Source organism: Sminthopsis crassicaudata, chromosome 3 (genome assembly GCF_048593235.1).
Source record: "Sminthopsis crassicaudata isolate SCR6 chromosome 3, ASM4859323v1, whole genome shotgun sequence".
NCBI classification, from domain to species: domain Eukaryota; kingdom Metazoa; phylum Chordata; class Mammalia; order Dasyuromorphia; family Dasyuridae; genus Sminthopsis; species Sminthopsis crassicaudata.
In genome coordinates, this window is record NC_133619.1 from 537,769,292 (window position 1) to 537,891,187 (window position 121,896).

Below are 121,896 nucleotides of genomic sequence, written 5' to 3' on the forward strand. Positions count from 1 at the left end.
GATCTACCTGGTTTAGGTATCAGTACCATGTCTGTGTCATAAAAGGACTTTGACAGGACTCCTTCATCCCCTAGTTTTTCAAATAGTTTATATAACATTGGGGCTAATTGTTCTTTAAATGTTTGGTAGAATTCACATGTAAATCCATCTGGTCCTGGGGATGTTTTCCTGGGGAGTTGATTAATAGCTTGTTCTATTTCTTTTTTGAAATGGCATTATTTAAGCAATTTATCTCCTCCTCTGTTAATCTAGGAAGCCTATATTTTTGGAGGAAGTCATCCATTTCACTTAAGTTATCAAATTTATTGGCATAAAGTTGTTGCAAAGTAACTCCTTATTATTTCTCTAATTTTCTCTTCATTGGTGGAAAGATCCCCCTTTTCATTTGTAAGACTAACAATTTGATTTTCCTCTTTCCTTTTTCTGATCAGACTTACCAAAGATCTATCTATTTTATTGGCTTTTTCATAAAACCAACTCTTGGTTTTATTTATTAATTCAATAGTTTTTTTTTTTTATTTTCAATATTATTGATTTCTCCTTTTAATTTTTGTATTTCAAGTTTGATTTTTGGTTGGGGGTTTTTAATTTGGTCTTCTTCTAGCTATTTAAGTTGCAGGCCAAATTCATTAATCTTCTCTTTCTCTATTTTATTCAAATAAGCCTCTAAAGAGATAAAATTTCCCCTTATTACTGCTTTAGCTGCATCCCATAGATTTTGGTATGAAGTCTCATCATTGTCATTCTCTTGGGTGAAATTATTGTTTCTATAATTTGCTGTTTCACCCAGTCAGTCTTTAAAATTAAATTATTCAGTTTCCAATTATTTTTGGTCTATTTACTCTAACTTCTTATTGAATGTAGTTTTTATTGCATTGTGATCTGAGAAGAAAGCATTTATTATTTCTGCCTTCCTGCATTTAATTTTGAGCTCTTTATGTCCTAATATATGGTCAATTTTTGTATAGGTTCCATGAACTGCTGAGAAGAAAGTATATTCCTTTCTATCACCATTCAGTTTTCTCCAAAGGTTTGTCATACCTAGTTTTTCTAATGTTCTATTTACTTTTTAAATTTCTTTCTTATTTCTTTTGTGGTTTGATTTGTCTGAATCTGAGAGTGCAAGGTTGAGATCTCCCACTATTATAGTTTTACTGTCTATTTCTTCTTGCAACTCTCTTAACTTTTCCTTTAGAAAGTTAGATGCTATACCACTTGCAGCATATATGTTTAGTATTGATATGGCTTCATTGTTTATGCCACCTTTTAGCAGGATATAGTTTCCCTCCTTATCTTTTTTTTAATTAGATCAACTTCTGCTTTTGCTTGATCTGAGATAAGGATGGCTACACCTGCTTTTTTGGCTTTACCTGAAGCATAATAGATTCTGCTCCAATCTTTTACCTTTACTCTGTATGTATCTCCCTGCTTTAAGTGTGTTTCCTGTAAACTATATATTGTAGGGTTCTGACTTTTGATCCAGTCTGCTATCCGTCTCCATTTGATGGGAGAGTTCATCCCATTCACATTTACAGTTAAAATTACTAATTCTATATTTTCTGCCATCATGTTATCCCCAGATTATGCTTTTTTCCCCTTGTCCCCCCTGAACCCCTTCCCCAATATTTAATTTATAGACCCCTCTTATGACGCACAGCCTTCCCTTTTTAGTGTCCCTCCCCCCTCCTTCCAAGTCCCTTCTCTTATTCCCCCTTTCCTTTTTCCCTTTTCCTCTCCCCCCTTTTAATGAGGTGAGAGAGAATTCTCTAAAAAACAAATATGTCAATTATTTACTCTTTGAGCCTATTCTGATGAGAGCAAGATTCACACAATGTTTCTCCCCCTCTCTAAATTCCCTCCGATATGGTATATTTTCTATGCCTCTTCCTGGGATGTAGCTTCCCTCTTTTTATCTCTCCTTCCCCTTTTTCTGATGCTACCCCCTTCCCTTTACTACTCCCGCTTTTTTTTTATATATGTGTAAAATCAAATTATCCATGCGGACTTTCTATATATCCACAACAGAGATACAGTTCTGAAGAGTTCTTTTTACCTTGTTCTGGTTCTCTTCAGTCTTGTGGATGTAGATCAAATTTTTTGTTTAAGTCTGGTTTTTTCTTAGAAACAAATGGAATTCTTCTGTTTCATTGAATGACCATCTTCTTCCATGGAAGAAAATGCTAAACTTAGCTGTGTAGTTTATTCTTGGTTGCAATCCTTGATCTTTTGCCTTTCAGAATATCAGGTTCCAGGCCCTTCAATCTTTTAATGTGGAGGCAGCCAGATCTTGAGTGACCCTTATTGTGGCCCCTTGATATTTGAATTGCTTTTTTCTAGCTGCTTGCAATATTTTTTCCTTTGTGTGGTAATTCTGCAGCTTAGCCACAATATTCCATGTAGTTCTTTTTTTAGAGTCCTTTTCAGAAGGTGTTCAATGAATTATTTCAACACCTATTTTCCCTTCTGTTTCTGTTATCTCTGGACAGCTCTCTTTGATGATTTCCTGTAAAATAGAATCTAGGCTCTTTTTTTGGTCATAGTTTTTGGGAAGTCCAATGATCCTCACATTATCTCTCCTAGATCTATTTTCCAGGTCTATAGATTTTCCCAGTAAGTATTTGACATTATTCTCCAGCTTTTCATTTTTTTTTTTGACTGATTCTTGGGTTCTCAATGAATCATTCATTTCTATTTGTTCCATCCTGATTTTTAATGAGTCATTTTCTTCATTCCCACTTTTTAGTTCTTATTGTATATGCCCATTTGAGTTTTTAAATGAATTATTTTGCTCTATTGAATTTTTTTTCCATTTCCCTAATTTTTTTAGAGAGTTATTTTCTTTTTCCAATTCAGAAATCCTACTTTCCTGTGATTTTTTTGACCTTTTCTAATTCATAAATTTTGTTTCCCTGCATCTCCTGTGAATTTTTTATTTTTTCCAACTCAAATTTCAGGACAGTGTTATTCTCTATCAAAGCTTCTTTTTCCTTTCCCCATTTTTCTTCAAACTCTCTTACCTTTTTAATAGTCTCTTCTAGGAGAGAGTTATGTGATGGGAGGCAGGTATCATTCCCCTTTAGAGTATTATTTGCTGGCTCTCTGCTGTTAACTTCCTCGGGGTTGGATACCAGCTCTTTCTCTATGTAAAAGGAATCAATAGTTCTCTTCAGCTTTTTACTCATTGTTAAAAATCTTTTGGGGTCTGCCCATGGGGTAAGAAGTTTATTTTTTTACTTATTTACCTGCTTCCTCCCAGACTGGATGCAGTGGCTCCTGTGCCTGAGCTAAGAGAGAGCTCTGGGAGAGAGTTCCCCTCCCCCTCTCCAGAAATGCCTTAGAGGTGGTTAGCAGGGCTGCACTGTGAGGGTTGCCCAGTGAAGGACCCTGCTGTGTGTCCTTGAGACTGCCCTGAGGTTTCAAGCTGAACAGTAAAACGACACAAAGCCCAGCCAATGCGTCCCGGGGGGCATGGATAGCAGCAATTGATGTGAAAAGCCTCTGTGTCAAACTGAAAATGTCTGCCTGGAAACCGTGGTCCCTTTTTCAAAGGTTCAGCTTCTCTGGGAATTCAGTGGCTGCTAGAGTTCCACTGCCTCAGGCTAAGTCCAGCACTATGTGGATCAGATGTTGCCTCAGGCTGTGTCCCTGCTGTTCAGGTTCTTAAATACCCCAAGTTGAAGCCCCAGGCAGCAGAAGGAGGCTTCACAACAGTGCTGAGATCTATTAGGTCACTTCTGGATTGGGGTGGTTCTAGGATCTGGCTTTATATTTTAAAGTGGCTTGATTTCTCTTCTGAACTGCTTTTTTTATAAGCAGAGAAAAGCTAACAGTTTGTGCCAGATTCCTCTATCTCAGTGGCTTCTCTGATCCCAGAGTTCTCCCCAGCCCAATCGACACAATGTGCTAGCACCTAACTGTCTGCACTGGCCTTTTTTCTTCCTCCCCTTGGAACTGACCTTTTCTGTAGAGACTCCAGATTCTCTTCATCTGGTATGTTGTTCTTCCAATCCTTGTGGTTTCTATCAGTCCAGTGTTATTTTTGAGGCTGTTTCAACTAATTGGTAATAAGGGAAGAAGGGAGCTTACAAATTCACGTGTATCTTCTCTGCCATCTTGGCTCTGCCCATCTATGAAATAATTTCTGACAACTTCAATAGATTTGTAATGGAAAGAGCCAGCTACATCAATAGAGAATACTATGAAGTTGAATTTGGATCACAGTATAGTATTTTCACTTTTGTTGTTTGCTTCGGTTTATTTTCCTTTATCATTTTCCCCTTTTGATCTGATTTTTCATGCCTTGCATGATAATGTGGAGATATGTTTAGAAGAACTGCACATGTTTAACCTGTATTTGATTTCTTGCTGTCAAAAGAAGGGTATGGGGAGAGGCTAGGAGAAAAATTTGAAACATAAGTTTTGCAAGGGTGAATGTTGAAAATTAATTCTGCATGTATTTTGAAAAAAAAAACTATTAAAACTTATTCATTTTATATCCCACAGTACTCTTAATCTCTTGTTTATTCATAAATTCTTTTCCTATTCATATACCTGGTACACATGTTCCATGTTCTTATTTACCTATACTACTGTCTTAATAACTAAGTCATATATCCATTCTGACCTAATCCTAGCAAATGGTGTGAGATATTGGTCTATACTTATTTTCTACCAAACTGTTTTTGTTTTCCCAAAACTTTTTAGCAAAGAGTTCTTACCCCACAAGCTTAAATCTTTGTATTTATCAAATACAATGTAACTATAATCATTTACTATTCTATAGTGTTGGGTAATTCTGTTTAAGATCTGATCTTTTTTATATTTTTTCATTAATTCCTTTGATATTCTTCTTTTGTTTGTTTGTTCTTCCAATTGAATTTTATCATTTTTTCTAGCTCCAATAAAATAATTTTTGGTAGTTTTGTTGGGAAAGCATAAATAAGTAGTTTTTTACTATTTATATGTGATTTATATTTATATGTGATTTCATTTGTATAAAATAGCTTTATAATTATGTATATGTACTTTCTGGATTCATCTTGAAATGTATATATGTGAGATATTTTATATTCTATGGTTATTTTAAATTAAATAACTTACACTATTTCTTCTCCTTTACTATATATAGAAATGTTGATGACTTATTTTCTCATCCCACTTTCATAAAATATCAACTGTTTTAACTAGTGTTAATTGAATCTCTAGGATTTCCCAAGTATATATCTTCAAAAATAGGTTTGTTTCCTCATTGCTTATTATGATTGCATTCATTTCTGTTTCTTCTTTTATTTTGTTTTGCCTAGCATTTATAGCATAATATTAAATAATACCAATGATAATGTGGATCTTTGTTTCACTACTGATGTTACTGAGGATGTTTCCCCCTTATCTAGCTTATTAAAAATAATGCTGGCTAGTAGTTTTTGAGACCATTCATCATTTTAAAGAAACATTCATTATGCCTATGCTTTTCAAAAGCTTTTTCTGCATTTACTCAGATAATCATATGCTTTTGGTGCTTTTTTATAGACATAATCATCAATTAATAGCTTTCCTTATATTCCTTATATCGAACCAGTCCTACATTCCAAATGTAAATCCCATTCAGTCATAATGTGTAATCTTTGTAATGTACTATTGTCATCTCTTAACTGTTTTATTTAAAAATTTACATCAATTTTCACTCATCAAATTGATCTAAATTTTTTTTCTAAGCAAAGAATAAAAACAGAGGAAGAAAACAAAATAAAGAGCATATCAATGTCTTAAAACAATTTTTAAAAAATTTAAAAGCTAAAAAGAAGAACAAATTTAAATTTCCCAATTAAACATGAAATTGGAAAATTTGAAAATTAAAAATGAGATTTATACAATTGAAAGTCAGAAAACCATTCAATTAAACTAGGAGTTGGTTTTATGAATCATTGGTTGATTTGACTAAAAAGAGAAAAGAACACCAAATCACAAAAATGAAAAATGAAAAGGGTAAATACAATCTTAATGACAAAGCAATTTTTAGAAATTATTTTGCCCAATTATGTCCCAATGAATTTAACAATTTAAATGTGATGGAAGAATACCTACAAAAATATAAGCTGCTCAGATTAACAGAAAACAAAACTGAATATCTAGATATTTTAGAAAATAGAAATTGAACAAGTCACAAATGAGCTTCCCAAGAAAATACATCAGAACTAGATGGATTTACCAGGTGATTTCTAAAAGCACTTAAAGATCAACTATTTCAAAGACTAAATAAATTATATGGAATAATAGGAAAAAATGAGTTCTTGTAAACTCATTAAAAAAAAACAACTATGGTGCCATATTGTTTAGGTCATAATAATATTTCTTTTGCTCTTTAATATATGGTGTCCAAAACCTCATGTCTTTTAATGCAGCCAATATTAGATCTTGTGTGATTTTAACTCTAATTTTGCATATTTTTTCCTTGCAGCTTATAACAATTTCTCCTTGATCTGGATCTTAAGTTATTAAAGCTAAAAGCTATACCAAGACTTGGAACTTGGAATACCCTGCATATATGAATTCATTCCTTATATATCTTGAACACCAACTATTAGACAAATAGACTTCAAAAATTCTTTGCAAGACAACTGTTTCTATTCTAATTTTTACTGAATTGATTTAATTTTTGTAAAGATTTTCAATTTTATGCAATCAAAATTGTCTGATTTATCTTTTAGGATCATTTTTGTTCTTTGTTTAATCAAGGAATCTCTGTTTCTATACCATTGTGAAAGATAGCAGTTCAATTAATTTTACTAAATGTTAAATACCTACTTTGTGTTAGGCACTGTGCTGAGCACTAAGGATAAAAACAGAGACAAAAGATATTTCCTGCCTACATTTAGTTTGCAATCTATGAGAAGAAAGGAGAATGCAAATATATACAAAGCAAGCTACATACAAGTATAAAGCACTGTATTATGATGCTTTGGGAAAGTTTCCTATAAATGATGAGAACTTATGTGAGATTTAATGGAAACTAGGCAAGTCAGCAGATAAGAACTGAGGAGGGAGAACATTTTCAGTATGGGGAATAGCCAAGAAAAAAAAATGTAGAACAAAGAGACAGGATTTTTTTTAATAGAACAGCCAGGAAATCTGTTCCAGTGGATCAAAGAATGAATGGCAGACATTCTGTAGAGCAATTTGGAACTATGCCCAAAAAGTTATCAAACTGTGCATACCCTTTGACCCAGCCGTACTACTACTGGGCTTATATCCCAAAGAAATACTAAAGAAGGGAAAGGGACCTGTATGTGCCAAAATGTTTGTGGCAGCTCTTTTCATAGTGGCTAGAAACTGGAAGATGAATGGATGTCCATCAATTGGAGAATGGTTGGGTAAATTATGGTATATGAAGGTTATGGAATACTATTGTTCTGTAAGAAATGACCAGCAGGAGGAATACAGAGAGGCTTGGAGAGACTTACATCAACTGATGCTGAGTGAAATGAATAGAACCAGAAGATCGCTGTACACTTCAATGCTGTATGAAGATGTATTCTGATGGAAGTGGATATCTTCAACATAAAGAAGATCCAACTCACTTCCAGTTGATCAATGATGGACAGAAATAACTACACCCAGAGAAGGAACAATGGGAAGTGAATGTAAATTGTTAGCACTACTGTCTTTCTACCCAGGTTACTTATACCTTCGGAATCTAATACTTAATGTGCAACAAGAAAATGGTATTTACACACATATATTGTATCTAGGTTTTATTGTAACATATGTAAAATGTATGGGATTGCCTATCATCGGGGAGAGGGAATGAAGGGAGGGAGGGATAATTTGGAAAAATGAATACAAGGGATATTATTATTAAAAAATTACTCATGCATATATACTGTGAAAAAAATTCTAAAAAAAAAAAAAAGAATGAATGAATGGCAGAGAGAAAGCTATAAGAAGCCTGAGGGAGATGTTATTAAAGACTCTGAATGCAAAGTAGAGTATCTTTATTTGATCTTGAAGTTAATAGGGAGTCACTGAAATATATGAATACGGTTGAATTTACACTTTAGGAAAATCATTTGGCAGGTGATTGGAATAAAGAAAGAAAAGTTGAAGCAAAGCAACTCACAGTAGGCATTTGCAATAATACAAGCATAAAGTGATGGAGGCCTACATTATAGTAGCAGTAGAAATGTCAGAAGAGAAGGAGGTATATTTGAGACATGTGGCAAAGGTAAAATCTACAGGTATTGGTGGTACAAAGGGTATCAAGATCAAATATCAAGGAGAATCAGAAATAAGAAAAGGCTACTGGGTTTGACAACTAAGTGATTACTGATAACTTTAGAGAAAGAGAAGTGTTGATAGATAGAATATTCAGAAGTCAGACTGCAAGAGGTTAAAAAGAAAGTGAAAGGAAAGAAAGTAGAGGTAATTAGGGCCTTTTTGAAGAATTCAGCAGAATATATGATAATGGAATGGAAGGATCTGATAAATGACTTTTTGGAGTTGAAAGAGATATGAGCATGTTAGTAGGTATTGGGGTAAGTCAATAGAGATTGAAAATAAGTAATGGATTGGAGAAAATCTTCTGGAATTGATGAGATGGCAGGGAATTTTTTGAACAGATAGAGGGTTTAACTTTGGTAAGTGTTAAGACTATAACATATGAGATAGAGTTGAAGGAGGAGATAGTGGCAGAGGACGTCTGAGTCATAGGAGATGAGAAAGAGAGGAAAAGAGAGCTCACAGCAAATGGTCTCAATTTTTTTTTCTGTAAAGTATCAGTTGATAAGAGTAGGAAAGGCTATCATAATAGATTTGAGGAAAGATGAAAATGTGAAGAATAGCCATTATATGGAATAATATTAAAAAGAATATTTTATAAGAAAGGCTGATTTCAGAGAGGCCTGGAGAGATTTACATAAACTGATGTTGAGTGAAGTGAGTAGAACCATGAGAACATTATACACAGCAACGAGATTATATGATGACCAGTTCTGATAGATATTGCTCTTTTCAAAAATGAGGTGTTTCAGGGCAATTACAATATACATATGATGGAGAGAGCCATATACATCTGGAGAGAGGACTGAAAGATTAGAACATGGTATTTTCACTTTTGTTGTTGCTTTGTTTTTTCTTCTGTTAGGATTATTACAAGGTGCTAAATGGGTTGTCTGGTACTTAACAATTCTCTAGTTCAGAGTTCACACCTTTAAAGGAGTTCAAGCCTTTAAAGAAGTTCAAGCCTTTAAAGGAGTTCATATCTTTAAATGAGTTTGCTCTTTGGTTCTTTAAGGAGCTCCCACAAGCCCAGGGAGTTCCCCCAAGCCCATTCTCTGGGAGGATATAAAGAGCCAACATTGAGTGGGGAAGTCACTCTGGATTGAGTCAAGGAGAAGACTTCGCAGGAGAACTTCAGGGAAGCTAGAGGAGATTCAGAGCTAGGATTCAGTGGATTCTCAAGTCCAGCAGATTCACAATTCTAAAAGAAAAGCCTGCTCATGTATGTCCGGGAGATTCACAACTAGGATTGAATTTTGGGAAACTCACAATCCCACACTCTCAGAGGCAGAGTCTGATTCATTCCCCCATCTACCTTCGTGCTGGCTGGCTGGAGGCTTTGGATTCAGAGGGAGCTAGAGACTGAAGCTAGTTGGAGACATTCTGACAGGAACTAAAGCCAAGGCTGCCTCCAGAAGCTCCCCAAGGAGACCTGCCCCAAGAGAAGGATTATAATCTAGAGAACAGAAGAATATTATATTCTTCTTTCCTTTTTGATTTGATTTTTCTTGTGCAGTATGATAAATATGCACTTTTTTAACCTATTGGATTACTTGCTGTCTAAGGGAGGAGGTGGGGGAAAGGAGGGAGAAAAAATTGAAATACAAGGTTTTGCAGGGGCTAATGTTGAAAACTATTTTTGCATGTATTTTGAAAAATAAAAAGTTATTATAAAAAGATATATTATAAAGAATGGGATAGTAATATTAAAAAAAAGATGCAGTAGGACTAGTTCTCAACAATGAGTGCACAATTCAAGTTGTTAAGCACAAATCTGTAAAGGACCCAATTAGAATAGTTGTGATTTTCTGCTTCATTTAGCAGTATATTACATAGAAGCAAACATAGTAAACAATGAGAGTGATGCAAAGTTAAGGTTTGGCAGAGTATAAAGCAATATGATGAGGGGACTAGGGATTCAAGAGAACGGTGAGTTCATTTTAATTTGATTACAAAGCACAAAGATGGAGGAAAAAAGGAGTGAATAAGGCAGGGAAGACGGCTTGGAAAAAAAGCTGAGGAGTCAAGTGACCAGAGGTCCCCAAACAGAGAAAAGTAGAGTTATATAAAGTTATATAAAGAGCAGATGGGAAGAAAAGAAAAGTCAATAGTTGTGGTCAGAGAAAGGGATAGAAGAATTCTTGGAGCGTTCATTTGTAAGTAATAGCAAGATCAAAGGTATGAACACTTTTTTGTGTGGCTAAAGTGGGATAGAAGAGTAGTTCATGGGAAGAGAGTAAATTCAGGAAGTAAGTGGTCACTGTGTTTCAGAGAGTGTCAATTTACATGTGAAGTCTCCTAGTATGAGGCTAAGGAGGTGGGGAGGACAAAAAAATTGTCAGAAATATTTTAAATTTATTGATGGAGGAAAAAGAGTGAAATGCGAATCTGGAGACAACAGCTATCAAAATTTTGAGTAGTTGATATATATATATATATATATATATATATATATATATATATATATATATATATATGTAGCATCAGCCTCATAGGAAGAAAGGTTATTGGGTGGTAGAAATAAGGGAATAATCTGAAAGTAGCACCAGGGAGCAAAGAATACTCCAACTCCCCATCTTAACCAGTCAGCTATGGAAAATCAAAATGCAACCAGAACTGGAGAAGATAGCTAAGGAGACTGTGTCATATGGAGGAAGCCAGCTTTCAATAAAAACAAATGAAAGGAAAGAGTTTTATAGAGAGCTTGAATTCTGGAGAAGTATATTTGAAACAAGGTGTTAACTCAGTGGAATTAATTATAATGTCCAGGCTAGTTCCCTGGAAGCCTCAGGATCAGACTCAGGATCAAAGTTCTTGATCTTTAGGGGGAGAAGTGAAGGAGGCTGGCAATCTGCCACGAGGCTTGCCAAAGATGAATCCTGCATTCTGGAGTCTGGAGTCTCCAACTTCTCTCCTCCTCCTCTTGCCACCAAGTGACTCTGATTTCTCTCCCTCAGCCCCCCAATCCTTGCCTATGATTACTATATCACCAAACATTCAGCAAGCACCAATGGTGAGGAGAGCCATCACATCACCATCTCATCTAAATATATTTGTATAGAGCCATTATCTCACATCGAATAGGTAATTAGCCTTAAGTGCTCTGCGGTCTCAGATTCAAGTATACCTTTTCAGAGTTTCAGCCCTCTACGATTGATGAGATAATGGTTCTCTAGTTCACATATATACTTAGTACTTAGCATGTAATGGCTCTCTAGTTCACACATATTCAGTATGCTGTAATGAGATAATTACACTAAGGTATATAAGGTCTGAGGTCTGGAAGAGAGACATTCCATCTTTGACCAACCTTGTGGTGGCTCTCCTGCTTTCTGCACTAAGACCAAGCCTGGGCCAGAATAAAGAATTTAGAATCTATTCCTGACTATTCTTGTGGTGAATATCCTGCTGAGATCAAGGTCCTTCTGAAGGACCTCCAAAAAGCTAGCTTGGACATTACAAAGTGGGTGAGAAAAAAAAAAGATTAGAATGAATGGCAGTCTGTTCTTACATAACAGGTATTCCAATGGATATAGAGGAAGGGATAGTGTTTTGCTGAAACTTTGAGAGTAAGAGGTTTGAGGTATTTGGGAATAAGGAATGTGATAATTGTGATGGATAACTGAGTTTAGAAGATGATCTACAGGACTTCAGAATCACTGAAAAATGAAGGGTATGGCTACATCTAAGAATGTCCAGTATTCAGTGGAGAGTACCACTCTTCTTAATGGAAGTTGGGGCTCAGGCTAGAGGTAATTACAGTATGAAATGGAAAGGACTTAGTTCCGGGGGGTGGAGCTAAGATGACAGAGTAAAGTCAGGAAGCTGCTCAAACTCTCCCATTTTCCCTCAAATACCACATGAATCCAAACCTTTGAACAGAGTCAGATGGAATGAAACCCCTCTTCAGCTTGAAAGAGACTGGAAAAAACTTCAAGAAAGGTCAGTCTCACTTGAGTGAAAGGAGTGCTCATGCCTGCTCAGAGAGACTCTGGGAAGTCAGTAAGAGGGTCTTAATCACAGCAAATCAGCATCTAAGACCCATAGCCCTGGTTCAGTAGAGAAGTAGATCAGTGGGGCAGCTTCTAGCTTAGAAAGAAAACTCTGGGAAACCAGGCTGTTTTCTGAACAGAACAGGCAAAGCTAAACCTGCAAACACAAAGGGCTCCTGTGCTCAAAGCCAATCCTCAGAATTGCATAGGAAGCTTGAAATAGCACTTCATTTACCCCTGGAGCAGAGCTCAGCCTTAAAATAAAAAGAAAAAAAAGAGAAAATACCAGAAAAAAAGGAAGGAAAATGAGCAAGAAACAGAAAAAGAACTTTCACCATAGAAAACTACTATGGTGACAACACCAACTCAGACAAGGACAAAATGTCCACAAAATAAATCTCAAAAAGTGAGATAAATTGGTCTGAAGCCCAAAGAAGCCTCTTGGAAGTGCTCATAAAAGACTTAACAAAAGACATATAAGAAGAAAAAATTAGAAAAGAAATGAAAAGTATATGCAAGAGAGAGTCAACAGTTTGGGAAAGGAAGGGAAAATTGAAGAAAGCTACTTATTTTATTTTGGGTTTTTTTTTAAAGTTTTTTATTTTCAAAACATATGCAAGGACAGTTTTTCAACACTAACTCTTGAAAAACCTTGTGTTCCAATTTTTCTTCCCCTTCTCCCCACCTCCTCCCCTAGATGGCATATAATCCAATATATGTTAAACATGGCAAACATATATGATAAATCCAATAAAGGCATAAATATTTATACAATTATTTTGCTGCACAAGAAAAATCAGATCAAAAAGTTTTAAAAAATGAGAAACAAAATAAAATTCAGGCAAACAACAAAAACAGTGAAAACGCTATGTGTGTGATCTACCCTCAGTTCCCACAGTCCTCTCTCTAGGTGTAGATGGCTCTCATCATCACAAGATCATTGGAACTGGTCTCAATCATCTCACTGTTGAAGAGAGCCACATCCATCAGAATTGATTATCATATTATCTTGTTGTTGCCATGTACAATGTTCTCCTGGTTCTTCTTATTTCACTCAGCATCAGTTCATGTAGGTCTCTCCAGGCTTCTCTAAAATCATCCTGCTGATTGTTTCTTACAGAGCAATAATCCATAACCTTCATATACCATAATTTTTCAGCCATTCATCAATTGATGGGCATACAATCAGTTTCTAGTTTCTTGCCACTACAAAGAGGGCTGCCACAAACATTTTAGCACATGTGGGCCCCTTTGCCTCCTTTAAGATTTCTTTTGGGATATAAGCCCAGTAGAAACACTGCACAGTTTGATAACCCTTTGGGCATAGTTCCAAATTGCTTTCTAGAATGGTTGGATCTATTCACAATTTCACAAACAATGTATTATTGTCCCAAGAAAACAACTAGTTAAACAGTAGAATAAACCGAATGGAAAAAGAGATACAAAAGATACCTGAAGAAAATCACACATTAAAAACTAGAACACGGCAAATGGAAGCTAATGACTTTGTGACACAGCAAGAATCAAACAAACTAAAAAGAATGAAAAATTTGTAAGAAAATATGAAATGCCTCATAGGTAAAACAGCCGACATGGAAAATAGGTCTAGAAGACATTTTAAAAAACTGTTTACCTACATGAAGATAATGACAAAAAAGAAGCCTATATAACATTCTATAAGAGTGACATCATTAAGGAAAACCAATATTCTAGAAACAGAGGGGGAAATTATTCATTGAAGAATCCATCAATCACTTCTGGAAAGAGATCCTACAAGAAAAATCCCAAAGAACATTGTTGCAAAACTCCAAAACTATGATCTTAAGGGAAAAAATACTGCAAACTGCCAGACAAAAAAAAATTCAAATATAAAGAAGCAAACATCAGGATTACCTAGGATTTGGCAGCTTCTACAATAAAGGATTAGAGGGCCTGGAATCACATATTCCATTAGACAAAGGACTTGGACTTAACAATCAAGAATTAACTACCCAGCAAGACTCAGCATCATCTTTCAGGAAAGGAAATGAAACTTCAATGTTGTAAGCTACTTTCAATCATTTCTATTGAAAAAAAAAAAAGAACAGAAAATTAAATCTACAATACCTGACTCAAGAGAACCACAGAAAGGTAAACAGGGGAAATATATAAACATATATTATTTAAAGGTTAAATTGTTTACATCTCTAAATGGCAAAACAGTATCTGTAAATCTTGAGAATTGTATCTGTCACTGGGGCAGACAGAGTATGTCTGACTGAGGATAAGATTGTGAAGAGACTCTGATGTTTTGACATCAAAAAAATTCATTAAGGTATGGGAAAATATCTGTACTGGAAAAAGAGGAAAAGGGAGGTATTGGGGACAATCAGATCACATGAAGAGGTACATAACATCTATTACAATCAAGGGGGGAAAAAGGAGAGGAAGGAGCATTGTCTGAATCTTGATGTTATCAGTTTTGGTTCTAAAAGGGAATAATTTAATCATTTAGTTGGGTATAGAGATTTATCTAACCCTACAAAAAAGTAGGCAGAGAAAGAGGAAAAGAAAAGGGAAAGGCAGGATAGAAAAAGGGCAGAAACACTAAGGAAAAAGAGAAGGGAAAAGGGTTGACAGAAAATAAAGAAGTGGGTGGGACTGTATTAAAAAACGCAACTAAGAAGAGGGTAGAAAGAAAGAACAAAAGTATAACAGGGGAGAAAATAGGATGGAGGGAAATACAGAGCTGGTAATCATAACTGTGAATGAATGAGATGAACTCTACCATAAAACAAAAGCAAATAGCAGAGTGAATTAAAAAATAGTATCCTACAATATGTTGTTTACAAGAAACACATATGACACAGAGAGACACATATACAGAGTAAGGGTAAATGGCAGGAACAGAATTTATTATACTTCAGCTGAATTTAAAAAAAAGGTAGCAATTTTAATCTTAGATAAATCAAAAGTAAAAATAGATCTTATAAAAGGAGATCAGGAGGGAAAATATATCTTGATAAAGGGTACAGTAAATTATTAAGTAGTAATGATACTAAATGTGTATGCACCAAGTGGCAGACCAGGCAAATTCCTAGAGAAGATTTTAAGCCAGTTATAGGAAGAAATAGCAAAACCAGTTTAGTGGGGGACTTCAACTTTTCCCCCTCAAAATCAAATACTTGAACCACAAAGTAAATCAGAAAAACACTAGGGAAGCTAATAGGATCCTAAAAAACCTAGATATGATAGACCTATGGAGAAAATTTAATAGGGACAGAATGGAATATATTTTTCTCTGAAGTTCATGGCACCTACACAAAAACTGACCATGTATTAGGGCACAAAAACCTCACAATCAAACGCAGAATGACAAAAATAGTAAATGCTTCTTTTTAACACCTCAATGCAATAAAAATTATATTCAATAAAAGGCCAGGAAAAGATAGACTAAACACCAATTGTAATTTCTTTTATATTAGCTTAATTATATTAGATTACTAAAAAAATTAGTGGATCAAACAACAAATCACAGAATCAAGCCATAATTTCATCAAATAAAATGACAATAATGAAACAACATAACCAAAACCTATGGGAAGCAGCCAAAGCAGTTCTTAAGAGGAAATTTTATATTTCTAAATAGCTATATAAATAAAATAATGAGATCAATGAATTAGGCATGAAACTGAAAAAGATAGAAAAAAAAACAAATTAAAACTTCCAATTAAAGACCAAATTAGAAATTTTGAAACTCAAAGTAGAGATCAATAAAATAGAGACCAAAAAACTATTGCACTAACAAACAAAACTAGAGTTGGTTTTATGGGAAAAAAAACTAACAAAATAATTGTTTGGTTAACTTAATCAGAAAAAGGAAAGAAAAAATTAAATCACCAGCATTGAAAGTTAAAGGGGTGAATTTATCATCAATGAAAAAAGAAACTAAAGCAAAAATTAGGAGCTACTTTGCCCAACTCTAGGGAAGCAAGTGTGACAATCTAATCAAGATGAATATTCACACAAATATAAATTCCCCAGGTAAACAAAAGAGCAAATAAAAACTTAAATAGTCCCATTTTAGAAAAAAAGAAATTGAACAAGTAATTAATGAACTACCTAAGAAAAAATCTCCAGGTCAGGATGGATTCACAAGTGAATTCTACTTGACATTTAAATAACAATTCTAATACAATGTAAATTTGGAAAAATAGGTAAAGGAGGAGTACTGCCAGATTCCTTCTATGATACCAATATGGCACTGATATATAAACCAAGATGGGCCCAAGCAGAAAAACAAAATTAAAGACCACTCTCCTTAATATTGATGCAAAAATTATAAATATTACCAAAGAGATAGCAACTTAGCAGGATACTACACTATGACCATGTAGGATTTATACCAGGAATGCAGGACTAGTTCAATATCAGGAAAATTATTACCATAATCAATCATATCAATAACAAAAGCAACAGAAATCTTATCTCAATAGATGCCAAAAAAAGTTTTTAAAAATATAGCACCAATTCTTATTTTAAAAAGAAAACATTAAAAAGCATAGGGATAAAGGGTTTCCTTAAAATAAGCAATATCTAAAACCAACAAAAAACACTATTTGTAATGGAGAGAAGGTGGATGTATTCCCAGTAAGGTCAAGGGTTTAACAAGGATGCCTATTATCACCACTATTATTCAACATTTTACTAGAAATGTGAATTTTAGCAATAAAAAATTTAAAGGAAATAGAATAAATGAGAAATTAAACCTATCATTCTTTGGAGATATGATATACTTAGAGAATCTTAGAAAATCATCTATAAACCTAATGGAAACAGTTCACATCTTTTAGCAAAGTTGCAGGATATAAAATAAAACCACACATCAGCATTTCTACATATCACTGACAAAGCACAGCAACATGAGATAAATTCCATTTAAAATAACTGTAGATAAGGTGTCTACTGGCAAGAGAAACCCAGGAACTATATGAACACAATTACAAAACACTTTTCACACTAACTCCAATTTAAACAATTGGAAAAATACTCATGGGTTGTCCAAGCTAATATAAAAATGAAAAGTCTCCCTAAATTGGTTTATTTCTTCAGTGTTATACCAAACTACCAAAAAATTATTTTATAGAACATAAATAAAATTCATCTGGAAATTCAAAAGATCAAGGATATCAAGAAAATTGATGAAAAAATAAAAAGAATGTTGGCTTGGCCATAGCAGACCAAAACCCATATTACAAAGTAGCAGTCATCAAAACCATTTGGTACCAAAAAATAAGAGTGGTGGATGAGTGGAATAGATTACATACGCACGACTCAATAATCAAAGCATATGCTAATCTAGTATTTGATAAATCTCCAAAACTTCAGCTTCTAGAATAAGAACTTGGGATTTAACAAGAATTGCTAGAAAACTGAAAAATGTCAGAAACTCAGCATAGGTCTGTATCTTGCATTCCATACCAAAATAAGGTCAAAATAGTATATGATTTGGGCATAAAGGAGGATACCATAAACAAATTAGGGGAACAGGGGATAATTTACCTATCAGAACTTTGGAGAAGGGAGGGATTTATGACTCAAAGAAGAAACAGAGAACCTTATGAAAGGCAAAATGGACAACTTTGATTACATGAAATTAAACAATTTTTGCACAAACTAAATCAACAGAAACAAGATTAAAAATACAAATCTGGGAATAATCTTTACAGCCAGTATTTCTCATAAAGATCTCATTTCTAAAATACATAAAGAACTGTGCCAATTTACAAGAATACAAGTTGTTCCCCAATTGAAAAATGGTCAAAGAATATGAACAAATTTCAGATGATGAAATTAAAGCCATCTGTAGTTATATGAAAACATGCTCTAAATCACCATTGATTAGAGAAATGCAAATTAAAAGAACTCTGAAGTACCACCTCACACCTCTCTTATTGGCTAAGATGACAGTAAAAGATGATAAATGTTGGAGGGGATGTGGAAAAACTGAGACACTAATGCCTTGTTGGTAAAGTTATGAAATGATATAACCATTCTGAAGAGCAATTTGGAACTATGCCCAAAAGGCTATAAAACTGCATACCTTTTGACCCAGCCCTGCGTCTACTGGATCTGTATTCCAAGGAAATCATGAGGTAAAAAGACTCACATGTGCAAAAATATTTGTAGCAGCTCTTTTTATGGTAACAAAGAATTGGAAAATGAGTAGATTGCCATCAATTGGGGAATGGCTGAACAAGTAGTAGTATATGAAGGGAATAGAATATTATTTTTATAAAAAATGAACAAGCTGATTATAGAAAGGCCAGGAAAGATTTGCATGAACTGATGCTGAGCAAAACAAACTGAACCAGGAATATATTGTACACAAAAAACCGACAAAAATGTGCAATGGTCAACAATGAAAAGACTTGGTTCTCATAATTTAGTATCCAAGGCAATCCCAATATACTTGGGATAGAAAATCTCATCTATATCCAGAAAAAGAATTACAGAATTTGAAAACACATGCCATATTTACTTTTTCTTTCTATGGTTTTTCCTTCTGTTCTGATTTTTCTCTCACAACATGATTCATAAGGCAATGTGTTTTAATTTTTTTTTACATATAAAATGTATTTTTCAATCAAATCAACATTTTTAAAAGCATTTTTATTTTCCTACCTTTTCCCTACTTCCCATGTGTGTATTGGAAAATGGGAAGGAAATTTGTTGGTTTCTTATATTCACCTTTATGTTTCTATTTTTTGTTTATTAATTTTATAACATTTTTTGACAGTACATATGCGTAGGTAATTTTTTACAGCATTATCCCTTGTACTCCCTTCTGTTCTGAATTTTTCTTCTCCTTCCCTCCACTCCCTCCCCTAGATGGCAGGCATTCCCATACATATTAAATATGTTATAATATATCCTAGGTACAATATATATGTGCAGAACCGAATTTTGTTGTTGTTGTTATTGCAAAGGAAGAATTGGATTCAGAAGGTAAAAATAACCTGGGAAGAAAAACAAAAAATGCTCACAGTTTACACTCATTTCCTAGTGTTCCTTTTCTGGATGTAGCTGATTCTGTCTATCATTGATCAATTGGAATTGGATTAGCTCTTCTCTATGTTGAAGATATCCACATCTATCAAAATACATCCTCATACAGTATCATTGTTGAAGTGTATAATGATCTCCTAGTTCTGCTCATTTCACTCAGCATCAGTTGATGTAAGTCTCTCCAAGCCTCTCTGTATTCCTCCTGTTGGGTCATTTCTTACAGAACAATAATATTCCATAACATTCATATACCATAATTTACCCAACCATTCTCCAATTAATGGGCAGCCATTCATTTTCCATTTTCTAGCCACTACAAAAAGGGCTGCCACATTTTGGCACATACCTTCTTTAGTATTTCCTTGGGATATAAGCCCAGTAATAGCACTGATGGATCAAAGGGTATGCACAGTTTGATAACTTTTTGGGCATAATTCTAGATTGCTCTCCAGAATGGCTGGATTCTTTCACAACTCCACCAACAATGCATCAGTGTCCCAGTTTTCCCACATCCCCTCCAACATTCATCATCATTTGTTCCTGTCATCTTACTTTATGTTTCTCTTGATCCCCCAGAATAACATTTCAGAGTTTCTGCTCAGCTCTGGCTTTGCTATGTAGAATTGTTGAAATTTTCCATTTTATTAAAATTTCATATTTTTCCTGTAGCATTATACTTAGATTTGCTGACTAAACTATACCAGGTTGTAAGCTGTATCATTTGCTTTCTACAATATTGTAATCCGTGTCTTTTTTTTAATAGTTTTTATTTACCAGATATATGCATAGGTAATTTTACAACACTGACAATTGCCAAACTTTTTGTTCTAATTTTTCCCCTTCCCCCCCACATGGCAGGTTGACCAATACATGTTAAATATGTTAGAGTATAAATTAAATACAATATATGTATACATGACCAAACAGTTGTTTTGCTGTACAAAAAGAATCGGACTTTGAAATAGTGTACAATTAGCCTGTGAAGGAAATCCAAAATGCAGGTGAACAAAATTAAGAGGTATTGGAAATTCTATGTAGTGGTTCATAATCATCTCCTAGAGTTCTTTTGCTGGGTGTAGCTGGTTCAGTTCATTACTGCTCTATTGGTTTGGTTCATCTCATTGTTGAAGATGGCGGCATCCATCAGAATTTATCATCATATAGTATTGTTGTTGAAGTATACAACGATCTCCTGGTCCTGCTCATTTCACTCAGCATCAGTTCATGTAAGTCTCTCCAGGTCTTTCTGAAATCATCCTATATATAGTTTCTGGTTGTGTCTTGGGAGGTAGACCTCCCAAGTTTTTGTCTACAGCAATTTTAAACTGAATTTATCTCTTGCCAATGGGCTTTGTCAGCAATATACAGAAATGCCAATGATTTGTGTAGGTTTATATCCCGAAACTGCTAAAGCTGAGAATTGTTTCCAGGAGGTTTTGGGATGATTTTTAGGATTCTCTAAGTATTCTCTAAGTATCTGCTAAGAGTAATAATTTAATTTCATTGCCTATTCTAATTCCTTTAATTTTCTTATTGCTAAAGCCAACATTTCTAGTTCAATGTTAATGGTGATAATGGGCATCTTTGTTTCACCTCTGATCTTATTGGGAATGCATAAAGCTTCTTTCCATTACAAATAATGCTTGATGTGTGTTTTAGATATTTATTTTAAGGAAAGCTCACTTTTTCCCTATGCTCTTTAGTAGTTTTAATAGAAATTGGTGTTGCATTTTGTCAAAAGATTTTCTGCACCTATTGAGCTTATATGATTTGTTGGTTTTGTTACTGACATGGTAGATTATGATAATAGTTTTCATGGTATTGAATCAGTCCTGCATTCTTGGTATAAATCCTACTTGGTCATAGTGTTTTATTCTGATAAATTGCTATGATCTTTGCAAATATTTAAAATTTTTGCATCAGCCTTCCTGTACTTTCAAAGTTCCAGACATGAGTTTGGGACCAGGCAATATCATAGGAGATTTAGTCCTGGGTGGCACTTCAGTAGATAAATGCTGTTTCCAGATGATTAACTAGCTAGAAAGTTCTGTATGTTCTAGACTAAGTTGTTGGTTTATCCTGCTCAGAACCTGAATGTTGAATATAAGATCCTATTTGGATCAAAGTATCAATTATGTTTTTCCATCTATTGCACAATTCTTCTCATGATCTTTCCATGAGAGGTCTTTCTTCCATAGACTGGAAAAAAAAATATTTCTCTTTAGATTTCTCACTAGATTGCATATTTTCTACTCATTCAAGTTTGACCTGAAAATATTTTGAAAGCAATTGTAAAAAGGCCTAGACCATTTTGCTTCTTTCCACTCCATCTTGCTTGCCTGGTTCCCCTGGTACTAATGTGTTATGTCCCTTTCCTTACATAACTTTTCTTATGTCATTTATCTTATGGGGATTCTCCAGAATCTAGTCCAAAAAGTACTAATCATCTGTACAGTTCTAACTGTATAATGCAGTGAAAAATGAATATAACCTTATTGGGGAGAGAAAACAAATCTTGTCACTACCTTTTGATGTTATGCAATTATCCCTTTGAACTTAAGTGTCTCATTTAACTCCCCTTATACCTTCCCAGATTCTTCATCTTTTAAGGTAGAATTGAGATTCATAACCTTGACTTCCTACGGTATCCAAATCTGCCCTTATTGCCAAGGCACAATTTAATTCTTTCATGATGGTTAGCACAGAATGCCAAACTTGAAAATTATGTAGACTTATGACCAAATTCTCAGATACTTCTTTTTGTCAAGTCATTTGACCTCAGGTCCTCATCTTTGGAGTTTAACTACATGGCTTCCAAGGGATATTTTCACTCAACATTTATGAATATGATCCTTTTATATCTCTACTCATGTTTTGACTCACTGTTACCTGGTTGTTCTCTTTAAATTCACTATATCTGTTTTATACTCTTCCCCTTGGGCAGTACCCCTCTACTTCAGTCTTTACATTCCTATCACAGAAATGGAAAGAATTGTTAATCCTCTTATTCTTTTCTTTTGAATTCTCAGAAATCAATACCTGTGGCTCTCTGATACTGTCTCCTTCCTAATGAAAAGACATTCCTTTGAATTATATTACCACTTGTGATATTCATGATGAAATATTTTTCTTTGGAATAGTTACTTCCTACTTATTTTCTATATTTTTTACTCCTAAGGTTTTTAAATTGATTCAGTTTTCGGCTTTCCAAAGTTAAGTAATATTGCTTTTAATTTTTTTTATTAATGAAAATCAAGAAAGCAAAAATCTATGCCCCACACATATTCATGTTCTTTTCTAGCTCTATACACGTGAAAATAAGTATTTGATTCCTATAATCTTTATTGCTATACCAGAGAATTTGTTTTTCTGCTCTTTTGTCCATTGCATATTCAGTCCCTTGCTCCCTGAGATAAGTTGAAGGAACAAGTTGAATTCAATTAACATCTAGTTATTTACCTTGATGTTTAGTCTTAATCTTTTAAAAAATATTTAAAACTAAATATAAAATAAAAAATAAAATAGAAAAGGAAAATAAATTTTATTTAAAAAACAAACAAACAAAAAAATTATGTTCCCAACAGAATTTTAGGGGAGAATTCAAATATGTAATAAATTGTCATTTCAGTAAAGTATATAAAATAGAAGAGATTATATTCATGATTCTCCATCTTTGCTTCCTTTTGATATCTTCATTCTCTGCTATATATTTTTTACTTTATGCTTTTTCTCCCCTCTCATCTCCCCCACATCCCTCAAGGAAGTTTAAGCATAGATATATTTATATATCCCTATCCTCGTGTGTGCACATGCATGTATTCACACCAGTATCCATACATTATCTGTGTACATAAATACACATACCTACATGCATAATATATATATATATAATATATACAATAAACATATAATTATATATTATATTATATATTATTATATATTATATATATAATATTATTATATTATATAATTACATATGTAAAATGCACCTAAACAATATATGGTTAACACATAATATAGATTTCCCTCAATTGGATATTTATGTTTTGACTTTGAGATTATTTTTTTTAAATACTACTCTCTGATCCTTATTTTTGCATTTGTCTATTCCTGTCCTAACTCTTCTACTTTAATTCTGTTCCTTAACTTGCTTTGCTTAAACTTAAACTCCCCATGTATCCCTCCTTTTATCTTCTACCCTCACCCTTTCCTTCCCTCTTTAACTCAATTTTCATTAATCTACACATCATATCCCACTGTTAGTTTTAGCTTTCTAACCAATAGCTCATATAACCATATTAAGTTCCAAATGGATACAAGATCTAGATATAAAAGGCCACATTATAAAATGAGCTGCTATGTGGTAGAGTGAATGAACTGCCAGTCCTGGGATTCAGGAAGACATCTTGCTGTTTACCACAGATTCTTCATCTGTAAGCTGGGCTGGAAAAGGAAATGGCAAACTACTCCAGTGTTTCCAATAAATACCTAGTGGGGTCATAAAGAGTCAGACACAACTTAATATTATTTAAGAAATTAAAGAGAAGCAAAGAACATGGTATCTTTTGTATCTATAGAAAATAAAGTAATAAAGATGATGATACAAAATGGAAAGTTTTGATATAAAATTAGAAAAGTTTTGCACAAAAAAATCTAATGTAGTGTCAGTTGGGTGGCGTAGTAGATAAGAGTGCTGGGTCTGGAATCATGATGAATTGAGTTTAAATTCTACTTCAGACATCTACTAGCTGTATAATCTGGTTGATCTGGGTTTCTTCCGCTGAAAAAAGGGGTCAATAATAGCACCTCTCTTTTAGGAGGCTCAAGCATCTGCTTCCTAAAGTTATTGTGAGGATGAAATGAGATATTTTAAAAATACTTAGCACTGTGCCTAGTATGACATTTTAGCTATTATGATTAGCTTATAATTAGCAAGAATCAGAATAAATTGGTAACTGAGGGGGTAATCTTAGCAAGTTTTCTCTGTTTCAGTTCTCTTATCGGAAACATGTGAGAAAGTGATTCAAATTTAGAAGACTAAAAGCTATCCCTCAGTTGGCAAATGATCAATGGATGTAAACAGGAAGTTTTCAAAGGAAGAAATGAAACAAGAATAAAAAACAAAACAAAAAATACTCTTAACGTATCAGTAGAGAAATGGAAATCAAAGAAATTTTGAGATTTTACTTCACACTTATCAGTTCCTAAAAGATGACAAAAGAGGAAAATGATTTATAAAGAAGAGTGGCTGTGAGAGAAAATAGGACATTAGTGCATTGTTGGTGATGTCAATGGATCAGTCATTATGGAAGCAATTTGGAAGTTTAGCCCCAAATTTCCTAAGTGTATAAAATCTTTGACTTTCCAACTACTATGTTTATATCCTCAAAGAAATCAAGGAATGGAGAAAATGTATTTATAACAACTTTTTTTTTTTTGTGGTAGCCATAAATTAAACATAAAGGAAAATCTTGTTGTAAATAGATTATGGTATATGAATGTAATAGATTATTATTATACTATTTAAAAAAAAAACAAAATGGACAGCTAAAAAGGAAAGCTGGGAAGACTTCCATAAAGTCAACCAACTATATGTTATATTTAAAGTAGGTGCAAAATAACTTTTCATTTAGTTTTATTTCATCAATGCTTTAGGAAAAAGCAATTAAATGAGTCCTAGAAGAACAACTTACATAAACCCTGTACCCTAGAGTATATGTCATATGTCAGGGCATATAAATCAATGTGTAATCTAGCAGCTATTTATATTAGTATTAGAGAATAATTTATCTTTGGGGCTGTCACAATATTTTTTGAGCAATTTTCATCTTTCGGGAGTACCATAGCTATCCATAGCTATCCATTTTATTTATTCTGACATATTATAGAAATCACTAATGATTATGTAAAATATCAGAATATAATGTACTTTTACAAATTAAAGATCTTTAAAATACAAGTATTAAAAATGGCAAAATAGATTAGACATTATTTCATTGACCTCCAAATTGTCCATGTTTTCTCCTTACACTTTGAAAAGTTAAATGTTATGTATTATATATTAATATCCCTTGATCTTTACTGTCCTGGGTGATCTTTGTTTTTAGACTCAAATAATACATAGTTATATGGTATTGGATCTGAAATCAAAAGACCAAGATTTAAATCATAGTTTTACTAATACAGTACTAATTTACTAATACTAATTCAGTAAGGAACTTGCTGAAGGAAGTCACTTAAAAGTTGATGCCTTTGTTTCTTCATCTTCAAAATTAAAGATTTGTACTAAATGATCTCTAAACATTCTTCTAACTTTAAATTGTTTTTCTATGTTTTATATGAATAGTTTTCAAACACAAAAAGAAACCAGATTCCTGCTGTTCACATAATAACTTAGAAAATCCCCACATTAATGAACATTACATTGTACTTTTATTTTTGTTAAATATTTCCCAATTACATTTTAATATGGTTCTGGTCTGCAGGGAAGTTCAACAACTCTGTTTTACATAATTATCAACATATAGCCCAAAAGTTAAAATTGTGATTGACTTATTGAGTGATTATACTATCAGTTAATGATATTACAAATATTTTATAATTCTTTTAAATTAAATGCAAATGTTTGCTGATGCACTAATTATAGTTACCAACCACTTTTACTTGCCTTTCACTCAACTTTCTGACAGCTGATTTTGTTTTGGCTAGGAATACTGTGTGTGTTATGCTTCATGTGGCCCCTTTGCATCTGAGCAGAACTCCTGCCATGCTTCACTTTCCTCCAGACTATCTTTGTTTAGAACTCTATCCCTGCCACAATTTCCAGTTCTGGAACCATGAACAAATTAATTCTGCCAATGTGACTAGAAAGGGCATTTCAATCTACTCCTCATTGGATTGCATTCACTTCATTCCTGAGATGTGCCAAAACAAACTTTATCTTACAATTCACTATTCCTCTCTGCATATTGTCTTCCCCATTAGATTGTGGGTTCCTTGTAGGAAGAGAATTCTTGTATTTGTATTCCAAATACTTGTTACAGTATTTGTACATGTTTACATAACATAGAAAGTGCTTAATGCTTTTCTCATTCATTCATAATAATGACAATACCATCAATGTTCACTTTATGTCTTTAATCACATTGAAAAGATCTGATATGATTCTTTGATTAAAATGCATGTCAACCTTCATACAGGCTTCTTCCAAATGCATGAATGAATGCAAGAATTTTTTTCTTTAGTATCTTTTTGTTCTATTTCTTGAATGACTCCAACAAGGAGCTTGTCATCTTAACATGCAGAGCCTTACACAAATTGTCATTTCTAGTTGATACAAAGTGGTGAACCAAAATCTTCCTTGCAGCTACCCATTGATACTAGTTTTAGTCAACAGACCAAGACTATTCCTCCAAAATTATTATTTATCTATTTGAAGACAATTATATCTCACTTCAAATTCACAAAATACCTTCGTAAACAGAAAGACATTAATAATGACTTTTGAATTTTTGGTCCTTAAGCTTTTAAACAAGCATGATATTTTTCTTTAACCTTTCTTCATGGGGACTATTTTCAACCTTATTCATTTCTTTAGTCTTGCTTTGATGAGGTCCAAATGCTTAAAAAAAAAAAAAAAGTTTGGGTGGTATGGTGGACAGAAGAATGACCTGGGAGCTAGGATCTTGAGTTCCAGTCCTAATTTTGCTGCTGACTTGCTTAGGTAATCCACTTCTTATGGCATCTACATTTCATTCTGTACTTCATTCTATCTTGTATTATTACAGTTATTTGTGTGTATGTCTTTCCTCCCCTACCACTGTTAGACTTAATAAACTGTAGACATTAGTAAACATTAGTAAACTGTAAGGAACTAGGCATCACAGAAAATAGCTCTTGAATCAAGAACAGCTTAGTACAAACCAGAATTATGACCTTGCTTAACTTCTGCTTGAATCAATTTTGAATCAATTCATCTATAAAATGATTGTGGTGAGGATCAAATGAGATATTTGTAAAATTCTTAGCAGAGTGCCTAGAACATAGTATTTAATAAAAGCTTGCTTCCTTCCTTAAACTCTTCAAAGACCCTTCATATTCTCTAAGCATATGAGAATACAGTTAAAGGTGCTCAAGACTGATAGGTAAGTTAAGAAAGGGCTTTTATGCTTATTTGAAATCATGGGTGAAAAGAAATTATCTCTAAGTGGTAGAGAAAATTCATGTCATCTACCTGAGCCACAGTGGTACCAATTTTTAAAACATTAAGAATATTAATACACACAACTGAAAATAAAAATGCTGCCACAATACCAAGTATTCCTTGGACAAAAGAGCTGTGCCTGGTTTTTTATCCTTGGGAGAGGATCTCCAGGCTAGTTAGTACTTGTTTTGCTATTAACTTGTTAAAATGTCCTTTTGGAATTCATTTTGGGAGTTGCTCTATCTTTCTGGACCTTCCTATTCATCTATCTATATAAAAAAAGGAGAAGGTTGAATTGCCTGATCACTAAAAGGTTTTTCAATCTACAAAATGACATGAATTTAAGAAATGGTTTGGTGTAGAGCTTCAGTCCCTGGGGCCCAGTAAAGATTCTAAATGTTAGCCAGATGAAAATCTATATTCAGATTACCAAGAGCTTTAAAAACCAAAGGAGTTTATACTTTTTCCTAGAAAGGAGAAGCAATAATTGAAGAGTGTGATCTGTACTGAGATCAACTGAGCTGCTAACTGTATGGAAAAGGTTGAGAAAGTCCAATTAGGAATATAATCCAATCATTAGTAATACAGTTCAGTCAAAATATGCTTAAGGTTTGAACAATTAAGGTATATGAGTGGAACAAAAAGGGGAGATGAAAAATAGATTGTAGAAGTATATGGAATATAACTTAACAAGTGAGTGGATTTGTGGGGCAAAAAAAGCAAAAGCCCAGGATGACTAGCATGGTAGAGCAAAAATTGGATATAAAGACAAAATTTCCTGAAAGTACAGAATGAAATTTTGCAATGTATAAATTCGGTACAGAAATCATTACAATTAATTGAACTTACTATGTAAAATTCGAATGACATTAACTATGTCGTAGTTGAATAATTTCTGAGATTCGAAATTGTTGCATTTCACAGTATTTTTTTCTGATTTATATGGAAAGGGGAAATTACTTGTCACCATATCCGACCAGATATCTGTAAAGATTCCATCTTTTACTCGTTGTAATTTGTTCATCCGATTCCTGTGAAGTGAAGATAATACCTCCAGTTTCTCAGACTGAGGGAGACGTCTGAGTATGAAGGGAGAGACAGTGAGCTCTCCCATAATTGGCCAGGGGGAAGGGCCTTAGGCGGGGCCAGACAGGAGAAGACCAGTGGTTGCAACCCATCAGAAAATTGAAGCTACTCCAGGTCGATAATCTTCCAGCCTTTTTCTACCCAATCTGAGAGGACTCCAGTGCGGGACACCATACACTCCTCGAGGCACTGTGCAGTAGAGAGGGATTAAAACTGAGGAGCGGAGAACGCATTTCAGTGAGGCGCCTGCTACCTTTCACCCTAAACTGTTGGATTCTATGCAGAAGCTGCAAAAACTGCGGCTTCCCCGAATTTAGAGCTGCGAGGTCTCTTCTGCTCTTAATTCAGTGGGGGCCGGAAAAAAGGAACACCTAGCCGACCTTAAAAGGGCGGAGGCGTTTATTTTCTTTTAGTCCTCGGGGCTATCCTGCTGCAACCAGATTTGACTCGCACCGGGACTTCAATTACAAAACGAAGCTGGGAGAAAGGGACCAAGTCCTAGTTTAGATTCAGTGGCTTGAGTTCCGATGAGTTTAGCAACTGAGGAAGGGAGACCTCCTCAGAGAAGTCTAAAGATTTGTCCAGTCTCAATGCTAGGGTAGTGGATCAACCAATCGTGCCAGAACTATTGGCAAAAAGAGAAGCCGCCTGAGTTCTCTCCGCTGGAATCACATTAACAAAAAGACACCCCCATAACTACCTTCTCGTCCATCTCTTCCCCTCCACCCCCCATCTACAAACCTGGGAAAAACCTCCAGCCTCCTCCCCTTCTCAGAGGATGGAGGATCAGTGTAAAGAGTGACCAGCTTCCGCTCTTTTTAATCCTAGAAGACTGACCATCCCCTCGACTTGGCCAAAGTGAGCTTTTTCCCCCCCTCCCCTTCCTCTCGGACATCTCCACCCCTCACCCCCCTTCTCAATTCCCTCCTCCCTCTGGACGAGGGCGGAGGAGAGGAGGGGGTGTCCTGGTCGTCATGACAGAGCTGAAGGCAAAGGATCCACGGACTCCCCACGTGGCGGATGGTGCACCTTCCCCCTCCCAGGTTGAATCCCCCCTTTTGGGTCACCCAGATCCTGACCCTTTCCAATCCATCCAGAATTCGGAAACCCCTCCGGTGGTCACGGCGCTCCCCATATCCTTGGACGGATTGCTCTTCACCAGAAGCAGCGACGAAGAGGAGCCCCCGGACAGGAAGGAGGAAGGCGAACGGGTGCTGCCCGAGGTGGACTGTGCGTATCCCGTAGCAGCCGGATCAGGCGGGGGAGGCGGAGTAGTCAAAAGTAGCAGTGTCCGAGCCCCAGGTAAGGACAGCGGGCTGCTGGACAGTGTCCTGGACACGCTGCTGGCGTCCCCGGGGCCAGGACACGGTCACGCCAGCCCCCCCTCCTGCGTCGCCACCCCCTGGTGCCTCTTTGGCACCGAGCTCCCTGAAGACCCTGGGGCCGCCCCCTCATCCCAGGGGGCGCTGCCGCCGCTCATGAACCGGCTGCCGGGCAAGGAAGAAGAAGTCTCAGGTGCTGGAGCCGCGCACAGAGTCCCGCCGGGAGGGCCGCCCTCATCACGGCCGCCGCTGGCGGCCAGCCCCCAGTGGCCCGAGGCAGCCGCTAAGGCGCCGCCGTCGTCACGGGACGAGGATGGGCCCGAGAGTTCGGCTGGACACCTCCCCAAGGGCAGGTCCAGGGTCTTAGCCGGCGGCGGCAGCGTGGCGGCAGCGGCTGTGGCCACAACCCCGACCCTGCCGCCCACGGGAGACGTGTCGCCGGCGCCCAGGGACGAACTCCGCTTCTCCGCTTCCAGAGCCGGCCCCGCGGCTGAGCTGGAGCCTTCGACGGCCTCGGGGCGCTCCTCATTGGCCGCCTCGCTGATGGACTTCATCCACCTGCCCATCCTGCCGATCAACCCAGCCTTCCTGGCGGCCCGCACCCGGCACCTGCTGGAGGTGGAGGGCTTCGAGGGAGGCGCCGGAGCTTTCGCGCAGCCCCGGGACTCGCCTGCCTCCTCGTCCACCCCGGGAGCCGGGGGCGACTTTCCCGACTGCGCCTTCCAGCCGGACTCCGAGCCCAAGGAAGACGCATACCCGCTGTACGGAGACTTCCAGCCCCCAGCGCTGAAGATTAAGGAGGAGGAGGAAGGGGGAGACGGCGCAATCCGGTCCCCGCGCTCTTACCTGGTGCCTGGCCCCACCCCGGCCGCCGGCCCAGACTACGGGCTGGGATCCCAGCTGCCCCAACCGCAGCCGCCGCCGCCGCCCCAGCCGCGGGCACCCTCATCTAGACCGGGGGACTTGTTGGCAGCCCCTGCCAGTGCCTCTGCCAGCGTTTCCTCCTCATCCGCATCCTCATCCTCCTTATCCTCGTCTTCTTCTTCTTCGTCCTCCTCTTCCGCCGCCTCCACCTCGCACTCCACCCTCGAGTGCATCCTTTACAAAGCCGAGTCGGCGCAGCCTCAGCCCGGGCCTTTCGGGCCCCTACACTGCAAAGGGCCAAGTGGAGCCGGCTGCCTTCTGCCGCGGGACAGCCTGCCCTCCACCTCGACCTCGGCTGCCGCCGGCCCCGCCTCGGCCCTCTACCAGCCGCTCGGGCTGAACGGGCTCCCGCAGCTGGGCTACCAGGCAGCCGTTCTGAAGGAGGGCTTACCTCAGGTCTATCCCCCCTATCTGAACTATCTGAGGTAAGTGAGGCAGAGCAGAAGCGGATTGGGGGCGGCGGGTCTGCCTGCGGTAACATTCTGGAATTCGGGTGGAGGAGGGGGGGAGCAAAAGTGCTGAGTTCGGAGTGGTCGGGGCGGGGGTGGGGGTGGGGGAGGAGGAGGAGAACTGGTATGGAATCCAGCGATGCCACTTAGAACATTCTGAGAAAATAAGGGTCGCAACTTCGCGGCTTCCTCTTGACCCTATTACCAGGGAGAGTGTAGGAGCTGTCCTGGAGGTTGCTGGGCTTGGAGAAGGGAGAGAATAATAGATTGCTTTTTTCCCCCTCCTTCCCCCTTCCTATGCTCCCCACTTGGTGTTTAGAAGTTAGCCTCCGGGAAGGGATTCGAGGGTGGCTGGGGAACCCGAAAGGCCATGGTAAAACTTTGGAGCTCAGCTAGAACCTGCCAGCACCGCCCCTCAAAAATGCACCGCGTCACTCTCGTTGGGTCCTAAATGTAGGTGGCAGGGTGCCGAAGCGGCCACAGGGATTTGGGGGGAAGGAGCGAATTTTCGAGGATTGTGGTGGTTGTATTTGTTTTAAACTTGGGGATTTTCAGTTTCCTATTAGAATCGAGTTAAAGTGAAGAGCGGCACCGCAGAAACGAAAGCAGAAAAAAAATTTATGCTAAAGAAGCACTTAGTTTCCCTGCGGATCCTAAAAAATAAAATCACCTTTCCTGAAAATAAAACTTTGCATCAGGCATATATGTGTGGCAGTTAACTCCCTGCCGGACCTTAGAGTATTTAAACTTGTCAAATAAAACTACGAAGATTCCCAATTACATGACCCCTGAGAGTACTTATAAAAGTGATAGTTTTATGTACTTTATATCAGTTTGTTAGATAGATGCTAGTGTGCAAATACTAAAGTCTATTCGGCTTTTCCTTTGTGTTCTACAAGTAAATATCAAGTTATCTCAGGACTAAAGGAAAGAGCACATTTCAAAGAACTCTTTGGAGTTTTATAAAACTTTACAACGTTATTTAAAATTAAAAAAAAAAAACAGATTAGGATTTCAGTTGACAGCTTCTGACTTAAAAGTTTATTAGTAAAGAATTCATTTTTACCATTGACATTGCCTTTCCCACACATCATGTCTTCTTCACTCATCTGTTGGCCTACAGAGTGCTACTGATTGACTAAAAAAGTTTGTGAGTATGAAGAATGTTACAAATTAATAGTCTATTTATAAAGTTTATAAAGACAAGGGAATTTGAAACTGTTCATCAGTACATATTAAATTACATTTTGATTTGGAATCATTTGGACTTTTGTTCTATGTTTAAAAATTAACACTGAACTCAGAAGTTTAAAAAAGTTCACTGTTGAACATTGATAATATCATCATGCTTTTTATTTAATTCAAAGGCCAGATACAGAAGCCAGCCAGAGTCCTCAATATGGTTTTGAGTCATTACCTCAGAAGATTTGTTTAATCTGTGGTGATGAAGCTTCTGGTTGTCACTATGGAGTCCTTACCTGTGGAAGCTGTAAAGTCTTCTTTAAAAGGGCAATGGAAGGTAAGATTGTTTATATTTTGTTGTTATACTAATGGAAAGGAAACAATCTTCATTTCAGACTTCTTAAATATACTTGCCTCTAAGAAGATAAAATCTAGTTTAAAATATTTTGGGTATTTATTTTAGAAATTTGGTCTTTACCATTAAAAACAGAACCTAGTAAAAGTTTTATACCTTTCAGACCACTTGATACTTTAAATATTGAATAAGAAGCATTATTGTGCTGGTAGAATTTTTACTTATTAAAATTTGATTTCAGCATCCAAAGAAACATTTTTATTCAATTCATATTTTTCCTCTTAAGCACGTACATTAAATTTCTGATGAATAAAGAAAATGTTAATGAGCTGATGGGACTCTATGGCATGTAGTATTTTAAAATAAGTTAAAATATTAATTGCTAAGATGGATTTCATCAATTATTTTATGTTTTGCTTTTTCACTGCATTAATGTACTGTCCTTTTCTGTGAAATAAAGTCATCTTTGAACACCTTGAAAATTGTTTCTTTTTTTAATGCAGATATTATATAGAATACTTTGTTTTGATACTTTATGCATATTAACTTAAATTAAGATAAATTTGTATACCAAGTGAAGAGATAGTATTTATAGAGTTGTTTTTACGCAAATTACATGTGCTATTTATTTTGTAGTGGCGACTTTAAAAAAGAAACAACTTCAAGTTCATTGAACCAGTTACCATTTGGGAATGTATCATAGACTTTTAGAGAAAACATTTTAAGTTTACTTTACACTTATACTCTAGACAAACATATTTATATTTAAAAACAAGATATTTTTGCAGCTAACAGCATCCACAGCAATAAAACCTTTTTTATTTTTAATCTACTCATACACTATCTTGGAATCTCCACAAAGGAGTGGAATGACTAAGTTATATAGCTCAAGAGAATTATATTTTATCCCTGAGAGTTCTGACACATTTCTTTCTGATCTCAGCATTCTCCCCCTCCCCTCGCTTTTACTTGAAGGCAGGAATTTCAGGTTTAAGAGACTTCATAAAAAGAAGGGAAGTAAAATATGGCAATTTCTTGATGCTTTCAAATGGGTTTAAAACATATTCACAGAGAGATGTAGTGACTTTTAAAAATGCATTTAATCAAAAAATATGCTGTGGGTACCAAAAGAGAATTGAATATTTGAAATTGTGCAGAACTAAGATATTTATCAATATTCATGTAATATGTAAGTATTTTTAAGAAAATGGTTTAATTATATATCTCTAAGCCATGATCTATATCTGTAATTATAAGGAAGTACAAAGCCCTTCACCTATTATTATATGTTAATAATATTTATCAAAATTTAACAAAAGAAGTATTTGTATGAGAACCCATTAACTTATACTAATTTATCATTATTTCACAACTTTTAAAAATGTATTTATAGATTAGATTATATTGAGGGTTTAACACTATTTTCCTCAACTTTTATGCATAAAACTCTCAAATTCTTAAATATGTGGAGGTTTCCCCCTTTATAATATAATCATTAATGAAAAGGATGCTTTTTAAGTGAGAGTGTAAAGTATCATTTTTAATTATCACCTGTATATTTTCATTAACCTTCCCTTTCATTCCTATTTTCCTTGTTTTTCACTTCTTTTTCTATTATTTTTAACCTTCTTGTTCTATTATTTATACACCAATACTCTTACCTTTGCTCATTCCTTAACTGAGTCAGGTCACCCAAATGCTAGGTTATATTCCATTTTCTCTCTTCCTGTTTTTAGTATTCATATGTTGTTAAAGACAGTCATAAATTTCTCTTGACTAAATCCACAATAAATTAATACTACTAATCCACCTTTAGTCTTTCCACTATAAAATATTTTATATATAATGTCAAGTTAATCTTTCTATTACACATATTTGATCAAATGATTCCCGTTTGAAAATCTTCAATGGCTGCAATCAGTGCATCTCAAGGTCAGAGCTATACAACTGGAAGATCTTAGATCTGTAACAGAAAAATACCTTAGAGATTAAATATAATTCTATGATCCTATGAAAACAGCTATATATGAAATAATAATTATGTAGTACATAATTTCATTTTTAAAGGTAAAAATTAGTGTAGTGGAATGGTAGGAAAAAACTTCAAGTGGCAGTTGCCTCAAGAAATAGAATTTACATAGAAAAAATTGTAGAAGATAGCTTTTAAGGTTAGACATATCATGTTTAAAAAGTGATAGACTGAGCCAGATACGTTCAAGGGACTGTGAAGAAAGATTGCTTTGGCTCATGTTAGTGATGTATGCATAATAAAGACTAACCCATGAGTGAGTGGCCCTATGCATGCATAAAGGGTACCTGAGGTCAGTATGAAAAAAAGAAAGAAGCAAACTTTCCTAGATAGAAGAGAGCTAGGTGGGAAGAGACCAGAGGCTATTATAGAAGTCCAAGCAAAATGTGATGAGATCCTAAGATACAGTCAAAGTGGTGACATTGGAAGTGTAAAGATGATTCTGAGGTATAATCAGAAGAATATGGCCAAGGATATAAGAGATAAACAAGAGGGAAGTGTCAAGGATAATAGGGTTTGAACTTGGGTGACTTTTCTAGCATGATAGCTTAATGCCCAGAACACTACCTGGCCTATAACAGGTGCTTAAAATGCTTGTTGAATGGGTATATGCATTAATAAATGAATGGAAATTTGGTGGTACCATCAAACAAAGAAAGTAAATTGAGAAAAGAAATAAATTAGAGGGAGAGTTGATGAAATACATGTTGAATTTGAGATTACATTGAGATAGCCAGTTGTAATCATTGAACAGCAAAACTATAATTTAAGAGAAAGATAGGTACTGGATATAGAGATTTGGGAGTCATCTGCATGGAGATAATAATTAAACCCAGTAGAATCAGTCAGTCCATAAGCATTAAGGTAAAACTATATTCCAGACACTGCCAAACCTGGGGATACAAAGCAAAACAACAAAAAAAGTCATTGTACTCAATGGATTTATATTCTAATGGATGAGATGACCTGTGAAGATGCATATAAAATAGGTAGAAAATAAACTTAGTGGAATAAAAGTAGTAGCAGCTGGAGGGACCCAGAAAATATTTTCTTCAAGTTGTATTTCAGCTGACTCTTGAAGGCAGCTAGGAATAAGAAAAAGCATTGATGAAGTGGGCAGAAATGAAGGTCAATACCAAAGCAAAGGCAGTGGAGACCATGAAATGAGTTTTAAAGAAGGAATGAGAGAGCTCAGAATGGATAATTTCTGTTTTCTCATGAAAGATGTAAAATCATGATCTGAAAAGAGAGATATAATTTGGAGTTAAACTTTGATTCAATTCAATTTAAAATTCATTAAAGTTATGTTTTTGTGTAAGGCATTATGCAAGATACTGGGGGAATAAACAAAATATCGTTGATATTATCAGAATGTAGAAACAAGGAATATCCCTCATTGAGAGAGATTCAACTAGGCTATGATTTAGTAGAGAATTCCTAGGAAATTGCACATGAAATTTAGTGACTTGCCCATTTGACCCTCTAATTTCCTATCTTTAAGTTCAGCAATCTATCCTTTTATTCCATAAAGTCCTCTGTGGAGATACAAAGAAAAGAAATTCCTGTCTGAAGAGCTTATTTTCTTGGAGTTGTGGATGGGGAAAAAACGTAAATATATCAATAAAATAGGGTAATTTGAAGAGGATAAAAGCATTGACTGGAAGTATCAGGTAAGGCTTAAGGGAAAATATTAGTTGAGCTAGTGATAGGGAATTTTAAAAGTGTAAAAGGATTTCGATGCAACACAAAAATTTTAATGGCTTTGGGCCACGTGGTTTTGTAACTTCAACAATGTTCAATGACAAAGGAATAGGGACAAAAAGCTGAATATAAGAGATGGCATACATTGTTGAAGATTGGCAGAGCATAAAAAGGGAAGGACTTAAGAGAGAATTATGAAAGAATGAAATTAAAGATAGAGCAGGAGTTACAAACTAGAAAAACAGTAGAGAACTGAATTCACTTTTAGTAAAGACCAAAAATAAAATTAAGTGAATCAGAGAGAAAGGTAAGGACATTCTTTCTGAATAAATAGATTTCAGTTTCATGATTCAAGACTGACAAGAGGCAAATGAAGACTTGCAGTAAATAACTTCCGTATTATTTTTGTTCAATCATATTCAGTCATATTCTACACTACATGACCCCATTTTGGGGTTTTCTTAGTAAAGATACTGGAGTGATTTCCCATTTTTTTCTCTAGTTCATTTTATAGATGAGAAACAGAGGCAAATAGAATTAAGTGACTTGCTTAGGGTTTGAGTGTCTGAGGCTGGATTTGAAATCATGAAGTTGAGTCTTCTAACTAAAGGCCCTGAATACTAGCTATACAACTAGAACTGTCTAAAAGTAGAATCAACTTCCTTAGAAAATAATGGATTCCCCTTCATTGGATTCAAGGAAAGGTTGGATGATCACTTCTCATTTGTGTTGTTGAAGGAGTTCTTTAAGAGTTTGGATTAAAGTTAAAGGTGAGGATTAAGTTACTAAATAACCAGTGAAGTCACTTATAATTGAAATTCTGTAATTGTTCTGGTAGATGGAACAATGTTAGATTATTATAAGGATTAAGATTAAAGATCCACTTAGGTAGGTGGCTAAGAAAAACAGAAATAGAGCTCATAAGATTTTAGGTTATGAATTTCATATAGTCAATGATGCCCATCTTCATGTTGTTATGAATGAAAGTAGGAAAAAACAAAACAAAACAAAACAAACTGAACCATTTCCTGTGTAGATGTTGGGAAAGTGAACTAAAGTCAGTAGTTGATAACATACGGACACGGACAGGATTATATACTCAAATGGAATAAAATTCAAAGAAAATGTTCTTGATGAGCATGTGTGGTACAGGGAGAGTTTGGAAATATGAAAGAGCAAGAAATACCCCAGATCTTAATATTGGGCCATGTATATTTCAGGTAGCATGAGAGGAGTAGCTAGTATTTATTTGAAGATAAGCCAAGTGATACATAGTGATTAGATGAGAGTCAGATTTGAGTAAATATGAGAGGAGAGATTTGAGGAAGTATGAGAGAAAAGTAAGATAAAAAGTAATTTTGTTAAAAGTAGAAAAGTGGTTTCAGAGAGCAAACTGGATAAAAAGTATAGAGACTGATCAGCTAAGGAAAGGGGTGAAAGTAAAGGGAGAGATAGTAGGAGAATGGAGATTTGGTATAGGCAGATATCCATTATGGATCATGGGGTTTAGAAAAGCAAAAGATAGACATTTTTCTACATTAAAAGGAGAACAAAGTGAGGAGAAATTTGTAGATTAAGTTAACTTATCAGTCTTACTAAGGTAACTTTAAAGAGTTTTCTCTCAAATGGAATTCCTTTAGTTGGTTGTTCCTAAAAAAAGTAGTAGTAAGGAAGAGTCTTATGGCAGTTGAAAGTTGTTGTTATTCCACTCGAGCTCCTTGAAAGCAGGGAACTATATTTTACCTTTATGTTCCTAGTAATCAGGACAGTATCCCACACACAGTAGGCACTTAATTTGAAGGCACTGGTATAAGATTGAGTTTATCCAATATGAATCTTCTCATCTCCACTAGTCTTTCTCACAAAGTCCAGCATCACCAATTTTTCATTCTTCTTATTGGTCACAAGATAAGTATATCTATTCTTTACTAAGGTTAATCCCTTTAAATGTGCCCTCGTTTGATTTGATTTCCCTTCTCTAGGACCTTGTTCTAGTAACATTTCCTCTTTCTACATCAATATCTTTCCCTCTCCAACAGCTTCTTATCTACCTACAAATATCCTCAAATCTACCAAACTCTAAAAAAATCTTTGAATTTTAAAAGATTTCCCATGAATATCATGCCTCCATCTAGATGTAGCCCTATCTCTTTTTGTTCCACTACCAAACTTCTTGAAAAAATACCTTCACTTTCTTGACATCCATCTTCTCCATATCACCTAGCAGTCTGGCTTCTGTCTTAACACCTCTGAAATTGCTTGCAGAAGCCATAAAACTAAATCTAGTAACTTTTATCTCAGACTTTATCTTCCTTGATCTTCCTGTATGACTGAATAATCTCTACTACCATATCCTTTCTTCTCTTGGATTCAGAATTATTGCAGTGTCCTGATTGAACTCCTGTCTGTAAAAATTCTTACTCTATCCCTTTCATTAACTCATTATCCCTCTTTTTCATGCCTTAGGATAGTTTCCCCAAGTTTTATTCTTAACTTCTTTATTCTCTTTCTGTTGGCAATCTCATAACTCCCATAACTTTGATGGTATAATTAGTTAAATCACTCCCTATTCTCACTTGTTAGTTTAAAATATCAGGCTTCACCTGTATGTCCCTTCAGATTTCTCAACTTTAACATGCCTAAAACTGACCTTATTCTTTTTCTCCTTAAACTTTTCATTTCTTATAATTTAACTGAATCTTTCAGTGGTAGATATTCTGTCTTCTACATAAATACAATTAACAGAAGACGCACAAAAAATGTGGTATGAACTTATAGAATTGAAGTTAATGAAGAAAGGATGGACAAAAAAAAGAGTTTAGGATTTTGTTTCCTAATATTCCCTATCAATAGAATAATGATAAGACAATTATTATTTGTGTTAATTTACATTATATCCTCAATTTATTAACATGATTCTGTTTTCTTTGTCAAGACTAGTAGTCTTTCAGTTGAAAAGACAGAACACACATAACTAATAGAAAGTTAATACCCAAGGTGAATTAAGAAGATAGTAAGAGAGTATCTAGATGCTCTTTATTTGTTCAAGTAATCTGGTTCCAATAAGTTTTGTCTTTGCAGATTGAATGACCTAACAGATATGATGGCTTGTTAATTGTCTTTGAAAGTTCCTTGAAAGTGGAAGAAGATTGGTCAAATGTCTTTATTTAAAAAAAAAAGGCACAAAGGAGTAGGGTATGGATTCTGCCAACCATAGATGAATGGGCTTGACTTCAATTAATTCCTACCAAAATTCTAGAATATTATTAGAGAGATGGTTAGTTGACATTTAGCAAAGGAAAAGAAAAAGGTTAATCATAAAAAGCCAGAATGGATTCATCAAGAACCCATAGATAGATATAGTTTTATTTTATTTTATATTTAGCAAGTTTTTGGCAGTCATTCATGTTATTCTTGTTGGAAAGATGAAAAGATGTAGACTAGACAATAGTTTAATTCAGTGGTTTCAAAACTGATTGAGTGGCTATACTTCAATGTGGTCATTAATGGTTTGCTGTCAGCCTGGAAGGAGGCCAGCGATTTGTGCTGGGCCCTATATTGTTTAACATTTTCATTGATGCCCTGGATAAAGGTGTAGGGTGATATGCTTATCAGATTTTCAGATGACATAAAGCTAGGAAGAACAGTAGCTAATGATACTTATAACAATCATGATAGCATAAAGATAAGAAGAATGAGAAATAATAGTGTCTGATTTGAACCTTACAATGAGTCAATGGTGTAAGTGCTATAGCTATTCTTATCTTTATGTTAAAAATAATAAAATTAAGACTGAAAGGTATGAAAGGGTCATACAGCAGAATCCAAGAGCCAGGTCTAACAAATATATCTACTATGCCATGTTGGTGGAAGAAGCAGGATCCACAAAGAATTAGTCAATTGAAAAATTCACAAATACAAGACAGGTGTAGTAGGGGTGGGCAGGATAGACAGCAATTCATCTGAAAAAGATCTGCAGATTTTATTGGATGTAAAGCTTAGTATAAATCAACAATGTGTTATGCTAGCTAAGACATTGATTTCTTTAGTAACTTTCACATTTATGGTTAGGAAATGTATTTTCTTTTTGTTTTTATTTTTCTACTGTATTTATTTAAAACTTAAATAAAAAGAAAAAAAAAAGAAAATTGTCATGTGCACAGCAAAACTTAAGGATCAAATATGTAATAATTTCCATTTCCAGAAAACATTTTATTCTTGAAAATATCATTAAAGAGAAAGCATCAATCATCTATTTTGCTTGTGAATCCTAAGGACCATGGAACTTTACTATTTTACTTGCACTTGAAATCATGCATATATTTTGTTTTTCCCTATTAAAATGTGACCCCCTCAATAGCAGGAACTATCTTATTTTTCGGTCTCTATTTTCAGTACTTAACGTAGTTCTTTGTATATAAAGAGAACTTAATAAATACTTTATTCATTCAGTGCTTCATGACTTCTGAGGTTCTTTCCGATGGTGAGAGTAGATTTTGTTTGATAATTCATTATAGAGATGGCAGCAACCTAATACTTTATTGAAAGGTTCTGAAGATTATCATCTTTCCATTGCTGACAGATTGTTAACATTGCACTTTTCTTAGCATAGAAGTGTTTAAATTTTTCCTTCATATTTCTCAACAGTAGAGAGTCAAACTCTTAGTGAATATCTATGACTTGTGTTTGTGTTCAAGTTAAAATATGAAGTGGGTTGCATTTCACAAACCCATGTTTTTAGTAGTAATTAGTAATTAACTATTTCTCAATAGAAAATCATATACTACAGTGGAAGAAAATAATGATAATATTGTCTATGTAACTAATATATCTTTCTAAAAATAACATATAATAAATACATTTGAAATTTATTGATAGGTTTCTAATATTAACATCATTTATAGGGTGTATTCTATTTATAGTAATTGGATAAAAATGATTCCTAGTTATAAACCATCAATTTTTGTCTTATTCTCAGTTACTTTTCCTAACTACTTTGTGTAAAATGATATAGTAGTTATTTAACTTCTCTTTTACTTAATCTTTAATCTAATAGTAAAAGAAGTCCAAAATTTAGATTCAGAATATCTGCAGAACCCACTGCTGATAATTACATTGATCATGGACAAGTAATTTCTCTGAATCTCAGATTATTCTTCTGTACAATAAAAGGATTGGAATAAATAGACTTTAAAGTCCTTTGCAGATAGTTTTATGATCTTGTGGTCCTAATAAAAACATACTGGGGGGGATGGTCAACTAGTTAAAATTCTTTCTGATATAGTAAAATGTTAAAGGATTTGTCAGGTTATTCAATTGAGGCAAATCAAAATGATTTAATTCAAATAATATTGCTATGCTAGGTATTATGAAGGATTTTTTTTTAAGTTCTCATTATTCTTAACCCTCAAAAATATTTTGTATCTTTTAGGAGGGTAAGACTCAGAAACATGAATTTTCTAATTACAAAGATATAAAATTGTATATTTGGTATATTATAACAGCCTTTTTTGGTTAAAATTTTAAGAAATACTAAATGCTTGAGATATTTCAGAGAGTGCTTACACTTATGTCTCAAAGTAAATTATTGCCATAATATACAATTGTCTGACAGCCTTATTAAAGCTCAGTGGCAATTATAATTACTAATTTTTTTAGTGATTCAGAATTAGATTTTAAATAGCATGTTTGTAAAGTACTATTCTCACTGTTGTAACTCATTTATTTAACTCATATGTGTGTGTGTGTGTGTGTGTGTGTGTGTGTGTGTGTGTGTGTGTAACATATATATCACTTTTCCCACAATAATTTTTTGAGGTAGATTCATTCCCATTTTAGATGATAGAATTGAGATGCAAGGAAGTTAAAGTTATTTGCTCAGAAGTATGCTAATAATTAGTGCCAATTATGGATAGTGTAGCTGGTGCAATGGATAGAACACTATATGTGAAGTCAAGAAGAGCAGAGCTAAGAGTCAGTTTCAGACCCTTACTCATATAATATTGGGAAAGTCACTTAATTCTATTTGCCTCAGTTTCCTTATCTGTAAAATGGTCTAGAGAAGGAAATAGCAAACCACTCCAGTATGTTTGCCAAAATCCCAAATTGGGTCACAAAGTCAGACCTAAATGAAATGACTAAATAACAGCAAGTTAGTGCCAAATCTAGAAATCAAAGTTAACAACTTCCAGTGCTTTTTTCACAGCATCCCATTTCTTTAGGTTTAGCACAATTTCTCACAAATTGAGGTAATAAACATAGGTTGAATGAATACATACATACATTATATATACATATATAAACATATATATATATATATATATATATATATATATATATATAAATTAGATAATGCTATTCAGTGGCTGCCATTCTGAAGTTTGTTGTATAAACTTTAATTTAATATAAATATGCTTCTGAAAGATTGCTGTTGATACTTCCTTTTTTCCCCTCCTATTTTAGGGTATTCTCTTCTTCAAGAACAGTTACAATCCTTCTCTGATCTGGTAGATAGTCTTTTTGAATGTCTGTAGGCCAGTTTTATCTCCCTACAACCAACCTGATGATGAATGAGCCTTTATGAGCTTAACCAGTAGGATGTTGTTGGAATCATACATTGTCTCTTTATAACTCAGTTGCCTTCAAGAGCTATGGGTCATTTCTATACCAAAATAAAGCTTTAGAGTAGAATTTTATTGGACAATACTGTGAATGTACTTATAACTGCAAAAAATAAGGGATATTTTAAAATAGGAAAATAAATACAGAAACATCCATTAGAGAAACTCCAAAACCAAACTAAAACTATTAGATAATTTTAATACAATTTTGTGCTTTTATTAATGTGGAGAATTCTGAGTATGGAAATTATCAATATTGTAGCTAGGCATCCATAATTTATAATCTTAGAATGTTGCTTAAGGCAGTGAGAGGTCACTTTCATAGGCATTATATGTCAGATGAAGGACTTGAATCCAGATCTTGTAGCTCCAAAACTGTTCCATCCACTACAGTCAATCAGTTAACAAACATAGAGTAAGCATTTCTTGTGTTTAGGAACTGAATTAAGGTCTGGGGTTTCAAACACAAAAATGAAACAATCTTTATCCTAGAGGAATTTGCATTCTTATTTCACAAAACAACACACTCACATAATACAAAGTATGTATAAAACAAATACAAGTGAGAGTAAGGAGAAGCACTAACAGCAACTAGGGACAGGGGTCAAATCAAGAAAGGACTTATAATAAGAGGAAGAATTTAAATGAGCTCTGAAAGAAGCTAGGGATTCCAACAGTCATAAAAGAGAAAGGAATGGAGTCCTGATTTATTGTAAAATATTGAAGACCAGGAGATGGAATGTCTTATTTGAAGCACAACACAAAAGCCAAAGTGGAAAATAGAGTGGAAAAGGAGTGGTGATCAGAATAGATGAATGGAAAGAACATTGTTTCTATGATCAAAGACTTTTAGGTTCAGATGCTACTTCAGATAATTACACAGTGTGACTTTACACAAGTTACTGAATCTCTGTGGATCTCAGTTTTTCTCATCTGGAAAATTGGGGGTTATCCCAAATGATCTTTGAGATTTCTTCTAGCTCTGTATTTAACTGATTAAAGATGTATTTGCATTTTATTCTAGAGGCAGTAAAGAGCCATTAGAGCCTTTTCTGGAGAAGAGTGATATGATTAGAACTTTTAAGACTATTTTGGACAATGTTTAAAGAATGGAATCAAGACAGGAAAACAGGACAAGCATTAGGATGTTACCTCTCAAACTCTATACATACCAGTGTAAAAATTTTAGATAACATATGTGAAGTTCAGATAGTTTCAAGTTTACAAATGACATAAAGATTATAATTTAAATGTATATAACATTTTACATCTTTTCAATCATGTCTGAGATAATTGTGGTTCTGTAGGTACTAAATGATAAGTTGGTACAAATATTACAGTGTCACATATTTTAACTCAATCGACCTTTGACAGTTTAAGAGCTTTTTTAGTTTGTTTTTCTTTACTATATTAGGAATTTAACATGTTTAAATCTAATAAGAATTGAATTAAAAGGGCAATTGGCTTTATGTCAGAAAGCCTCAGTTTTGAATGAGGAAAATGATAAACTCTAAATAAAACTCATTTAAGTACCATTACTCTTGTCACCATCATTGAAGCATAACTGGGGTTCATTTTTTTTCATTTCTTTTCTTATTTTAGGTTTCTACAACCAAATCATTAATTAAATTTCCAATCTAATGCTGAAGAACCTTTATTTAGCTAGGCTGATTCCAAAAGCTTGTATAGTCTAATGCTAAAATTGGACTTAAAATCATATAATCCAGCAGAGCTTACACTCTGCTTGCCATAAAAAAGAGAGAGATGCAAGACAGACAATTTTGTATTTTTAAATATTGCAAGAGTCAACATGACCCTTTTGGCCAAACTTTTGATAATGGACTTCTCTATACTTAGCTAGATTGATACCCATACATGAAATGTATTTTATAACATATTCTGTATTCAAAAATTTTTCCCCACTTGATAACTTTTTGAGGTTTCCTTTATCTGTAGAAATTGGGAACCTGGTATTGCCCTTCAGAGAAAATGTAATATCAGAGTAAAAGATTTCTGGAGGAAGAAGTTAACTTATCCCCATTAAATTTCATTTTATTGGATCAAAGAAAGTTTAGCTAATTGTTTAAGAAATTCTTTTTTGTAAGGGAAAAGGGAAGATGGAGCTAAGATAGTAGAGTGAGAGAAAGACCATTAGAATCTAGCTCACCCTGCCACTACATTCACACACATATATCCCTACTCTATAAAGATCTAGAAAATACATCAAACTTAATTCTGATTAAAACATTATAGAGTAATTTTTCCAGTTCAGGGAGGTTTAAATAGATGGACCAAGGAGTCTGTAGATACGGGAAGAATATCAGATCAAAAATACACAAGGTGGAGAGAATAATTTTAGAGCCCAGGTAATGAAGGATGAGACAAGGTGACAGGACAGAAAGCACAAAGCAGAGATTTCAGGGGATCCTTGATTAAGTATAGAAGTAAGTACTCTATGAAAGCTCTGTCTTCCATTACCAACTTTCAAATCACTAATCTGGGGTAGAGAAGATTGGTGGTTATTGTGAACCCTAGCTGTTCACTGAGTCTGTAATAAGTTCTGGATAGCTCTATGACACTAATTCCAGGAGCACAGCAAAGCATTCTAAACCAAAGGGAAGCCAGCAGTTCAGTTGCAGAGCCTATCATTGGGTCCAGTTAGTCAAGCAGCAGTTCACTGAAATTTCCAACCAGAAATAAGTCCATAGAATCAAATTTAGATTAAGAACTTAGAGCAAGAGGGCAGTGAATAGATTTTCCTTCCATCACACCTCCCTACTCCCCTAAAGTGTACAAAGTCTAACACTAACTCTAAAGGCAAGAAGTTGGCTAGAAACATGAGTGAGATAAATAATCCAATAATAAAAAGCTATCCTAAGAGGGAAATTCCAGGCACATCAAAGACAAGGATACATATACATACACACACACACACACACACACACACACACACACACACACACACATATATATATGTGTGTGTATGTATATATATATATATATATAAAGAAGCTAAAAAATTTAGAAAACTAAAAAGAACTGTAGAAAATGGAAAACAGAGGCAATTGCTAGGCTTAGGGAAAGCCTTGAAGAAAATAATTCCTTGGATATTAGAATTGGTCAAATGGATGATAACTACAGGATATATCAAGAAATAAAGTCAAAAGAATAAAAAAATGCTAAATATAGAAATAGAGAAAGCAGACAAGGAGAGGACATTTATGAAAAAATGGACTACTTAAAATTCATGAATAAAAAAAGAGCCTAGACATATTTCAAGAAATAAAAACTGTCCAAACATCTTAGAACAAGGCAAAGTAAAAACTGAAAGAAGCCACAGGTTTCCTCCTATAAGAAATCCCAAAATGAAAATGTTTAAGAATATTATAATCAAATCTGGAGTTCTGAGGAAGAAAAAAATACTGATGCAGAAATTTAAAATAACCAAGCATTCCTGATGAAAGGCACTGAGCCGAGTATAGAACTTTATATAAACACAGAAGTCTGGAAAGTAAAAGGTAAACATGAGAGGGAGAGAGATGACTAAATAGTGCTATACTATTTATATTCTTTATAAGGGAAAATGATATTGATCTGTTAGAACCTTATCTCTAGGAGTTAATAATAGTCAACCTATTATGTGCTAAACATTAGGAATGAAAATAAGAAAAAAAGATAGTCTGACCTCATAGAGGGAGTCTAATTAGACAAAGGGCCTTGGTGATTCTGGTGTGTATGTGAGTGATCTCAAAGAGTGAAATGGAAAGGGAAGAGTAAATGAAAAAGGAAGAGAAAAAATTAGGAAAATTATTTCACATAAGTGGAATGTACAAAGAGGACTTTGTGAAATAAGGACAGTAGTGACAATTTGTAAAGGGCTAGAACTGAGCAAATGCACTTGGATAATGGAGCACTTGAGACTAATTGCCAATTGGACAATTCTCTAATAACATGTTTGAAGAATGACTCTCCCCAACTATTCTGTGCTGGCTTGATTGGTGGGACAAAGAAGGGGAAGTGACTTGTGTGGGTGGAGTAGGAGGAGGAAATTGAGGCATTCTCCTGGCAGTGGAGAGAGAGGAAGGTGGTGGGGAGATTGCTAGATCTAACCCCAAAAGACCAAGAATAAAGATTTTTGGTGATCCTGACTCTGACTGATTTCTGGGAAGACAGAGTTCCAGCAAAAATTGATGGAAAGAAACTGAAGACATTTAAACCGTACTCTTACCTGAACTAGTTGAGGGAAGAATACATATCCACATTTGGGTACAGAAACATACTTTACCCAAAAGAAAAATAAGGAAAGTGGTTAATGGAAAGGGGGAAACTAGCTTAAGGGATGCATTAGATTTATTATGAATTTTCCTTTTGATACTAGTAATTTGGTTTTCTTTTATAAAAATCAAATAAGGCTTAGCCAGAAGCAAAACAGACTTTTTGAGAGGGAAAGATAAAAGGTAAGGATAGAAAACAATGAAGGAAAATACACAGCAGTCACAACTGGGAAGGAGATAGACTGACCCATTAAAAAAATTAGAAACCATATTTCAGCAATGTTTATATACCCTTAAAAACACACAAAGAGTTAAAATAAATATTTTAATCAACTAATTCCTTAAAAAAACAGCTCAGTGTCATTAATTCTATTTTTAAAAAAAATTGTTAATCTCTTTTCATGATTTTTACTTTTTAAACATTTTATGTTTTTCTAGTTTTTAGCTGCATATATAATATTTTGATGAGTTTAGAGGAATGAATTTCCCCACAAAATAATATGTCCTATGAATTTTGATATATTGTCATATTGTTTTCAAACATCCCCAACTTGTTTCTATATAATGATATCCTGCAACATTGAGTACTTTCCTCAAAGCCATCTGTAGTATTGGTGGGAAGAAGCATAGAATACTGTGCTGTATCATCAATAAAATCACCATACTCTGTTCAGGCTTGGGCAGGTTGGACAGGCATGGATAGGTTTTGACTCTCTACTAAGATTACAAATCTGTTTTAGTTTTTGAGGATGCATTCCACATACTATTTTATTTTAAGATTTTTTAATGTTTTTAAATTTCTTTTAAATTGTTCATATCCAGTTGTCATTTACAAATTAGATAAGCATGCCAATTATAATTTTATTTAATTCACTGATAAACATGTTAACAACTAGGACTAAGGTCATATTCCTATGTCAGTGCACCAAAACTTTAATTTATTCATTAGCTCCAGTCATTCAGTTTCTACTGAATCAGCCTAACTTGTTATCTAAGTTACTTCTTTTCATCTTATCTACAAAGAATAGTAGAAGAGACTTTGTCAAAAATGTTTTACTGATTTAGGTAAATAATATAACTTTTTCCTCATCTACCAAGGCTAGTAATCCTGTCAAAAAATGAAAATGATGATCCTAGGTTGTTTGTTTTTTTTTTTTTTTTGATTTTGGCTTTTAAGGTCATCACTTCCTATCCTAAATGCTCACAAACACCATGGTAGCAGGATTAGAAGAAAACAGAGCACAAATATGAAAGGTATTCCAAAGATAATTGATAATAACTCTTGGGAATTTAAATTTCTAGTAGTGTGAAACAATTCTTCCTCAGCTACTACAAAGATAGTGAGGAGCTAAAAACAAAACCTAGGTTGTGAGCCTGATTGACTGGAAGCATTGTGATGCCCTCAAAAGATTTGGAGAGACAATTAAGGAGCTGAGTTTTAGACATGTTGATTTTAATCCTGCTTAAGATTTCCAAGGAAGATGTATGAAAATATCTAGAGAGAGGTTAGGGATGAATAAATGAATCTGAGAATAATCTGCATAATTGTAATTTAATCCATTGGATCTGATAAGATTAACAAACAAAGAAATATAAGAGAAAGCCAATAGCAGAGATTTGGGGAATATCCATGATTAGAGGGAGTAGTTCAACCCGAACAGAGCAATGTCATGAAAACTAAGAGAGAAAATTAGTTCAAGGGAAGAGAGTGATTGACAATGTCAGAAGCTGCATAAAGATCAAGAAGGGTGAAATGTGAGAAAAAGCTATCATATATGGTAATTGAGAAATCATTGGAGAAACTTTGGAGAAAGCAGTTTCAGTTGAATAACAAGGACCAAAGTCAGAGATTTAAAAAGAGGGTGAGAGGAACAAAAACCAAAGCACTAATTGTTGATAGCCTTTGGAAGTAGTTTTAAGGATGGTAGAAATATGAGTTTCTTTATAGGCAATAGGGAAAAAATTAATGAAAGAAAGGGGATGATAGCAGGAGGCAGTCTATTGGAAAAGATAGAATGAAATGGGATCACTTTTGTGTAATTGGAGACGTTTGCCTTGCCATAAAGAGTAGGGCCAATTCTTCTTCTGAGAAAGGAGTGAAGGAAAAAAAAGTGGAGAAAGGCAGCTGAATTATGTGAAAAAAACAGGAGAAAAGGCCCTCAGTTATTTCAATGAAATATGAACTTTGAAGTCATTTCTAATTTTTAAGATATGATTCTATTAAAATGCTGATGTTATATGAGTAATATGAGGAAGAGGACTAATGATCCAAAAAATGATAGAAATAATTATTTTTCTTTTTATTGCAACCCTCTTCATTTACATTCATTGAAAATAGTATATGCAGGACACCTTTAACCTTTATGTATAAGGTAAATTTTTAAAAATTCTAGTGATATTTGAAAATACATATTTCATTTGACAGTATTTTCAAATTAAAACAGATTATGCAAGCCCCCAAAGCTTATCTTGCATTGTAGAAGTTTCTGTTTTAGTGGTTCATTTCAGCATTTTGCTAAGGACATATAGTATTAAGCCAAAGCATATTTGTGGTGCATATGTTTTATGTGTGTGTGTGTACTTATCTGTTTCTATACACACAGGTATTTACTGATATCCCCTAAGAGTAGACTTTCCAGCTCTACAGAACTTACCTTATTGCTGAATTTGACTAGGTGATTTGGATGCAAAAAATCAGCTTAATAGGAATTACATTATAATTTATAATGTTACATATGTGAAAATTATTAAAACATAGTATTACATTATGATTTCAGATAAATTTAAACTCTTATCACCACCTTTTTAAAATCAAATCTTGGCTTTCATTGACTCTACTTCTATATCTCCTCCTCACTGTTTAGCTCTTGCCTTCACAAATGGCTTTTTTGGGGTGACCTAATCTCTTAGAGCTGTGACTGTGTTCTGGTTGCAAGCAATAACAAGGTACAGTACAGAAAATTTTTCCTGCAGTATTGTCAGTATAGCTTCTGCTGTTCTCGTTTTCCTTTCTGAGACATGGTTCAAAAGTGCTTATGGCATAGTGGAAAGAATTCTGGTTTTGGAGGCAGGACATAATTAGTTTCATATTCTTCTTCAGATACTTATTAGATATGTCACTGTGGTCAAGTCACTTAACTCCTCTGAGCCTTATTTCCTCATCTTTAAAATGGGAATAATATTATTTGTTATAACTATTTCTTAGAATTATTATGAGGATGAGCTGAAGTAAGGTGTATGAAGTATTTTATATAATTGTTAAGTTCCATATCAATGTCAGCAGTCATTATTATTATAAACTTGAAAAATCTAAAAATAGTACACCAACAGTTTCTCAAACCCATACTTTGAAATTTTAAAAGATCTGTTATTTCATTAGTATGAGACTATTCCTTTTACCAGCACAAATCATAGCCCCTCTGTGTTTCACAAGTTGCCATAGTTGAAAAAATCATCACTTAATGCAAACTTCTTCACATTGCTCAGACTGGTCATTGTACAACAAGTGTGCAATCCCTGATCTGGTCTAAACTTTAAAAAGCCTTTTCTTAGAACTTCAACCTTGTTGATATAATTTTAGTGAACCAATGATCAATTCCAGAGAACAATGAAGAAAAAAGTATTATTAAATGTAATTCTTAATTTCATGCTTAAAAATACATATAAAAACATAATTTTTACTGACAGTCATGCTTCTGTTTTTTCCCTCTTTTTTTAAATATGTTCATTTTTCTTGGAACTTCTCTGTATGCTTCTTCTTGCTTTCCAAAAGAAAGCAAGGGAAGTGCTTAACTTCTATTAAATTCTATGAAATTCATTTTCCTGCATTGATAGTGAGTAACTGGTTGCTAGGAGCCATAGCTACTACAAATTTTTAATGATTGGGAAGTGTCTAATCCTTGTTTGTCTTCAAGATATTTAAGTTCAGTTACATGTTGAATAATTTTAAATTTTAGTTGCAGCTTACAAGTGATGGAAGTCACTAAGCAAATAAAATAATTTAATCATAGAATTGATATTGCATTTTTATGGTGGAATATTATCTTTTTTAATAATGATATTGTGAAATTCTTTTGTCAATTTTGAATAAATGTTGGATTAACATTTAAGGAATTCTCATTAACACTTCATGATGTGTTTATCCTTTCATGGAAGATTAGGCTAAAATAGTCAATGGGATACTTACATTTTTAAAAAATATGTTTTTGGGAACAGGTGGACAAAACAAAAATATTGTTGAAATTAATGGTTGTGTATAACTGGTAACAAATGCCTTGTGAAGAACAGAGATAGCAAAAAAAAAAATCAAAAAACAATTATGATGCATAAGACTGAGAAGAATAATTATTACGTATTAAATGGATATAAAATTTCAAAAGATTTTTTTTGAAAAATATATGGGGATAGCTGTCACACAAACTCCATTTTTGCCTTGAAAAAGAATGGGAATTAATGGAATGTAAGTGAGACAGTATCATTATTCATTCTCCTTTCTCTTACTTTTGAGGGCACATAACAAGTGATAAAGTAAATTTTGGATGTGATTTTCTATTTCTTAAAGCATCCCTGCTATCCACTAAGAAAACTGATACTGAGAAAGATAAGGCAAACTTCTCTATTTCAAGGTGTGGTAAATATCTGTGACGAGACACCTCCTTCTCCAAAATATTAAAAAAAATCAACCTGTATCAAGTTAATGAATAAATCAAGGCAAAATACCTTTTCTTTTTAGTGACATTTGTATAAATGTCAGAGACAGAATGACACAGTAAAGAGAGAGCTAGCCCTCAAAGCTGATTTTGGATTCTGCCTCTGACCTAGCCTATGTTTTGTGTACCTTTTAATTGGAACAAAGAAGCCAACTTGCATTGGAAGAAAGACATTCACCTTAGAATTCTCTAAACCACTAAAATCACAAGTTCAGCTCCCATTCTATACATTAAAAACATCATCATTGGCATCACTTTAAGAAATGAAATAAATCTGGACATTGCTAAGATTCCTTGAAATCTGTGTTTTTCAATAGTGTACCCAGTTAAGAGAATCAATGTGATTTAAAGTTGTGCTTCATCTGACTGATAGTAAAATTTACAGAGATATAGATCTTCAACAATGACTACATATTCAGCTTCATTACTGTTAAAATTCTAGTTTTTGTCAATTGTTAGAGATTGTAAGAAGCAATAAGAGTCATAAGAATCAGCCATAAAGAAAATTAATCTTTCTGTTCTATGCTTATTTCATTTTGGTCCCTTTATTTTATTTTCATGAATTTGGGTGAAGTTGCCACTGATACGAGAGTCTCTCTGATATATTGACAAAGTAATTGAAATATGTAAGCCTCCTTTTGTTAAGTAATATTGTTGCTTTTGTCAATTTGGATCCATAAGGCCCAACAGCGTATATGATTTGAGTAAGTTTGTGTGTATGTTGTGTGTGTGTGTGTGTGTGTGTGTGTGTGTGTGTGTATGTGTCTGTGTGTTCATTCTGAATACAATTTTAAGTAAGAGAAATCTGCTACCAGGAAGTTAGTGGTGCCTTATCCAAACGGCGTCTTATAGGTGAGATTAAATGGGGAGGGAGGGGGAAGTAGCATAAACTTAATAAATTGAAAATTATAAAACTTCAGTATCATATGGTTTAGAGCTAGAAGATATGTCAGCCATTCATGGAAATATTTAATATGCATCTATTATATAAGCATATAAATAAAGGATTCAGTTTGGACAAAATTTAATGAAATTGGAATATAGATATAAAATTAGGTACCTTAGTAATACCAACTGCCATATAGTACTATAATGACTATGTTACCATAATTAAAAATGTTAATTTTATTTTGGCTCCACTTCTTCAAGGTTTATGTAGGAATCATTTGTTAAGAATTTTAAAACTTAGATTAAAATACTTTTTAGCTTTTCTCATTCATTTGGACTTTAGCTGCTTTACCCACTGCCAAGACCCAATTAGCTTCCCTCCTACTATCAACAATCACCCAGCCTATAGGTATTAAACACAAGATATGTTAATTGTCTTTTTATAATTTATCAGAAGATAGCCGATTTTCTCTTTCAGGCACCCAAAACAGAATAGTATGAAGATTTGTTCTACATGAAGGACTTTGAATTCTTTTCAACTGTCAGAAATTTTTCTTCATTTGAACCACTTTTCTAATTTTTTCCCCTTTTAAAAAGACCTCATTTTTATTCCACTCAATTATCTGCATAAATACATATACTTAGATAGATAACACATATTTTACTTATAATTGTTCCCCTTATTAATCATTCCTAATTAATAAAAATAGAAATTACTTTCTTTTAATGGGTTTGCAGTGTTTTTCATATCTTAAGTATACTAGAGAAGGGGGTCAAAAACTGTGGTCATGGTCCTTTAGTCTTAAAGCAGGTTAAATGTAGTTAATGAATATTTAACAAAATAAGTTGATATATAGTAAAACATAAATAATGTTACTGTGTTGCTTTCTAAGTCAATATGAAGTGGCAAAATTCTTACATATGATTTAATGGCCCCTGTTTCTGCTTCTGTTTAACATCCTTGTATTACAGTATTACTTTTACAATCACAATGAAATGGAACATACTGAGGAATATAAATTGGTTCTTTACATTACTCTTACAACTTTAATAATAAACAAAACATTAATACAATTCTAACTACAAAATGCATTGTCTGTTTTTTGTAGCATGCCATCATTTGGATCAAAAGGGGAGCTTTAACAGAACTAACTTAAAGGTTTTTCTTTCTGTGCTCCGTGTTCAAGTTTTATTACAACTAATGGAATTTACTGTTTTACTTGGAGAAATCATATTTTATTATCTTGCTCATAAATGATAAAAAAGCTTTTTATCAATACATTAAACAAGTTTAGTATATTTTATATTATTCCTGTTTTTTTAAAAATACAAGCTTCATTTGACCTTACACCAGTGCTTCAAAATTCTACAATTTATTAATGTAGTACTCTCTCTACTGATATATATGTGTGTGTGTGTGTGTGTGTGTGTGTGTATGTATACACACACATATTATAAAATATATCTTTCCTTGCCATAGAGGACTCTTTATGGTGGTTGAATTGTGGAAAATTTATCATATGATAGCCAATTCTCTAAGAATAATCCTTTCAGAAATTGGCTAGTCTGATCTATAGATATTAGATACAAAGTCTATCAGTAAGTCCATTGTAATCCTTACGAGATTGGTAGGAATTGCCAGAATTTATGCTTCACTCATATAACTTTAGAAAATCCAGCATCATTTTAACTATATAGGTTTGAAAGAGTTCAGAGCAAAAAGTTACTGGAATTAGTTTGACATTAAAAAACACTTAGCAGTTTGCTGAATTAAATGTCATTTGTTAATTAAATCAATTTTATTGGAGTAAAGAAAATGCAGTGTGGTAGAAAGAGCTTTGAAATTAAATCAGATGACTTGCGTTCTTGTCCTAACAGTTATTGACTAGCTGTATGACTTTAGAAAAGTCATGTAAAATTTCTGGGCCACAACATCCCCACTCTAAAATGAGGATACTAAACTGTTTTATATATACTTAAGTATTCATCTCAATTTGTCTCCCTTTTACATCTGAAAAGGCATTACTAGTGTGGACACAGAGAGATGAGTTTTTATTCTGCTTCCTGGTTCAATAGGATTGCCAGATTTATGTGTGTAAATTGAGAAAAGCATTCCATTTGTAGACTTTCTATGTGAAAAAAAACAAACAAACCAACCAACCAATGTCTCAGAGAGAAAGGAATTAGGAAATCGAAATTTTTCTTCCTGTTCACCCAGAAGAAACAATTCTCCCATTCCATGCCCTGTCTTTTTCTAGGTCTTCATGACCCCGAAGCAGATAGGTGCAACAGATTCATTTCCTTATTCTCTCTGCATAAATGAACATTTTTACATAGGTAGTTGATATTCCTGTTATCTATATAAGAGAGAGTTTGATGTGCTCTGTTTTTATATTTTTAATATTTGGGACCCATTTCTTCCTTAGGGAAAAGGGAACCTCTTGTAAAATACTATTGTCACAATTCTCTTTTTACAAATTTACATTAAAAAAAAAATCCCTTTTCACTCTGTATCCACATACTGTGTTATTGTTTTCAGTCTTGTCTGACTCTTTGTGACTCCTTTTGGCTGTTTTCTTTGCAAAGATATTGAAGTGGCTTGCCAATCTTTCTTCAGTTCATTTTATTGATGAGGAAGTGAGGCAAATAGCATTAAATAACTGCCCAAAATCTCATCACTAGTATCTGAGATTGTATTTGAACTCAGGTCTTCCTGGTTCCAGGCCTGGAACTAATGCCCTGCATTACCTAGTTGCTCCTACACACAGAGTTCAGCAATACTAATAATAGCTCAGGTTATATAGTACCCTGTCATTTATAAGCACATTTAATCTAGTAATCCAGTAAAGCAGGTAATGGAAATACCTTTTCCTTCATTTACAAAAAAGTTAAGTAACTGGATCCCAGTCCTTTTAGTTTCCACTCTTGTGTTCTTTGTATTACACCATGCTGCTGCTTGTGTAAAATAACACTAACACCAGTCTGCACAGTTCAAGGTGTAAATATCCCAATTGGGCTAACTGGTATGAAGGTAAAAAAGCTGTTTGCCCATTTTCTGAAGTCTAATGTCACCTCTACACTCTTTTCCAACCTCTAGCATTAGACTTATACATAAGTTTGTTTATTTAACTGACCTTTATGTTAAGTAATGGATGAAATTTCAGGAATATACAAACGAGCGCATTTGTTGTGGGATATTTGCTAAAAATAACTAAATAAAGAATGAATAGCTAAAAGCTCTTTGATGGATGAACTTTGGAAAGCTGGAGAATATTCCTCTTATAATTATATTATTTGCCTTATACACCAACTTACCTTTGATTAAACATTTTATGGTGTTGTCTGACTAATTGCAGAGATTCCTTTGAAGCCTTTTACTTTCTTAATTAAACATTCATTGAAGGTATGTCCCAATCTATAGCATATTTGCTGGTGAAAGAATCTGACTATCAAGTTTGTTAAATTAATACACCAGTTTACATTGTTGTAGATTATTAAATTCTGAGAGGGTCTGAATGATAGTCTTGTTTGTTGTTTTGTTCCTTGTCATCTGAAGACTGTATGCTTATTTCCATGTTCATGGCTTCTGTAGATGATTTAGGTTATTAGACACATATTCACAGGATAAGTTGGACACATTACTATCCACTTAGGAAAATAGTAACTAAGCAACTGCCACTGCATTTAATCCAGAAATTTTAGGTTTGAAGAGGAAAGTTGACACTCGGTTATTTAAAATATTCTTTAAAAATGGTCAGAGGAATTTTGAAGAAGCATTGTGATTTATATGTCAATAATCAGTGAAACCAAAATTTGAAGTGAAATAGAGAAATCTGAAAAGCAGAGCAACCATTCATCTAGAGAAAGAAGGTGATAAATGGCAATTATGACAAAAAGCAATGACAATGGTAGGAGAAAAAGCTGAAATTAATTCAATAGGAATTATTTTAAGGGTATTTTAAGGTATTAAATTTAGGTCCTATACTTACATGAATGGTTAAATATAATGTTCATAATGATGACCATGAGAAATATTTTGTGATTCTTAGTCACATATGTTTATATATATATATATATATATATATATATATATATATATATATATGTATGTATGCATACATACATATTATTTTCTGTATTAAAGAGGGCAAAAATGGAGTATGATTTTAAAACAGAAGTTAATATGGGTTTAGTGGTCACAAAGTTGACTTTACTGAAAAAATTTAAGTTAACCAGAATATTGCATTCAACAAGATTTGCAAGATTCAGAAAGAGTTGTTTCTGTTGTATAATACAGTGATATCAATGTCAAAAGTTTGAGCTAATATTGTTACTGAAAAATATTTTAAAATTTTAAATGACTATTTTATAAAAAAAATTAAGTGTTTTTGAAATAACAAAAATAGCTTTTCTTTTATTTCAGGACAGCATAATTATTTATGTGCTGGGAGAAATGACTGCATAGTTGACAAAATTCGTAGAAAAAATTGTCCAGCATGTCGTCTAAGAAAATGCTGTCAGGCTGGCATGGTCCTTGGAGGTAAAATTATTATTTTTTATCAGTATTTATATTGTTATATATTATCAGTATTGAAAAATCTTCTTCTATAGTATCTGTAATTTATTGCCTGATTTAGTGCATTGATTACTTTTGTGTCTGTTAACTAAATAAATTACCATAATGCTATTAACTTCATGATTTTCAGCATTTTTCAATCTATACAATTAATTGAAGATCTGTTGGGGATCTCAGAAATCATCTAGTACAACCCATTGCTGATCTAGAATCCTTTCTTCAATACCTGACAAGTGGATTAATTTTTGTTTGAAGACTTCAAGTAAGAAGAGAACCCATTATCATCTAAGTCAATTCATTCTTTTTTTAGAAAAGGAATAGGAAGTTTTTTATCTTTTTACACATTGTTTGTAGGCCTGTTTCTGGTGCTAAGTAAACAAGTCTAATCCCATTATGTATAAAAACCCTTCAAATTCTTGAAGAAAGTCACTATTCTTCAGTACAAATATCCTCAGTTCTTTCAGCTGTCCTTCATTTGGTATGTTCTTTCCGTAGCTAAGAGGTACATTAGATACAATTCTGGGCCTGAAATCAGGAAGACTTGAATTCAGATATACTCTTAGACACTATTTTTATGTCCTTGGGCAGGTCACTTAGACTCTTATCTGCCTCTTTTTCCTCAACTATAAAATGGCATAGCACTATTGCTATGAATATTGGAAGGATGAATAGCATATTAGATGATAATTTAGATCCAAAAATATGAAACAGGATGAAATTTAATAAGGCAAACACAGGATCCAGAAAGAAGAGGTAATGGTTATGTTTCAGTCTGCTTACTAGGGCCACATCTGGAAACTGTGTTAAATTCTGGACATTATATTTTTAAAATATATTTAAAAATCTGAGGTATATCAATAGGATAATTATCTCTCAGGGTTGTTGTGAGGATCAAATGAAATAATATTTGTAATGGTTAGCTCAGTGCCTGGTACATAGTACTTAATAAATGCTAGTTTCTTTTCTTCTTTCTTCCTTTCCTTTCTTTCTTTCCTTCCTTTTTTTCTTTCCCCCCTTCCTCTCCATTTTCTCTCTGCATCCTAATTATCCTATTGATATACCTCAGATTTTTTTTTGGATCTAAATTATCATCTAATATGCTATTCATCCTTCCAATATTCATATCATCTGCAATTTGAAAAGCATGCATGGTTGTTGTCATCTAAGTAATTGATACATATATTGAACATTGGAAAAAATAAGGACAGTTTGCAGAGATACAATACATTGACATCTTTTCATTTTAACATTGACCCCTGTTTGACAACTCATTGGTTTCAATTAGTTAATCTCTTTCAAATCCAAATAATTATACTAGTATCTAATCTTTACCTCTCAGTTTAGTTCATAATATGTTCAAGTGTTCCGTGGTCTAAAGTTTGAAGAATCCAGTTTCATCTGCTTTTTTTTTTTTTCCCTGAGGCAATTGGGGTCAAGTGACTTGTCCAGGGTCACACAGCTAGGAAGTGCTAAGTGTCTGAGGTCAGATTTGAAGTCAGGTCCTCCTGATTCCAGGGGTAGTGCTCTATCCACTGCACCACCTAGCTGCCCCTTTCCTATTGTTTTTGAAAATTGTTAAATTCAATCCTTATGCAGTTCAGTAGCTTCTCTTCCATTTAAAAATCACAAAAAAATGAGCCAGCATTCATATTTGTCTATCCTACTCTAGAATGTAGTTCAACTAGGACTGATGACTCACATCCATTGAGGCAAAAGCAAATGCCATCTTAGCATAGGCATGATACCTTAGAAGCGGATGAGACTTCTACAGATGAATGAGCTGAGATCTAGAAGACAAAATATTTATACTATTTATATGAGAGCTAGAATCCCCAACTTTTCTGGGGTTTGCATTACATCCTAGCCAATTCAAAAACTAATCAGCTTGGAAAGAGAAAATAAATTCAAATTGCATTATTCAGTTTTCTCACCCATTGCCTGTAACTATCTTCTCATTCCTGCCACTCAAAGCAGTTCTATGCTTTTTTATTATTCTCTTATTTCTAACATATAAAGAAGAGCTGCTTTTCATACTAAAGATTCATCATCAGCCTCTTACCTTATTATGGGCTTTAGAATTCCAAACTTTCATCTTCTGTACATATCTTAAAAAAACAAACAAACAAAAAAAAAAACAACTTAATTGGTATAATCACTTCAGTATCTCCTTAGCTTCCTTATCTCATTTGCATTGAAATAATTTCTATTTGTGTTTTAAGAATTTAATTCTAAAGGACCTCTCATTCTTTTACATTGGGTTCTCCATCCCTGAACCTTTCCTTTTCCTTGAACACTTTGGAACTTGTATTCTCAAAATGTGAGGCATATCAGATTATACCTGGTTCTCTCTTCCTTCATTATAACTCTTATGTTAAGATTATTCTGTCACCAGTTCTCCCATGTTTATCCAAAATCATTATTATTTGTTATTCTTTAGTTGTTTGCAGTCATGTCTGAGTCTTTGTGAGCCCGTTTCAGATTTTCTTGGCAGAGATATTGAAGTGATTTGTCATTTCCTTCTCCAGCTCATTTTACAGATAAGGAAACTAAGCCAATCAGGTTTAAGTGATTTGCTCAGGGTCACACAGATAGTGTCTAAGGCCAGAATTCAACTCAAGAAGTAAAGTCTTGCTGCCTTTAAATCTGGTACTTTTTCCACTGTGCCATCCAGCTGCCCATTGTAGCAGAGCAGTTCTCCCTTTTACCACCTTTATATTTTGAAGGAAGAAATTATCTTTAGGGAAGCAAAAGATTTATCAATAGCTCTGAATTTTATAGAAAGGGAGCTCCAGCAGTAGATATCCAAATAATTAATGTTTCCCATCTCTAAATTAGTGCTAGATGTTAATCTATTTCCCAAACTATCCATTTAATCCCCACTATCCATGTCATCTATAGTAGACTTCACCAAAGATATTACTTGTATTTTTTTCTTCCCTTCAGCCAATTTTTTAAAAATTCAGTTTCCTTTGTTTCTACATACACAAGTATTTTCTTAATATATATTGCTACTCAACCTACTTTATCTTTCTGATTCTTTTTGAATATAATATATCCCTATTTGGACAAATTCTAGCAATAAGCACTATCCTACCAACTCTCTGAGATTACATTTGTTTCTATGCATTGGAATCTCTAATTCAATTTATATTTTATTAATACATGTTGCTCAATATATAATTATATAAGACTGCATTTTATTCTGATTTGTGTGTGTGTGTGTGTGTGTGTGTGTGTGTGTGTGTGTGTGTATTGTTTCTGGGAATATTGGTTCTCTTTTCTTCTATTCTTCCTCTTAACATTGTATCTACTATACCTTTAGTCTAATTCTATTATCAGCTTTCTGCCTTCCAATATTCCAATACCCCTTCATCATGTTTCTAAGACTCCAGGCCATTGTTCTTTTGATGGTCATTTTAGACTAAGACATCCACTTCTAAGAGTCCATGTGCTATATTTTATATCATTATTCAGAAGTCCCATCCCTCAGCATAATATTCTTTCTTTCTCTTCTGAACCCTTAAAAAAACAATAGTGACCTGTGGAATCTTCAGAGTTTTTTGCCCAAAGTAATTGGTTTTGCTTTATAATACTCAGAAATATTTTAGGAGCTTTCTGATGATATTGTTTGTTTACATATGAGTTATCAGGATTGGGCAGATTTGCATTTAGTTAACAATAAATGAAAGTTATCTATATGGATAAATGTCTGAGAAAACAGCAGACATTTCTGCTTTTATGTCAAGTTAACAAATCTGCCATTACATTCCCCATCATAGAGTCCATCATCATCATTGTAGTTCAACTATCACTTTTCTTTTCTTTGACCATTATTGGACAATTCCTCATCTGATACCATTTATGATACCTCAAATGATACCATCTAATACCTGAGCAAAAGAGATTGTTTCTTTCACAATCAGTTCATTTTTTACCATTTATAGAAGCCACGTAGCTACTACTTATTATAAATACCATATAAATATGTCATATTTTTCTGCCATTCAGTATCTAGACATAAACAAGAATTGCCCCTTTCTCTTTTACACTCTTTTTCTTGTTTACCCCATAAAATGAATTTCATTCTTTCAAGGAAAATTTCAGTCTCCTTCAAAACCTGGAAAAGTAGGATGCTATCCTTTTAAATATTTCATTCTCTCCTCATTCAACTTGTATTTTGTTATTAAATGATGATGGCCAACACATAAGCATACTGTACTCCCTAAGTTTGCAACACACTTTTCCTTGCCCTTTATACTAGCCTGAAGCAAGTTTTATCATCCTTTGTCTTCTTTTTGATAACTCTCTTATCTAACCCCTTTGACTAACTGAAATGTGAAACTCAAGATACAAGTAAAATAAGATCCACTCAACTCATTTTACTTTCTCACTGAACTGCAGAATATTTCCACTAATTTTCTGAACCCTAAGTTCTCTTCTACAGAATTATTTAATTATTAGGAAAAAATACTGATCTGAGTTAAATGATGGCTTGTAGTTCTGTTGTCATATTAATAAGGTGTTATTGGATGTCAATTTACATCATTGTTTTATTTTGTACAGTTATTAAAATATAAGTATATAATCATATTGCTGATTAATTGAATCTATACATTCACCTAAAGAAGTCATAAACTTCATAAAATGTGATGTTTTCTTAATGGAACTAGCAGATAATTAGGAAGTCACAAGAAAAAGTTTCAAATTATTAGTCTGTTATTAGTTAATGAAATATAATATTTGAAAACTTATTTCTGTATCCCTTAGGTGTCTCAGGATTTCATTGGGGTGTTGTAAAAATCATACATACCGTACTGGAAACATCAAGATAAGGAAAAACTTCCATATTGTATGTTTCATAATGGTAGTATTTTATCCTTGAAAAAACATCTCTGAAAGTGAAGAAAAGTTTTGGGAAGTAATAATAGTGGCCACAACAATTGAAATTTGACTATCATACAGATGGATAAATTGACTTCTGTAGCACTTTAATTCCTTCCCTGTATTCTTATTGGATATAAAATAATGAAACTAGCTTCATATTTTCTACCATGAATCAGTTGCTGCCATTTTTGCTTTCCTACAAATGACCTATGGAAAGGAAATCTTGCTCAATTTCCAGTTTGTAGAGGGCAAACTCTGGAGAAGTATACTTGAAACAAGGTGTCAACTCAGTGGTATTGATGAGATGATTGTTCTCTAGTTTACATATACTTAATACTTAGTACAGTGATATAATGGTTCTCTAGTTCGCACATATTCAGTATGCTGTAATGATGTAATTGTAATAGAGTATTTAAGGGCTGAGAGAACTGGGGACTCAGTCAATCAGAATGAACAGACTGTGAAGGAGTCAGACTGTGGCAGACACAGGCTGTGATGGACATAGACTGGGTCAGACTGTGATAGACACAGACTGTGAAGGAGACAATAAAGACTTTAGACTCTATCCCTGACCATTCTCGTGGTGTCTATCCTGCTGAGACCAAGGTCCGTCCGGAGGACCTCCAGAAAGGTAGCCTGGACGTTACACCAACCATTGCCACTTTAGAGAGTAAAAGAATAGCTTACAGAATTGATCCACAAAGTGATTAAAATTAAACATTTCTACTGATCTTATAAGAATCTATAGTATTATATCATGTCCTTCTCACTTGCATTTTTATGTAGAGCACTATGGTTTCTTCACCACTAATAGGATGACTTATCTGCCATACATTCATTTCATTAGGAGAGGCTTTCATTGTCAATTTTAGTGATCATGTGTTAGAAATGTAGATATGGTTTTCCTGAAAGAAAATAAGTATAAATATGTATGTATCAATGTTATATGAAATATACATATATGTATATTTATATGAATAAATAAATAAAAGCTATGTAAAATAATACTTTTATATGTTCATGAATTTTCATTTTTTCTTATTATTTTGTTTTTACTTGACTTTTGAGCAGCTGTAGTATAATTAGGAGAGCACTATATTTGGAGTCATAAAAATATCAAAAAAGAGCACTTTGTATAGAGTCAAAGAAATTGGATTCAAATCCAGACTATGAAATTTATTACCTGTATGATCTTGGACAGTCATTTAACTTCCTAGAGCATCATTTTACAGATGAGGGGTTTGGACCTGCTGACTTGTAAGGTTCCTTCCAATTTAAAATCTATGTTCTTCAGATCTGGGCTTGGGTGCTGGCCTGGCCACTTAGTAACTTTATGACCTTTACAAGCTATTTACCCCCTCTGGTCTTAGCTTTATTATTCTCATTTAAATTAGCATTATAACATGTGTGGTACCTTATTCTCAAGACTATTTTGAGGATTTAAAATGATTTGAAGCATGTCATTAATAATGAAATCTTACGTGTAAATTGTTAGTTTAGTTAGTTAATTTAAAACACGTTTTAAAATATTATTTAGATGGAGTAATGAAAATTATTGATGTGGTTGATAAGTTTTTATAGACTCCTAATTTGGGTCTTGAAAAACAAGAAGATTGTGATAGTAGTTAATAAGGGGTTAGGCTAATATCCAAGCCTAGGTCAGAAGATAGTCTGGTCACGAGAAATAGATCTTTCTCCTCATCTGAGCTCCTTGGCTATTCTGGATTTCATTCAATCTCAGTTAAAATTCTACCTTGTACAAGAATCCTGTCTTGATTCCCGTTAATGCTAATGCTCCTCTCTGTTGATTATCTTCAGTTTATCCTATATACATCTTATTTGTACATAGTTATTTCATGCTACTTCCCCCATTAAGTTGTGAGCTCCTTGAGAGCAAAAACTGTCTTTTGCCTTTGTCTTTATTTCCAGTGCTTAACACAATGTTTGTTGGCTGACTATCTAAATTGAACTATAGTGTATTATCTCTGACTGCCCCTGTCCTGCCAAAATGAGCATGACAAATGTTCTGCAAAGGAACTCTGTCTTTTCTGAACCCCTTGATAGTTGTAGCCTTTGTGTATGTGGAAATAAGTCCCCTCTAAATATTTACCACGTCAGAATTTCCTCCTTTTGCTATGGCTAATGGAAGTTTTCTTTCCCTAGTAAGCTCTTACTGCTGGTGTTGCCACAGATTCCCCCAAAGAACCCAAAAGCATAGTGTATAGAGAGTAGTCATATTTAAGTCCCATTTCACCTACTTTTCAGTGTCTAATTGAAGAGTTGTCCTTCCTTTTGTTTGGTCATTCTAGTCCATAGTTCTATTTAAATTTAATTTATACAAATGTACAATATGCAGATACTTTTGAAACTTTCATTTTCTCTAATATTCTCAAAATTCATTTGTCAATAAAAGTTGGAATATGAAAAAAAATCTAATATGATTTCATTCAGGAATCTGTTTCTATGTTTTTTCTTTGACTTTCTTGATCAACACACTAGTCATCTTTGACCTCTAGCTACTTGCTTCTAGGCCAGAGATTCTTAAAATTTTTTTGCATGTATCATTGACCTCCTTGGCAGAATATGCACTTTTTTTCAGAATGTTTTTAAATACATAAAATAAAATATTTAGAATTACAAAGGAAACCAGTTTTATTCTTATCAAAATATTTTAAAATAATTCATGAACATCAGATTAAGAAACTCTGAATTCTTACCCTACTTGTGAAGTACCTCTGAGGATATCATGAAAGTAAATTTTGAATAACCATCATCAACAATAATCTAAAATATTCTATAAAGATAGTGAAAATATATTCATCTTTGGTATTTACTTATTTTTTTCTTACTTGCTTCAGTGGTAATGATTTGATTACAAGAAATATGTCCTAGGTTCTTTTTGCTAATGAATCACTTTCCTTACTTTTAGCAGGTTACATTGAACTATTTATTCTGCATGGGTGTTTGAAACAGGAATGTCCTACAGAATTTATAATATAACTGAATTTAGAAAGCTTGCTTTTATTAAGGATTATGTGTACTTTGTGATACATGATAGCATTTCATCTTAATGGATATCGTCTTTTGTATTTGCAAAAGAAATGTTAAGCTGAGTTCTGCTTACATTAATATTCTTTTAAAATTCAGTTAAGCTCAACAAGCATTAAGTGATAATAAAGGGCTAATTAAACATGACATTTTATATATATTTACATATATACATATATATGTATATATGTATGTATACTTAAATTGAGTCTGGTTTTATAGAAGTTTTTCACCTTCTGTAGAAAGCATTTCCAATTGAAAAAAAATTCACTGAGCCAAAAAACTCCACCCTTCCTTCCTAGTTTCCCTTGGCAAAGAGATTAAAGACAACTTCATTGGCCTTTTGATGAAGTAAAAAGGAAGGTGAGAAATGTTTTTAGCTTTCCTATTCTCAAATTTAGAGATACCTTAAGCAAAAACTTAACAGAATAAGATTCAAATGGTACGTAACTGTAGACATTGAAGAGAAAAAAAAAATAAAACAAAAAACATAATTTTAAAAGTATATTTGCTAACTTCTCTTTAAAATCTCTTGAAGGTTTTTCTGTATGTGTATAAATGTTTTGTGCTTGTTGGCCTAAACTTATTTAGATTGGTCAAAAGTATTCATGGGGCAACTAAGTGACTAGATAGAATTTCAAGCCTGAAGTCAAAAAGACTATTAATCTTCCTGAGTCCAAATCTGCCTTCAGACATTTATTAGCTGCACGACTCTGGGCAAGTCATTTAACCTTACTTCAAAATGAGCTGGAGAAGAAGAAAATGACAAATCATTCCAGTCTCTCTCCCCTGTAAAAAATATAAATGGGACATGACTTTAAAAAATGACTAATAAAAAGGTGGCTTCAGTAGCTCTAGAAACTTGTTTCTCCATAAAGAAATGCAGTTCTCCAGAGGAGAGAAGCCTAAAAATTCAACCAGACTAGCTAGAAATTCTTTGCATGGTGGTGACTGATTTCAGATGGGTCTCAGCATCTGAATGAATTACCAGTTCCTCCATCCAATTGAAATTTACACATTTTCCTCACAGTAGCTTTGTGCAGCTGAAAGACGTAGCATTATCTTCATTTTACAAATAATTAAAATGAAGCTCAGAAAAGTTAAATAACTTACCAGGACTCAGTCTTTTGATTCAAAATCTTCACTTTGATTCACTATATCCCTGACTAATGACCTAAAACTGCCTAAATAAAATTCATTATTTTTCCCTTAAAACTCAATAATCTTTTCAACTTCCCTGTTACTATGAAGGACACCACTGTCCTCTCAGTCACCCAGGCTTGCAGCCTTGGTGTTAAATCAATTTCTTATTCACATTCACCCACATAGCCCTCAGAACCAGTCTTTTTTCCTTTCTACTTTCACGGTACTTCTTACATAGCTCCCCTTCTCACTATTCACATTGTCACTATCTTGGCATAGAACTACATCATCTCATGCCTCTGCTAAAGCAATTGCCTTCTGGCTAGACTCTCTGCCTCAAAGTTTTTGGCCCTCAATTTCATTCTCCATTTACCTGCAAAATGTAGTTCCTAAAGAAAAGGTCTGTCACTTGCCTATTAAGTGTACTCCAATGACTCCCACAACCTATAGGACCAAATGGAAAATCATCTATTTAACATTTAAACCTTGGTCTTTCCTGTCTTTCCACCATGGAGCAAATAAATAAAGTGTAGTTTAAACAGCATTCAAAGAGTTCTTTCTGTGGAAGTGGATAGCACTTTTTCATCACAAGTCTTTAAGAATTGTCTCAAATCATTGTATTGATAGAATAGATAGCTCTTTCAAAGTTGATCATCATTATAATACTGCTATTTTGTACAACATTCTGGTTCTGATCACTTCATTTTGCATCAATTCATATACATCTTCACAGGTTTTAAGCACTAATTTTTACCATATTTTGAGGTCCAAGTTTTTCTCACCTGCTCCTTCCCCCTTTGGCTTTCAAAGATGATAGATAGTTTGATATAGTTTATATATGTGCTATGATGTAAAGCATATTTCTATACCAGTTGTGAAAGAAAAAATCATCAATTTCTTATTCACATTCACCCACATAGCCCTCAGAACCAGTCTTTTTTCCTTTCTACTTTCACGGTACTTCTTACATAGCTCCCCTTCTCACTATTCACATTGTCACTATCTTGGCATAGAACTACATCATCTCATGCCTCTGCTAAAGCAATTGCCTTCTGGCTAGACTCTCTGCCTCAAAGTTTTTGGCCCTCAATTTCATTCTCCATTTACCTGCAAAATGTAGTTCCTAAAGAAAAGGTCTGTCACTTGCCTATTAAGTGTACTCCAATGACTCCCACAACCTATAGGACCAAATGGAAAATCATCTATTTAACATTTAAACCTTGGTCTTTCCTGTCTTTCCACCATGGAGCAAATAAATAAAGTGTAGTTTAAACAGCATTCAAAGAGTTCTTTCTGTGGAAGTGGATAGCACTTTTTCATCACAAGTCTTTAAGAATTGTCTCAAATCATTGTATTGATAGAATAGATAGCTCTTTCAAAGTTGATCATCATTATAATACTGCTATTTTGTACAACATTCTGGTTCTGATCACTTCATTTTGCATCAATTCATATACATCTTCACAGGTTTTAAGCACTAATTTTTACCATATTTTGAGGTCCAAGTTTTTCTCACCTGCTCCTTCCCCCTTTGGCTTTCAAAGATGATAGATAGTTTGATATAGTTTATATATGTGCTATGATGTAAAGCATATTTCTATACCAGTTGTGAAAGAAAAAAACAGAATAAAAGAAAATAAGCACAAGCATGAATAAAGTGAAAAATATGCTTCAATGTGAAAAAAAATGCTTCAATCTACATTCAAAGTCCATCAATTCTTTATCTGTATATAGATAGCATTTACCTTCATGAGTCCTCTGTTAGGATTCTTACTAGGTGCTAGGTCACTGGAATGGATACAGACAATATTTCTAATTCAGCATGGCACTTAACAGTTCTCTAGTTCAGTAATGTATTTACTAGAATTCCATGAGATTCATACCTTAAGAGAGCATACTTTTAAGGAGCTCCCACAAGCCCAGGGAGTACCCACAAGCCCACTCTCGGGGGTGGAGTCTGATTCCCACACTCTAGGAGATTCAGAGTCAAGACTCATTAGAGATGGTGCTGGCTGGAGAGACTGGGGTTTCAAAGAAGCTGGAGGCTGAAGGACAACCTTTGGATTCAGAGACATTCAGACAAGAGCTCTTGGGAGCCAAGAAGAGAAATAGGCCTCTACTAAAGCAAACCAGGCCCCAGGAAAAGATTCAAGACTTTGAAAGACACAATAAAGGATCCAGACTTTAACTCCTGACTACATTTGGAGTGATTATACTGAACTGAAAGGAAGGCTACTTCCAGAAGCTCCCCAAGAAATCTGCCATCAAGAGAACGATTACAATCTAGAGAAACAGAACATCACAATCCTCCATTTTTTGTCTTGAATTATTGTGTTGCTGAGAACTGAATCATTAATATTTTGTCATCCTACATTGTTGCTGATATTATAGATGATATTTTTCTTTTTCTGTTCATTTCATTTTACATTGTCATTTTATACAAATATTTCCAGGTTTTCTGAAAGTTGTCTGCTCATCATTTCTTATTTTATAGTAGTATTTTATTACATTTATATGCCACAGCTTGTTCAGCCATTCCTCAATTGATGAGCTTCCCCTCAATTTCTAATATTTTGCCACCACAAAAATAGCTGCTATAAATATTTTTGCACATGTAAGTCCTTTTTCCTTTTTTATAATATCTTTGGTACACAGACCAATAGTAGTATTGCTGGGTGAAAGAGTATGCACAGTTTGGTTACCTTTTGGGTGTAATTCAAAATTGCTCTCCCAGAATGGTTGGATCAGTTCACAATTCCATCAGCAATGTATTAATATTCCAATTTTTCAACATTTTCTCCAACACTTATCATTTTCCATTTTTGTCATATTAGCTAATCTGATAGATGTGAGATGGTACCATAGAGTTGTTTTAATTTACATTTCTCTAATCAAAAATGAATTAGGACATTTTTTTCATATGCCCATAGATACTTTGTTTATTTTTCATCTGAAAATTGGTAAAGATTATTTCTCAGCTTTCTCTTTTCCTTCTAATTTTTTGCATTGATTTTGTTTGTACAAAAACTTTTAAATGTAATGTAATAAAATATCCACTTTGTATTTAATAATTTTCTTTGTCTTGTTTGGTCATGAATCCTTCTCCTCCCTAAACCATGCACCCATTTTGATTTTATTTTGGTACTTGGTGTGAGGTGTTAATCTATGGTTTGTGTCATACTGTTTTATACAGTTTTCCTAGCAGTTTTTGTTGAATGGTGAGTTCTTATCCCAGAAGCTGGGGTCTTTGGATTTATCAAACACTAGATTACCATGGTCACTAACTATTATGTCTTGCATATGACATCTATTCCACTGATCCAGTGGAATTGATCAGTGCAAGGTAGTTTTTAATGATTACTGTTTTATAATATAGTTTGGGATCTGGTTTTGCTAGGCCACCTTCCTTGTATTTTTTAAAATTAATTCCCTTGTTTCTTGATTTTTTTGTTATTCCACATGAATTTTGTTGTTATTTTTTCTAGTCCTATCAGATAATATTTTGGTAGTTTGATTGTTATGATGCTGAATAAGTAAATTAGTTTAGGCAGAATTGTCAGTTTTATTATATCAGCTGGTACTACTCAAGCCAACTGATACTTTTTCAGATGTTTAGATCTTACTTTATTTCTTTGAAAAGTGTTTTGTAATTGTGTTCGTATAATTCCTGGGTTTGTCTTGGTAGATTCCCAACTGTTTTAATTGTCTCCATTTTTAATAGAATTTCTCTTTCTATTTCTTGCTGGCTTAGTTAGTCATATAAAAAAATGTTGGTTATTTATCCTGAAACTTTGCTAAAGTTGTTAATTGTTTTAAAAAAATTTTATTTGATGCTCTAGGATTCTCTAAGTATAACATCATTTCATCTGCAAAGAGTAATATTTTTTTCCTCATCGACTATTCTAATTCCTTAAATTACTTTTTCTTCTCTTATTGATATAGCTTATATTTCTAGTACCTTGTTGTACAATAGTGTTGATAATGGACATCTTTTCTTGACCCCTGGTCTTCCACCTTGACCCTATTACAGATAACACTTGCTGATGGCTTTACATACATACTGCTTATAATTTTTTTTTTAAGGAATATTCTCTTTATTTCAGTGCTCAATGATGTTTTCAATAGGAATGTGTACTGTATTTTGTTAAAAAGCTTTTTCTGCATCTATTGAGATAATCTATGATTTCTGTTGTGTTTTTTGTTGATGTTGATAAATTCCTTAACAGTGTTTTTTGTTGATGTTGATAAATTCATTAACACTGAACCCAACCTGTATTTCTTGTATAAATCCCACCTGGTCATAGTACATAATACTTATGACATAATATTGTAATTGCCTTGTTACTATTTTGTCCAAAATTTTGGCAGTAGTATTCATTATGGAAATTGATCTGTAATTTTCTTTCTCTGTTTTAGTTCTTCTAGCACCTATTTATGTCATAAAAGGAATTTGATAAGACTCCTCTTTTGCCAATTTTTCCAAGTAGTTTATGTAATATTGTATTAATTGTACTTTATGTGTTTGGTAGAATTCATTCATAAACTCATTTGATTCTGTGAATTTTTTCCTACAGTTCATTAATGGCCTGTTCAATTTCATTTCTAAGATGGGATTATTAGGGGTATTTATTTCTTGATATATTAATCAAGTTAATTTATGCTTACTTTTTTTTGAAAGTTTTTTTTAATCAAACGTATTACCTATGTTAGCATGCAATGGAATTGGGTTTTTTTTAGTAAATTTATTTATTTTGAATACATATTGCTTTATGAATCGTATTGGGAGAGAAAAATCAGAACAAAAGGGAAAAATCATGGGAGAGATAAAAAAAAAGACAGAATGAACACATGATGTATTGATTTATATTCAATCTCCTTAATTCTTTTTCTGGTTGTAGATGGCATTTTTTGTTGCAGTCTATTGGGTTTACTTTGGATCACTAAACCATTGAGAAAAACAAATTCTTTCATATTGATCATTGCATATTCTTGCTCTTACTGTGTATAATGTATTCGTGGTTCTGCTTGTTTCACTCAGCATCAGTTCATATAAATCTCAGTCTTTTCTAAAATCAGCTTGTTCATCATATTTTGTAGAAAAATAATATTCCTGTTACCTTCATAGACCACAACTTGTTCAATTATTCCTCAGTTGATGGACATCTACTCCTTTTCCAATTCTTTACTATCACAAAAAGAGCTACTACAAACATTTTTGCACATGTGGGTGCTTTTCCCCCCTTTATGATTTCCTTGGGAGACAGACCCAATTATGGCACTGCTAGGTCAAAGGGTATATGCACAGATTTATAGCCTTTTGGGCATAGTTCCTAATTGCTCTCCAGAATGGTTGAATCATTTAATAACTCCAACAACAATGCATTAGAGTCCCAGTTTTTCCACATTCCCTTATTATTTATCATATTTTCATGTCATCTTAGACAATCTGAAAGGAGTAAGGTGGTACCTCAGAGTTGTTTTCATTTGCATTTCTCTAATAGTATTTTAGAGTATTTTTTTTCATATAACTATAGATAACTTTAATTTTGTCATCTGAAAATTGTCTTTTCATAGCCTTTGACCATTTGTCAATTGGGGAATAACTGATTACATTAAATTAAAATGTTTTTTACACAAACAAAACCACAAAAACAAGATTAAAAGGGAAGTAAAAAGCTGGGGGAAAAATTTTACAGCCATTGTTTTTGATAAAAATCTCACCTTTAAATATATATAAAAATTGTGTCAAATTTATAAGAATACAAATTGTCCATTTTGCTTTTCATAATGCTCTCTAGTTTTTTGTTTGTTTGTTTGTTTTTTTTGGTCATAAATTTTTCTATGTTTCCCTCCTCCAAAGATCTGATAGTAAATTATCCCTTGTTCTCTTAATTTGCTTATGGTATCATCCTTTATGCCCAAATCATCTGTCCATTTTGACTTAATTTTGTTATGGGATGTGAGATGTAGGTCTGTGTCAAATTTCTGACAATATTTTGCAGTTTTCCAGCAATTTTTGTCAAACAGTGAGTTCTTTTTCTAGAAGATGCAGTTTCAGGGTTTACCAAATACTAGATTATTAGAGACCTTGATTATTGTGCCATGTGTATCTAACCTATTCCACTGATCCACCACTCTATTTCTTAGCCAGTACCAAATGGTTTTGATTACTGCTACTTTATAGTATAGTATTAGGTTTGATATTGCTAAGCCACCATCCTTTGTATTTTTTTCCATTAATTTCCTTGATATTCTTGATCTTTTGTTCCTCTACATGAATTTTGTTATCATTTTTTCTAGTTATATGAAATAATGTTTGGGCAGTTTAATTGGTATGGTACTGAACAAGCATACCAATTTATGTAGAATTGTCATTTTTATTATATTAGCTTGGTCTGCCCATGAGCAATTGATATTTTTCCATTTGTTTAGATCTGACTTTATTTGTGTGAGAAGTGTTTTGCAATTATGTTCATATAGTTTTTGGGTTTGTCTTGGCAGGCATATCCCTCCAAACATTTTATTTTGTCTACAATAATTTTAAATTGAATTTCTTTTTCTATCTCTTGTTGATGAGCTTTGTCAGTAATAGATAGAAATGCTGATGATTTGTGTGAGTTTATTTTATATCCTGAAACTTTGCTAAAGCTGTGAATTGTTTTCAGTAGATTTTTGGATGATTTTCTAGGATTCTCTAAGTATATCATCATATCACTTGCAAAGAGTGATCGTTTTATTTTCTCATTGCCTGTTCTAATTCCTTTCATTTCTTTTTTTTTTTCTTTTCTTATTGCTAAAGTCAACATATCTAGCATAATAATATAATAGAGTATTAGTAGAGATAAATGGGCATCTTTGTTTCACTCCTGATCTTAATTGGGAATTCAAATAAGACTTGCTGTTGGTTTTAGATAGATACTGCTTATTATTTTAAGGAAAGCTCCCTTTATCCTTTTGCTCTCTAGTGATTTTAATAGAAATAGTTCCTGTATTTTGTCAAAAGCTTTTTTCTGTATCTATTGAGATTATCATATGGTTTTGTTATTGATATGGTCAATTATGGTAATAATTTTTCTGAAATTGAACCAACTCTGCATTCTTGGCTCAAATCTCACTTGGTTATAGTGTATTATTATTCTGATGATAAATTGTTGTAATCTCTTTGCTAATATTTTATTTGGAATTAATTGTTCTTTAAATGTTTGGTAGAATTCACTTGTGAATCCATCTGACCCTGGAGATTTTTTCTTAGAGAGTTCATTAATTCTTCAATTTCCTTTTCTAAAATGGGACTATTTAAATAATTTATTTCCTCTTCTGTTAACATGGGCAATTTGCATTTTTGTAAATATTCATCGATTTCTGTTAGATTATCAGACTTGCTGCCATACAGTTGGTCAAAATATCTTCTAATTATTGCTTTAATTTCTTTTTCATTTATGGTAAGTTCATGAACCTTTTCATTTTTGATGCTGGTGATTTGTTTTTTTTATTTCCTTTTTCTAATCAAATTAACCAAAGTTTTATCTATTTTAATTGTTTTTTCATAAAACCAACTCTTAGTTTTATTTATTAGTTCAATAGTTTTCTTAGTTTTAATCTTATTAATCTCTTTTTTGATTTTCAGAATTTCTAGTTTGGTATTTAATTGGGCCTTTTTAGCTTGCTGTTTTTCTAGCTTTTTGGTTGAATTCTTTACATTTTTAAATGAATTAATAAATATATTTTAATTACCAGCATTAATTTCTAATATGGTAAATATCAATAGATATAACCCACATAAATGAAAGGTTCTGGGAGTCCTTCATAATTTTTAGGAGTGAAAAGGGTTCTAAGTCCCTAAAATTTAAAAACCATAATTCTAGAATACTATATAAATATAAGTTATTTACTTCAACATGTTACTATGCTATTGTTAGTATTTCCTTTGCTAGCACAAAAGGGTGACCCAGAGAGGAAGAGAGAAATCTCATTTCATACAATTTCATTTAATGCAATAACATTATTTGAATTTACAATACATATTTCCACTGGGGTAAAACCACTGTGAATTTTGCATCAGTATATTTTACATAAATATACTTTCACTTAGTGCAAATTCAGATACAGGTGAACACTTCAAAGGATTCATTACTTGTACTAATCAGCATCTGCTTGTGTAAATTGACCAACTTAATGGGTTGTCCTTAATAATATAGCTGGTTAATATGTGGATTTGACTTATTTTCATGTAGATCATGTCATATCATGTTATGTAAATAGCTCAGCCAATCTCTTTCAATAACCATATATCTTATTGAGAAGGCCCTGTAGTATTCTTTCAATCAATAAAAGCAGTCCTCAAACCAGTCCCTAAGTATGTTTTGTGTCACTCCCAGCATGAAGTTCATCTTTATATATTTAACCATAAGCAGTCTCATAAATCTTAATTATCACACATTATGTGTATTAGTATATGAGCCTGTGAGACAATGTAGCATAATGCAAAGAGCTGAACTGTAACTAACAACTCTGGTTGCACAGGGCAAAAACTCTTTAGAACAAATTCTACCAAGTAATGAAAATAATAATATTAATAGCTAACATTTATGTATCACTTACTAAGTGCCAGGCACTTTACAAGTATTATCCCATTTAGAGTATATTTTGAAGATAAAGAGGACTCAGGTTTTGGAACATCCCTAAGGGATGCAGAAAAACTACTATTAAGGAGTAAGAAATAAGAGGAAGTTCTAGAAAGAGAATTACACAAAAGTTACCTGTGTAACTATTTCAACTAATTATTTTTACTAAGTAATTGCTAAATCTAGAGTTTGGGGTTCAGTTTGCAGAAAGAATAATTGTATAATGAGAAATATTTGTTCTTAGGACAAGTAACATAAAAGGCACCCTCAGATGAGAAGTGGAGAAATTAGGGACATTGGTTCATGGGGAGGGTACTTGCACGAGACCATTGGAATGACAGCTTATGATTGGGAAGAAGGAACTGGGAATGTAGTTCTGTTTGTTTCACCCTGTTTATGGAACTGGAAAAAGAGTATTTAGATGGGTTTCAAGTCTCTGCCATAAGTTGGTTGTTTGAATTTGGTGAACTTATTTACCTTTTGTGAGCCAGTATTTTCTATCATTTGTAAAATGAAAAGATTTGGATTAAAGGATCTCTAAGTTCCCTACCAGTATATTAATTAATAAAGTTGGGGAAGTAATTGCTCTTATGTTTTTGAGAAAAATCAATGCTATGCAAAGAGAAGATGGATAGTTACAAATATAATCTCATTTATTATGTATCTTGAAATAGAAATTTATTATTACTTTTTATTGTTTTATTTTACTGATTATATCTATATATTCATTTTAAAAACATATTTCCTTATGAATCATGTTGGGAGAGAAAACTCAAAACAAAAGGGAAAAACCACAAGGGGAAAAAACAGAAGAAAAAGAAAGAAAAGTGAATATAATATAGGATGTGTTGATTTACATTCAGTCTCCATAGGTCTTTCTCTGGATAAATATGGAATTTTTTTTGTCTTCTTCAGTAGTTGCTAATTATAATTTATTATTGTTTTCTTTTTTTTTGTTTTTAATGTCTTTTTTAAAAGCTTTTTTATTTTCAAAAAGTATACATAGTTTTCAGCATTCACCTTTGCAAAACATTATGTTCCAATTTTTTTCTCCCTCCTTTCTCCATACCCCTTCCTGTAGATGGAAAATAATCTAATATATATTAAACATAGGCAATTCTTCTATACATATTTCTACAATTATCATGCTGCACAAGAAAAATCAAATCAAAAAGAAAAAAAAAAAACAAATTGCAAGCAATTGACAAAAAAAGTGAAAATACCATGATGTGATCCGCACTCAGTTCCGAAAATTCTCTCTGGATGCAGATAACTCTCTCCATCAAAAGACCATTGGAACTATCCTGAATCTCCTTACTGTTGAAAACAGCCAAATCCATCAGAATTGATCATTTTTAATTTTGTTGCTGTATATAGTGATCTCTGGTTCTGCTCATTTCACTTGGCAGCAGTTCCTGTAAATCTTTCCAGACTTCTCTAAAATCATCCTGCTGACTGTTTCTTATAGACAACAATATTCTATAACATTCATATACCATAGCTTATTCAACCATTCTCTAACTAATAGGTATCCACTCAGTTTCCAGTTACTTGCCACTAAAAAAAGGCTGCTGCAAACGTTTTTGCACATGTGGGTCCTTTTTCCATTTTTATGATCTCTTTGGGATACAGATCCAGTAGAGACACTGCTGGATAAAAGGGTATGCACAGATTTATAGTCCTTTGGGCATACTTCCAAATTGCTCTCCAGAATGGTTGAATCATTTCACAACTTCATAAACAATGCATTAGTATCCGAGTTTTCCCATATCCTTCCAGCATTTATCATTATCTTTTTCTGTTATCTTAACCAATCTGAGAGATGGGTAGTGGTACCTGAGTTGTTTTCATTTGCATTTCTCTAATAGCAATTTAGAGTGTTTTTTCATATGACCATAGGTGGCTTTAATATCATCATCTGAAAATTGTCTTTTCATATCCTTTGACCATTTATCAATTGGGGAATGACTTGTATTCTTATACATTTAAGTTTTTTACATATTTTAGAAATGAAGCCTTTATCAGCAACACTGGCTGTAAAGATTTTCCCCAGCTTTGTGCTTCTTTTTAAATCTTGTTTGTGTTGGTTTTATTTGTGGAAAAACTTTTCAATTTAATTTAATCAAAGTTGTCCATTTTGCATTTCATAATATTTTTACTTCTTCTTTGGCCATAAATGCCTCTTTTCCAAGATCCCTTGCTCTCCTAATTTGTTTAAGGTATCACACTTTGCACCTAAAATCATGTACCCATTTTGACCTTATTTTGGTATGAGGTGTGAGATGTAGGTCTATGCTAAATTTCTGACATATTATTTTCCAGTTTTCCCAGCAATTTTTGTGAAATAGTGATTTCTTATCCTAAAATTGCAGTTTTGGGGCTTATCAAGTATCGGATTACTATAGTTATCAATTATTTTGTCATATGTATCCAACATATTCCATTGTTCCATCACTCTAATTCTTAACTAGTACCAAATGGTTTTGATGACTGCTGCTTTATTAAAGTTTTAGGTCTAGTATTGCTAAGCCTCTGTCCTTTGTATTTTTTTTCCCATTAATTCCCTTCATATTCACAATCTTTTGTTCTTCCAGATGGATTTTATCATTATTTTTTCTAACTCTATAAAACAATGTTTTGGAAGTTTGATTGGTATGGCACTGAACAAGTAGACCAATTTAGGTAAAATTGTCTTTAAAAAAAATTAGCTTTGCCTACCCATGAACAATTAATATTTCCCCAGTTATTTAAATCTGACTTTATTTGTGAGAGAACATTTTGTATTTGTTTTCATATATTTCCTGGGCTTGTCTTGGCAGATAAAAATCCAAATATTTTAATTTGTCTACAGTTATTTTAAATGGAATTTCTTTTTCTGTCTCTTGCTGTTGGATTCTGTAGGGAGCATAGAAAAGCTGATGATTTGTGTGGGTTTATTTTATATCTTGCAACTTTGCTAAGGCTATAAATGTTTTAAATAGCTTTTTGGATGACTCTAGAATTCTCTTGAGTATATCAGTGATAGTTTTAATCTTATTGCCTATTCTAATTCCTTTAATTTCTAGTTCTTTTTTCTTTTTATGACTAAAGGCAACATTTCTATTACAATATTGAATAATAGTGGTGATAATTGGCATCTTTGTTTTGCCCATAATATTATTGGAAATTGGATTCTTCCCATTACAAATAATGCTTGCTGATGATTTTAGATAAATGCTGCTTACCATTTTAAGAAAAAGTCCCTTTATTCTTATGCTCTCTAGAGTTTTTAATAGTAATGTGTGCTGTATTTTGTCAAAAGCTTTAATGTATTCCTGGTTATACTTGGCCATAGGGTATTATTTTGCTGATAAGTTGGTATACTCTTTTTGCTAATATTTTATTTAAAATTTCTGTATCAATATTAACTAGGGAGATTGTAATTTTCTTTCTCTGTTTGACTCTTCTTGGTTTAGGCATCAGCACTATATTTGTGTCATAAAAAGAATTTAGCAGGACTCCTTCTTTACTCATTTTTCCAAATATTATGTAATATTTAAATTAATTGTTCTTTAAATGTTTGGTATAATTCACTTGTGTATTCATCTGGCCTAGAGTTTTTTCCTTTAAAACCAACTCTTAGTTTTATTTATTAGTTCAATAGTTTGTATGCCCCCTATAAAAATATTACAGAAATCACTTTCCTATCGAGGGATACAAACAGTTTAACTTTTAAATAATATAAACACTTAAAACATTGAAATAAATAATGTATTTAAATAAGTAAGGAAATTATACATGCACACATATTTTCACCTGTTCACCTTTCCATGAGTCTCGAGTTCTGTTTTTTGAAGGTCAATTTTCTGTTTAGTTGTGCACTGGAGAGTGGGATCATTCCATCAGACTCTGTTCAGAGGCTTGATTCTATGTGGTTTTCAAGGAAAACTGAGAAAGCTTGAGCAGCTTCTTGACTTCACTCCACCATTTTGCTTCCACCCTCTGGTAATTTGTATTTTCTTAAATATTAATCACTTTTGCGCAGATCATCAGAATTATTGGCATATAATTGAGAATATATTTCCTAATGATTGCTTTAATTCCTTCATTACCAGTTATTTTACCCTTTTTTATTTTTAATATTGGATATTTGAATTTTTTAATTAAATAAATTTTATAAACCCATTTTCAATTTATTTTTTTATTTTATCAATTTATTTGTTAGTTCATTAGTTTTAATTTTGTTGTTTTTTAACTTTCAATCTTATTAATCTTAGTTTTGATTTTCAGGACTTTCAATTTGGTGCTCAATTGGAGATTTTTAATTTGTTTGTTTTCACAGTTTTTTGGTTAAATGCCCATTTTGTTAATGTAAGAATTTAGGGAAATAAAATTTACCCTAAGTCCTGCTTTGGCTGTATCCTATAAATTTCACATATTGTCTCATTATCATTCTCTTTGATAAAATTATTGTTTATTTCTATGATTTGTTCTTTGACCTAATTATTTTTTAGGATTAGGTTATTTAGTTTTTAATTAATTTTTAATTTATCAATCCACGTCCCTTTGTTTAATGTAATTTTATTGTGATACAAAAAGAATATACTTAATATTTTTGTATTTCTACTTTTGATTTTGAGGCTTTTATGTCCTATTACATGATTTTATTTTTGTGTAGGTGCCATGTGTTGCTGAGAAAAAAAGATATGTTTCTGTTTTCATTTAGTTTTCTCCAAAGGTCTGTCATATTTAATTTTTCTAATATTCTATTTATGTCCTTAGTTTCATATTTATTTTCAGTTGGATTTGTCAAGGTCTGAGAGGGTTCAATTGAGGTTTCCTCCCTGCTATCTTCCTGTATCTTCGTTAACTTCTTTAAGGAGTTGGTTGTTTTACCACTTGGTACATATATTTTTAGTGTTGGTATTGACTATGATATCTTGTATCATGATACAGTTTCCTTCCCTATCTCTTTTAATTAGCTCTGTATTTGCTTTTGTATAGTTTGAAATTAGGATTGTTGCCCCTACTTTTTTTTTTTTTTTTTTAGTTTAGTTAAAAAACAATAGATTTTGCTTCAGCCCCTTTACTCTGTAAGTTTCTCTGCTTCAAGTGTATTTTTTTGTAAATAACATATTGTATCATTCTTCTATCCACTTCCATTTGATGAGTTTATCCCATTCATATTCACAGCTAAGATTAGCACCTATGTATTTCCCTCCATCCTATTTTTTTCCTTTTCTTTGTCTTATCTTTTCGTGCACCCTTTCACTCCTTACCTGTGTTCTAAGTAAAACTTCCCACTCTCTAACCTTCCTTTAGTCTCTCCTCACCTACTTTCCTGTCAGATAAGATAGCATTCTATATACAACTGATTGTGTGCTTTATTCCCACTATCTGCTAATACTGATGAGCATAAGGTTCAAGAGATGCTCCATCACTCACCCTCTCATTCTCTGCCCCACTATAATGTCTTTTGCAACTTTTCATGTGAAATAATTTACACCATTCTACCTCTACCTTCCTTTTAAATCCAATGTCTCATCATTGCATCCCTTGCTTATTTCTTGTATCATCCCCTCTAATTCACCTTATACCTATACCTTCCATTTATTTATTGGTGGACTAGTTTTACTTTTCACAATTCTCCTATATCACTCTCATTTCTTTTTTTCAGTTTGTCTTCTACCTCTCTTATATAATTTTAAGCTGCTTTTTATTTTAGCTCCTCCATGAATTTTTTCTGGGATTTGAGACTATTTTTTATAACATTTGACACTGTTGTCTTCTTCTAAGCTTGTGTCTTAGTCTTCCCTGAGTTTATGCCTTGGGCTTTCTTTACTATGGTCAGATTCTTGTTTTTTTTTTTTTTGTTGTTTGTTTTGTTTTGTTTTTTTATTTTAATAATTTTTATTATATATATTTTTTATAATATTATCCCTTGTATTCATTTTTCCAAATTATCCCCCCCTCCCTCTACTCCCTCCCCCCTATGACAGGCTATCCCATACATTTTACTTGTGTTACAATATAACCTAGATACAATACATGTGTGTAAATACCATTTTCTTGTTGTACAATAAGCATTAGATTCCGAAGGTACATGTAACCTGGGCAGACAGATATTAGTGCTAACAATTTACATTCATTTCCCAGTGTTTCTTCTCTGGGTGTAGCTACCTCTGTCCATCATTGATCAACTGGAAGTGAGTTGGCTCTTCTTTATGTTGAAGATTTCCACTTCCATCAGAATACATCCTCATACAGTATTGTTGTTGAAGTGTATAGTGATCTTCTGGTTCTGCTCATTTCACTCAGCATCAGTTGATTTAAGTCTCTCCAGGCCTCTCTGTATTCCTCCTGCTGGTCATTTCTTACAGAGCAATAATATTCCATAACCTTCATATACCATAATTTACCCAACCATTCTCCAACTGATGGACATCCATTCATCTTCCAGTTTCTAGCTACAACAAAAAGAGCTGCCACAAACATTTTGGCACATATATGTCTCTTTCCGCTCTTTAGTATTTCTTTGGGATATAAGCCCAGTAGTAGCACTGCTGGGTCAAAGGGTATGCACAGTTTGATAACTTTTTGGGCATAGTTCCAAATTGCTCTCCAGAATGGCTGGATTCCTTCACAACTCCACCAGCAATGTATTAGTGTCCCAGTTTTCCTACATCCTCTCCAACATTCATCATTATTTGTTCCTGTCATCTTAGCCAATCTGACAGGTGTGTAGTGGTATCTCAGAGTTGTCTTAATTTGCATTTCTCTAATCAGTAGTGATTTGGAACACTCTTTCATGTGAGTGGATATAGTTTCAATTTCATCATCTGAGAATTGTCTGTTCATATCCTTTGACCATTTATCAATTGGAGAATGGTTCGGTTTCTTATAAATTAGGGTCAGTTCTCCATATATTTTGGAAATGAGACCTTTGTCAGAACCTTTGCTTTTAAAAATATTTTCCCAATTTGTTACTTCCCTTCTAATCTTGTTTGCATTAGTATTATTTGTACAGAAACTTTTTAGTTTGATGTAATCAAAATCTTCAATTTGTGATCAATAATGATCTCTAGTTCTCCTCTGGTCATAAATTCCTTCCTCCTCCACAGGTCTGAGAGGTAGACTATCCTCTGTTCCTCTAATCTGTTTATGATTTCATTCTTTATGCCTAAATCATGGACCCATTTTGATCTTATCTTGGTATATGGTGTTAAGTGTGGATCCATATCTAATTTCTGCCATACTAATTTCCAGTTTTCCCAACAGGTTTTTCCAAATAATGAATTTTTATCCCTAATGTTGGTATCTTTGGGTTTCTCAAACACTAGATTGCTATAGTTGTACCCTTTTTTGTTCTTTATACCTAATCTGTTCCACTGATTGACTGGTCTATTTCTTAGCCAATACCAAATGGTTTTGGTGACTGCTGCTATATAATATAGCTTTAGATCAGGTACACTTAGACCACCTTCCTCTGACTTTTTTTTTCATTAGTTCCCTTGCAATTCTCGACCTTTTATTCTTCCATATGAATTTTGTTGTTATTTTTTCTAGGTCATTGAAATAGTTTCTTGGGAGTCTGATTGGTATAGCACTAAATAAGTAGATTAGTTTGGGGAGTATTGTCATCTTTATTATATTTGCTCGGCCTATCCAAGAGCACTGAATGTCTTTCCAATTATTTAAATCTGACTTTATTTTTGTGGCAAGTGTTTTGTAATTTTGCTCATATAATTCCTGACTCTCCTTTGGTAGATGGATTCCCAAATACTTTATACTCTCAACATTTGTTTGGAATGGAATTTCTCTTTGTATCTCTTGCTGTTGCATTTTGTTAGTGATATATAAAAATTCTGAGGATTTATGTGGATTTATTTTGTATCCTGCCACTTTGCTGAAATTTTGAATTATTTCTAGTAGCTTTTTAGCAGAGTCTTTGGGGTTCTCTAAGTATACCATCATGTCATCTGCAAAAAGTGATAGTTTGATTTCCTCATTTCCTACTCTAATTCCTTGAATCTCTTTCTCGGCTCTTATTGCCGAGGCTAGCGTTTCTAGTACTATATTGAATAGTAATGGTGATAGTGGGCAACCTTGTTTCACTCCTGATCTTACTGGGAAAGGTTGTAGTTTATTTCTATTGCATATTATGCTTACTGACGGTCTTAAATATATGCTCCTGATTATTCTAAGGAATAGTCCATTTATTCCTATACTCTCAAGAGTTTTTAGTAGGAATGGATGTTGGATTTTGTCAAATGCTTTTTCTGCATCTATTGAGATGATCATATGGTTTTTATTAATTTGATTATTAATATGGTCAATTATACTAATAGTTTTCCTAATATTAAACCAGCCCTGCATTCCTGGAATAAATCCTACTTGATCATAGTGTATTATCCTGGAGATGATTTTCTGAAGTCTTTTTGCTAATATCTTATTTAAGATTTTAGCATCAATATTCATTAAGGAAATTGGTCTATAATTTTCTTTCTCAGTTTTCGATCGACCTGGTTTAGGTATCAGTACCATGTCTGTGTCATAAAAGGAGTTTGGTAGGACTCCTTCATCCCCTATTTTTTCAAATAATTTATATAACATTGGGGCTAATTGTTCTTTAAATGTTTGGTAGAATTCACATGTGAATCCATCTGGTCCTGGGGATTTTTTCCTGGGGAGTTGATTAATAGCTTGTTCTATTTCTTTTTCTGAAATGGGACTATTTAAGCAATTTATTTCCTCCTCTGTTAATCTAGGGAGCCTATATTTTTGGAGGAAGTCATCCATTTCACTTAAGTTATCAAATTTATTGGCGTAAAGTTGGGCAAAGTAACTCATTATTTCTCTAATTTCCTCTTCATTGGTGGAAAGATCCCCCTTTTCATTTGTAAGACTAACAATTTGATTTTCCTCTTTCTTTTTTCTGATCAGATTTACCAAAGGTTTATCTATTTTATTGGCTTTTTCATAAAACCAACTCTTGGTTTTATTTATTAATTCAATAGTTTTTTTACTTTCAATATTATTGATTTCTCCTTTTAATTTTTGTATTTCAAGTCTAATATTTGGTTGGGGGAGATTCTTGTTTTTTTATGAACCTCCTCTTATGAACTTTTTGAATTTTATGAACTCTCTATCTGTCTCTGACTCTGTTTCTCTCTCTATGTCTCTGACTATCTCATATTTCCTTTATTTTAAGTTTGAGCTTTGCTCCTGGCTGAAAGGTGTACTTGGACTTCTATTAGTGTCTGTAGGCCATAGTTCTTTACCTGCACTGATGTGACTGTAAGGGCCATAAGACACCCTTACACCTGGTCTTAGTTTCAAAGGTCGGTTAGAAGGGTGGTTGGAGAACTCTGGCAGCTTACCTGGTGCCAAGTTAGAGATAGTCCTAATGGTACTGTCTGGCACTTACTAAGGCCAGGTGTGGTGTTTCTGTGTTTCTCAGAGGCTACACTGAAGCATGTGGTGATCTGGCCTCTGGAGGATGCCTGTTTTCTCAGGACTACACCAAAGCATATAGTGATTCCTGGAGCTTGTTTTGCCAAAACAAATGAGGAGTCCTGGTGTTGGCATTTGCCAACTACACTGGGGTTTAGGATCTCCTGCTGGTTTGTTGAGATAGGAGTTGTTGCCTGCTGGCTGGGAAGCTCTCTATTTTGGACTATGCCATCCCCCTTTATATTAGTAAGGTGAACCCCTCCTCCCTCCTGTCAATGCTTCCAAGTTTCTTGGAATAAAAGATTGTTTCATCCCTCTTCTTGTTAGTTCCAGTGCTCCATAGGTCCAGGGACCTATTTTATGGATGCTCAGAGGTGAACATGAGAGATTTTCAACAATTCACTGCTTACTTTGCTATCTTGGCTCCTGGAAGTAGAATCCCAAATCTGTTATTTTCTAATAGGTTTTTGGAGATATTTTTTGTTATTCTGTTTTTCTATGTTTCCATTTTGTAACTTTGTTTTCAGAACTCTCATTGTACACCTAAAATATTTCTAATTTCTTCTTTTAAGACTTTTAATTTTCGCTTTCCAAATGTTTCTAGAATTTCTTGTCAGCATTTTATGATCTCTGAAGAATCTGCGACTTATCTCCTTTATCAGAGAATATTCCTTACATTTTTATGATTCTCCCTGTTGGTTTGTCTTCTTGAAAAATTATCAACTTTTCTGTCTTGATCCTTTGTTCTTTCAGCTTTTCTATTTTCTCATCTTTGGGATTCTTCCTCTATTAATCTGCTTTTATGATTCCTTCTCACATATAGTCTCTCAGCCTCCTACTGCTATACAGACCTCGGGAGTCTAGATTACTATGTGGCCTCAGCTTCCTCATTTTGAGGATTTTGAGGATCAGCCAGTCTTAGTCTTAGCTTGAGTAATGTCAGAGAGAGTACCAACACCAGCTGGGTTTCCAGTCTGCTTTCCTTTAGGCCAGACACTCTTTCCCTCCCAAAAAAAAAAACAAAAAACCTGTGACTTTCACCACCACATATATCTTTCACCATCCCCAAGCCTTCCGTCCTACTCTACTCTAAGTTACCCTTCTTTTCCTTACTGAATGTTTGGACAGGATCAATTTATGTAACCTTTTGTGGGATCAATTGGGTTCAGACTGAGTAAATGTGATGAAAGCCACTAACAGACTCGAGTAACAAGACTACAATTTTCCTTGTACTTACCACATCAATCAATGAAAGTGCTTTGGGGGTAGTAAAAGTAAATAAAAGATATGTGTTAAATTTCTTCTGAATTAATCTATTTGTATTTTAACTAATTTAGAACTTTTGATTTAATATATAGCTAACCAAGAAATATGATAGCACAGTGGATAGATTGCTACATTTAGTCAGGAAGATCTGGATTAATACTACTCTGCTTATGATACACTTACTAGTCTTGGCAAACACCGACCTCAAAGAGTTGTTGTGAGGAACAAATGAGGTAACATATTATTCTATCAAGCCCAGCCATGGCGGGGTTGGGGGGGGAGTACTTATGGGATGATAAGGAGGAGTCATGGGATTCCTTTGTTATGCCTTGCTTTCTACAAGTGTGTTCAAGGTTTCATGTGCACAATATGATAGGACAAATTAAAGTCCTTCTGGGTACTTAGTTCATGCCTAAAGGAAGGGCACCACAAAAGGGTCTTCAGTTGGGTCGGAGAAAACAAGCCCAATTTTTCTTTTGGATATTCAAAGGGAAATATTTCCCTGCCTGTAAGTAGAAAGCTGTGATTAATCACACTTTAGTAAGGCTTACAGAGTGTAAAGACATATGGTGCAGTAATGGAGTGGGAAAGGGAGACAGCACAGAACAGAGGAAGAAAAGGGATACACAGAGTCACATAAACTGTGGGTCAGAGTTGGGAATAACATGGACCCTTACCAATTGGAAAACTGTTCAACAGGCAGAATTTTGAGATTCTATTCTGATAGGGTTCTAGTGAGAATAAGATGACCTAACTCTTGTCAGCATCCCCTTGATGTTTGCTCCTTAAAATATGAATATCATCTCAAAGTTGTTAATGACAACTTAACTAGACTGATTAGCCTAGTGTTTATCTGCTTTTACTGTGCATACCTAGGGTTTATCTGAAGCTTTCGAAACAAGGACCATTTTTTGAATTCTCTTAATTAAGCACAGTCTCTACATGTAGCCTTAAAAGGGAAGTTTTGGCAAATGGCTTCTATGTTCCCCTTTACATGCTTAGTTCCTATTTCCTATTTATTGTTGCCTTACTCTGTTTAGGACTATAGTCCTACATACTTTACTCAATGGCGGGAAGTAGTTGGGGGAACCATAACAAGATATGATTTCAACACATGTATATGCAAAGCACTTTGCCAACTTTAAAGTTATATAAATACTGATCTTTAATATTATTATTACCTTGTGGTTTCATCTGTAGTAATTGTCTATCTCTCTTGCATATATTTTCTTTTGAGATTTGGAATTGGAAACAATTACAAAAAACAACTTTGTCATCTTGCTGGTCATGTTTTATATACATGTTATAGAGACTACTCTAAACGGATAATAAACTGTGCCTAGAATTGAATAGGAGGAAGGAAGCAAGCTAGATTCTATTTGTGAAGTTTAGCAAGTTATTTTAATGATTGCAATCTGCTTCCTGTAGCAAAATCTATCTTTTTAACAACTGTATCCTGCAAATGATGTTATAGTATGACTGCAAATCATGAAATACCATGAGCTCTGAAAGAATGAATATTTTAGAGATTCCTTGGAAAGACACAAGGGAATGTAAATAGATTATAGTATATTGCCAAGGAATATTCATATTCAAGAAGTAGCAAAAATGACATCAGCCAGGAAGGTTCTCTAACCATATCAGATTTAAAATAATTTATAAAGCAACAGTCAACAGAATCATTTGGTATTGGCTAAAAAAATAGTGTGGAATATGTTACACATACAAGACACAATAGTAAGTGACTAGTAATCTACTGTTTTATAAATCCAAAGATTCTAGTGTCTCTGGGATAAGAACTCACTATTAAAAAAAAAAAAAAAACTGCTCAGAAAACTGTAAAATAGTATGGCAGAAACTAGGCATAGACCAACATATCCCACCCTATACTAATATAAGATCAAAATAAGTATATGATTTAGACACTTAATGAATGATACCATAGAGAAATTAGGCAAGCAGAGAATAATTTACATGTCAGATCTTCAGAGAAAGGAGGAAATTATGATCAAACAAGAAATAGCAAACATTATGAAATGCAAAATGGATAATTTTGATTACATTAAATTAAAAAGCGTTTGCACAAAGAAAACCAGTGCAGCCAAGATTAGAAAGACAATTTTACATTCAGGGTTTCTGATAAAGACTTCTGTAACAGCCGAGTCTCATTCAGTGCACCCAGAAGTAAATAAGCAGTAATGCTTGAGACTCCTGCAAGTGATTTCTGTGAGCAAACAGGGACCACCTCGTGAACTGGAACTCTGGCCACATTGAGATTGTATTAACAACAGAAAGTGTCTCCTTTTCTGACTGGTTGTGCATGTTACCTCATAGACCCCATTTAAGCAGTGGGACGAGGAAGTAGGTTCTTTTTGACCTGGTGTTCATTTGGAAGTCAGCAGGATGTCAGCTAGGGGCAGGATGTGAACACGTGAATAAAAGACCTTGGTGCTTGAGCATACTGCCTTATATCTAAACCATTGTTCTTATAAAATAATGGCCAGAGATCTCTGAAGACCTTAGTCAGAGGTAAGCTTGGTAAAAATGGTTTAAGCACTGCAAAAGTGACCAGAGATTTCTCTGAGGGCCTGGGAGTTAGGAGAGACTGGCAATAGTAAATGCAGAATGGTACAAGGGTGTTCACAAATGTAGTGAATGCCTAGAGTTAAGCATTTACTAGGTCTCATTTCTAAAATATACAAAGAACTGAGTCAAATTTATAAGAATAGATGTCATTCCTAATTAAAAATAGTCAAATGATATAAAGAGAGTTTTCATATGAAGAAAATAAAGCTATTTATAGTCACATAAAATGCTTTGAATCACTATTGATTAGAGAAGTGCACATTAAAGCAACTCTGAGGTACCACTTCACACCTTTTACATTGGCTCTTGTGATAGAAAAAGAAAATAATAAATGTGGGAGGGAATGTGGGAAAACTGAGACATTGATGCATTTTGGTAGAATTATAAAATAATTCAGCCATACTAAAAAGAAATTTGGAACTATACTATAAAATAAAGATAGGGCTATAAAACTACATCCTTTTGATCCAGGTCTTTATCCCAGAGAAATCATAAAAAAAGGAAAAGAAACCACATATACAAATATATTCATAGCAGCTCTTTTTGTGGTGGCAAAGAATTGGAAATTGAAGAGATTTCCATCAATTAGGGAATGGATTAGCAAGTTGTGGTATATGATTATAATGAAATATTATTGTGTGATAAGAGATGATGAGCAGGCAAATTTCAGAAAAAACTTGAAAAAACTTACATGAATTATTATAGAAGAAAAGTCCTCCTGGTACAACCCAAGAAAGACCCCAGACTGTAATGTTCGACTTAGTTTTCTAGAGGTCCTTTGGATGGGTTTCGGTCTCAGCAGGATAGACACCATAAGAATAGTCAGGAATAGAGTCTAGAGTCTTTATTCTGGCCCAGTCTTGATCTTAGTGGAGAAGTTCAGGAGGCAGGAGAGCCACCAGAGGGATGGTAAAAAATGGAATGTCTCATTTCCAGCCCTCTCAGCCTTTAAAATACCCTATTACAATTACATCATTACAGCATACTGATCATGTGTGAACTAGAGAACTATTACATCACCATGCTAAGTACTAAGTATATGTATACCAGAGAACCATCATCTCTCAATTCCACTGAGTTAACACCTTGTTGTAAGTATCGTTGTTTCAAGTATATTTCTCCAGAGTTTTGGCCCTCTACACCAGACCTTGGGTTTAGAAATATAACCACCTCTAGACTAGTTTCAAAGAAACAGCAACTAGGGAATCCCAGGGGTAGCTGAGGTTTTGAGGGAATCTCAGACCCCACTACAGGAACTTTCAATTCCCAGCAGTTGGGAGTTTGGGTCTGAGTCCAGGAAGACTGAGAGAACCTCAGTTGATTAGAAATGCCAGACTCGGTTGTACTGCAGACACATGGCCCTGGGTGAAAAAGAGCTAGCACATCCGTGCAGAAGCAGTGGGGCAGGGCACACTGGCTGTGGACACTTGCAGGAGGGAAGGGCTTTTGGTTTGGGATTCCAAGTTAGAAGGGAGAGCTGAAGGAAAGCCAGAGGCACCAGCACCATCCCCCTCCACCCCAGATTAGATGAGTTTATACTATTTTTAAAATTTTTTTCTTATTTTTAAAAAAATAACTAGTAAAGAAGAAAGAATCCAACCACAGAAACTTTCTATGGAAATACAGAAGACTGGACTTCATCTTCAAGGAACAGTGAAGAAAAAGCCCCAGAAAAATCTTTTCCATTTCAAAGACTAATGTTTAATGGCTACCTGCCCAGAAAGGATTTATAGAATAATTTTTTTAAAGACTTTAAAACATCAAATGAGAGAGATTGAAGGAAAAAAACTAAAAATAAACATCCAAGAAAAAACAAGATTATGGAAAAAAAGTTAACCAGCTAGAAAAAGAGATAGTCTTAAAGTAGAAAAGAATTCTTTGAAAAGAATTAGAATTGGGTAACAAGGGGCAGCCAATGATGCTATCCTTATAGCAGCAAGAAATAACAAAACAAGTTATAAAGAATAAAAAAAAGAGAGTATTAAACATCTTAGTAAAAAAAAAAAAAACAGATCTGTAGAATGGTACAAAAAGAGAAAACATAAAAATAATTATACTGCTTGAAAGCTGTGACCAAAACAAAAAAAAACAAACAGAAAACCACCAAACAAAAACAAAACAAAAAACTCTTGGCACAATAATACAAAACATAAGAAAAGAAAATTGTCCTGGAGTTATAGAACAGGAGGGGAAAGTAGAAAGAGAAAAAAATTTACTGACTGCCACCTCAAAGAGAAATTACAAGGAAAACACATAGGTATGTTATTATCAAATTTTGAAACCTCAACATCAAGGAAAACAATTCTACAAGAAACAATAATGAAAACAAAACCTAATTCAGATATGCTGGAATTACAATTAGAATTGTAGAGGATTTATCAGCAACTGCAATAAAGGTCCCAGAACAATACATAGTGACAATCTAAAGAATTAGGCCTATGGCAAAAAATATCAAACCCAGCAAAACTAACCATAATTTTGAAGGGAAAAAAATGAATGTTCAACAAACTTACAGATTTTCAGGACTTTGTCTCAATCAAATCTGAACTCAATCAAAGATTAGTTTTAAAGAACTCAACAAGGACAAATTGTTTATTTTTTAACATGTAAATGTAAACTCAATCTTTAATTGGGGAGTTCAAAAGAAAAACTGGATCAGAGCTGAGTGTGATCTGTCTAAGAAAATTGTTTAGGAAAAAATAAAAATAGTAATTATGCTATATGAATGGGGTGCAGATAAAGAACTGACAGAGGCATGGGGAAGGAGGAAAAGGACTGGTAAATCTGAAAACCTACTGAGATGAGGAATGGATTAAATAGGAAACAATACACTATAAATATATACACCAAGAAGGGTAATAAAGAGGGGAATAAAGTATACAGATTTATATACATATTCATACTTATATACTTATATACTTATATTCATATTTATATACAGATTCATACATATATATGAAACAAGGTATCTAGATTAAGGCAATGGGATAAAATGCAATCTAGATTAAGGCAATGGGATAAAAAGGGAGGGAAAGGATTGGGGAAGAAGATAATGGAGGGATTCATTGGTGGGAGGAGGTTAAATAACAGTGAGACAAGTCATGGAGTAGAATTAAAGTAGAAGAGTGACAAGGGATAGCAAACGAGATACATAAAATTTTATTGAAAAAACATAAAATATTACAACTGAATATACTATTAGTGAAAAGAGTTTAGGGGGGAAGCTAGGTGACCCAATAGATTGAGCACTGGGCCTGGAGTCAGGAAGAACTGAGCTCAATTCCAGTCTCAGACACTAGCTATGTGATCCTGGGCAGGCTACCTAATACTATTCACCTCATCTGTAAAATGAATTGGAGAAGGAAATGGCAAACCATTCCAGTGTCTTTCCAAGAAAATCCCAAATGGATTCACAAAAGAGTAAGATACGATTGAACGACAACAAATGAGAAGAAAATAATTTTTAAAGGGTAAGATTTCTCTTAATTGGTATTCAAAGTTAGTGTTTCCTTGTCAAAATTAATTGCAAATGCTCATCTGTTAAGGCTGGTGTTTAATGGGATTTTACATATTTCATGTTTGAAAACATCTTATCACCCAGATAGGTACTGCCAAACTTTTATTCAGTTCACAAGCATGTGATTTTAATTGAACATATTCACTTGGAAAATATTTAGAGAATTATGTTAGGCTTTTCTTTTAACATTTGCTTTATATTGAAAAATAAATATTTCCAGGTAAACATTAGATGAAAGTTTTTCAGTTCCAATTAAAAGGCTTCTGGAACTGTAGTTTGAGTTCAGAAAATACATCCACTACAAATTTATGGGGCAAGCAAATTTAGCTTCTTGTCTTGTTTGAACTTTTGATAGCACAGGAAGTCTATAAAACAACTTGACATTACTTATGAGTCAAAAAATGTTAATTGTCATCTAACTAACTTTAACACAATATAAATGCACCTATAATTGTTGGTTTGCCTTGTAATTTTAGATTGGATTCACTAAGAAGCATTATTAAGTCTGCAGCAAAAGCTAATTTCCAAAGCCTTTTACTGTTCAATAATAGAGATTGAGGATGTTTGTTCAGGAAAATTTCAGCCTTATCCTTAACCTCAAAAAAGTTATTACATTTTTTCTATTTTCTTATTTTGACACAATGTCTGTGCATTAGTAATTAAAAAATAAAATGTCGTGATATAGCTATACATGTGATACTTAAAACACTGTAGAGATATAACCATCACCAATAAGTGCTAAACTATAAGAGCATTACATAAAATACTACTCTTCAAGAACATCTAAATGAATGAACGTAGCTATTTTCCAATAAAACTATATTTAAAAATGTAAAAAACACTTTTAGCTTTTGAACTATACAAAAATAGGTTAGCTGGCTGAATTTTTCTTTTTTACACAGAAAATGTCTTAAGAATTCAATGGCTTAAAATACCAATGATATCCACTTTAAATCCTGTTCACTTAACACATTTAAAAATAACACTTCCCATTCATTCTCAATAATAGTAATATCAATAATGATCCTAACCCCTTTAAATCAACTCTTTGGCAATGGAATGGAATGCCAGGGTTCTAATTCAGAAATATACTGTTGCTAGCAGTAAGTTATATTAAAATGAAAAGTAGTATGTCATAGCAAAATATCCTTCTTTAAAATAAGTCTGCTTGTGTCTCTACTGGGTCTCTATCCCAAAGAGATCATAAGGGAAAAGAACTCACATGTGGGTTTGTAGCAGCCCTTTTTGTAGTGGAAAAGAACTAGAAGCTGAGTGACTTCCCATCACCTGGGGAATGGCTGAATAAGTTATGGTGTATGAATGTTAGGGAATATTATTGTTCTATAAGAAATGATGAGCAAATTGAGTTCAGAAAGGCCTGGAGATACTTACATGAACTGATGCTAAGTGAAATGAGTAGATCCAGGAGAACATTTCACAACAACAGCAAGATTATGTCATCATCAGCTGTGATGGACTTGGCCCTTTTTCAACAATAAGATGATGAATTCAGAACAATTTCAATAGACTTGTGATGGAGAGAGCCACCTGCAGCCAGAGAGAGAATTATGGGATCTGAATGTGGATCACAACATAGTATTTTCACTTTTGTTTTTGTTTTATTGTTTGCTTGCTTTTCTTCTTCTTTTTTGTCCCTCTTGATCTGATTTTTCTAAATGTGGAAATATTTGTAAAATAATTGCATGTTTAACCTGTATTAGATTACTTGCTGTATAGGAGAACAGAAGAATTTGGAACACAAGGTTTGCACGGGTGAATGATAAAAACTATCTGCATTTATTTTGAAAAATAAAAAGTTGTTATGAAAATAAAATTAAATTAACCTGTTCCTCTCACTAAGCAGATTTTATATATATATATATATATTTTATAATATTATCCCTTGTATTCATTTTTCCAAATTACCCCCCCTCCCTCTATTCCCTCCCCCCGACGACAGGCAATACCATACATTTTACATGTGTTACAATATAGTCTAGGTACAATACATGTGTGCGAATATCATTTTCTTGTTGCACAATAAACATTAGAATCCGAAGGTACATGCAACCTGGGCAGACAGATATTAGTGCTAACAATTTTCATTCCCCTCCCAGTGTTTCTTCTCTGGGTGCAGCTACCCCTGTCCATCATTGATCAACTGGAAGTGAGTTGGATCTTCTTTATGTTGAAGATTTCCACTTCCATCAGAATACATCCCCATACAGTATTGTTGTTGAAGTATACAGTGATCTTCTGGTTCTGCTCATTTCACTCAGCATCAGTTGATTTAAGTCTCTCCAGGCCTCTCTATATTCCTCCTGCTGGTCATTTCTTACCGAGCAATAATATTCCATAACTTTCATATACCACAATTTACCCAACCATTCTCCAACTGATGGACATCCATTCATCTTCCAGTTTCTAGCTACAACAAAAAGAGCTGCCACAAACATTTTGGCACATATATGTCTCTTTCCGCTCTTTAGTATTTCTTTGGGATATAATCCCAGTAGTAGCGCTGCTGGGTCAAAGGGTATGCACAGTTTGATAACTTTTTGGGCATAATTCCAGATTGCTCTCCAGAATGGCTGGATTCTTTCACAACTCCACCAGCAATGTATTAGTGTCCCAATTTCCCCACATCCCCTCCAACATTTGTCATTATTTGTTCCTGTCATCTTAGCCAATCTGACAGGTGTGTAGTGGTATCTCAGAGTGGTCTTAATTTGCATTTCTCTGATCAGTAGTGATTTGGAACACTCTTTCATGTGAGTGGATATAGTTTCAATTTCTTCCTCTGAGAATTGTCTGTTCATATTCTTTGACCATTTATCAATTGGAGAATGGTTCGGTTTCTTATAAATTATGGTCAGTTCTCTATATATTTTGGAAATGAGACCTTTGTCAGAACCTTTGTTTTTAAAAATATTTTCCCAATTTGTTACTTCCCTTCTAATCTTGTTTGCATTAGTATTATTTGTACAGAAACTTTTTAGTTTGATGTAATCAAAATCTTCTATTTTGTGATCAATAATGATCTCTAGTTCTCCTCTGGTCATAAATTCCTTCCTCCTCCACAAGTCTGAGAGGTAGATTATCCTCTGTTCCTCTAATCTATTTATTATCTCCCTCTTTATGCCTAAATCATGGACCCATTTTGATCTTATCTTGGTATATGGTGTTAAGTGTGGATCCATATCTAATTTCTGCCATACTAATTTCCAGTTTTCCCAACAGTTTTTTCCGAATAATGAATTTTTATCCCTAATGTTGGAATCTTTGGGTTTGTCAAAGATTAGATTGCTATAGATGTACCCTTTTTTTCCTTTGTATCTAATCTGTTCCACTGATCTACCGGTCTATTTCGTAGCCAATACCAAATGGTTTTGGTGACTGCTGCTATATAATATATCTTTAGATCAGGTACACTTAGACCACCTTCCTCTGAGTTTTTTTTCATTAGTTCCCTTGCAATTCTTGACCTTTTATTCTTCCATATGAATTTTGTTGTTATTTTTTCTAGGTCATTAAAATAGTTTCTTGGGAGTCTGATTGGTATAGCACTAAATAAATAGATTAGTTTGGGGAGTATTGTCATCTTTATTATATTCGCTCGGCCTATCCAAGAGCACTGAATGTCTTTCCAATTATTTAAATCTGATTTTATTTTTGTGGCAAGTGTTTTGTAATTTTTCTCATATAATTCCTGACTTTTCTTTGGTAGATGGATTCCCAAATATTTTATACTCTCAACATTTGTTTGGAATGGAATTTCTCTTTGTATCTCTTGCTGTTGCATTTAGTTAGTGATATATAAAAATGCCGAGGATTTATGTGGATTTATTTTGTATCCTGCCACTTTGCTGAAATTTTGAATTATTTCTAGTAGCTTTTTCGCAGAGTCTTTGGGGTTCTCTAAGTATACCATCATGTCATCTGCAAAAAGTGATAGTTTAATTTCCTCATTTCCTACTCTAATAACTTGAATCTCTTTCTCGGCTCTTATTGCCGAGGCTAGCGGTTCTAGTACTATATTGAATAGTAATGGTGATAGTGGGCAACCTTGTTTCACTCCTGATCTTACTGGGAAAGGTTGCAGTTTATTTCTATTGCATATTATGCTTACTGACGGTCTTAAATATATACTCCTGATTATTCTAAGGAATAATCCATTTATTCCTATACTCTCAAGAGTTTTTAGTAGGAATGGATGTTGGATTTTGTCAAATGCTTTTTCTGCATCTATTGAGATGATCATATGGTTCTTATTAATTTGATTATTAATATGGTCAATTATATTAATAGTTTTCCTAATATTAAACCAGCCCTGCATTCCTGGAATAAATCCTACTTGATCATAGTGTATTATCTTGGAGATGATTTTCTGAAGTCTTTTTGCTAATATCTTATTTAAGATTTTAGCATCAATATTCATTAAGGAGATTGGTCTATAATTTTCTTTCTCAGTTTTCGATCTACCAGGTTTAGGTATCAGTACCATGTCTGTGTCATAAAAGGAGTTTGGTAGGACTCCTTCATCCCCTATTTTTTCAAATAATTTATATAACATTGGGGCTAATTGTTCTTTAAATGTTTGGTAGAATTCACATGTGAATCCATCTGGCCCTGGGGATTTTTTCCTGGGGAGTTGATTAATAGCTTGTTCTATTTCTTTTTCTGAAATGGGACTATTTAAGCAATTTATCTCCTCCTCTGTTAATCTAGGGAGCCTATATTTTTGGAGAAAGTCTTCCATTTCACTTAAGTTATCAAATTTATTGGCATAAAGTTGGGCAAAGTAACTCCTTATTATTTCTCTAATTTCCTCTTCATTGGTGGAAAGATCCCCCTTTTCATTTGTAAGACTATCAATTTGATTTTCCTCTTTCTTTTTTTTGATCAAATTTACCAAAGGTTTATCTATTTTATTGGCTTTTTCATAAAACCAACTCTTGGTTTTATTTATTAATTCAATAGTTTTTTTACTTACAATTTTATTGATTTCTCCTTTTAATTTTTGTATTTCGAGTTTAATTTTTGGTTGGGGGACTAAGCAGATTTTTAAAAAGAAAAAAAAAATCTTCGATACATAGTTTCACAGTTCATAGCAAAAAATTTCCACATTGCCCATGCTCCCAAATTATTAAATTTAAGTGTTGAATGTAAAGTCCCATGTGTAGGCTCAAAAAATTCATCATTACAATTAGAAAAATATAGGAAAATAAAAATTGTCCTGAAAAGGATCCTTGGATTGTGAGAGAATGAACAAAATAGTGATATAATCTAGGTTATAGTGCAAGGCATTGTATTAATGATGGTTCTCTCCATTGCCCTGGTCAAATCATATATAGATTTTTGTATTCAGTTTAACTATATTCTGCTTAGGAGGGGAAAAAAGAAGATTCAGTGGAATAGAAAGGAGAAAAAAAGTAAATGGGAAGAAAAATATTATTGACTTTTGGTGGGAAAAAAGTAGAGAAAATAATATTCCACCTAACAACTATAATTCTGTTTTTATAAACTCAAAAAATTATCATGTACCATGCTATTGTTATACTTGAATACTTCTTGAAATGTTGTATTTTATATGAATGCAATTAATTACACTTTTAAGTTTATGTGTGTGTTTCTTTTTTAGGTCGGAAATTTAAAAAATTCAATAAAGTCAGAGTTATGAGAGCACTGGATGGTGTTGCTCTACCACAACCAGTGGGCCTTCCAAATGAAAGCCAAGCTCTAACACAGAGAATCACTTTTTCGCCAAATCAAGAAGTTCAGTTGATTTCTCCACTGATCAACCTGCTACTGAGCATTGAGCCGGATGTTATCTATGCAGGCTATGACAACACAAAACCTGAAACATCCAGTTCTTTGCTGACCTGCCTAAACCAACTAGCCGAGAGGCAACTCCTTTCAGTAGTCAAGTGGTCTAAATCACTGCCAGGTAAAAATAATTTATATATGATGAAAAATAATCTAAAATTTGCTGTGCCTGTTAGTTATATCAATATGTTGTTAAATAAAAAGTTTATGCAATCAACTTCATAATTAGATAACAGATGATAGATTTAATCAAGTACTTATTAACTGTCTGAAGTGTGCCTACTGGATGTACTGGATGTCACAGTGGATATAAAAGAATGAGAAGGGTCATCTTTGTTTATGAGTTGCTTACTATTCTCTTGAATGGTCAAGAATTATACATGTTAGAGAGTAACAAGAGGGTAACATTAAGTAACTTATAATCCAGAGTCAGACTTTGTATTTCTACATTTAAGTGTGATAGGAGTTCAGGGAAGGAAAAGATTAATATGAATTGATTACAAGTCTAAAATTTTTTTAAATTCCAGTTTATCAGGAGTTCATACTCATTTAGGTAAAAGTAGTTAAAATGAGTTTAAATATTTACTTGCAAAACAAATTAAACATTTTCATAATGAACTAGGAGTTTTTAAAAACTAAGAAATGGAAATCAATAAAGAAAATTATTTCCTAAAATAAGGCAGTTTCCAAAACTCTAAGATGATCTTTAATAATACTAAGGCTGCAGTCAGATCTGTGCCTAAACAAAGAACAGAATAGTCCATCTGCTCCCAGTACTCTGAACCAGGTTAAATTATCATAATAAGAGAATAAGTGCTCAAGTTTCCCCAACAGAGTCACAAAGGAACATAGTTGGTGAGAGAATCATGGCAGCAGCAGCAGCAGAACAGGTAGTTTTCTCCTGGATTGTTTTTATTTTGGACTGCATGATATAAAAAGACATAATGCAGTTATACTTCCCTTATACCTATAAATAGAAAAGGAAATAAAATTTTTCTAACTTCCTTCTTTTCTCCAAATATAAACCTTTAAACAAACCTGACTCTCCTATGCCTTGTGCATAATTAACCCCATTAAAATACTTTAGATCCAACAAACTTGAATTAAAAAAACAATTTTAATCTAAAAACATAATTATCAAGCATTTTCCTCCCTCAACACATGTAAACTATTATACCAGCAATCATCAAATGATGTGACCTAGAATCATATTTTTCAGTACAATATGAATAAGGACAGTGCTAGAAAGTTTCTATGCTACTGAAATTTTTGACACATTTAAAAAATTATATCTGTTAAAATATTTACATATGTAAATTTTATGTAACAATAACTTTGATTTTTCCCTATGTTCTCTCAATTTTGCTTATATTCCAGGAGAATTCCAACCCCCTAAACTCCCTGGATCAGAATTAATGAAGTCTACTAGATATTTCAAGGCCTAAGATGTCCAGGGAATATATTAATTTGGAAAACACTAGAATACATGAATTATTAATGAAATTTCAAGAGAGTATCAAGTAAAAAGAAAATTGTTATTCATATCAAATGTTTTTTGAAAAACAACCCTTTATAGATTTTATTCTTATTTGTAAAATTGTAGTTTCAACATACTTAAGAAATAAAGATGAATGGAATTCAATGTTTTAATAGAGAAGTATTGTTTATAGGGTGACCAAAGTCAGAATTCTTTAATTCCCACCATAACATTCTTATTAATAGAAACAGAGCAGGAAAGAATATATTTACTCTTCATTTTTTCCACCTGAAAAATAAGAATGTCAAACCAATATTTGTAGAATGTTTTTGATCCCATTGATAACAAAAGTATCTATCTATAGTTGGTTTAAAAAAATTTTAAATGGAAAATCAAAAGTCCTAAACTCTAATGCTTACTATCTTACCAATATTGGTTCTTTGTCCAATTAGCTAACCTCTCAAGGTCTTATTTTTTTATAATTTTAAATGATTAACTAAAGTTATATGACTTTCACAAAAAATATAATTAGCACAATACTAGTAAAATGTTTGAAGAATCATTTTCTCTTATTTACAAACAGGTGCTTAATTTTTAAAATTCTATTTTGCTATATTGTAATTAGTTTCTTTGTGAGGAAATGATGATAACCAAAATTTTCCCACATATGCAAATCAGTATTTTACATTATCTTTCATAGTCAAAGTAACATTATTTTAAAATACAATTCAGCTATCCAGTTGAAACTGCTACAGATGCTAGTTACTAGAAAGTTTTATATACCAGGTTACTGGGATCTGAAAAGAGGTCACACGAAACACTAAAAGTTATCAAATGAAAGCAATGTTCAGTTATTAGCAACTTACTTATGTATTTAAATAACCATATAAACAACTCTTTTTTTACTCACAATAACTGAAGAAAGCCTTGGCACCTGAAAGTGATTCATGCCTTGTTACATGATAATGATTTTTACAAAGCAATTTTTAAGCAATACAAAGTCATACTAATTCTTTAAAACCTAGTAGATGTACCAAAATTACCATATAATACAGATGTAATAAAGAGAATTTTTATTATTGCATAAGAAATGAAGAAAATGTTAGATATTCTTGTATTTTGGAATTGAAGAATTATATGTACTATATTTGTACAATTTGACTTATCTGTTGTCCCTTTTTTGAATTCCTTTCTGGTATACAAAACAATATAATGGCTGAAGATGTAAGGTGATCACTTGGCTATTCCTAAAAGTTGTTTGTGTGTGTGTGTGTGTGTGTGTGCGCGCGTGTGTTTCATGGCATAGAGGAAATATATCAAAGAGTAGTTTTTTAGATCATATGTTAAGGCTTGCTAAGTTTTTTACATCCATTATCTACTTTGTTCCTTACAACAGTGTCATGAGTAGGTACTTACAGGTATTATTACCTGCATTTTCCTGTTGAGCAACTGAAGGTAAAGTAATGGAGATCATATAGCTTGTAAGTATGAGAGTTGTGGTTTGTACTGAGGGTTCTTAAGACTAAATCTAAAAGACTAAAACTAAGCATTACATCAAATTAGCTTAATACATAGACAAAAAGCTATGAAAGAGAATTTTATCAGCATAGAGCTCAAAGATGATTTTTATTAAAATTATGTAAAAATGTTATCTAATTTTCATTGTTTCTGTCCATTTTAAAGTTTAATTGAATTAGTTTTGATCAGATCCAGTAAATTAGAAAGGAAAGTCCCAGAAATTACATGGAAATAAATTAACACTCTTATTGACAGCATTTTATTACCTTCATCGAAGTTGTTACAGATAGATCTAGTCCTGAGAAATACCAGGCAGGAGAACAGTCTCATCCTGGTGAATAGCCTCACCCGACATTGATTATGTCGGGATTACAATTTTTGATGGGCTGACCTCTTTAATAAGCAACCTGAAATACAAATAACATGTTCCAGTATGCCATTTAAAGAAAGTTATGTCACATTTAAACTGTCTCAGTTCTTGTAGTCATTCTCAGAGATTTCCAGCCAAGTACAGTTCCACATCCCCAGAATGTATTGGGGTCATACACATAGACAAGCCTATTAAAAGAGGTAAGCACACAGAAATGTATTACATTGCCAAGCTTGTTTACTGAATAAATACAGGGAAAATTGAAAATGTTCACCCAAGTAGCTAGATAGAATTTGGAAAACACTATGTTTGATTTCTTGTCATATTTGATGAACTATTTAAGCTAAACATCCTCCTTATACACTCTTTAATGCACTTTTGTATGTATGGGTTAATGAGATGAGTTATAAGGATTTATGTCCTTAAATAATAATGTACTATTTAATTTTTAGTCATATGTCAAATGACTGAAACTGGTGGATATTTTTGCCTGGCAATGAGGCCTTCTTTCTCTGGTGATTATCTAAAGTTGAATCTAAATGGAATGGAGGAAATCCACTCATTTTCTGTTATTATCTCAGTTTCATCATTCCCAATAGATCATTTTCATATTGAAGAATTTCACCAAGCACTTAAATTGTATTGTATCAGTAGCAATTTAGTTCACCAAATATAAAGCTACTGTTAACTGTATATTAAGAGAGATAAAAGAATTTGTATTATATATAATTTCAGTCCCTATTGCATTTATGGCCTTGTAAGAGTATATGGCAGATAGAGAAATAATTATGATACAAAATAATATATGAAAAGCACATCAAAGAGGCCAAGAGTACAGTGTTAAGTCTAATGAAGAAAATGTCATTATCTCCTTATTTGAATCTGGAAGATGGAGAGGATTTTAGGAAGATATACTAATAAAGCATTTGACCTGGGCTTTAAAGGACAGATATAAATTCTATTAGTAGAGTAGGGAAAGATATATTTCAGACAGGAATTTATATGAGCAAAAGAACAGTGCCAGAAAGTGAAAGATAACCCTAAGGAACACTGATCAGTACAGTTTGGCAGAAGCTTAGGCTATGTAGAGAGAAACAGAAAAGGTAAAATTGGACAAGTAGATGTTAAGGTTGAAAATGGTGGGAGAGGGCAAATAGCTATTAAGGAAAGACATAATGTTCCTGCATGTGTCAACAATTAATAATTATCCCCCTTGTGCTATTTAAAGAGCATGGCCCCTGACTGTGTTTGTTATAGTGTTTAGCAGTTAATGAGTGACACTGAACTAGAGGAAGGTTGGTTAAAAGGAAAGAAATTGAAACAAGAGCATGGAATATTCATTAAGTACATTACATGTTGAGTAAATAAAGGTATTCAAGTACAGAATCTTAGAACTAATATTTGTTGAATGTTTATGAGGTAAATACATATTTATATAGCTAAGTTCATATTGGATATATAGAGAATGGACAATGACAGGAGACCCCTATCCAGATAATTGGCTGGAGAGCTTGTGGATCTTGACTCACAGTGTCTGAGTGATTTCATTGTATTTGTTTTCAAATTTCAATTTGTTTTCAAATTTCAAATCACCCTGCTGAGTGATTTCAATGTATTTGTTGCTATGAAGATCAGGCCCATAGCACTAACAGATGTAAGCTATGTGATTGCCTTATTATGAACTGCTAGTAATCTCAACATGGGAAAAGAGAATAGTTAGAATTATAGATGCAGGATATGCAAAAGAACAGTTGGGGAGATCTTTATTAATAGGCTAACATCAAATTTCATAAATTTAGAGTTATCAGGGACATTTGCAGCTACCTAGTAAATGCCTCCCTGAATAAGAATACCTTCCACCAAAAAGTCTTCATGGCATAAATTGTTATTATAATCATCATAATCATCCTAATTGTGTAGATTTATTATGCCCAGTGGAGAGAATACTGGATTTGGAATTAAAAATCCTCAGATTGAATCTAGACTCTATAATCTTTAAAACACTTCTAGCTTTAAAATCTTGGGATTTTGTGATCACCAATAATTATCATGGAGATTTAAGGTTTGAAAAGCATTGTTTTACTTCTTAAAGCATCCCTTTACAGTGTGTTATTTAATTCACATTATATTGAAGAGACTTGAAGGGTTTATGAATGCTCAAGAACATATAACTAGTGTCTGAAATAGCATTTTAATCTAGGTCTTCCTGACTCCGAATTAGGAAGGCAAATTATTATTCACTTTATCCACATTATCCACTGGGCCGTGCTACCTTTCAGATCAGTAGTATCTAAAGCATTTGCAAAACTACAGAGAAATGGCTGAAACTTTGGTATTCTTTCGAATACCTCTTATAAACCAAGTGCTATAGGTGTCAAGATGAGAATGTTCTCTTCTAAGAATGAGCATTGTATTCAGTGCTAATAATAATAATAATAATAATAATAATAATAATAATAATAATAATAATAATAATAATTCATGCTTATATAATACGTGAAAGTTTACAAAATGGTGTCCTCACAACAGTTCTGCTAGATGACTCATACAAGTATTATTATCTCAACTTATACAAATGAAGAAATTGAGGCTCAATTCAAAAAAAGTTAAGGAAAGTAGATCTGAATTAACAGCTAGTATCAAACAGGACTTGAACATGGCCATTCTTGTGACTGACTTTAAAGTCAGTGATTTTATCTCTATACTACATTGGGGGAATTAAAAAAAAAAGTTTCTTGAAGTAAGTAGCATTTGAAAAAAGCTTTTGAGAATGCATAGAATTTCAAAAGTTGGTGGAGAAGAGAACATTCCATATAGAATAATGGTAAGGAGCTTGGAAGTAATAAACCATATAGTGTTTGGTGTGTTTGGAAAATACAGATCTTGTTTAAGCATAGGGGAACAATAAAAGGATAAGACTAGTAATTAGATCAAATTTTAAAGGGCCTCCAATGTCAAAGTAGATTTCTATAAATTTAGTAAATTAAATTCAACAAGAATTTAAGTAAGTACCTATCATGTGCCAGGCACTGGAGATTAAAAGACCTTTTAGGTAAATATTTAAAGCCTTAATAGGTAAGAAGAAAAATGTTAAGTATAAAATTTTTAAATTGTCATACAATAGCTGAGTAATTGCTGCCTTACTAGGTAGGAGCAAGGAAGAGGGCAGTTGTATGGCAATGGAGAATGTTTTGATTTTTTTTTGTTCTCCCCCAATATTAAATAGATTAATCCAAGGGATAATAAACAAATACTGAAAATTCCTACTTTGTATACTACCCTTAGCGAATGAGTATGTTTTTCTTTTCTGTCCTCAAAAGACTTTTAAGGACCCAAAAATAAAATGATAAAGCAAGAAATACATGTTAAAAAAAAAAAAAAGACATCTTGTTGGCTGCCCTATGTGGCAGATGAGGAAGAAGTAAAGGAAGAATGGAGGAAGAGGAACAAGGAACTAAAAATAAAATTAATATGTACCCACTTATGAATTTGAGTTAATTTTGAGCTCTTAATTGTTGTCATATATTATTCTGCAAATATTACCACTTGACCTGTCGATGCAGATTAGTTGATTTTCAAAATTCATACTTATTACTATCTTCTTATACATATTAGTACTTATTAGTACTATCTTCTTACCAAGTCTTTTGAGCATTTCTATTTGAGAGGGTTTTATAAATGGAAGGTATATCTACTGGAGACAAGTCACTTAACTAGTAGAAATAAGACAGATTAAAATGAATACTATAACTACCTCATTTCCAGGGATCTTTTTTTCATATTGGGAAAGTGAAAAATAACTCCTCCATTAAAAGAGTTCTGGAAGAATTGTTCTAGTTTACCTGTTATCCAATTTAACCTGTATTATTTTTCCTGTTTTGCATTGTTAATGTCCTAGGGTTTGTACTAGCTTCATAGACATTCTTATACCAACAAACATTTTTTTCCTCTTTGTTTCTCCATAGTTATATTTCTTTTACCCAGTTATAACACTCACTCCTTTGATTCAAAAGAATATCTTCCAGGTGGTCCATCAATTATGTTATCTTGATGTTACCTTAATGTTTAGAATATGACAGTAACCAAATTTTTGCATCTTGCTTGATAGAATGCTGTGTTGTCAAGTCACATTCCAGGACATACAAATTCTAATCTAGCACAAGAATTTATATGACCTAAGCAAATCACTTAATTTTTGTATGACTCAGTTTCTTTATCTCTAAAGAGAAGATTATATAATCTCTCTGTATATGACAGAGGTGGCGCAGTGGATAGAGCACTAGCCATGAAGTCAGGAGGACCCGAGTTCAAATCTGGCCTCAGACACTTGACACTTCTGAGCGGTGTGGTCCTGGGCAAGTCACTTTTCCCCAGTTGCCTCAGGGAAAAAAAAAAAAAAGTAATTATGAAATCTCATTAGTATATATCATCAAAATCAGCATTAGTCTCTTCCCATTGTAGTGAAAGATTTTTAATAGTGGCAAATAGAAATCAACTAGGTAAATGATTTGTGAAACACTTTGCCTGGATAAATGGATTCAAATGTTTGAAAGCTATATTTAGAATCTATATTAGCCTGAATTATCCCCAGTCGTCTTGATACTTCTCATTATATCATTATAACTTGGCTAATTCCTAATATATCTTTTAAATCAACCTTCTGTCTTCTTTCTTGGCCTTATTTTTAATTATAGTAGGATGTGTATGTATGTTCATATAAAATTATATGCAGTAAATATCAACTTATAGTGGTGTATGTGTATATGGAAATGTATATACACACACACATGTAACATATCTTCTGGGCAACTTTTACTCATGGTGTGGGCCTCTAGAGGGTAGCCACTATTTTGAGGTTCAAGGACACCTATGGATGCCCTCTCTTAAAGCAATAGCTCCTCAGCTTCTACTAGTGTGCTTCCCATTAACAATCACGCCATAGATACAATTAACTCAAAACAGAGCCATTCAGTAAGAAGGCATAATAATAACAGTTATTGCAAAACATTCCCTCAATAAACCTAAAATACAGTCTGACACAAATGCACATATTTATCCATGGAAAGAAACTATAGTGAGAGTGGAATGAGTTAGCCAAGGCAACTCATAACTAAAGAACTGCAAAATTTTGATGTTCTTTCTTATGATATCTTCACAAAGCTTCCTTCCAGGTGAATAATGTCTCTTTGGGCTGTTTGCTTAGCCACATTCCCAGGTTATGTTTAACACCAGAGCTAGACTTTCAATTTCCAGAACTAACTCAACTTTTCTCTTGGCAGGTAGATAAAAATATTCCACATGTGACATGACCAAGGAATAATACAAAAAGACTGTTTCCTCATTTTGAGTGTTCCTTTGATATTTTAATTTGTCTATGGTCTCTTAAACATGGATAATCCTGATGTTTCAGGTCATAATCCATCTAGTTTCGTATCTGTCTTTTCTCTATGTCCTCCTATAAATATTCCAAAGACAGAAATCAAATATGCCAGAGACTTTGCATAATTATGTATTTATAATAAGAGTTTTCTGTCAAATCAAAAAAATTGAAATCATTCTAGAAAAAAAAGAATCTTGAGTCCCTGATCAAAGTACCTTAAAATTCTTCTAAAAAATTGAAGTAATCCAATAAAGTTGATAGAAATGACTGAAAAGCCATATATATAAGTATATATATAAATATATATACATATATATATATATGAATGTTGCATAATATGATAATTAATTAAAATATAAGTGGGACTTTAATATATCATTTTCTTAACCTCTTCAGAAATATTTTTCCAAATACCATGATGACAGTTTTTGTTACTGCCTTAGATAACCGAATTACCTAGATTACTGAATATCATTTCCCTATTACTGATCAACTTAACATTTTCCAACAAATTTTGATGGCATGTATCCTTTTGTTCTTGTATTTATTTCACATTTTTGCTACTGTTTTTATTCACTTATGACCATAGCAAGAGCCAAAATTGTGAAACATTATCTTTTTTATTATTATTATCTTGAAAATCTATAACTTCTTTATTGCTTACTTGTTTACTTCGTAGCTTATAGTTAATCAGGTACTCACATATCAAAATACTCTTTTCATATCCAGAGCTTTACTTTATCCAAATTCTGGTTTTCTAGAAACAGTGCACTGGTAAATGGATAATCCAGACAATATTTGCCCTAACTAAATAGTATTTAGGCCAGTGATAATAGTAGTCCATGTTTTCCATATGTGTGTGTGCACATGGAAACATGTGCACATGTGTGTGCATATATACGATAGATATAATATGGGGGAAAGTCACAAGTCATCTTGAGAATTGTATCTTTTAAAGTTTTTTTTCTATAATATTTGACCTTGGGAACCTTTTAACAGTGTTCCTTTTTGAAATTAACAGGTCAAATTACTTATGAAGAAAAGATATGTTTCTCTATTCATGGTTAAACAGTAGTCATTAATCACCTCTCTACAGAAAGTCTTTTTACTTTGACCATCAATCCAAATGTATTTTTACCTGATCATTATCCTCAAGGGGAATCTGATCTCAGTATTTCCTTCTTTGTGTAGGCATATAGTAATATATAATATTATAGTTAAGGGAATAATATGTTACTATATTTGAAATGTTGAAATTAATTTAGCAATGCCCAACTTATCAATGATAAATACTGTAAAAAGGAAAGAAATTGCAGTAGTACTCATTCTATGCAATTTTGCAGATAAGACTGTAAATAATGATACTTTGGAAATATTCAAAATTTATAGTACTTTAAGAAATTTTAGCTTTGCTGTTGTATAATAAAAGTTATTCTTATTTTAGATATGGTGACCAAAAAATGCACAAAAAATTTAAATTCAATAAAGTGTAGAACATGTACACTAAGAACTAGAATTATAGCAAGTGGAAGACTTAAATTACATTGCTTACCATTAAAAGTATCAAATAAGTCACCTCAATGCAAAAACATAAAAAACATATGTTAAATACAAGGTAAAGTATTTAAAAATTATGAAATTGTTTCCCACAGGGAACATTTTCAGGCAGTGTCATAATTGCTGATAATAAATAGAGCTATTTTTGAAAGTAATGAATTTGTACCTGGTGGTATCAACAGACATGTTATCTTCTTTTATAGTCTTCTTATTCAAATCTTACTTCCTATAATTATGGTAGTTTTCATGTAATATAATATATAAACAACCCAAAAAGAGAAATAAAATTTTAGTAGGGTAGAAAAAGCACTTGTAGTGGGAGGGCCTGCATTCAAATCCTGACCCAGTTTTGTGGTCACTGTATAATATTAATTGTAAAGGGCTGAAACTCTTGAGTCAATGCACTGAAGTCGGACAATTGAGCACTTGAGGCTCATTACTGATTGGACAATTCTCTATAAGAATATGTTTGGAAAATATCCCTTCCCACTATCCTGTGCTGGCCCAATCGTTTTGTGTATTCAGAAAATTGTAGGAGGTGGAATGAGACTAGCCAGGCTTACTCTGGGCAGGGGACGAAGAGGTGAAGTGGAGATCCTAAGTGTCCATCCCCTTCACTTCTACTGCTAAAGACCAAGAATAAAGACTTTTGTTTATCCTGACTCCAGCTGATTCTAAGGTATCCAGGATGCTAATGCAGTCGCCACAAGTAACCAAGTTATTTAATCTCCCTAGACCTTAGTTTTGTGAAAATCCAGAATTTCAAAACAAAGTTAAAAGGTGCATATTCATTTAAAAATACCTTAGCATGTCTTAAGGATCAGCTTTCCTTTGGTGCTTTAAAATTTCATTTTACATACTTCTTAAAGATGTGTCTATCATGTAAAGTAAGATATGTTTACAGGGGAAAATCTTAATACTGGTTGGTTTCATATAAATAAAGGCAATTTATATCATGTAAGGAGCAGCTGGGTGGGTCAGTGGAGAGTGCCAGATCTAGAGTCAGGAAGACTTGTCTTCCTGAGTTCAAATCTGGCTTCTAGTGTAATGATCCTAGGCAAATCATTCAACCTGCTTTTCTTCAGTTTCCTCATTTGTCAAAGGAGTTGGATAAGGAAATGGTAAACAATTCCATTATCTTTATCAGGAAAAATCCCAAATTGAGTCAGGAAGAGTAGGGCATGACTAAAAAGCAACTGAACAATAACACATGCCATATATCAACACAGAATAATTGGGTTTGAAAGCAAGGTAAAGTAAGAAAGTCAAAGAAGTTGTCACTTCCATGAAATGCTATTGTATTTTCTGGTTCTGAGAAATTACTTCCTCCTACCCTTTTGAATGTTTTTCTTTATTTCCCAACATCTTCCCTTTTGGATTGGATCAAAACACATATACAAAGAGATCCAAAACTCGTTTCTTCTTGTATACTCCTCCTTTAGAAATGGGAGGTATTTTAAATTTATGAGCAGATATCAACAGTTCCTTCCCAGAGATCACTCCTTGATGGGAAATCTAATATCATCAAAAAATGAATCACTCCATTTTGTTCACCACTAATAGTTGGGGGTGGCAAGTTTTTGTTTTCCAAAATTTTGGGACAATACTTGGAACACATCTTTTGTAAATAGATTTGAATCTTGAGTTTGAATAAAGTAATTTTAATAAACAATATAAATAAAATAATAATGACTAACTCAAAATTACTCTCATTTCTTTTTTTCTTTTTTTTTTTTTTTACAAAGGAAACCAATTTTATTAAAATTCAATTATCAAAATATTAACAAGTTGACAGATGAGTTTAAGGTACATGTGATTTACTCTCATTTCTGTATTTATTTTTCAATTGGATTTATTAGTAATTGACATTTGCTATTGTAATATCATAGTTTGTGAAATAAGATTGATAATTTTATTACTATACTACTCACATAACTTGATAAGAACTCAAAGTATTTTTTTAGTTCTTACATAATGAAATTATGTTTGGCCTATATTAATTTTTGCATTTGATTTCTAGGATTCCGTAACTTACATATTGATGATCAGATAACCCTTATTCAGTATTCTTGGATGAGTCTAATGGTGTTTGGATTGGGGTGGAGATCATATAAACACGTCAATAGTCAAATGCTATATTTTGCACCTGATCTAATACTTAATGAGTAAGTATATAGTAGCTTGCCTATTAAGAGTTTTTTGAAATGATTAAAGTTTAATGTTATTTAATAATTCTAAGTAGTAGGACATTTTGGTGATAGGGTTAGCTTTCGCAAAAATATTTCAAGAAGATAATTTGAAAAACATTATGTCATTGTATTTATATCATGATGACCAATAATTCTCCTTTTCATCTGTTATGTTTGAGCTTTAAGTAATTTTCTCAATTAAAATATTTGAAATATAATTTGAAATGTTAAAGGCATAAGTCTAGTTATCTAGTGTTGCTGATGTTAATAATAATAGAAAAGACAGTATTATATCTTTTAAAAAACTAAAATATAATTTAACATGAAAAGAAATAGTTTTTTTATTTTGTTTTTTTATTAATTTTTATAATTATAACATTTTCTTTGACAGTACATATGCATAGGTAATTTTCTTTTACAACATTATCCCTTGTACTCCCTTCTGTTCCGAATTTTTCCCCTCCTTCCCTCCACCCCCTCCCCTAGATGGCAGGCATTTCCATACATATTAAATATCTTATAGTATATCCTAGGTACAATATATATGTGCAGAACCGAATTTTTTTGTTGTTGTTGTTGTTGCAAAGGAAGGATTGTAATCGCAAGGTAAAAATAATCTGGGAAGAGAAACAAAACAAAACAAAACAAAAACAAACAAACAAACAAAAAAAAACAATGCTCACAGTTTACACTCATTTACCAGTGTTCCTTTTCTGGGTGTAGCTGATTCTGTCCATCATTGATCAATTGGAATTGGATTAGCTCTTCTCTAGGTTGAAGATATCCACTTCCATCAGAATACATCCTCATACAGTATCATTGTTGAAGTGTATAGTGATCCCCTAGTTCTGCTCGTTTCACTCAGCATCAGTTGATGTAAGTCTCTCCAAGCCTCTCTGTATTCCTCCAGTTGGTCATTTCTTACAGAACAATAATATGCCATAACATTCATATACCATAATTTACCTAACCATTCTCCAATTGATGGACATCCATTCATTTTCCAGTTTCTAGCCACTATGAAAAGGGCTGCTACAAACATTTTGGCACATACAGGTCCCTTTCCCTTCTTTAGTATTTCCTTGGGATATAAGCCCAGTAGTAGTACTGCTGGGTCAAAGGGTATGCACAGTTTGATAATTTTTTGGGCATAATTCCAGATTGCTCTCCAGAATGGTTGGATTCTTTCACAACTCCACCAACAATGCATCAGTGTCCCAGTTTTCCCACAGCCCCTCCAACATTCATCATTATTTTTTCTATCATCTTAGCCAATCTGACAGGTGTGTAATGATATCTCAGAGTTGTCTTAATTTGCATTTCTCTGATCAATAGTGATTTGAAAGACTCTTTCATGAGAGTGAAAAGAAATAGTGTTTTTTTTCCTACTAGAAAGGAAAATGAGAAAGAGAATAAGTAAACTAACTTAGTAATATAAATTTCGGTAATGCTTATATTTTTCATGAAGAAAAATCTTGTCACAAAATAATTTTTTATTGTTAAAATAAATAATTGCCAATTTAATCTTGCTTATTTCATTTGTTTTAATAGTGACCTTTCAACATAACAATTGCTAATATTTATGTAAGTTTTAAGGTTTGCAAAGCACTTTACATAATCTTCTTTCAACTTCACAGCATTGTGTCCACTTTACAAATGAGGAAACTGAATCTGAAAGAAGTTAAGTGACTTTGCCTAGAATTACAGAATGGAGCAGGATTCAAACTCATTTCTTCCCCACTAGATGTCAAGAACTATACTTCTGGATATTGAAAGGAATATTTAAATTCTAAAACAAAATACCATATTTCAGAATTCTTTTTGATCTTATACATTATTTTAAACATATTAGCCTATGCCAATTTAATTATTATAAAAGTTACTCTGACAAAGTTTATATAAGGTTAATTTTTGTAAAATGAATATTTTCCATAAAATTAAGTGCAACACAACTATTGATATATGCAAACATTTCAACTAGGAACTGTGGTCCCTATCTTGAAAATCCTACTATGTAGTAATTTGTCAATTTCCTGATTCTTGGAACTCTACCATCTTTATTGTACTTCCTAAACCATGTGAATTTTTCATTTTCCTGAACATCAATTGCTTCATTATTCACAGTTCTTAGAATTTTGCTCCCCTTCTCTTTTGGTCTGTGAATTTAAATTATGATTCAATAGAACATATAACTTATGCCTTTTTTAATTCTTCCTATTTGCCTAACTACCTTTTCAAAAACTTTTGCACTTACATTTCTAACTTTCTAGTAAGATCACCCCAATCTGAAAACCTTTTATATTCAAAGCTTTAGGTAACATCAAAAACATTCTTTTCCTACTTTATAAAACACATTTTTATTGGACTTAAAGTCCAAATATTCAATTTATTTGTAAATGAAAGTACCTTGTATGCCAAAAATAGGCAAGATTGCTTAGTGACATCACATTTTCTGAAAATATTATAATGTTCAGTTTTCTGAGATACTGTATTGTTTTTGTTGCTGTTGTTTTATTTATTTATTTTTATTTTTTGTGATATTGCAAGACAGCGAATGAAAGAATCATCCTTCTATTCCTTATGCCTTACCATGTGGCAGATCCCACAGGAATTCATGAAACTTCAAGTTACTCAAGAAGAATTTCTCTGTATGAAAGCACTACTGCTTCTTAATACAAGTAAGTAATTAACTTTTAGGGTTCATTATTAAAATATAAGACAATATAAGATTTATTTGGGGGCAGCTAGGTGGCACAACCCTGAAATCAGGAGGACCTGAGTTCAGATCTAGCCTCAGACACTTAACATTTCCTAGCTGTGGGACCCTGGGCAAGAAACTTAACCCCAATTGTCTCAACTACAACAAAAAATAATAATAAGGTTTATTTGATGATCATTTATAGTATCTGCTAAAAAGAAAAACACCCGGTAATATGAGCATCATTTTTACATTTTTAGTTCAGTTTAATAAACACAGATTAAATCCGGCTAGGCATTATGCAAGGTGCTGGACAAAGAGACAAAAAAATGAGTCTCTACCTCGAAGATACTTACAGAGTATCAAAGAGAAGCAACATTTTTACAAATACAGGATGATGGGTGTTGGGCTGCAGGGGAATTCATGCAAACCAAGAAAAGCCTAATCCAAGAAGTATCATTTGAGTTATGCTTTGAAGGAATTTTAGAGATTTCACAAGGGAGAGCACTCAGATCATGGAGATAGTCTGGGACATTTCAGGGAGTAGGAGGCCTCTGGGTGTTAGAGTAGAGCCTCAGCCCTGGAGGCAGGAGGACCTGAGTTCAAATTTCATCAGACACTTGATGCCCACTAGCTGTGTGACTCTGAGCAAGTCACTTAACCCTGACTGCCTTACAAGAAAGAAACAAAGAAAAGAAAAATACATGAAGTGGGAAGAGCTGACATAGGAGAGTATCAAAAAGCAGTACAGCCAGCTTCCCACCACTCTGCCTTCCCCTCCCTCACCAAAAAAAAAAAATCTACAAACAAAATTAGTTAAAATACTCTGCTAAATCTAATGAGAAAACTTGAAAGAAAAGTTGCAGATCGTTTTTCTGATACAAGTCTGCACAGAAGACAGATCCAGAGGTCTGACCAACAACTCACCAAGCTCAAAGAACTCCAGTGCCCAGGAATAGGCTGTGCACTGGGCAAGAGGGGATCCCAGACTTGATAACAGATACTAGCGGGCAGCTTTGTGGCCCATCATCTCATTCTGCACTGCAGGGTTAACTGAGAAAGATTCTATGCCACCCTGGAATGCATATACAGCGAGAAGCAAGAAATAACCACAGTGGAGTGAATCAAATCCCAGAAGCAGAGCTAGGTTTTGGTTCCAGCCTCCATTCTAAAGCCTACAGAGGAATAAACAAAATAGGTATTCCACTCCAAAGAATTGAACTAGCAGAATTTCCCAAATGGCTAATAGTGTCTGAGTCCACCACCAGTGTACTGTTGCTCAGACCAGTTTAGAAGTACTAAAAGTTTACAAGTCCTTAGCATGAGCTGTCCCTAAGATCTTTCAATAGCAAACACTTAATATCCCCAAAAAGCTGCAACCAGACCATCCCCAAAATGCCTAGAACTAACACCAAAATTGAAGTTAGGAAGTAGGTTGGAAGAATGAGGAAATAAAAAAAAAAAGAATCCCAATGTTTAAAAAAATACTATTATGGTAGCAGTAAGTTAGCTCAAAACACAACCTTAGAAAAAAAAGAGAATGACTCCAAAGCATCTTTAAGCAAAGCATAGCTTTGCTATAGATCGAAATAGAATTCCTATAAAAATAAAGTAAGATTTTTTTGGAGTTCTTTTTAAGACTTAAAATGTTTTGTAAGTGAAATGTGAATGCTAGAGAAAAATGAAAAGAAATGAGAACTATGGAAGAAAGAACTGGAAAAGGAATCAATAGCTTAGCACAAGTGGTACAAAACCTTGCTTGCCAAGCTGCAAACCTCCTGAAAATTAGAATAGATTAAGAAGAATTCAATGATTCCATGAGACAATAAGAAATCTTTTTTTTTTTATTTTAAACTGAAGAGATGGGGAAATGTAATTTCATGGTAAAACTAACATGAAAAGCAGATCAAGAAAGAAAAAAAAGAGAAAATTTTAATTCCTTGAAGCTTATGACCCCCTTCAGCAAAGAAAACTTAGGCATTTTATTTAAAGAAATCTTAAAAGTTAATCAGATCTCTTAGACTCTAAAAGCAAAGTAGGAATAGGAAAAAAAACACTAGTTACTTACTGAAAATGGTGAAAAATTAAAAGTCCCCAAAACATGTAATCCAAGTCCAAATCAAGGCCAAAAGAAAACTGCAAAGAATTCAAATACCAAGGAGCCACAGTCAGTATCACATGCTACATAGTAGCTACTATAGAAAGGAGCAAAGAGTTTGAAATGATATTCCAGAAGAAAAGACTATAAGCTTACAAAAAAAGAATAAATGACAAAAATGAGTGTAATTCTAGAAGGGAAAAATATTCTTTTAATAAAATAGAGGAATTCTAAGCATTCCTGATAAAGTATTAAAGCTGTCCTTCACTCAGTAGAGAAATAGGAAGAATAGTGAAAAGGAAGAAGGAGGAACAAAGGGAGGAGAAATTCAAAGAAAGAGTAATACTAAGAAAAACAGATCCTAAAGATGTACAAAAATATGTTAAAATGTTAATAAAATATTTAGAAATCTTTTTGAGGTAATAAAAAGGGTAACCATAAATTAGGACATATAAATGTCCAGAAATGGTTCAACAACTCATGACATTTAAATGTGATGGAGTATTAAATGTGATGGAGTTACAATGGTTCATTGTAACAAATGAAGGAAATGGTGTCAGAGAAACCTGAGAAGACTTGATTGAACTGATGCAGAACCAGGAATATAATTTATACAATGATGGTAATGTAAGTACAAAAAATTTGCAAGCATTTAGGGCCTCTGATCAGCATGATGACCAACTGTAATTCCAGAGGACTACTAATGATACACACCATCCATCTCTATATAGAGAAGTAAAAGGCTCAGAGTATAGTCCCTTGATTTTACATGTTTGTATCAAGGTGTTTTTTTTTTCTTTTTTATTCTTATTTGAGGAGAACATGAGTAATAGAGAGCAGATTTTTGCTGATTAAAATTTTAAATGAAAAAAATGTGTAAAAGTGTAAGGGAGGTTCTTCATTGCAAAGTACAAGAGAACCATATCATAGCTCTTATTCTATAACTTACCTGAGATAGAATAAAGCATAAGGCTAGAACAAGGAAAACACCAGTTTATGAAGAACTTTAAAAGTAAGACAGAGGATTTCATTTTCAATCCTAGAGAAAATAGGGTACTACTGATTTTATTGAGCAGGGGAATAACATGGTCAGACCTTTTCTTTTGGAAAATCATTTAAAGGTCATAGAAGTTCATATTTTATCATGTAAGCAGGATGCAGCCACTAAAACCTCCTGAAATGGAAAGATACATGGCCAGATTTATGCTTTAAAAATATTAATTTGATAACTGTATGGAAGAGGGATTAGAGAAGGTAATATCTAACTAGAGGCCTAGAACCACTTAGAATATTGAGTATTCAAGGCAAAAGGAACTGAATGAAATATTCCCTTTCCTCAGAAAAGAAGTGATAGATGATAGATGCAGAATGATATTCATGTTGTTAGATATGATTAATCTGTCAGTTTGTTTTACTTACCAGTTTTTCATTGTTACATGGAAGAATTCTGAAGTTGAGTTATTGGGAAGTGAGTATTGTAAAAGAAAACAAATCTTTATCCAAAAAGAAACTATTGCCAAGACCAAAAAAATTGTCTTCAATGTCTCCTCATCATCTCTAAGATAAAATACCAACTCCTCAGACTTACATTTGCCTCTCCACAGGCTATCTTCAATCTATTTTTTTCAGATTTATTTTGTAATACCCAATTCATAATAATCATATTCATAGTATTCAATTCATAATTAAATTCAAAATACTTTCCATCATTTTCTGTACTTCTCTAATTAGCATAATTGTTTTTCCCCTGAATTTGATATTCGATCTCCTATCCATTAGCCTTTATGCCTTCACATAGGCCTTCTGTGATCCCCTAACATTTCTTTCCCTCCTAAAATCACCTTGTTTTCACATTTATTTATTTATTTGCTTATTTATTTATCAGTGTATTTATTTATTTGTTTGTTTTTATTTATAAGTACCCCAGCAAATATAAGCTCCTTAAATAAAGGAACTTTCATTTTGTACTTTATATGCTCAATATATGGCAAAGCATCTTGTGTAATGGTCAGTACACAAAAACAAACATCTATTAAATGTTGATTATGCTGGGGATGCAAACGCAGATTTTAAAAATGACATTCTGTACTCTCAAGGAGCTTGAATTCAAATGGGGGAAGACAACACATAAAAGAGGAGCTGAAAGGTAAGAGGAAATCCATGTAGGGAACTGGGTGGCTTATTATCATAGAAAGGAAGATGGCTTGTCTGTGTACCTTCCCCAAATTGAAAGTCTTGAGACAAAGTCATCAATTGGAGAAGGTCTTACAGGAGTGGTATTGGGAGACAGGTGAGGCATGATATTATAGTACACAGTATCAGGGATGGTTGGTCAACTGAATTGAATTAATTGAAGTGAAAGTGATAGAAATCAAAACTTGAGTGTTAGCCGTAGAAAGAAGAAAGAAGAGTTAAATGTGAAAGATATTATGGAATCAAAACTAAGTTTATAGAGGTTGACAAGAAAATAGTTGGCTACCAGGTAGCAAATTTTTAAGGCCTTGGAAGCTTATAAGAAGTACTGCATATTTAGGCATCGAGCAGGTTTTAATCTATATTGATTAGGATTGTAAGGTTGTTCACACATCAATGAAATCAAGGATCATTTGAGGTACTGAAGAAATCAATACCTGCTTTTCACCCCATATTTCATTCATCTGACTATCATTTTTACCACATAATTTCTAACTTGATATTTTTAGGTTTTGAAGCTTGAATAGGAGTCAGTTTTTGAGTAGTAGAGTGGAATGGATATAATACGTTTGTGACAAAGAGATAAAATAACAACTTAGATATACTTTCACTTCCATAACCATCATAAAGATTGTCACTAGGTCTAAGAGAAATTATCCCAGCCATTATGGACCTCTCTGTTTTGGGTATCTGCATCACTTCTTAAAGGGTCCTTCTCTACATTAATGGTATATCCCATTACCATTAAGATTAGGGAATCTTAAGTTGTATTGGTGTATTTTTAGTAAACCAAATGGAGACTTAAAAAAAAAAACTAGAACCGTTTTTTAATAGATGAAGGTAATAAAGGATTTTCATAAGTTCATGTAATATTAGTTACTTTGTATAATGTTTTAAATCTTTCACTTAAAATAATTTTTAGAGTTGAATATCTTAAGATATAAAAGATAAAAACACTTTGTGTTGAGTAGTTAACTATTATTTTCCAACAGTTATTATGAGGGTCAGTATTATTTTCCATTTTTCAGTTAAGGATATTCATTTGCCTAAAGCTAGCTATTTTGTTTTATTTACAAAGGATACCATTTTAGTATATCCTGATTCACACCAGAAATTTGTCTCCAGTTGCGTGTGCTAATAAAAATGGGCTTAAAGAAGTAGTCTGTATTAAGCTTCATAGTGCAGCTAGGTAATACAGTGAATAGAGTTTCAGGTATGGAGTCAGGAAGACTCATCTTCCTGAGTTCAAGTGTAGCATCCAACACTTAATAGCTCTGTGATCTGTGCAAGTCTTTTGCCTCAGTTTCCTCATCTGTTAAATGAGCTGGAGAAAGAAATGGCAAACCACTCCAGTATCTTTGTCACAAAAAGTAAATAGGTAACAAAGGGTTTAACACTGCTGAAAACAACTGAATCAACATAAGATCAAATAGGTAAATATTTATAATCATATATATGGTTGAGTGGTTGACGTTTTTTCACACTTTTATTGTATTTATCAGCATATACATAGAATATATGCTAATAAAATTAGATCATAGGAGATAATCTTTTGTAACAAAACAGATAATTGCAGATTTTTATTGGGAATTTGAAGTTGTGTAAACTTTCTCTGACTTATTTAGTTAGTTCAGTGCCCTAAAGGAAGCTTGCACTTGTTGTCACATTGCCATGGAATACAATCTTCACTATTAATTAGAATCAGTCTATAGTTAGATTTCCAGAAAAAAAAGCAAATCATGATTAGACTGTAAAGAGTCTATTAACTATTCCTGAGTCAAAAAATATCTAATGTACTATTTTCCCCAAGAAATGTTACCTACAATAATTATCTTCTTTTAGTTCCATTGGAAGGACTGAGAAATCAGAACCAATTTGATGAGATGAGATCAAGCTACATTAGAGAGCTCATCAAAGCCATTGGTTTGAGACAGAAAGGAGTTGTGGCTAGCTCACAGCGTTTCTATCAGCTGACAAGATTTATGGATTCCCTGCATGATGTAAGTGTTTTTCTTTTCACATTACCAGTAACTGACTCCTGCATTTATGTTTTTTAATTATTCAAACTTAAATTTAAATTTGCATGATTCCTTCAAAGCTTCTATGTATAAATATTGCAAAAAGTATAGTTATTTATACTATGTTGCTGTAAGCTTATGCTATTTATTTGTCACAGACAGATCAAGATAGTCTTCTTAAAATCTATGAAAAAATTCACGTATTGTAGAGAATATTCTTATTTCTGACTCTGAGATAAATTATAATACTACTTACCTAAATACTCCTTAACTATTCTCACCTGTTAATAGTATATTGTTATTTTAAAAAATAGTTATTCTGAGTATGTTGTGTCTTTTTTTCTTACATATTTCTTACCCATTTGTCAAACAAAACAGCTTGTGAAACAGCTCCATCTCTACTGCTTGAACACATTTATCCAATCCCGGGCACTGAGTGTTGAATTTCCAGAAATGATGTCTGAAGTTATTGCTGCACAGTTACCCAAGATTCTTGCAGGGATGGTGAAACCTCTTCTCTTTCATAAAAAATGAATGTTGATTTTTTTTCTTCTTAAAATGGATTACATTATGTGGAATTTCTGTTTTGTTTTGGTCAAAATTTTGGTGTCTTAAAATTTTTAAATATTCTCAGCGCCTTATACTTGTAATATAACATGCAGAGTAAATTTAAGAGAGAGATTATAGAACACAAATGTGTTTACTTCATAAAGCATAATTAGTATTTTGTAAGTGTTTTGTGTACTCATATTTTCCTTTAAAATTCACAAGATTGGAAAAGAAGTACTTTAAATTGAATGTTAAAATAAGCTTAATCTGCATTTTATTTCATAGAATTTAAAGAGAACTTTTTTTCCCTCTTCATCTATCAGACTTCAACATAAAGGACAATTGTACAGTCAATAAAATGTTCATTGCACACTTTGCTTCTATTTTGCTCTTTTTTGATTTCTCCTATTTGCCTACTACCTTTGTAGAAACTATTCTTCCAACTTAATATTTCTCATTCTAAGGAGTCATAAACCTTGGTGGTATTACACACACACACACACACACACACACACACACACACACACCCCAAAACTGTTGCTGATACACATTTAATTAGCTATTTGGTGGAGTAATGTAATGTATGTGGCTTGTTAGTTTTTTCTCCAATGATGTCTGAACTCTTACTCTCTATTTTTATTTTGTCCTTTCTTCTTTGCCTTTTGATCCTCTCTTTCTTCTTACCATCCCTCATTACTGCTATCCTGCAGTTCCATCTTGTTTATCTGAAACCCTCCCAGTCAGAGGTTTCCCAAAGCAAAATAGAGCTACATTATTCTTATTGCCACCTTCTCAAAAGCTGCCATAGTTTGAGGTCCAATGATTTACCTTAAACATAATGTTTTATAAATGAGTAAAACAGTGATTACAAATAGGTCAACTAGAAGCAAAAGGTATACACTACAGGACTCAGAAAAAAGAATAAGGAGGTAATCAGGAAAGGGATATCTTAAGAGACTTAACAAGGTGTATCCTTCCTATGTAGGAGAATTCTACTTATGAGAACTTACTCATCATTATGCCAGCTAACAAGGATGAGTATATACATATGTGTGTGTCCATATATGTGTATTTATGTTTCTGTATAAAATATATCTATATATACACACTCACAGAGAGAAAGAGAATAAATGGGGAAAATACAATTAGTAGTATTTGGGGAAATAATTTTGAAGCAAATTTCTCAATTTTAAAAACAAATGAAAATTATTTTATATGTAACTGGGGAAAATAAAGATATAAATATTAAATTAAAGAGATATAGAAAGACTTAGGAACTTGTGCAGAATGAAGAAAGCTTGACCATTACAACAACTATATTATATCTATATTTTAAATAAATAATGTTGAAGAGTTTTTTAAACTTATGAGGAAAGACATAAGTAATAACAATGCTATAAAGAGAAATCACTTTGAAAGCTATAAGAACAGTAGGACCCTATTAGGAAAACTATTAGTATAATTGACCATGTTAATAATCAAATTAATAAAAACCATATGATCATCTCAATAGATGCAGAAAAAACATTTGATAAAATCCAACATCCATTCCTACTAAAAACGCTTGAGAGTGTAGGAATAAATGGACTATTCCTTAAAATAGTCAGGAGCATACATTTAAGACTGTCAGTAAGCATAATATGCAATGGCAATAAACTGGAACCTTTCCCAGTAAGATAAGAAGTGAAACAAGGTTGCCCACTATCACCATTACTATGCAATATTATATTAGAAATGCTAGCCTCGGCAATAAGAGTCGAGAAAGAGATTAAAGGAATAAGAGTAGGGAATGAGGAAATCAAACTGTCACTCTTTGCAGATGACATGATGGTATACTTAGAGAACCCCAGAGATTCTAATAAAAAGTTATTAGAAATAATTCACAACTTTAG

General features: G+C 33.4%; 1 protein-coding gene across 1 annotated transcript; it reads left to right on the top strand.

Annotated features, from left to right (window-relative positions):
• The first annotated feature begins 28,438 nt into the window (after window positions 1–28,438).
• Window positions 28,439–120,376, top strand: PGR (progesterone receptor). The gene is made up of 8 exons (XM_074304442.1): window positions 28,439–31,273; window positions 32,665–32,816; window positions 57,479–57,595; window positions 97,773–98,078; window positions 110,280–110,424; window positions 112,996–113,126; window positions 119,280–119,437; window positions 119,834–120,376. Exons 1-8 carry the CDS (start codon window positions 29,577–29,579, stop codon window positions 119,987–119,989), a joined length of 2,862 nt encoding a protein of 953 aa, XP_074160543.1. The 5' UTR covers window positions 28,439–29,576; the 3' UTR covers window positions 119,990–120,376.
• Window positions 120,377–121,896: the final 1,520 nt, after the last annotated feature.

Coding starts and splice junctions, on each gene's coding strand:
- PGR (XM_074304442.1), top strand. CDS start 29,577: ATGACAGAGCTGAAGGCAAAGGATCCACGGACTCCCCACGTGGCGGAT. Junction 57,596..97,772: donor GGCTGGCATGGTCCTTGGAG/GTAAAATTATTA, acceptor TTTCTTTTTTAG/GTCGGAAATTTAAAAAATTC. Junction 113,127..119,279: donor ACTACTGCTTCTTAATACAA/GTAAGTAATTAA, acceptor ATCTTCTTTTAG/TTCCATTGGAAGGACTGAGA.